This window comes from Rhododendron vialii, chromosome 5a, assembly GCF_030253575.1.
Source record: "Rhododendron vialii isolate Sample 1 chromosome 5a, ASM3025357v1".
In the NCBI taxonomy this organism is placed as follows: Eukaryota; Viridiplantae; Streptophyta; class Magnoliopsida; order Ericales; family Ericaceae; genus Rhododendron; species Rhododendron vialii.
Genome location: NC_080561.1, coordinates 7,369,454 through 7,498,616, shown reverse-complemented (window position 1 = coordinate 7,498,616; position 129,163 = coordinate 7,369,454). Strand labels below are relative to the sequence as shown.

The 129,163-nt window shown below is 37.6% G+C and overlaps 8 protein-coding genes, 1 long non-coding RNA gene and 1 pseudogene across 10 annotated transcripts; 7 read left to right on the top strand and 3 right to left on the bottom strand.

Annotated features, from left to right (window-relative positions):
- Window positions 1-7,572: 7,572 nt before the first annotated feature.
- On the bottom strand, window positions 7,573-9,438 carry LOC131327514 (uncharacterized). The gene is made up of 3 exons (XM_058360675.1): window positions 9,362-9,438; window positions 8,727-8,889; window positions 7,573-7,998 (listed from the first exon to the last, which is right to left on the bottom strand). Exons 1-3 carry the CDS (start codon window positions 9,436-9,438, stop codon window positions 7,573-7,575), a joined length of 666 nt encoding a protein of 221 aa, XP_058216658.1.
- Window positions 9,439-17,492: 8,054 nt separating this feature from the next.
- LOC131325079 (glutamate receptor 2.8-like) lies at window positions 17,493-25,570 on the top strand (annotated as a pseudogene).
- Window positions 25,571-42,419: 16,849 nt separating this feature from the next.
- LOC131325075 (pentatricopeptide repeat-containing protein At4g22760-like) lies at window positions 42,420-46,045 on the top strand. The gene is made up of 2 exons (XM_058357132.1): window positions 42,420-44,810; window positions 44,903-46,045. Exon 1 carries the CDS (start codon window positions 43,019-43,021, stop codon window positions 44,738-44,740), a length of 1,722 nt encoding a protein of 573 aa, XP_058213115.1. The 5' UTR covers window positions 42,420-43,018; the 3' UTR covers window positions 44,741-44,810; window positions 44,903-46,045.
- A 395-nt stretch (window positions 46,046-46,440) lies between these two features.
- LOC131325078 (uncharacterized) lies at window positions 46,441-62,256 on the top strand. Its single transcript, XR_009199596.1, has 4 exons — window positions 46,441-46,601; window positions 58,353-58,418; window positions 59,479-59,603; window positions 62,121-62,256. It is a non-coding gene; the product is annotated as an uncharacterized LOC131325078 (long non-coding RNA).
- On the top strand, window positions 48,006-52,567 carry LOC131325077 (putative F-box/FBD/LRR-repeat protein At1g66290). The gene is made up of 2 exons (XM_058357135.1): window positions 48,006-48,079; window positions 50,622-52,567. The coding sequence occupies exon 2, from the start codon at window positions 50,724-50,726 to the stop codon at window positions 52,215-52,217; it is 1,494 nt and encodes a 497-aa protein (XP_058213118.1). The 5' UTR covers window positions 48,006-48,079; window positions 50,622-50,723; the 3' UTR covers window positions 52,218-52,567.
- Window positions 62,257-62,983: 727 nt separating the features above from the next.
- Window positions 62,984-74,518, top strand: LOC131327513 (uncharacterized). Its single transcript, XM_058360674.1, has 6 exons — window positions 62,984-64,539; window positions 65,137-65,197; window positions 69,205-69,282; window positions 70,488-70,553; window positions 70,626-70,647; window positions 74,427-74,518. Exons 1-6 carry the CDS (start codon window positions 62,984-62,986, stop codon window positions 74,516-74,518), a joined length of 1,875 nt encoding a protein of 624 aa, XP_058216657.1.
- LOC131325076 (FBD-associated F-box protein At3g52670-like) lies at window positions 69,732-76,503 on the top strand. 2 transcript variants are annotated; one of them, XM_058357134.1, is made up of 4 exons: window positions 69,732-69,875; window positions 70,488-70,553; window positions 71,762-71,883; window positions 74,427-76,503. In XM_058357134.1, the coding sequence occupies exon 4, from the start codon at window positions 74,529-74,531 to the stop codon at window positions 76,086-76,088; it is 1,560 nt and encodes a 519-aa protein (XP_058213117.1). In that variant the 5' UTR covers window positions 69,732-69,875; window positions 70,488-70,553; window positions 71,762-71,883; window positions 74,427-74,528; the 3' UTR covers window positions 76,089-76,503. The 2 variants fall into 2 exon arrangements, with proteins under 2 accessions (XP_058213117.1, XP_058213116.1); XM_058357133.1 differs by having other exon boundaries at window positions 69,742-71,527.
- A 1,712-nt stretch (window positions 76,504-78,215) lies between these two features.
- LOC131327512 (probable RNA-dependent RNA polymerase 1) lies at window positions 78,216-87,580 on the bottom strand. The gene is made up of 7 exons (XM_058360673.1): window positions 87,272-87,580; window positions 86,154-86,206; window positions 82,703-83,234; window positions 82,479-82,610; window positions 80,061-81,871; window positions 79,818-79,968; window positions 78,216-79,178 (listed from the first exon to the last, which is right to left on the bottom strand). Exons 1-7 carry the CDS (start codon window positions 87,578-87,580, stop codon window positions 78,384-78,386), a joined length of 3,783 nt encoding a protein of 1,260 aa, XP_058216656.1. The 3' UTR covers window positions 78,216-78,383.
- Window positions 87,581-97,285: 9,705 nt separating this feature from the next.
- Window positions 97,286-102,315, top strand: LOC131325074 (subtilisin-like protease SBT1.6). The gene is made up of 4 exons (XM_058357130.1): window positions 97,286-98,081; window positions 99,331-100,018; window positions 100,838-101,491; window positions 101,721-102,315. The coding sequence occupies exons 1-4, from the start codon at window positions 97,386-97,388 to the stop codon at window positions 102,008-102,010; spliced, it is 2,328 nt and encodes a 775-aa protein (XP_058213113.1). The 5' UTR covers window positions 97,286-97,385; the 3' UTR covers window positions 102,011-102,315.
- Window positions 102,316-116,045: 13,730 nt separating this feature from the next.
- On the bottom strand, window positions 116,046-121,525 carry LOC131325073 (amino acid permease 3-like). The gene is made up of 8 exons (XM_058357129.1): window positions 121,357-121,525; window positions 120,540-120,675; window positions 119,604-119,837; window positions 118,295-118,388; window positions 117,968-118,182; window positions 117,586-117,743; window positions 116,758-116,985; window positions 116,046-116,660 (listed from the first exon to the last, which is right to left on the bottom strand). Exons 1-8 carry the CDS (start codon window positions 121,402-121,404, stop codon window positions 116,235-116,237), a joined length of 1,539 nt encoding a protein of 512 aa, XP_058213112.1. The 5' UTR covers window positions 121,405-121,525; the 3' UTR covers window positions 116,046-116,234.
- Between the last annotated feature and the right edge of the window lie 7,638 nt (window positions 121,526-129,163).

The window sequence follows — 129,163 nt, the reverse complement described above, 5'->3', positions numbered from 1 at the left end:
CCTCATCAAAATCAACAAATCAATATTCTAAAATGCAAAAGTATGATTCCCAACTATTCTATTAGAACGACCATTCATAATTTAATGAATGGAGAGTAAAAAAAAATTTTTTGGTTATGAAAATCACAAAGCACATAGATTGTCCGAGATGGACGGTCATAAATGTTATAAGTAATTTAAATTTTATATATTCACTTACCTATTTATTGGTTTCTTAGTATAATTTCTCAATTGATTGAGACCGTTGGATTCCCTTATCTATATCCATTGGATGCCGTTGCATACCCATGCTGGTTTCTTAATTTTGGAAATCTACATGCATATTTTTTAGAATATAAAGAGTGAGTTGACTTTACTGTTCAACTTTTCGTCCATTTTGGCTGAGTTCTTCTAAACTTAACTTATTTCTTCATTTTGTGTATTTTGTTTGTCTTTTCTGAATTTTTGTTAAATTTGCGTGATTATTTTTTTGGATTAATCATCCGTCTCGACGAGAAAAGTCTAAAAAATACATAATTATAACTAAAAGCAAAAAAAAAGTTCACTAAAGACGAAAAAAGTATCAAACAGCTGTCTTTTGGAGTTTAAGTGATGTCTTATTTGAATTTTTTTAACATTGGTCCATATTTTTATACTTTTCCGATTGAGACGAGCCATTAACCCCTAAAATTATGTCGAAAAGCTAAACAGAAAATTACGAAAAGTAAAAAATACCGAAATAAGTTCCAAACTTATACGTTTAAAAGAACGCAGCCTAACTGTCCGCCATTTTCGGCATTGTCAGTTTTGCCCTTGGTTATTTTAAGAGCCACCGCCCACCACCCCCCCCCCCCCCCCCCCCCCCCCCCCCCCCCCCCCCCCCCCCCAATTTTTACCCTAGAACGATGTCGGTTTTAGGCCGTCTCGAGAGAAGATTGCAACAATGATTCTGATTTCGCAGAATTTGTTCCTCTCCTATTGGCTGAGCTTTCAAAGAGAGTCCTCAAGTATGGTTTTTCCTTCGGTTTTTTGGTTTTTTTTTTTTTTAAACCTTTTTGATCTCCAAAGTATTAACGAATTGCCAATACTTTGAAGGTTAAAAAAAAAAACCTTGATGGCAGATTTATGTTTTGTAACAATCCTCTTCTGTGCAGCTGTGAATATGGGGGGACAACAAATCATGATATGAGAGAAACTTATTTACAGAGGAGCCATGAATAAGCTGTTAATGGAAAACGCTCAATCTCACCCGTCCGTTTCGGCAATCAACAATTGTGAAATGTTTTTCATCATTAACCGGTAATAAATATCTCTTACCGTTAATAGTTTGTTGTTAATCTAGATCATCCAAAACACTTTTGAACGACCGAGATTCACCTCCGTAAACTATATTTACGGAACCTCCGTAAATAAAGATTTTCCATCATGATATACGCACCCAAGTTTTTTTTTTCTGCTTCTGTCAACAACAAAAATGTAGATGAAGGAAAATTTTGTGGAAACAAAGTTGGACTAAACTCAGAGTACTTTGACAAAAAAGGTGCTTTGGTGGAGGAAAAATTTTGGAAGGTCACTGATTTAACAATGTATGATGCCACTAACAAAATGATGGCAAAGATAGTTTCTGTCAAACAGGAAGTAGGAAAATAAGGGAAAACATTGGGTCTGCATTTACCGTAACGTTTAAAGGAAATCAAACAAATCTTTGTTTTTCCTACTTTTAACGATTAAAAGAAAATGTATACCGGCCGGAGGATATGCAATGTAGCAGTTGTTCGCAATCTCTGGTCCGAAAACATATTACCAACCGAATCATAACTGAAATCGATATGCTCTCGTGTTTTACATGTTCCCAGAAGACTTTAAGAGGGAAAAGAAAAATATGGTGCCATATGATCGACAAACCGATAATGCAGTTTCTTTACCTAAAGCTCATAGTAGATGCAAACCAGATATCCAAGGATACATGAAAATTCAAGCATAACAGTAGGACACTCAGACGGGCCACACAACAAAAATACAAGTCTACGAACAACAAAGTAGCTAATTAACCACACACATAATAAAAAACCTAACTGAAGTAACTGATTAAATCTGGGGGGAGGGTCGAAAGGAGGGGGAATGCCGTATGGGTTGAATTGTCTGTTTGCTAACATCGTTGCCTTTGTATGCTCCCGCTGAATGAAAGAAGAGGAATTGGCAAAGAAAATATCCTTGAAGTGTACATGAACGGCTCAGATTCACTGTGCAGTGCATTTGAGCCGTTCATGTACACTTTAAGGGTATTTTCTTTGTCCATTTTCTTTGCACCTAGCATTTCTCATGAAAGAAATCCTTTGCGTGTCATTTTGCAAGCCAACGAAGATTTGCATCTTCATGGGATCCTCGGCCAAATGGTCAATAAGCCACTGTTACACCGGGGGTGTACCGGTGTAGGGTCTTTGAAGTACTCCATTTGAGAAAGGACCATCATTACGTCTGTCATGTTGTATCTGTGCTTCACCACGGATTTGTACTGGTTCAGGTTCCGTTGAACAACGTTGAATTGTCCGTTTGCTAACATCATTGCCTTTGTATGCTCCTGTTTAATGAAAGAAAACCTTCGCATGTCATTTGGCAAGCCAACGAAGATTTCCAGCTTCATGGGATCCTCGGCCAAATGGTCAAGAAGCCACCAGTACACCGGGGGTGGAGGGTCTTTGAAGTACTCCATTTGAGAGACGACCCTAATTACGTCTGCCATGTTGTATCTGTGCTTCACCACAGATTGGTACTGCTTCTTCTTCGCCATGTTCTGTAAAATGTTGTTCATGGAGATAGCATCTGTCCCACTGGATGGGGTTTTCCGTTTGGGGGGTGTGCTGGTACCATGTTCTGGGGCAGTGGTTCTCACTTGAGTACCAATTTCATTTCCGATTTCCATTCCAACCGTGTTGCCCTCACCCTCAGCTTCAGTCCGGTCGTCATTGTCCTCAACCAAATCAAGCCCTCGTTCCACTCCCGGAGTGCATTGATATCGGCCGGTGGCTGTAAGCCTGTAACTTCTTGGAAGACCCTTTGCATCAACTCCTCATGCTCCAATGGACAGTCGCAGAATTTTGCCACACATTTATTTTGCTAGAAACAAACATCAAACACAGAAACATATGGCATGGCATAAACAGGTTACACGTCAACATATGCAGTATCAGAGATGAATAAAAAGATTCGGATAAATAAGATATGCATATACATAAGAGAGTATTCGTTGGCAAATTAAAACAGTTCGGGCACCATAGTAGAATTCTTGCAGAACACAACTTCAGATAAATAATAAACATAAAGCACAAACAAATTAACCAACAATGTCATGGTCTTTTCTCATATTGTATCAATTGAAGAAAGGAATTATAATGGCCACGTGTGTTTAAGGATAGAATATAACCTTTACAAAGAATTATGCGTTTGGGTGAACAAGTTTTGCATGTTGGCTGTGACATGGGAACGAAAGGAGGGTGTTTTTATAGTGGATCCTGTGAAAACTGGCCAAAAGTAAACAACCGTACGTACGTACCAGTAATGGACAACAGCTTTAGCTTTTCACCTTGATGTCAAAGTAGGCATAATCATTACATTTTCACCTTAGATAGATTTGTCTTGGTGAATTTTTGCAAAAATAAGAAGAAGAAATTCACCTGGTATATATACTTGGGTGACATTTGCTGGAGGGACGGTATCATCCTTGCCATTCTTGCTCTGAAGATCTGACAGGGTCGTGTTTCGTGCTTGTTTTTCCAGTGATGGTGGTGGTCGGTGGTGGCCAGGTGGTGCTGGATTTGACGATCCGATGGTGGTGGTGGTTTTGGTCTGGTGGTGAAGTTTGCGGTGGATGGCGGCGGGTGATGGAAGTTGGTGTAGCAGATTAGGTTTTGGGTTTTCTTGTTTGGGCTTATTGTGTTATTTGGGCTTCTAGGTTTTCAGGTGTTGTGCTTTAGTTGTATATTTGGATTTTTGACCCTCAGGTGTTTTGGGCTTTGTTCTTTTGGTGTTTTGGGCTTACCTAATCTGATGTATTTCCAACTTTTGATTGGAGCCCCTTTTCCCTCCCCCTTATTAATAAATTGTTACTTTTGCCGATCAAAAAAACAAAGAAAAAAGATCTAACAGGGTCAATGCAACATTATGATTTTTTCATCTTTCTCTGCGATTTGCTTCTTCAGGTTGGTGTTCTCAGACCTCAGCATTTCGTTTTCTTCTTGAAGTTGACAGTTGTGGTTCTGAATTTGCATGTGCTCTTGGTCGTGCTCTTTGTCGTCCTCAATCTCATCCTTGTCTTTTGTAACCTCGAAGAATGACAACTTCTTCTTCTCTTCATCAGTCCATTCTAATTCTGAGTCTTTGACCTTGACAGAAAAGAGCAAAATAACTAGAACTCGAGTTTTTGCACAAACGCAGAGTCTAAATTTGAAGATATAAGCTCATGTGTTGATTGATTTTACCTTTCCAGGTTCGAGAGACTCCAATGGTGTGTTCACCAGCTCTTGAGTAAGGATGGTCAGGGACCATTTCATGAATCTTGGGAAATACGCTCGGACCATCATTACAGGCAATATGCTGGTGTATTCACACAAGAAGTACTGCTTTTTCAAGAACAATATGTTTAGCGCACAATTTAATAGTGGAAAAATACTTGAGAAAACGATAATGAGTATTTTTACCATAAGTCCCATTATACATCCACCGACGGTTTTGGGTTCGCACCTCTTGTCAAGTTCATTAATCAAGTAATCAGTAATCATTGTAGACCACGCATATGTCCGGCTCTCTTCCAAATCTTCAACATATGGCAAATAAGACCAACTCACATATTGAATCGTTAGGGGGCAAAACAGTGTTGCAATAAGGAATAGAGTCAACAACCGGGCTACATCTTTTGCACTCTCTTTGTTTTTCTTCTTCAAAGCCTTGTCGAAGCAGACCTTCAAATTTTTTGTCGTTATTGTTCTGTCTTTGGGGAACACTCGTTTCACAAAGCTTGTTTTCGATTTTCTGTTGTCGACAAGGAGAATTCTTCTAGTCCCACAGGGCCACAAGCAATGCCAAATATCAATTTGATGTCGTTATCCGTCATGGCAACCCTCAAACCATTTGTGGCTTTCCCATTCAAGTCACAGGCAATCGCTCTCATTTGGAAGTTATAAATATGGCATTCAATCCTTCAATGTTAGACGCAACAAGTCTTGGCATGTACGCACTCAATAAACAAATGCCTACACGCGCGTTCATGCCTTGCGTGGAGTCCCAGTGCTAAAAACATGAGTTTTCAGATTTTCAGTGGTATTGATTACATTTTGTTTTCTTGCCTAATAGAATTTTCAAGTTATATGCCCCACGGCTTTGACTTCAAGATAAATAGACTACATATATAATGGATCTGGATCCTCTCCTGTCCATGTTTTGGACTGTATGAGACAGTTCTGATCTAGACCGTCTATTGGTAGATTCAATGGTTCGGATTATTATACAAAACTTTTACCGATAAGATCTACCTAATAAAACACAAGGGTGTGGGGATCACACAAGCCCAAGTTAAAAGAAGGGCTGAGATTCATTTGATCCAAGAGTTGAGAGGCATTCTTCTCCTTCCAAGAAATTGCTCACATTCTTTGCGCATATTACACAATTGCCATCTCATACTTTCACCTATACCCAATTCAAATCCACCCGAGTCCTCTCTTTCTCTCTCTCCCGTTGTTGCCAACAATTTTTTCCCGTGTTTGGTCCTATTGAAGCAAGTTATGTTTTTTCTCTTTTATCTGTAAATGGCATTTTGATTTCTGAAATGGGTTTTGAACGGTAACTGGTTGACATGCATCGATCCTATTCTATGTAATCATCGTTATGAGAGAGGGGGATACTTTTCTTTAATAAGCAAACTATGACAGAGGCTTTCTCCCTAAACTTTCTGGTAAAATTCTAGGGCTGTTAACGTGTTTGTTTTTTCCGATTGTTACAATAAATTGGTGTTTGGTAATGTAAGGAAAGAGGAAAGAGAGAGGAAAACTTTTATTTCCTTTATATCTTTTTCCATTTTTCCTTCTCTCACCCCTTCTGTTTTTTTTTTCTTTTCAAAAATGCTTTTTCCTCTACGAAATTGATCTTTGTTATTGTGAAGAGAAAGAGTGGGAGGGTGGTGATTGTGCAATGTGCGTGGCATTAGATGTGGGCAGTGGTGGTTTGGTGAGGGGGAGAGGGTAACGATATATAAGATGGTTTGGTGAGGGGGAGAGGGTAACGATATATAAGAAAGATAGCTGAATTTGTGTTCCCTTATTTGTAAAAGCAAATATTCATAGGAATATAGTTAAATTTGATGGGATCAATATTGTGTAAGAGTGGCTGATTTAGGGCCCGTTCGGACAAATAAGCTACAGTGGCTTATTTTTTGTTCTTATTCAAATTTTTTTCGTATCACTTGGCTTATTGTCATTTTTTTGGGAATTATTGCATCCTCACGACAAGAGGAATCTAAAAAGTAAAAGTTTTTGACCGAAATCCAATTTTTTTTGAATAAAGATGAAAAAATTGGCTTATTGATTTACCGGCTCTTACTGAATAGCAGAAAATACCAGCTCTTACTGAATGAAGGTGGATTGATAGGCCTGCAAACATCGGAGTGAATAAATTGGAGGGGCTTGCTAGCTCTTGAAATTGCTTCTTTTGGAAAACTTCTTCTTGATTGTTTGCCAAAAAGACATCCTTCACAAAGTTGATGTGGATGGTTAATGGAAGGTAGTCCATTTACCATCTTTTTTTGAGATAACACCGTTAGTCCTCTGAAATTCAAGAGCCCAAAACGAAGATGCCACAACCAAGAGGGATCATTGACACAACTTTGCAAACACTTAGTCTCATCATTTTGAAGGTTGAGCAAAAACATTTGATTTCTTGTCATGACTCATGAGTACTTTTGCAACCAAAGTTCCAACTTCATCTCTTATTGAAAGACTATGATCTCACATAAAAATATCATAGGCTTTCTTCAAGAGTTGCCCCAAACTCAAAATATTACTTTTCATGTTGGGCACATAAAAAACATTGGAAATTATTTGGTGCCTTCCATCCTAAAAACGAATCAAAATATTACCTTTCCCTTCAATCGGAATTTGAGAAGAATCTCCAAAAGTGACTTTTCCGATGATAGATTCATCAAGCTCCATGAACATCTTTTTCCTCCCACACATATGGTTGTTTGCACCGGTATCTAGATACCACAAGTTCATGTCTCCCTTTTTCTTCTTTCTTGTATGCCAACAATAAAGTCGACTCCGTCTCTTCATGTTTGTCTTCAACAAGGTTCACTTGCTCTTCACAAACTTCATTTTGACACACGGCTACATAATGACCATATTGATTGCAATTGTAACATTGAACTTGGGATTTATCATACCTTCTTCCAGAAAATCTATAATTATTTCCTCTTCCGCGCCCTCTTGGATCAAATGTATTTTGACCTCTTTCATCCTTGTTGGACGAATTTCTGAAATTGCTTTCTCCTCTACCACAGCCTCGTCCACCGCGTCCTCCATGGCCACGTCCACCACGTCCTCCATCTCAACCTCTTTGACTTTGCTCTTGCCTTCCTTCTTTTTCCTTCAAGGACAGTTTTGTTTGTAGCACTTGCTTTAACGACTCTTGCTTCTTCTTGTTAAGTCGTTCTTCATGGGCTTGCAACGATCCCATGAGTGTGTCAACTGCCAACGTGTCTAAATCTTTAGACTCTTGAATGGCTACAACAACGTAGTCAAACTTCTTGTCTAAGGAATGGATGATTTTTTCTACCACACGATTATCCTTCAAATCGTCACCGTATCTTCGCAAATTATTCACAATAGTCAAAACTCTTGTGAAATAATCCGAAACCAATTCGGACTCCTTCATCTTCAAAGCTTCAAATTCACCTCTTAATGTTTGGAGGCGAACTTTCTTCACCTTCTCAACTCCACCATGGGAAGTTTGGAGGATCACCCATGTGACAGCCTACTCGCTGGTTGAGGGGGGCAGGTCACAATTTATAAGGAATGATCTATCCTACTTGTACAAGGCCTTTTAAAGCCGTGAGGGCGGGCCAAAGAACGTAGGGACTTCATAGTTAAGCATGCTCATCCTGGGGTAGTCCAGGGATGGGTGACCCTATTGGAAAGTCTACGGTCTTTGGGTACCTAAAGCGGACAATATTGTACAAAGATGGATGGGATAGTTGTGGGCACGTGGCCGCACCGGCTCGGGGCTCGGGCCCACGTAAGGCGCCGTGCGTGGGGCGGGGCGTGACAGGTGGTATCAAAGCTCAACCCTGGGCAAAGTGGTGAGTAGGATGCGCTCTACTGCCACGAACCCTAGGGGAGGGTTGCTGGGTACTGTGTAACGAGGACGTTACACATTTAAAGGGGTAAATTGTGACAGCCTACTAGCCAGTTTGGGGGGGGGGGGGGGGTGCAGGTCATAATTTATAAGGAATGATCCATCCTACTTGTACACGGCCTTTTAAAGCCGTGAAGGCAGGCCAAAGAACGTAGGGACTTCACAGTTAAGCGTGCTCATCCTGGGGTAGTCCAGGGTTGGGCGATCCTAATGGGAAGTCTATGGTCTTTGGGCGCCTAAAGCGGACAATATTGTACAAAAATGAATGGGATTGTTGTAGGCACGTGACCGCACCGGCTCGGGCCCACGTAGGGCGCCGTGCGTAGGGCGGGGCGGGGCGTGACAACCCATGCTTCCCGGGAAGTTGTTGCTTCGGCAATCTTTTGCAACGAAGCATCATCCAAACATTGGTGGATGAGTGAAAGAGCTCTTTGATCCTTCTTCTTCGTCACCGCCAAAGCATCCCTTTGGACTTGAGTCAGAGCAGCTACATTTTCTGGTTGTGTAAACCTATATCAATAAGCTCCCACAAGTCTTGTGATCCAAGAATCACTCTCATGCAGATACACCAATTCTCATAATTGTCTTTGGTGAACTGTGGCATTTGAAATGGAATCATTCCATTAGTAGCCATCTCTCTTCTCTCTTTGACTCTAAGAGCCTAGCTCTGATACCACTTTGTTAGAGGCAAGAGCACACTGATTAACACCCAAGATTGTACAATCTTGGTGCTCAAATCCTCTAACGTATGGCTTTATTCTATTTAAGTAGTCGTTTTTATCCCATAATGCATGTAAGGTATTTCTTGTGAGTTTTTCAGGTGAAACATGCTAATAAGGCGGTTTTGAATGCCAAGGGATGTATCGGGTTGTAGCCATGTATCCAATAGCCTGACGGCACATGTTTCAATGTCAACGGTACCTATCGGCACTACAAGAAGCCTCGTAGGTCGTTCGGTGGTCAAAGTTGGTGAGGAGTGAACCAAAATGCATCAAATGAATCGAATGCTTCGAAGATAGCCCTCGAGGGCATCCAAGGGTCCATGGCCACAAGGCACATCTCCGCCAAGTTCCAATGATCGAGTATCAAAGTATTGGAGGGTCGACGGGACGTTACAAGAGCTCAAAGGCCAAGCTGTACCAATTCTGCAATTTTAAGGCAGAGGTATCGGTACCTTGTTTTTATGGTACCGGTACCATGTTGCTGATATGGAAGACAGTTGCATTGGTAATGATACCTTGTTTTTGTGGTACCGGTACCAATGCCCTTCGACCAGCTTTTTGTACTGAATTTTTCAACCTTCCATATATGGAAAGTTTTTACTTTAGGCATGTTTTTAGGATATTTTGGGAGTCTTTTGGTCCTATGTTTGGCTGATTTGTAAGGCTTATAAATAGCCTTTCATGCCATATTTGGCCATTATGTAACTTTCTACACTTTAAGTCTTTTTTGTATTTTGAGAGCTCCATAGTTATTGCTTCCAAGCTTTGTCTTTAATTCCTCAACAACTCAAGTAAGTAGTGGTTGTATGTTTAATTCTCAAGAGTTAATGTTATAGCTACTTGTTGGATCTACTCATAAATCAAGTTTATTTCTATTTTTATCGGTTAATCATGTTTACCTTTCCAAGCATAATTTCTAGTCTTTTTTTACTATGTGTGAGTAGTTGATTAGGCTTGGCATTGGGGTGATTAACGCCTCGTGACTTATGTTATTCTTGCCTTTCGCAACTCGTGGCTTGAGGTTTGGTATGGAAAATGAGAAGGGTTCGCTGGTCTGTCGTTTTCGTACCAAAAATATAATTTATAAAACAAGGAATTAACTAATATTCTGAAGAATAGCGGTCAAGTCCGAGATCGTCCGCAGGGAGTAAAAAGCTAAGTTACAGTACTTTCAATTAATTTCTAATTTAATTCGGAAAGTAAAGAGAAGTTGGATTTTGATTTGGATTTGATTAAACTAAAGTTAAACTAGAAAGCAATTAAAGGATTTTGAAACAAATGAGAGAAAGGACTAGGGTTTCCGATTCAGTCTCCCCTCGTAATGCAATTGTTTCGAAACCTAGGGTTCACATTCAACATTCAACCAGATCATCGTAGGGTAGCAACTCCTATCGATAATTCCTAAAAAGATAATCAAAATTCGCACTCCGTATAGGTTATCTCAACACGGCACGGATCGTCTCACTAGACTTAACCAACGGCACGATCCGTCTCACGTCGTATAGTCTATCTCAAAGCCTATCCTGAAATATTTGAAACCATTGTATGACAGTGCTTGAAACCATGGATACAAACACATTCGAATATTGGAAAAATATAAAACTTCATAAAAAGTTACGAATCGATCAAGTCATATAATCAAGTTGAATATAGAACCCTAGAAATCTAACAACTACGCTACTTGGAAAGAGTTTCCTCGTTACCCCAGCCGACGAATTTAGCCGTGCATGGTGGATTCTCTTATAAGCCGTGACTTTGTTTTCTGCTGCTTGGTGCCTGTCTCTTTTTTCTCTCTCGAAAGATCCCCTAAAAACAAAACCTTGCTTCTTTTTATACTTGCTGTTGTAAACCTGTAGCCTAATAAAAGGAATTTAGTGGGCCCTCATCATATGCACGTGCAAAGCCAAAAAGTTTATTGGCTGAACCATCCATTATAAGCTTGGCCCCACCTCTTAATTAATTTGATCAGCAAGTATAACATTCTCCAAGCATGACTTTGAGCTCGCTTTGCGTCGTTAATTATTTTTGTATTGATTTAGCTTCAAATGTTATCCAACAGCTCCGTAGGTCCTGAAATAAAGAAAACGAGTATCAAACTCCAAGTAGCGCACTAAACGGACATAACAAACCTAAGTTAGGGGGTGTAAATAGGCATATTTACGCACCTTTCATTCGCCTTTTATGTAACAAAACTTACTAATGTTAATCTCCGGTGATCATGTGCTTGCTCACATGGTTTCGGAGCGATGTCTCGGTTCGTGTTTGCCAAGAGAATAAAAGAGCTCGCTTGTTCTCCATACTTAATTTCTAGTCTTTAATGGTTTCATAGCAAAATCTTCCGGTTGATAGCCTATACCGTGCGATTCAACCGTGTTTTCGTTGAGAATGGTTCGATGACCTAAGTTTCGGGCGCTATAAACTCCAACGCTTTGCCGCTTGTTTAATCTAGTTAAAACTCATTTCTAGTCTTTTTCATAAGAGCATTTTTCACCTTTCAAAGCAAAATCAAAAGTTGGCCGTCTAAACGCCGCAAACCCTTATATCTAAAAATCCTAGCAAGCTATAAAGACCATCCCTATGAGAACGATACCAGACTTCCGGATATTATGCTGACAACGACTTAGCCCTACGCTCGGGGTAAATCAACCTATTTCAACGGTTAGGTTGGGACGAAGCACTCACACACACAACTCAACAATATGAAGAAGATGATAATTTCATAGAACACTTGGAATACTTTTATTCACTCATACTAGAAAAACAAGGATTACATGCAAATTAATACTAAACACATAATGTAACCCACTTCACGTTTCACAAACCTAAGGTCATTAATTTAATAACTCTCATTAATGTAACTCACCATTACCTAGAAAAAAACTCCCAAAAGCATAACCCCCTTATTATTAGAATAACAAGTTTATTTTCCTACACCCCGAAGTCCCCCGTTTCAGTCATCTTCTTCAAATTATCAAAAACACTTGGTTCGCGTTTTAAGATTGTGCAATCAAAACCAAGGTAGATAAACTCTTAAACTACCTTCTCCTAAGTATAATAGCGTAGTTTTGAATATTTATTAAGGCTTGAAATGAGCCCGAACGGAAAATATAGCTCACTGTCTGTTTTCTGCCAGATTCATCATTTTGATATTATTTATGGTCCCGAAATTCTATTTGATATTATTTACGTAAAAGATGACCTTTCTGATATTATTAGTATGAAAACTGCTGACTTGATATTATTTACTAACTGAGTAATATCAATTTAGTATAAAACGTAATAGTTATACCAGTTTAATTTATCTGGTACATAAAGTGGATAATTGGTGATATTTTTGTAAAAACCAACTTCTTTAGTATTAATAAAAATACTCGTTCATTAAAGGAAGCTTATTGGCATCGGCCCAATCATATATATATATATATATCAGGTGATAAATTAAAGTTGTTATAAATAAATAATGTCAAAAAATGCGTTCTTACTATGTTATGAATTGAATTGATGCCTGGACACTATTGTATGATTGAGTTACTGTTTTTCATGCACTGTATTAACGTTAAAATTTCAGTTATGCAATGTTTGATAAGATCGGGCTTAGATCACTGGATTGGTATACTCCAGAAACCATCTAGACAATACTAGGTAAAGGATGAATTTGAAAAGTGATTGAGTTAAGGTTTGGAGATGAGTGCGAATAGGGGCCCAGTCTCGTGTTAAGATGGGTGCTAACAAGGGCCCAGTCTTGTGCTAAGATGAGTGCTAACAGGAGCTTAGTCTTGTGTTAAGGTGGGTGCGGACAGGAGCTCAGCCTTGTATTATAATGGGTGCGAACATGGGCCCAGCCTTGGTTTTAACGACGATCTTAACTGATGGTATGCCATGGGCAGTTCCAAATATGGTAGCGTGCCCTTGTTATGGTTATAAATGGAATATATCCTTTTAGAGCCCCATGTGCAGGATAGACAATTGGTGATTGGCCCATGACACAATCATAGTTAGGGATTAGGGGTAAGATTGATCTTAAGGAGAAGATCGTAGATTTCACATAAGGGAACGGATAGTAAGAAAAGGATTATGTGATATATGCTGAAATTCTTGTATTTCAACTATTGTTTATACATGTTTAGATGTAATTTAAGGGGGATAGTAGGGTAAGGGTTTTATTTACTGAGTGTCGACTTACGGCGTTTAAAATGCTAGGTACCGAAGAAGAACAATTCAATCAACCGGAGGAACAGTACCACACTGAAGACCTCCCGGCCGAGGAAGGGGAGTTCGTCGAGCCGTGGACTAAGTATTACTAGAAGAAGCTCTTAATATTTTAGTATTGTACGTTCAATTCCAAGAAGGGTTTACAGAACTTATCAAACTTTATTTATTATCGGTTTGTAATAATTATGAATGTCTAATTAAGTTTTTATAAGGGAAAATTTCTGTTATATCCCTTCAACTTTGAGCAAAAATTCACCTTGGTCCTTCACATTTCAATTTGGACAAATATATACTTGCATTTTAGAATTGGTTTCAATGTCATCCTTGTGTTGGATGCCGTTTGTTTTTTGACGGCAAATGGTCATGTGCTGACGGTTTTTTGGGGTAATCGGCCATCTCTCTCTCTCTCAAATCTCCACCCCCTTCCACAAAGAAACCCAGCCAGTGCAAAACTCCAACTGGTTTCTCCCCCAATTTTCATCAATGGACTGTTATACTAATCTAACTAGTACAAGATACTTGATGTTTATTTAATTAGTGGTATATTTTATTCAAGGGGATGAATTCCAGATTTTCAGTAGAACATAATACAAAATTAATCAAGCAACCCCGTTCCAAAAACACTCCTCCATGAACTCCGTTGCCTTGCCTTTCTTTGTGAACAGAGAGACTGACTTGATAAATGAATTTCATCTTAAAAACCACCTCTCCTTTCTCAACGAAGGTCCAAAAAGCTTGGACTCTTACAACCCACATCAAGATTTAGTTTCCGCTGCCGGCACTAGAGCTACTCGGTGTGTGATACTCCCCTTTTTTTGGATTTGACATGGACCCTAGTTTTGGTGTGGGGAAGAGAGAGAGAATGGGGTTTTGAGGGAGGAGTGGAATGACAAATCTACCCCTAAAAAACAGTCATGTGAGGGGTACATGACCATTTGCCATCCAAAAAAAAACAAACGGCAACCAACACATGGATGACATTGAAATCAATTCCAAAATACAAGTATATATTTGTCCAAATTAAAATGTGAAGGACCAAAGTGAATTTTCATTCAAAGTTGAAGGGATATAACAGAAATTTTCTCTTTTTATAATTAAAGACTTTCTCTATTTATCTCTGCTATTTATGAAACGCATTCTTTGGAAATTATAAAATCATTTAAAAAGATTTTATTAACGTGTCTGAAAAATCGGGGCGTTACAGGAACCATGTAAGAAAAAATGCGTTTGGGCTCATTTCAGGTCCCACAAAAATCTAAAAAAATATCCATAAATTTTTTAATATTATTTTATAGGGCCCTATAAAAAATCAGTTCCAACATATATCGGTAAGGATTACTTTTGGATTCGTAGGGATGAAGCTGCTCGGTTCGCCCATATGAATCCAAAAGTAATATTTACCAATGTCTGTTGGAGCTAATTTTTTACAGGGCCCCATAAAATAAGATTAAAAAAATTATGGATATTTTTCTATATTTTTGTTAGACCCGGAATGAATCCAAATGCATTTTTCATTGTGTGGTTCCCTGCAAATCCTCCTTGCGAATAGCAGGCTCGACTAACCTCCCCTTGGACCAATATTACTCTTGTCTGCCCTAGTACCCTGCGCCAATATATGAACCATTACAAAAAGGTACAGAAAAAATTTAAATATATAGTTAAGTATTAGAAAAAGGGGGTATGGCTTGCATGTTACGTATGTCCTTGTTGCTTGACTTGAAGATTCCCTAGGTAAGTCTTTATTGCCTCCAACCAATCCCTTACATGTTCTCCTATTATGGCCAGTCCTATTACATCTTTGGCAGACCACTGTGGTGCCACTCCTCCTTAGTTTTGCCCCCTTCTTGGATTCATCTAGTTCTCTCTTCCTCAGTTTCTTTGGCCTGCCAGTTGATCTCCTTACTTATGGTGGTAGAATTGGAGGGTGTCCTGTTGCTTCCCATAAATTTGGTCCATTTGTTGGATAGATCAATGGGGTATACACTCTTTTATATATATCAACGTACTAGGGACCACAAAAATCTTAAATTATTGAAAGATACTTATAAAGTAATAAAAAAGACAAATCTACTGTACAGTAATCAACTGGTGAGCAAGTAACCGTCTTTGAAGCTACCAAATTGCAAACAAAGATGAATTAGCAACCCAATGCAATTTTCGTTGAAAGGGACCTACCCAGTCTTTTTCTGACTTAAACAAAATGGGTCCTCCACTCAACCACCGCCCAAATTTCTCCACAAATCACTTTTAGTCTCACCACATGGGTGGCCTTTGTTTTTTCAGCCAATACTTGCGGTTGCCCAAGTATTATTTAAGACAGATTTAGCCGACAAACCAAAAAACCTCAATACCATTTATTTACCTTGGCTTTAGCGTGTACCACTGCTGTTCGAGTTGTTGACCCTTGCACGTTGATCTTCTTCTCTTGATTTCACCAAGATTGTCGATTTAAGGGGTGGGTTTCGGCGGAAACATTCAGGGAAAGTGTTTGTTTGCTGGGTTTGGAGGGAAATGATTTGGGGGATTTAGGTTTAGGGTTTTTAGTTGCTGGGGAACGACAATTGGGGGGAAACAAAGAGATAGGGAATGGATTTTGGTTTTTAGGTTTTTTTTCTTTTACAGGTGGAGGATGACTATAAAAGAGAGGCCCGCAACCGCAAGCAACAAAACCGTTTGTCACACGGGCATTTTCCATCCAAATTTAACGGGAAGGGTAACATTGAAATCGTGTTAAAAGTGTGAGGATAAAATTGAAACAAAAAAATTTAGGAGGACGAAATTGAAACCGAGTCAATTTTGTAAGGACCAAATAAGTCTTTAAGCCTTTATTTTGTTACTAACTCTTAACCATAAGTTCGAAGAATTGTACAGGTAAATATTTTGGGAGTGCCGTAGGCACGGACAATTCTCTAAAAAATATCAAATCCACTAAATTTGGATCTTACCAATGCATTATTTTTTTTTGAAAGTTACAGAAATTGCCCATGCCTCATGCATAGGTAATTCTTTCAAGTAATTCTCTTTTGTGCCACCAAAAAAGAGATCGATTTAGAGTTTGAAACTACCGGCAAATTTGAATACCCATTATTGTGTTCCAAGATTCCTGGAAAAAAGAAAAAATTGTAGTCGAGAAGGTTAGAGCATATAGAAATTGAAATATTATATACAATCAGATAGAGAGTCCGATTAACATGCATACAATAATTTTTTCTTAATTCTAGAAGGTTAAATAATAATAAAATGAAGATGGAGGATTTACCGAATGACTCCCCTAATTAAAAAAGTTATCTTAAAACCCCTATGGACTATAGCCGTGTGGAGTTGCGGACTAACTGGAAAGATTTTTGTTGTGGCTATTAATTTGCTATTGCTCGGCACAAATTTCAACCTGGAAGATACATTCTATAAAATACAACCACTTTTTTTCACTAGTTTCTTATCTATAAGAGTTTCAAAATACATTCAAACCATTTATTGCAATAAATAAACAGTCCCCATTGAGACTGTCTCCACCTGTCCAAAATATGAATCGAAGAGGATCCATTTTTCATATATAAAAGTCTCCAAAAATCCGTAGTTCTCTGTCTAAGTTAGGCGGGACCATCCCTATCAAAATACCGCGTTCTTTGTAGTTCCTATCCTAATTCCTAACATTTTGGTGCCCAGGCCAAGCTAAGAAAAAATTTGGGACCGTTAAATCTCAATGTATTTCACCAGTAAAACGCCAAAATGATACTCCATCAACATCAAAAAAATGGTTACTTGTAAGTAGTAATCAGCAAGAAAAAATTACAATATTAACGCAGTTGTACTAGTTAGCATATTCACGGCACAAGCCAATTTACTCGAAATTAGTAGCTTAATTATGATTGTTAATTTCATGGTTTGACTTTGATATATATTCTACTTATTATGACTGATCACAAATATCTCCCAGCCCCTAGGTACAGCCGCCTGACTAGTCCACAAAATGTGGCAATATGTACTCCATCTCTCTATTTTATTTTATTTTATTGTAAATATTTTTTATTAATCTTTAAAATTATTACAAAAACTAATAGAATAATGAGACCGACAAATACTTCATCTCTCTGTATACACACATATATAAATGTAAGTACCACCAGTATCGTACTTTCACGTTTTTCTCCACAACATTTTGCTAAATTGCTAGATAAACAAAGCTTTCAATATTCCTCTCTCTCTCTCTCTCTCTCTCTCTCTCTCTCTCTCTCTCTCTCGGCATGCAGAAGCAATGGTTATTGCTACTGTTGGTGATGAGCTGCTGCTATTACAATATTGTGCCATTATTAGGGGCAGAAATTAATGCTAGTAGTAGTGGTTTAATAGAGGTTGATGTTGGGCTAATTCTTGATTTGGACAATATCGTGGGAAAGATGAGCCGGACGTGCATATATATGGCGCTTGACGATTTCTATGCAGTACATGATCAGAACCATACCACCAGAATTGTTCTTCACGCTATAGATTCCAAGAGTGATGTTGTGGAGGCAGCATCTGCAGGTACGTACATTATATTCTCTTTCCATAACTACTGATATATACAGCTTGAATTCCTCATATGCGATGTAGTTGTGGAAACGTATGCGTCCGTAGCACCAAGTCTATACTTCAGAGAAAAATCATGAAAGGTTTATTAATACAATAGCAATACTACAGATGCAAATCCAACCACATTTCGGCAGCTCTGATGGGTAGGAGCCGTTGGACATATCCTATCCACTCTGGTTAACCAGTCCCATCGAGTTTGGCTTTTGTGAGCCCTGTTTCGAGCTCACAACAAAAATTGAAATCTTTCATTTTGTAAAACTCATCGAGACATTTTTGTTGTGGGGTTCACAAAAGTCAAACTAGCTAGACGGGACTGATTATTAACCAAACTAGACGGGACCCGCTCCCGTTGCATTGATTGCAACTTATGGGTAACGGGGTGACCCATACCTATACGTGTGGTGCTGTGGTGGAAGCCCATTTATAGAACCATGCAAGGGGTACGTGGCTCAACTTTTCAAAATGCAGACCAGGTGTTTGAGAACAAGGCGCAACCCAAAGCACAACCCAAAGCGCGGATTGCTGCGGTATGCAAACGGGGGGCTGCTGTCCCTTGAAGGGACAGCAGCGTGCTGTCCCGGCCGAGGGGGCCCGGCTCCGGTCTCGGGACAGCACGCTGCTGTCCCTTGAAGGGACAGCAGCCCCTCCAGTCCGTGGGGTAGGCTTCTTTGGCTCATTTGTTAGCAGGGCCGGCCAGGGGGTAAGCCCCACAAACCGGCCGGCTCGGGCAACCCCCGGCAAGGGGCAACAAAAAAAAAAATTTGTATGTATACAAAAAAAAAAAAAAGAAATCCAGCAAAAAATATATTTAGGGACATCGTCCAAAAAATTTTGTACAAATTTTTTTTTAAAAAGTAAATATGTATGGTTTCCACCCACTTTAAAAAAAATATAATACTTGAGAAAATTGGGAGGGCAAAGAGAGGTTTTCTATACCTAGGGTAAATAACAGATAAAAAAAAAATTAGGAGGGCAAATTATTAAGAGAGAAAATTAGGAGGGCTGTCAGATAAGAAAAAAAAAATAGAAAAGGGACGTTATAGCCAAAACGAGAAGGGACAGGATTCTGCGAAACCCTTACTCTGATTTGCCCCCAAATTTACCTGGTGTAAACCCTTACTCTGATTATGTAAAGAAGTTAAGAACAATGCTGATTTATAAGAAAAAATAAGTATGAAATCTGATTCATTTCATATTCGCACACTACTTTGTTTTCAACTGGTATTTGCAAAAAAAAAAAAAAAAGAGTTGTTCAAATTAAGAAAGAAGCAATTTGATGAGGATGTGTGAGATGATGCCAATAAAAGTCAATCATCGGAAGATTGTTTAAAATTTTCTTATTTCCTCCGCATCATAGATCAAGCTGTTGCATCATTTAAGGACCAATTTGAGCAATTTGAACTTTATGAAGCAATCATTGGATTTTTGTTTAACGTGAAATTCAAGAGTGCTATTGAAGAGCAATTGATGGAGCATTGCACTAAACTATAAAGTTTCTTGGAATACAATTAACATGTTGATATTCACGGGAAGGAGTTATTCCAAGAACTTAGACATTTGAAAATAATATTGCAGATAGAAGTAACAAGATCGATGGACATCCTTGATTTTATAAGGTCTTATTGGAAAGATGGCAGTTTCTAAATGGTTTGGGTTGCTTATTGGATTTTGTTGACTATTCCGATCATAGTTGCTTCGGCTGAGAGGAGTTTTTCGAAGTTGAAGTTGATAAAAACTTATCTTCAGACTATCATGTCACAGGAGAGATTAAGTGGATTAACTATGATATCAATTGAAAATAAGTACTTGGATAAGTTAAAGTATGATGATTTAATAATTGAAGAATTTGCTTCAAAAAATGTAAGGAAAAGTTATTTTCTTTGAATAGGATCGTGTTAATCATAAAACACTATACTCAGGTGATGTAATTCAAGCTAAATAGACAATATAATCTTGTTTTTGTTCTTTCTTTTTATTTTTTTGCTTGTATGTCAAATTTTTTATTTTTTTTTGCTTGTATGTCATTTTTTTTTTTATACTTAACACTAGTAGGCAACCAAGTAGAAGGTCGGGCTTGGGCAACCCAAAGGTCAGGGCCGGCACTGTAATTGTTAGGAACGAAATTAGTTCTTTCCGTGTGCGGAACATTCTCTTGGGTTGTTCTAGTACTAGTGGCATCTATGTTAAGATTGTCCTTATCAAAGAAGTATTGGGATTAGTTTCTGAGGTCTTTTCTTGTTACTTATCATCTGTGTGCCATTATTTTAAAGAGTAAAGATTGTCGGATAGCCGGAATCTCCATTCCAGTTCGTTGTCGATCAGTTTGAATTTTAAAAGAAACCTTTAGGCTTTAGCTATAGGATAAAGAGTAAATCTCCAGACAAGGTGGAACGGTAGTTTATGGGATAATGGGCAAGCTATTTTGTTTAAGTGTATGAGTATCAACTCTCTGCTGGGCCTATAAGTAGTAGTGAAAATTGAATGGCTATATTTTGCTATATTTTATTTAAGTGTTAAGTTATGTTCACTCTTCTCTCCATTTGCATCGGTGATTAAAGTGTCGTCTGTTAGAATAAATGCATCTACAAAATAATATCATGATCATATCGTGATATTGAGATTGTGATTTGATTGTAATTGATTACGATTTTATTATAATTGGGATGATTCCTTTTCATAATTAGGCTCATTCCTCTTGTATAAATAAAGGCCTTATTGTACGGTTTTAACATCTAAGTCAATAAAATATATCTTCTCTCATATTTAACATGGTATCAGAGCTATAAGATCTAGACCCTGTGGATATTCGCTCCTGGCGGGCGGCCAAAGCCTTGTTGCTGTCCGCCGGGCACTTAGTTACTTTGTTAATCTTCTTCACGCTTTTCAATTGCCTGCACCCACAATGCCTCTTCACCACCCGCGCTCGGGGCTTTTCGATTACTGACTTCTTTGTTTTTCGGCTTTTCTTGGTTCTCTTGGTTATCTTCCTGGCTCCCAGCTTTTGGCTCTCCTAGCCATTTCTCTCTTCTGACTTCTCTTGGCTTGGCTTGGCTATCATCAAACCAGCGATGCTTTACATGACAGAATGTTGGCCTATTATGAAACAACAGAGCGATGCTTTACATGATAGAATGTTGGCCTATTAAGAAACAACAGGTGAACAAGATGAGTGTAACGGAAATGAGAATGTTGAGTTGGATGTGTGGTAAGACTAGAAGAGACATGATTAGAAATGAAACGGTTCGTGAGATGGTAGGTGTAGCACCCATAGAAGAGAAGTTGAGGGAAAATAGGCTAAGGTGATTTGGGCATGTCTACCGTAGATTAGGAGATGCAGTAGTTAAGAGAGCGGATAGGATAGCTTTGGGTAGCAATGCTACTGGGAGGGTAGACCTAAATTGACATTAGATGCTGTGATGCGCAACGATATGAGTATAGTAGGTTTGTGTGAACAAGCGGCCCTTGACAGAGCTCAATGAAGGAAAATGATTCATGTAGCCGACCCCAAGTGATTGGGACTTAAGGCTCGGTTTGGTTTAGTAAGTTGGTAGACCTACTTGAGTTCGAGGGGGATGTTAGAATAAATGCTTCTACAAAATAATATCGTGATCACATCATGATATTGAGATTGTGATTTGATTGTACTGATTACGATTTTGTTATAATTGGGATGATTCCCTTCCATAGTTAGGCTTCTTTCTCTTATATAAATAAGGGTCTCATTGTATGGTTTCAACATCGAAGTCAATAAAATATCTCCTCTCATATTTAATAGTCTATAGTAGTTTTACCTCTTCCACAGTCAGTTTAGTTTCACCTATTATGGGGAACTTTTGCCCCAAAATGGTTTATTGTGGTTTAAAATTCCTCCGTACTTGGGTGAAGACATTTTACACCAAGGTGGAGGTTGCGTTTTTAAGAACCATGCACAAAATCTATGCATATGAATTCAAGTATTGGTTGGGATCTAATTATTATTGATCTTTTATTTGCAGCTATAGAATTGTTGAAAAATTTCCGAGTACAGGCAATTCTAGGTCCACAAAAATCCACACAAGCAGATTTCATGATTGATATTGGGAAAAAAGCACAAGTTCCTATAATTTCTCAAGCGACGAGTCCTACTCTCTCACCGTCAGACAATCCATACTTTATTCGAGGAGGACAAAATAGCTCTTCTCAGGTTGAATCCCTTGCAGCTATGGTTAAGGCCTTTGGTTGGAGGGAGGTGGTGCTCATTTATGAAGACACCAACTTTGGGAGGGGAATAGGTCCTTATTTAACCGATTCTTTACTAGGGATTGGTACTCAAGTGCGTTATCGAATTGCTATCTATGTTTCAGCTGCAGATGATCATATCCTTAAAGAACTTCACAAGCTAAAGACATTGCAGACCAGGGTTTTTGTGGTGCATATGCTACCATCTCTCGCTTCTCGCTTTTTCTTAAAGGTGAAAGATGTTGGAATGATGAACAAGGGATATGTCTGGATCATTACCGATGTGCTAACTATTCTCTTGGATTCTCTAGATGCTAAGGTTATCAATTCGATGCAAGGGGTACTAGGTGTGAAGCCTTATGTTCCAAACTCAGACGAGCTTCAAAACTTTACACAAAGATGGAGAAAGAGATTTCGTCGTGAGAATCCAGACATAGATAGATTTGAACTAAACGTTCTTGGACTGTGGGCATATGATAGTGCCACGGTGTTAGCAATGGCAGTTGAGAGATCCGGTGTCGGTCAGCCGAAGTTCAAAAAACCAGTCTCTACAAACAACTCGACAGATTTGGCTGCAATTGGATACTCAGAAATGGGACCAGGGCTACTTCAAGCAATTAAGAAAAGTAAGTTCAAGGGGTTAAGTGGAGAATTCCATCTACTCGATGGGCAGTTACAGCAGTCAGCCTTTCAAATAGTCAATGTAATTGGAAAAGGGGAGATAGAAATTGGATTTTGGACTGGGGAATATGGCATATCAAAGAATCTGAGATTGCCAACTAATAAGAATGACACCAATGACAAAGAAGATCTTGAAGCCATCATTTGGCCCGGTAGACCCAATGTTGTACCCAAAGGTTGGGAAATTCCAACAGGTGAACGGAAGTTGAGGGTTGGAGTTCCAATCAAAAGGGTTATGGATGAATTCATCAAAGTGGAAAGGCATCCCCAAACTAATGCCGTGATTGCCACTGGTTTCTGCATAGCTGTGTTCAAAGAGGTCATGGACCACGCATTGCCGTTTGCTGCCCCCTATGAGTTTATTCCCTTTGAAACTCCTGATGGCAAACCCGCCGGAGATTTGGAGATTACGATAATCTTATTTATCAGATCTATCTCGGGGTAATCAAATTTGCAATCTGAATTTGCTGCATTTTTTATTTTCCCTTTGCCAAGCTCTAGTAACTAAAGTTTATGTCTATCTCCAGAAATACGATGCTGTTGTGGGTGATGTAACCATTCTAGCAAACAGATTGAATTTTGTGGATTTTACATTGCCATTCACAGAGTCCAGCGTGGCAATGATTGTTCGAATAAAGGATGATGGGAGGAAGAATGCATGGATTTTCTTGAAACCCCTACAAATGAATCTGTGGCTAACAATTGCAGTGTTTTTTGTCTTCACTGGCTTTGTGGTTTGGGTTCTGGAGCATCGTGTAAACAAAGAATTCCGAGGCCCACCTAGCAAGCAAGTTGGAATTATATTCTGGTTCTCCTTCTCCACACTTGTTTTCGCCCATAGTAAGACCCATATCCATGTCTATTTCGCACATGGTCCATAGGTAATTAATAATTTTTACGCTCAAGAATCTCTTCGATAAACAACCACATACATATGGTGATTTAGTAGGCCAAATTCATTCTTAATAGCACTGCAAAAAGTCTCGCAAAAAGGAACTTGTTTATTGTTTGTTTGTTTTCTCAGAGGAGAAGCTGATCAGCAACTTATCAAGGTTTGTGGTAATCGTGTGGATCTTCGTGGTGCTGGTACTATCATCGAGTTATACAGCGTGCTTAACATCAATGTTAACAGTACAAAAGTTACAACCCAGTGTCACAGATATCAGGGACCTTAGAAAGAATGGAGAATATGTTGGCTACCACAATGGTACTTTTGTCAAAGAGTTACTGAAAAGAGAGGTACTTGATCTCCCAAATTTTAGGAACTATAGCACTTTCGAACAGTTTGATGATGCCCTTTCAAAAGGAAGTAAGAATGGAGGAGTTGCTGCAATTATCCACGAGCTCCCTTATGTAAGGTTGTTCCTTTCCAACCCCAAATACTGTACTAAGTACACTATGGTAGGACCAATCTACATGACTGCAGGCTTTGGATTTGTGAGTCTCTCTCTCTCTCTCTCTATATATATATATATATATATATATATATTTGTGTGTGTGTGTGTGTGTGTGTGTGTGTGTGTGGACGCGCGCATGTGTCTTGTGTTTTGTCTAAGGCAGCTTTAGCATCAAACATAATGTCATACCCTGCAGAGTTGGGAAAGTCGTTCACGAAACAGAATTCTTCACAAAAGCAACTGTGAAATTGTGAGGTTCTACGGTTGGAGTTTTACTTTTAAATGGAAGAAACACAAAACAACACATCATTTGTCACATGTCTTCTGTCCAAAGTACTGTTTGTATAGAAATAGCATTAAGCCTGTAGTTTTGTTCTATTGCCCTGCCCGACTGCTTGTTCGGTAGGGGTATGTGTTGTGGCTCTAGTGCTGAAGCTTATGACTTCTTTTTGTCTTGAAAGCTGTTCGGATTTATTTGGCATAGTTTGTATTTTCTGTTTACCTCAAAACAACTTTGAAAGGCCTACTTTTGAGAAGCGACATTTTCATTCTTTTTGGCTTCTACTAATCAATAATCATCTTTCATCACAAACTCAGCAGCAACAAATTTTATATGTTTCATGTGGATCTTTACCTGCAGGCGTTTCCAAAGGGATCTCCCCTTGTACATGACGTTTCAAGAGCAATCTTAAATATAAAGGAGGGAGGTAAATTGACTCAAATCCAACGCCAATGGTTTGGAGAAGAAGCTGAATGTGCAGGGCAAGACGGTGCCAAGACCACCTCCGACAGCCTCAATCTCGAGAGTTTTAAGGGTCTTTACCTAGTTGCTGCCACATCTTTGATTTCTGCCCTCATCATATCCCTGTCTACCTTCCTATACAACAATCGGGTGATCTTGGCTTCTAACGAGTCATCAACATGGCAAAAGCTAATAGCAATGGCTAAAAACTTCGATGAGGAAGAAGTGAACTCATATGATGCATCCAAGAAAACATACCGAGCAAATGAAGTGATGGTAGTCCCTGCTGATTGCCCACAAAGTCCAGCAAGGAACAATTCTCAGCTTGCAGAATGGAATTTCACTGATGATGATCAAGGGTTTACTACGACGGAAAACAGTACCCCAATTCATGAAACTATAGAAATTGTGGAGACGATTGAAGCAAAAGAATGATTTTCTGATGTAGATTGTACTTGAAAAGCTCATTTCAATGTGTGTGTATATATATATATATATATATATATATATATATATATATATATATATAATGTAGATCTTCAGTTGGGAGATTTTCACTCCTTGCGCTGTTGTATATTTGCAGATCCAACTGCATGATACTTATGTATCGCTTGCTGCAATGAATAATGTTAAATATTACATTCGGATTCTGGACCAAGTCAAATATTCAAAACTTTCACAAACTTATATGCTCCTACAGGGGTGTAGTCATAGAACGTATTTGGTTCTTGGATCAATAGATGCAATCAACATTACAGAAACTCAAATGCTCCTGCAACCAGAAAATGAAAAGAATTCCTAATCACTTAAACACCAAGCAACGGCATGGTATAGGCTCATGTAATATAGTGAAAGGAAAAAGAAAAAACTAAACGTCCATTAAGAACTCTCATGAGACTTGACCTATGAAACATGGATATTGATACGGGATACAGATACGATATAGATATGAGAATTCAAGAAAATTTAAAGAAAAAAGAATACAGGTATGGCTAGGATACGTTAGATCAAGGGTAGAAGTACTTGAGGGCTAAGGTGGGCTATAGCCAAGGTCACTTTCAAAAAAAAATTATATGTAAGAGTTTAGCCTAATTATGTACCCTTTGTCAAGATTTCTAAAATTTTTTTTTTGCCTATCAAACAAAAAAAGAGAGAGTTTAGCCTAATCCATTTTTTCTTTTAGCCCAACTCATCCCACCAATCCATTTTGTCCTAGCCCTCTTAGCCTCTATGTTAAATAACGCTCTCTCCCACTCTCCTACGTTCTTTCTTTTTTGCTTTCTCACTTGTTCTCTCCCTTTCTACTACTGTCAAGGTTAGGGTTCTTATTGATTGTTGAGAGCTGAAAACCCAGTTAAATTGACTCAAGGATCGAATTTCATAAAAACTCAGGTGCTCGATCTTCTGATTCAGATGCCACAGGAAAATCCCTAAAAATCAACTTCAAGCTACCCATTGATCAAGAAGTCTATAAAATGGGTTCATTAAGCTATCATCTTCCAAATCGGGCGAAGGAGTGGCATGTTTCTGCTAAACCATAAAATTGGGCTTCCATTCTTCAATCTCAGAGTCCATCACTCTCAATGAACCTGGAACATTATCCTGGTCTCCAACAAGGTAAACATGCTACTATTGAAATCCTTGAATCTCTGATTGATGAATAAAACTGGAATTTCTTTAATTTCTCAACTAGTTTATTTATTTTTACTTTTGTGCAGAAATACCATTCAAGTACATCGAATCGCAAGGCTTCAGATTCGTAAGAATTCCCTTATTATGCAGAGCACTGGCTATTGAGCTTAGATTTGCTCATATATTGTTAAATGCAGAACACTGACTGGTGTGCTTAGATTTTTACTGATTTAGTTGATGCAAAACACTGGCTGGTGTGCTTAAATGTTAAAATATTAGTACTTACAATCTTACTCGTTTAGGTTTAAATTAGAAGAAATTAAATAAGCATCCTATTTGGAGGACTTATTTAGGTGTTCATCCTAGTGGTTTTGAATACTTATGTTACCATCCTCAAATTGTCATATTACCCTATTATACCCCTTTCTATATATTGATATAATATAATTTTCTTAATTATCATGCCCCAACCCCACATTTCACGGATCAGGATCCGAAAATCCCATTTCAAACCAATTACTAATTTACTATGTTCCTATTTTAGAGGAACTTGTCCAAATCCGATACTGGGCCACCGTTCTTCAACTCCACTTTGGCAACCCTCTTCCTCAATATTATCTCCATCACTGGTAACCATCCATCTCTCTCTCCCCCTCTCTCTGGCCGTGTTTCTCTTTTAAGCAAAAAAAAAGAGAGAAAATCTTGTACCGGCAATTGTGGCCGCAGTCGTCATGGCCAATCACCTCCACCATCTCCGATCAACCTCACCATCACCGTCAACCCCATAGTTGCTGACCAACACTGTCACGACCCTGACCCGCCCCTTAAGGTCTTAATCATGACACATGCCAGTGATTTCTCACTAAGGCCAAATCACAAATCAAATATCACCTAAACAAGTGATAATCAAAAGGGACTAAAACATAACAGCGGAAGCAAAAATCAACTTTTATTGATAACAAACCAAAGTTTTACATAGGTTTTACAAACCAACAGGGTAAACCTCTCAGAGCTATGCTTACCTACAAACTTAAAAGCTAAACAACCATAGACAAAGCTAAGTGTCTACAAAACCTAACTTACTTTCTACAAGCTTCCAAATATACAACACATCTCAAAAGTAAACACCTTGCCACACTACGCGTCGCTTCCTAAAAGGTGGAAAAGAAAATACATAAGCCAAAGCTCGTGTGAATGATTAATACTTAACTCACATGCTTTCCATGGACAATGCAAAATAATTTGATAGTATCTCAAAACAAAGAACTCAAATCCATAAGCCAATTATAATGCACATTCCGCTATTCAAAGTCAAAAGCTACCAGGCGTCCCCGGTAGTGGATAAGCCAGACGTCTATGCATTATCCCAAAACACAGACCAACCTCAAACACCCTTGCTAGCCATTAAGTCGTCCCCTAGCAAGACCGGACGTTGGGAATGCCATTAAATAGATTAACAAATATTTCACAAATAGGTCCACCTTCCATTGGTATCCATGGAGTACATAATTTATAAAACATGTTCAAATAAGTTCGATAAGGGAAACAAGTTCAAAACCATGTATTTAGGTATTAAATCACTCACCTCGCGTCCACGTGTCACCCAAACCTCCTAAAATAATTAAACAACAAAACATGATTAGAAGAAGCTAAACAAGCCTATCTTTAATGAACATAAGGTCCTAGAGTGAAAGATATGAAGTTAGACAACCAATCTCAGGAAATAATTTCAGAATCTGCAATTTCATCAACTTTAACTTAAAATCTAACTTTGCACAGATATAACTAAGGTACAAACTCCACATACTTTTTAAGGTTTATGAATCTAGTTTCAAAATCAGAAATCGGATCGCAATTTCATCGCTCGAGCTAAAAACTATATATGACCGTTTCCGTAAAGTGCGACGATGCTGTCAGCACTGCAGATACCAGGACAGCAGGTCGGTTAACGATTTTTAACTCCTTCCACATTTTGAGTTAGGTTCTGAAAATTTTCCACAATAAAGAAGACACATACAGGCATTTACAGTAAAAATATCAAAAAATATCAAGGTCGGAAAGTTGGTGAGAAAAATTCCTCAAGAACATGGCAGATTCGATTCTGTTGAAGCTCTAAATTGCCTACTCACAAGTTGGACGAATTTCTGAAGTAAAACCCTAAAATTCACATCAAAACTCATACATAAACTTCACAAAACATAAGTAAATTTGAACATACTCATGGGCTACCTCAAATATACCAAATTCATGAATTACACAAACTTCAAACATGTCAATTTCTAGGAATTTAAAGGAGGTTCATGGATTTCCAACACAAACTTCAATCTCTACCCTAAACCCACTTAGATTCAGCACTTCTAGCAAAAATTGAACATCTAGAACAAGGAATCTCACTCCTCTAGGCATGAACTTACCAAATTAGGCTTCAATCCAAGTCTGGGAAGAAATCTCCAAGATTTTCCTCTTTTTTTCTTCTCACCGAGCGGTTCTCTCCTCTCTCTCTCTCTCTCTCTCTCTCTCTCTCTCTCTCTCTCTCTCTCTCTCTCTCTCTCTCTCTCTCTCTCTCTCCCTCTCTCTCTACACGTGTGATGAGGATGGGGGAGATGTTACACGTTCCTTTTCATTTTAACAGATTACAAGAAAAATTATCATGTGTAGGTGTGACCTATAACCACCTATGTTCCATTTCCAAATAACTAGCAAAACAAGGCCAAAATCACATAATTAACATCAAGTTCAACACTTACTTAAATTCTAAACACAATTAAAAGTCGGGGTATTACAAACACCGTCAAACCCATCATCCTTTCAGATCTCTCTCTCTTGATTGATGACCACCATCGCCACAAGGTTGTTCCAGAGGATCAAGAGCGATGACCATGCTGGTGTTGGTTTTTGCATCAAGCAAAACAAAAAAAAGAAAGAAAGAGAAAAGCTTGTACTAGTAGCCATGGCCGCCGCTTTCGCCGCCATGGCCTTCACCATCCTCGCTTACGGAAGCAGCAGATAGGATTCTTCACGAGGTCATTTTAGGAGGATTGTTTTCGAGGATCAAGAGGCGGAGGCAAGTGGTGTGGGGTTTTGTGTTTGTCGTGTCCCCAATGACTCCACATCGCCACCGATCAGACCTCTCCCTTTTTATTGGGTAATCAATATGGATCTCAAATGTTGTCATGTTTGTAGCCGATTAAAAAAAAATTTTTATCATGTTTGTTCATAGTATTTGCAAATTCATCATGTTCAGTAGTGTGATTAGCACCTAAGATTGTAAAATCGTGGTGCTAAAAGTTCCCTAGCTTGTGGCGTTTTTATTTATTGACATCGTTTTTATGTGATTTTACTCGTAAGGTAGTTTGTTAAGTGTTTCAGGTAAAACACCTTCAAAAGGCGTATTTTGATCACGAGCCTAATTCCCAAGAAAGTTCAAGTATCCGCGCCTGGTGGTACTTCTGCTAGGATGGCCCAAGAGCGAAGGCGTGAGGCGTTGGGCAAGCTGTTGAGGCGTCGGGTGTCAAGTCTGGGAGGCTGGCCTGAAGACCTGGAGATAAGCTCCCCGTATCGATGCAGCCTTAAGCTGTATCGATACACGTTTGTTTAGTGGAAGATCAAAAAAGGTTGTATCGATACGGCCTTAATCCGTATCGCTACTGGATCACTACGGGAAATGGCCCTTTTCAACTTAACAGCGTGGGATCGATACTTTGCTTAATCCGTATTGATATCAAGAGCCTTCGGTCATATATTTGTTGCTTTTTGGACTTTCCACTTTTGGAATAGTTGCCTTTATTGGTATGCTTTTTAGATATTTGATGAAAGAGAAACCCATTTTGTATAAATAGGGGCTTCATCTCCCTCTTTTGATACCTAGCACATTATTAACTTTAGAGTTTCCTCCATTAAAGCTTTTTAAGCTTTTTCAAGTGTAATTTCCTTAGAACTCAAGTAAGTCTTTATCGTTTATTGTTTTCTCGTTTATTAAAGTTGTTCGTACGGGACTAGATCCTTTATAATATCAAGTTTGTTTTCGTTTTTATCGGTTAAAAATCATGTCTCGTTTTTATGCTTTCTTTTATGCTTTAGCTATGTGCGAATAGTCGATAGGCTAAGTCTCGGGGTAATCTTTTCCGAGGACTTAGGTGGTTACTTGGTTCTCGAGCCCTCGAGCTTAAAAGCACGACTTTCGGAATAGAGCTTAACTTGCATTTTTGGTCTAAACAAAGGGGTGTTAACTCCTTGGTAAGGCATTTAGCCAAGCAGTCTTGGCAAGTGCTTTACTGAGGGCTCGTGGCCTCCTATGGTATCGATAAATGTTAAAAACAATTTAGCTCGTCTCCGGCAAATCACACGTTACGATAAACGTAATCTTTTAAAGTTAAATCTTCCGGGCGAGAGCGCGCGGTCGTGACCCTTGCCTGAGTTATAATTGAGAACCAGTAAAGGCCTTTGTCAAGGGATAGACGATCCCTAGACTTGCCTCTTTTAAAAGTTAATCTCATTTCTAGTCTTTCGTTTTTAACATTTCCACTGTTTAAAGCAAAACCAAGTTGGCTGTCTTAAACGCCAAAATCCACCATTCAACACCTACAATCCGATTAAGCTATTTCTGAATTCCCTGTGGTACGATTCCGGTCTTACCGGTTTACTATGCTATCAACGATCTAGCCCTACGCTTGGGGTTTTCTCAACCTTATATTCGAAGGCGAGGTTGTGGCAGTAAGCATAGTGTTGTGCAAATAAGGATTCTATTGCCGGAATATCAGTTTTAGGTATTATGTTTTTCGATTTTTGTCATGTTTGTGAATTGATGATATTTTGTTCATCTACCTCGATTGAAACGTACACTTCTCAAAACTTGTTATGTTTTTTATTTGATCATGTTTTGTTCATTTACCTCGATCGAAACCTACACTTCTTGAAACTTGCCATTTTTCCGATTTTGTCATGTTTTTTAATTGATCTTGTTTTGTTCATCTACCTCGATCAGGTTTTGCCATGTTTTGTGAATTGATCATATTTTGCGATGTTTTTTTGGCTTACACATTCATCTTTGTAAGAGTTGTGTTTTCTTTTTAGATTTTAGGGGAATGAAAATATGAGAGAGAAGACTAGGAGAGAGAGAAATTCAAAAGATTAGTGAGAGAAATGTTTGAAAGAGGAGAGAGAATTGAGATAATTAGAAAAGATTAAAATAAGAGAGAGAGATTTGAAAAATTAGGAGAAAGAAAGGGTAGTTTAGGATTTAATTGAATTTGAGGATGGAAAGATAAGTATTTAAACACATTATGATGAATACCTAAATAAGTAGGGTAAAAAGGATGGCTAATTAAGTTCCCCTTTAAATTATAATGTAACAGCAAAAAAAATCTGGAGCATTTTTTTGAGATTTGTTGATATCCAAGGGATTTTATGGCAGCATTTCTTTTCTCTTTATATTGTGCATGTTAAAGACATCACTGCATTAAAATCTTAAGAAATAGATATCCGATGTCCTCACTCATACAATTTGGACATTCACAATATGCGAGATCGATCAAGGGTACGATGGTGCTAGCAATATGTGCGGTGCATGGAGGGGATTACAAGTCTTATTTCTAAGAGATTGCCCATATGCATATTATATACACACTATTTTTGGCACCAAAAAAAAATTTTGGATTAGCCTATGGCAGAATCAATTCCCAGTTCCACTATTGCGTTGGATTAAAAGACATGTTTATACAATGAGTCAATGACGGAACTAGTAGTTGGCTTATGATGGGCAAGGCCACTCCCAATTTGAAAGTCTCAATAAATACCTAGTACTTTTTTTTTAAATACAAAAAACATTTTTTTAGTTGATTTTGTTCGCTAAGAGCACCTAGATATAATGTTTTGTATTGGGTACTATTATTTTGACATTTAAATAATTTAGATTCTGAACCTTGAAATTTTAAAATTTTGTTGTTCATGGTGGGACCCCTCGTATATGAATTCTAATCCGTCCTTGTGTTTATACCATTTTAGCATTGTTTTAGCCATAATAACATGAACAGAGATAAAACTTTTATATTTACCTTGTGTTGTTCGAGTTTTCTTTTTTCTTTTTTGGATAAGCAAAACTTTCATTAGAAGCTCAAAACACATACTACCTCAAAGGGGCATACCCCAGTATAACAAGAAGAAAAGGAAACCTCCCTTCTAACAGGCCTATACAACAACCAATTGACAGACAAAACAGAGCTAGGCCCTACAAAAAGACCATACACTTTTTTTTTGAAGAGAAGACCATACACTTCAAACTAAGAATGTACACCTAGGAAGGTTCCAACTAGCAGCCAAAGCCTTATTATGGGCAGAGGGTACGTCGCACACCTCTTCTAGAACTCAGAAAATCCCTGATCGAATTCACCGATTGCAGAGCAAGAAGCTCCACATGCAGAGTCTTCCCTTGAAAAAACCTGAGATTTCTTTCTCTCCAAATCAAATAAACTGCAGCAGCCAAACACTCTGCATAAGCAAGCTCCTGAAACTTTTCCCTTGGACATTTAGGTTAAACCATGCCACAATATCATCCAGGTTATTTGGAATGCCACTAACAGAGACTTTATTCTAAGCTCCATACCAAATAGTAGAGGAAAAAGAGCATTGAAAAAACAGATGAGCATGAGACTCAAGATCTGTAATACAAAGCAGGCAAGAATTAACATCGTTCATACCCCAGCCCACCAATCTATCCCTGGTACTCAATCTGTTTTGGACAGCCAGCCACAATATAAAAGACCATCTAGGAACAATTTTACCCTGCCAAACAGTGCGAACCCAAATAGGGGCAGGATATTTATCCCTAATAACTTCCTAAGCTGATTTTACAGAATAGCAACCACTCGGGTGAGGCAACCAAACAATAGAATCGTCCTGGGAACAGTTGGGCTTGAGATCAGAAGGAGTGTGGTTATTGATAGTTTGAGTGACCCTGTTCCTCAAACGGGGCCATCTCCAATCCCCTTGAATAATGATTGAAGAGACTTTAGCCTGCAATGATCTCCCAAGATTAAACACCACCTCACTTCCAAAACGATTATACAAAGGCCCTAAAGGATGCCAATTGTCAAGCCAAAGAAAAGTGTCCAACGCATTACCAATCATGTACTTGATCAAAGGCTGCCGCAAACTAAAGACTTTCCGAACAATCCAAGAAGCATCACAAGGAGTGTCCATGAACCACAAATTCTGCCTTTTAATGATGTAAGAATGAATCCACTTAACTCAGAGGGTGTCAGCCTTTAAACTTAAAGTCCAAAGGTGTCTCAGCAAAGAGGCTTTGTTCCAATCTGATAAGTGCCAAAATATACATATTTTGGCCCTTCAAACTATATTTATTAGTCATTTATTTTTGTTATTTTATAATTATTTTGTCCTTTTTGTGTTTATAGGTTGCTCAAGCCCGTTGTTCAAGAAATTTGGATAAAAACAAAAGTTAAAGGAAGTTTGGGGTTAAAAGTGCAAAGGGCTTTCAAAGTTGAATTGCTAATTTCTAATAACGTGAAGTCCAAGGGCCACTTTATGTAAAAATGCATTAAAAGCCCTACTGCTATATAAATGACTGGACGTGCTCGAAGTCGGCAGCAGCTTTGGCCGTGGAAAAGAAAACGTGGACAAGAGCAAGCTTTCAACGAGGAGTGGGTTTTGAACGCAAAGCCTACTGATCATGGAGATCACATCAGCGCCTTCCGATTATCTTCTCTCCAAGAGCAACTAATTCTCTTTCTTAGAGTGTAGATGAAACCCTAACCAAGTAACTATGTTTTTACATTAATTTGAGATTTCGATTACCGAAGCAACGGTTGCATAACATTGAGACTTATTTTTATGATTTTATTTTATTCTTTCAATTTAGTATTATGTGTTTGTTTTCTGTGATTGCGAATACATAGTTATGCAACGGTATTTTTGTGCGTGGAATTGAGTATTAGGATAATCTATGCCTAGGGAAGACGAGCCGTGCCTAGATTAATTAGTCATAGAATCAAAGACGATTCGTGCCCACCAAAGATAGATTATGCCCGATTCTCAATTACATTGATCCTCTTGGTGATGTCGCTAGGGCTTGTAGCTTTTAGTGAATCAATGTCATTTCGGTTATTGGTTTCCTAAAATTAATATAATTGCTTGGTTACAAAGTTAGGGTGGATTCGAAACCCTAAGACCTTTTCCCATATTCGAACTTAATATCTCTCTTGCTTTCAATTATTTAGATAATTTTAGTTAAACAAACTCCAATCACTTTTTCTTGAATTAAATAAAGAATTGATTTTAGAAATAAATAACTTAGCCTCTTGATCCTCGTGGTACGATATTTGGACTTAAATCACTATTCTATTTGAATTGAAGTTTCGCTTGGTTTTAATTATTTATTTTTGGTGTGAAAACGACCTACCACAATCCTTCAATCTTCTGAACCCTAAAGAAAAATTTGCCAAATTGATTGCAACATTTGGTGCTGTCCCTCCTCTCCCGCCGCCCATTATGATGTAAAACCCTGGGGGAGGGAGGGGAGGAAGGGCTGCTAGGGTTAGAGAGAAAGGCAGAGAGAGGAGGAGGATTGGTACTTCAATTGGTAGCTCTAGTTATGGGGTCTTGGTCACTATTGGGGCCATTTGACTATTGAAATGGCCTTTGAATATTCTTCCCAGAAGAAAAACAATTACCCAACTTCCCCTTATCGTGGGATGAGGCTTCCAATTGGCAAGATTATTCGGGGCATCTCGCTTCACTTAGATTTAATTAATCCGGTCTTGTTTCAAATTACAAAATTAATGTGGCCCATTAATTTTTAGCCCGAAAAAATAATGAATATCGGCCCAATTTAATTAATACTTAATTAAATGGCCCAACAACGCTGGTCCGAGGTTTGGTGCCAAAAACGGATATAAACAGGTTCATTTAGCTGCACGCTTTATTTAGGTTTAGTTTGGCTTGAGAAATGAGTATTGCGGTTTTAAACTTAAACTCAAGGGACTTCACATAGCATGTTGCGGTCTGTCTAAATGAACCACATGGCATTTCCTTTAACCTTAAAATGTTGCGGTTTTATGTATGCAGAATATTTCAGCGAGGGTGCCCGCGCCGGTGGTGCCGATGATTGTGGAGGTGATGGGGAAGATGGATGGGGGAAGAGGGGGAAGGAGTACGCGATGAGTGTTTTGGGGGTGATTTATGGTGGTGGGTTTGGAGAGGAGAGGCGGGGCGGGGGCAGGGGAGAAGAAAAATGAAATCAAACATTAGAGAGAAACTAGGTGAATTTTACATTATGTACGTGATGTGACAATAGATCTGCTTCCTCTACATTATGTACGTGATGTGACGATAAGTGAAATGATATATGGATTACATAGTCTACATTGTTGGCGTATCATTAAGGATGCATTATGTCAACTTTGATGAAGTGAGGATCAAAACAAGAGAGAGAGAGAGAGAGAGAGAGAGAGAGAGAAGGTTTGTGGCAAGGGATTATGAGTAGTTTGCTACAAATGAGCTCACAAAGTAGGTTAGGATCAAAGAGAAAGAACAAGACACATGATATATTAGGGGAACACTGACTTACTTACTTACTTGATTTTTCACAGAACACCAATAGTACTACTTTACTGTTCAGCTTACATCATCATACATCAATTACCTTACTTTTTCTGCTAGCATTTATTTCTTACGTACTATTGGTAATAATCTATACTACAAGACAACAGACCAATAATACTACTACTACTTATCCAAACAATACATACAAACATTACATATCTTACAAGTATTTGTTGCAAGATTAACCAAGACAACCACACTGAACTGAATTGTCGATTTCTTTCAAGTTTTGGAGTGCAGCGAGCCTGGATCTTGGCAAAGAGTATTTTCCGATCATTTTTGCTTCTTCTTTTTTTTTTTTCTCCGTTTGGCATGGAAATGAGAGTGCACATTGGTACCCGTCATTTTCTCCAGGGTGTATTAACCTGTCACACCACACCACTATTTGTAGAGGATTTCACCGCACCTATGTCAGAACCAAAGTAAAGTCTCAAAACGTATGATGGCGTTAGGAGTATGTTCAGCCAATTAGCCCCAATAGTGAGCTATGGAGATTCGAACCTAGGCGGAACCAACCCGTCATTGGTTCTCGAATTGTGCTTTTTCCGTTTTCCGCGAATCACGTATTAATACTACTATACCAAGGGATGGATTGATGGGCTAATTTCGGAAATAGGACTAGGCCCAATCATACAGACTTCAGGGTCCAATCCAATCTTGGGAAAGGAGGTTCCGCGGGATCGATACTCTGAACAAAATTGTTGGTCCACTGGTCCAGCCCATAATGTCCTGGACATGGTCCTTACCATGTTGAAATTATGTCCAAAAAGTTTGGTGAACCGTGAAACTGGTCGAACTGAACTGATCCATACATTTTGAATTGGATTTATGGATTAATGGTCCGGATAAGGATTCAAAAATTAAAAAATCTTGAGGTATGGTTCGGTCCACGAATTTTCATTATGAAACTGTAGTTTATCCGAACCCAACTGTGAGATATTAAAAAATAATAAGTTAAAATTAAATATATATAAACTTCTAAAATAAATTTCTCAGGCATATGTTACATAAACAAACTTTTAAAGAGAGACTCGAGAATATCCTTTGAGAGTTTGGAGTCAATTACTTTCTGGATTATGAATAACAAACTCTATAGATTATAATTTTGATACTAGAATTTGTGAAATTATTTGGGGTACGAAATACATTTGATGAAGGATAATTTTTTGAATAAAAGAACAAAATCGGTGCAATTTATAAAATTAGATGAGAAGGTGGTCATTCCTCCGGCCCCTGTATTTTCCTATTATGACTCCAAGCCAACAAGAAGGTAAGAAATGGAATGGAAATGAAAAGACTAGTGGCGGAGCCAGGATTTAACTAACGGGGCGGCACTGTTCAATTCAATCTCAACTGTTTCACATGCTTGCATGTGGGGATGAGATGTCCCCTTCACCTTATTGTCAACAAGAGTCTCGCACAAGTGCTCATTTTTTCCAGTGATGAGAGTCTTCAACAAAAACCAAAAAAATAACCATATGAGCATATACAAATGTGGAACTAGTGAAATTCACTAGCTATAAATAGTTTACCCATATAGCTTAACCAGGTTCTGTTGTTTGTGAGTTTCACAAGCAGACTATGTTTGTTATGAAGAAAACATGATACACAGGTTCTGTTTTTATTAAGTGTTGTTTTTATTAAGTGTTGATCTGGTGGCATCTTTGTGGATACATAAAGATAATTGAAATATGAACATGGCTTCAAAGGATTGTCAGCAAAAGAGGACAAGTGAATTTGATGATACAAACCCAACTGTTGAATGCGAAGATGTGTGCCCTGTCCTCTTTGGCAGGTTTCAATAGTTGCCTCTCATAACTCATAAGTATGCCACTAAAAGCTTCGATGATCTGACATAATAATGCACACATTAATTTTCATGAAGGTGGATATGAAATTAAGAAATTCAACAGATTTTTATGAACAAAAATGTTATTTTGTTTGAGATATCTCCTTCTTTGAGCATTTGGACTGCATTTTTTCACATTGACAACCAATCCATTTGAATACCACATGCTAGAGCTGTAAAATAACAATTTTTGTTGCAGATTATTGAAACTAAGAACAAGGAAAAGCATTTTTGTAAACGAGTATGATACTAAAAATTCAAGATGATAATGAATAGTGTTCCTTGCAGGTCCATTTGTAGTCATGAGTTGTAATTTGGTTCAGTCTTTCAATCGCAGATTCATCCAGATAAACCATCATGTTCCCGTTGTACTAAAGGTAGTAATTGTGGAATTATCTCTCAACTAACTTGACGAATATGCCAGAAAATCAAACTTCTCTTCGCCAATTACAATGCAATCTTTAAGAGTTGCAAATACCCTTCCATAAATGCTAGTTCTTCTTTCCTAACTGGAAGAACATCTGAACATATGTTGGGTAATAAATCTTTATAAAACAGTTTACCCATCTCCACATCGTGAAACGAAACACGTAGAAAATTGTCGATATCATCACGATATTGGCGTAACACCCTATTTGACATGGTAACCTCTGCCCCAAAAAATACACTTTACATGGGGTAATTCGGACCTTATGAGAACGTATACCACTCCTTCGTCATCCTAGTTTATAGCAGTTCATAGCAAGTGTTGGAGAACGTTGATCGAGGATTTGTAGCCCCGATATTCACTATATTGCTCACGTAGCCATGTAAGAGGGTCATAGCAACATTCCTTGAGGTGGGAAAAATTTTCAGTGCCGAGCGAGTACTACGTGGTGTCCGCTCGGTGCATCCGAGCTGTCCATTACATTTTTGGACAGCTTGGATTTGAAGAGAGAAAGTGTTGAGGTGAGAAAAGAGAGAGGGTTTCAATCCGAGCTATCTAAAAGTATTGGACAGCTCGAATGTGCCGAGTGGATACGACGTGGAATATACCCACCCGGCACCCAAAAATTTCTCCTTGAGGTGAACTAGCTTATCAAGGGCGTGTTGAACACACACAATGGGCTAGGTTTTTGAGGTTCGACTAGCTTAAAGAAGTCAATATCAAGTTATTCGACAGCGCTTGGAAGGCATTTTGTCTGATAAAAAGAAAATTTGTTCGACAGCCACTTGTACAATAGATAGAATACACAGATCTACACCCACAACTGAGCAGATTCTTTCTTTTTATAGTCGTACACCTGATTAATGAATGGTTTGGAATATTTTCATCAAATGACCAGCAATCTCTTTCTAGAATCTTCTTACAAAAAATATTTCGTATTTTTCACAACTTCATGATATTTTAGAATTCTCTACACTAGTCCAGCATGTACAATCTTGTAGAATATTCTAGAAATTTCCAAAACTCTCTAAAGCAATGAAGATGTGAACGGTCCCAATTACTAGTGTAGAGAATTCTACAAGATTGTTCATACTGGACTAGTATAGAGAATTCTACAATGATGATGGTTTTTCTAAGGGTTTGTTCTCATGTGCTTTTTTTTTTTTTGCGGTAGTCCGATTTATAATCGCTCTCTAATTCGATGGGCTCGATTGAACAGCAGAGGAAAGATATTTTGGGAAGAAAATAGACTTTCCTGGATAATCTATTTCCATTCAAAGACAATGCTGAAAATTTAAAGGAAAGACAGGAGTAACTCAATGCCGATAATACTAAGAAAAATATAATTTACACGTAAAAAAAAATGAATGCATTTTTTAAATTCAACGGATTCGCTTCAACCATCTGGATTCCATGTGTAGTCGCCCCTAAGGTATGATAGAACTCACGGAATCATTGTGAGGTGCAATACTTGACGTTCTGATAAAGTGCAGTTTCTTGAGTCCTCTGTTATTGATTACATAATTCAATTTGCCACAAGCTTGACGACCAATTCAGGATTGTGCTAATTACGAAGGATCCTCCACTTCTTTTTCCCATACTCTATATATGGAGTATCAATTTTTATCATCTAAAATAGAGGAAGAATTGGAGGAATAAAGGGTGAATTGGAGATGCTCTTAATGGTACTAGTATTACGAAGAAGTTGCAACAATTTTGTGGACAAATTCATTTTTCAAGATTAATGAAGTTGTTACAAAACAAAGTTAAAAATTAATTTCGAAAGTATATTATTTTTGAGGACAAAGTTACACGGTCTTCCATATGGAGTATTTAAATTGGGACGGAGGGAGAACCCACGAAGAAAGATCCGGCTATGATGCCCCAATCCGATTTTGGGGCATCATGTCTCATTTTCTCTCAACTGTTAGAGTATAAATTGTAGCCATACATAGTGGTAAATATAGTCATACATTGTGGTAAGTTTGATCATATATTGTGGTAAATATAGCCATACATTATGGTAAGTGTGATTTGCGAAAAACTCATAAAACCACTTTATTTTTTTGAGTGGTTCTGATCTAATGGCTGAGATTTATCTATTTTCAATCTAACGGTTCATATTTATGAGTACATCCATACCCCAATAACATTGTGGGGGCATCATAGAAAAATTCACCTACGAACAGAACCAACCAAATCACTTGAAACAGGAATAGTCTGCAACATTGGACCAAGTGCGCACAGGAAGGTTCTGTTTGGAACTCAAGGAAGGGAAAAGAAAATTAAAATATTTTCCTTTCTATTTTGGAATTTAAGGAAAGTGAGGGAAAAAAATGAAAAAGTTTTCCTTCCAATTGTTTGGATTGGGGAGAAAAATGAGAGAAAATACAAGAATTTAAATAGGGTGAATAGTAAAATTTCTCTCCTATGTTCCCCCAATTTTTTCTCACTTTTCATCATTTTTCCTAAAAACCAAACAAAGCAGTATTTGGTTGGAAGCAAAAGAGAGAAGAAAATAATCTTTCCCTCCTCTTTTCTTTTCTTTTCTTTTTCCATAAGTTCCAAAGGGAGCGGACGAAGACGAGATGAAAAGAGGGCTGGATGGGGCGCCTTGGTTGATTGCTAGTAGGGCCGTTAGCCAGATCAGAAAATCGCTCGAAATTGGAAAAATTGGACCGGATTGAATTTTTTAAACAGGTTGAATAATATCGATCTGGTTCCAGTTTAAAAAATTTTATAAACCGAAAAAATAATTTCGATCCGGTTTATGTGTTTTAAAAACCGGTCGAAACCGGACCGGTTATATATATATATATATATATATATATCGGGACGGTTCCGGGGACACCTAAAAAAACACCTAAAAAAACACCCCATAGCTCCCGATCAAATTTTGATGATCCGAGCCGCTCAATGTGATCAGAACGTGATTTTAAGGGTACTCGCAAGAAATCAGCAAAAAAAATGACAGGAAAGGGCTTGATCCGAACAGTTTCGAACGGTTTTTTATTGAACGGTTCAAATAAAAACTGCTTAAATCAAACCTTTCCCGGTTATTTTTTTTGCTAATTTCTCGCGGGCACCCTTAAAATCACATTCTGCACACATTGAACGGTTCGGATCATAAAAATTTGATCGGGAACTATGAGAATGAGATTATGGGTGTTTTTTTGGGTGTTTTTTTAGGGTGTCCATTGAACCGTTCCGTATATATATATATATAAACATAAGGGAGGGGTTGAATTATAGGTTTTTTGTTGATATTTTGTGGTGTATATTAGTTTAATAAATATATTTATTATATAAAATCAATCATATATATATCAGTCCTGCTACACACACAGCAATTTGTGCACAGATTTCGTTGTGGGGCCCACCACGGGTTCCACACAAATCATCTGAGCTGTTCATTAAATGTAAAACATTTTTTCAAGAGTCCCCGTAAAAAATAAGCTCAATCTTGACCTATAGGTGCTTCATCCAACCATCTAACTTTTCATTCAGATTTTCGAATAATAAAAAGTTATATGATTGGATCGAGCACCTATAGGTATTGGATTGAGCTTATTTTTTACGGGGACCCTTTAAAAAATGTTTTACATTAATGAACGACTTGGATGATTTGTGTGGGATCCGTGGTGGGCCCCACAATGAAATCTGTGCACAGATTATATGTGTGTGTAGACTTTCTGTTTTTATGCGCTTAATTATGTTTTTATGGGTTATTTATTGGGTTCAAAATTGATTCTTTTTTATTGGGCCCAAAAAAAGGGTTGAATTATGAATTTTTGGTTGATATTTTTGTGGGTTGAATTGTGAATTTTTTGATGTGTTGGGCCCAAAATATGACTTATGAATGAAAACCGGATAAATCAGATCGAAACTGGTTAAACGGGTCGAAACTGAACCGATTTATTGGTTCCAATTTCTACAAATCTCAAACTGAATAATCGGTTTCGACCGAAAAATACATCCAAACCGGTCGAAACCGGACCGTATCACCCCTGATTGCTAGTGAGAGGAGAAAGATAGGGCGAAGTGGGTTGTTTATGGTGTTGGAAAATTACTCCTACAAAGAGTTGAAAGAATGACGGAAGCGGCGGTGCTGTTGGAGGAGTTTCGATCCTCCCTCACGACTTGGTGATTCTGAAAGTGCTCACAAGGCTCCCGGCCAAGTCCCTGACGCGATTCAAGACCGTGTCGAAGCACTGGCGGTCCGCCATCTCCGATCCGTCGTTTTCCGAGGCGCACCGCCGCCTCGCTCGTTCCCGATCCGGCGCCACCCGCCTCTTCATCGAGACGTATGGCGACCGCGGCGTCGACTTTTCCTTGTTAGGCTGCTTCCTCCAAGCCCTCCCGTGCCACGGTAATAAATCCCTATTGCTCGACCCCTTTACTGTACACGAATCATCAGATAATAATAAATACAATGGTGCTACCGAAGTCATCAACGGCCTCTTTTGCTTGTACAACGATAATCGCGTATGGGTATGCAACGTCTCTACCCGTGAAACTGAAATGTTATGGTGAAGAAAAGGTTCTCCATTAATGTAGCCTCGTTCCCAAATGGTGGTTTCAAAGCTAGGAGCCTTGTTGAATAACCCATTAACTCTCAACCAAGCAAACCAAATCTATGCTCTCATTCTCACCAGCGGTCTTAACCATCTCCAACCCTTACTCATCCGTCAACTTCTCGTACCCCAACTCAGTTACTCTCAACCCACAACTCAATATCTCCGTTTAATTCTCTCCCATATGCAAGACCCAAATGTTTTTTCATGGTCTTGTACCATTAGGTTCCTTTCCCTGCACAATCAGTTTAGAGAGGCTTTTAATATGTATGTAGAGATGCATAGATTGGGTTTGTGTCCAAACACTTTTTCCTTGTCTTCTTCTTTGAAGGCATGTGGTAGGATTGGGTATAAGATTGGCGGGGTTTCAATTCATGCTCAAGTTCATAAACATGGGTTTTGTAAGGTTGTTTATGTGCAAACAGCTCTTGTTGATTTCTACTCAAAGGTAGGGTGTGTGGAGATTGCGCGGAAGGTGTTCGATGAAATGCTTGAGAAAAATGTGGTTTCTTGGAATTCGATACTATCTGGGTATATGAAGTCAGGGAATTTGGCCGTGGCGCGTAGCATGTTTGATGAGATGCCGGAGAAGGATGTTATTTCTTGGAATTCGATGGTTTCGGGATATGGGAGAGAAGGGGATATGGAGCAAGCGTGCGCTTTGTTTCGCCAGATGCCAGAGAGAAATGTAGCTTCTTGGAATGCGATGATTAGTGGATATTTGAATAGTGGGAAGGTAGAATTGGCACGGAGTTTCTTTGAAGCAATGCCTAGAAGAAATAACGTTTCGTTGATTACAATGATTAGTGGGTACTCGAAATGTGGTGATGTTGAATCTGCTAAGGATCTCTTTGACCATATGGGTGAGAAAGATCTACTGTTGTACAATGCCATGATAGCTTGCTATGCTCAAAATAGCCGATCAAAGGAGGCCCTTCAGCTATTCAACAAGATGATTCAGCCCAATGTAAATATTCAGCCGGATAAAATGACATTTGCTAGTGTTCTATCCGCTTGTTCTCAATTGGGAGATATGACATCCGGGTCTTGGATTGAGTCGTATATGAAGCAACTCGGAATTCAAATTGATGACCATTTGGCTACTGCCTTGATAGACTTGTATGCAAAGTGCGGAAGCATTGATAAGGCATACAAGCTGTTTCAACTCTTGCAGAAGAAGGATTTGGTTTCCTATTCTGCAATGATTCTGGGATGTGGATTAAACGGTAGGGCAAAGGATGCCATCACGTTATTTGAACAAATGATGGAGGCCCGAATTTTTCCAAATTTAATTACCGTCACTGGGATATTAACCGCCTATAACCATTTTGTTTTGGTTGAAGAAGGCTATAAATGCTTTAACTTGATGCAGAAGCATTATGAACTTGTGCTCTCGGCGGACCATTATGGAATTATGGTCGATATGTTAGGGCGGGCAGGGCGATTGGAGGAAGCATATGAGTTGATAAAAAGCATGCCAATGCAACCACATGCTGGGGTTTGGGGAGCTTTGCTTCTTGCTTGCAGCGTGCATAGTAATCTTAAGATAGGGGAGATTGCAGCTAAGCATTGCTTTGAGTTAGAGCCTGATGTAAGTGGTTATCGGTCTCTGCTTTCCAGTATATACGCCTCGGTTGGGAGGTGGGATGATGCCAAGAGTTTGAGAGAGGGTTTGCAGAAAAAGATTCCTGGTTGTAGTTGGATGGAACAGAGTTGAGTCAAATCAAAAGGTGGGCGTAAATTACAAGTGTTCATTGGTTGGATGGGGACACTGTCGCATTGCTATAGTTCTATTTTCACCTGACCACTTTGGCTGGGTTTGGTGTCATGGAATTTTGGAGCAGAGTTGAGTCAAATCCAAGGTGACAAAGCCTATAAGCCTGTAAATCATATCTGATTCATTGGTTGGATGAAAGCACTTATACTTTCATATATCCCATTGGATTTTGAATTTGTGGCAGGATATTCCAGGGGGAGGAAAATGTTGGGGATTATTTCCAGAAGGATGTGTGGAGGGTTTTTGCTTAACAGGAGCTTCCTTCCTCTGATCTTGTGCATGAAAATGCCAAATTCTATACCGATTCTTTTGTTTTTTCTTCTACTTCTAAGGAATACAAGTTGGTTAAATTATGCTTGTTTCCTATGGTCTTCAAGAGGGATGTTCGCTATACAGAGTGCGAGATTCACACTTTGGGCATTGACACGTCCTGGAGAGGGCTGAGTGTGTTTCAGGCTCCGCCCATCAAATACTCGGACTCCAACAGAAGCAGCGCGTCCATTGATGGAGCTATCTGTTTCTGGCAGGACGGGGGAACTGGATTCGTCGTTTTCAACAGCCAAGATGAGAGCTTTCAAGAGATTGAACACCCACCATGGGCCTCCTGCAAACATTCATTTTGGTTGTCTTTCATAAGAGGGGATTGTTCATTGGTGCAATTTAGAGGCCGTTTTGCAGTGGCAAGTGGGGTGGTTGATTGGAAATTACCGCTCTGGGTGTTGGAGTTGGAGTATAAAGGACAGTCGCGGTCATATGAATGGATTAAGGAGGGGTAATCGATGTTCTGTATGATTTTCCTGTCCACAGATATAGTTTTTTGGGAACCTCCCCACAGGTGAGATGTTATTGACTCGTGTAAAGATTAATAAGTCAGCTATACCTGTTTATTCATATGATCACATTGAAAGAAAGTTTGAGGAGTTTGAAATTGGCAAGTTCCCTTTATCTGAAGCTTCGATCAGGAAGGTCCGTATCAACTATTGCGAGGAAAATGTCACACCGTTGAGCTCCAGCTTTTCCTTTCAGGACGGCTATTCCCCATGAATCAGTCTGCTCAATTCCCTTCTCTAATTTAGCTATCGATTCAGTTTCAGTGTGTCACATTTTATTTGACGTTTTATGTGCTATGTAGTAAGTTATTGTCAGATTGTTGCAGAATGGATTTCAATGTGTCGTTTGGATAATGTATCTTGTAATGCTTAATATATTTTGTTGCAGTATGGATTGCAATGTGTTGTTTGTTTATTGTATCTTGTGATGTTTAATGTATTTTTGTTGCAGTATGGATCTTGTAATGGGTTGTAATGAGTAATTTGTAATGCTTGACCTAGTCTGTTGCACTGTCGTTTATGAAGTTTGATCTTTCTTGCTCAATTGTTTTTCGCTATTATTCTTATCAAGATCGTGGTTTTAGAACTTGTTTAGCAATCATAGCAGTGTTGGAGCTAGGACTTTGGCCCAAGAAGGCAATATTCGGGGGAAAAACAAAACGAGGTCACTGGGTATTGGTGGTCTGGCCTGGAATAAAGAGATTGAGCAATTGGCTGTGATTATCTCAACAAACAAACATCTCTCTCTGTCTCTTACCTAATACTAGTTTTCACGCTTCATATCCTATTCTCTCTCTCTCTCTCTCTCTCTCTCTCTCTCTCTCTCTCTCTCTCTCTCTCTCTCTCTGTGGAAGTCTCATGGTCGCCGATCGGTGAAAATTTTCCTGGCAAAGGTGGCGATGACCATGGTCCGAGATCTATCTTTATTTCTCTTCAAGGGTTTTTCCTGATTATTCCTCTGATGAGTCCAGGTTATCTTCTTCTTTCTCTCTATTCATTCTCTGTCGTCTACTTTTCTAGGAAAAAAAGATTGAAACTTGTTGCAATTTAGCCCAATAGGGCTGCATCTCCACTCTCAAAATCTACTTGTTTTGTGGGAGTAATAACACATTATTGTTGAAATATTGTTCCTGAAAGTTTTCATGAATTTATCCATTTCTCTTTTAGTTACTGAAATTGGGGTTTACTAAGTCTGTGTTCTTTGCAATCTGTGTGTTCAATGGGTTTTGATTGTCAAAATTTGGCTTTGGGTGAGAAAATACATAAGAGTCATTGATTGCAAGAGTGATTTACTGGGTACATAATCTAAACATGGTGTGTTTGATAGCTTTTTGTAATCTAAAAATTGTGTTTTTTTATATCATTGATAAGAAGGCTATTAGGAAACGAAGGATTTCAAACACAATAGTGAGTACGTAATCAATTATCTTTGGTTATGGTCTAGGAGGTTTCATTTTGTAAATTTAGAAGAAATGATGCTAGATAGATGTATGTTATTCTTCTTCTATAATCCACAATTTAAGCGTAATTTTTTTATGTCTTTGCTTGCAGTGGCAAACCCAGAAATTTCGTGATGGGGGTACAACGGTTGAAAGGTTCAAGGGACTAAGGTTGAAGGTAATATTTATTTAGATTTTGGAGGGACTAAGGTTGAAGGTAATATTATTTAGATTTTGGAGGGACTAAGGTTGATGGTAATATTATTTAGATTTTGGAGGGACTAAGGTCAAACTATCAGGATTGTGCAGGGGCTACTAATGTTACTTCTTTTGTAAATAACAAAAAATGCTTTGGATTAGGGTAAATATTGTCAAATTTCGTGCCACCCTTGGTTCTGCCATTTATGAATGATTCACTGGTTACTTAATCTAAAACTCCCATATTTGATAGTATTGATACTGAGTCTCTTTCAAACAATTTCAACACAAGAGTATCTTTATATTCCATTAACCTTTATTTGTTGTATGAAAGGTTTAATTTTGGAGATTTATTAGAAATAGGTGGTAGATGGATGTTTGTTATTTATCTTGTATAATTCGCAATTTAAGCTTTAATTTCTGAATGACTACCCTTGCTGCGGCGGACTCTGAAAGTTTGCATAGGGTTAGTGTTAATACCTAAAATTTCCTACCACCCCTTGGTTCCGCCATTGTATCCTTGTAATTTGTTCTTAATTCTTGAATCACTACCCACCTTATAAAAATTTCTGGATCAGTTACCATGACACAAGCAGGGGCGGATCCATCTGTCTAGTGGGGTCAAAATTTTACAATGAAGAAATGGCGAATGACAGAGGGTGGTCACAAGAGACGGATAGGGAGAGAGAGATGAGAAGTAATTTGAAGGGAATAAAGAGGCAGAGGACTCCTCTCCAAACTCATCATTCCTCTTAGGGAAAACAAACTCCTCTCCAAACTCATCTGCAATAGTCTTTGGCTGCTTTAACTGGGTGAGGACTCTGATCGAATATCCTCTTCTTTATATTATTTTTTAAAATTCTATCATCCTTCGTAGCATTATATGTTTCTACTTCTTTATTCTGCCTTGTTTGCTTCTCCGATATTTTTGTTATTCCCGAAACAGAATCTAGTGAAATGGTTAATGGTTTTGAATTCTGCGTGTGTTTGCATATCCCTGAATTCTGACATCCCTTTGAAAGGGTTTGATATAAATAGTTCTATACACATGACCAGGCATAACACCAGTTCTTTGAATAATGGAAGCCAAGTATTTCCAGCCAAACTTGATGCACTATCAACGAAAACAAGGATGTGGATCATCTCTTATTTACATCAAAGAGTATGGCAAAATAATGGCTTCCTTTACAATGGTAGTGACATCTAGGAGTCTCTTCTCCAAATTGATGATTTAACCGTTTCAGAGGTGGTTTGCACTTCTGTTTAAGGGTAAAATTTGCAAATTGTTTTGCAAATTTACAATAGACATGGAAGAAGATAAACGATTGGATTCAAAGGGATAATTTCCGCCTAAATTGTTGTTAATGGGATCGGATTGGGGACATCTCATTTCGGTAAAGCTTGGAAGTAAAAGCTATGGAAATTTTCGCCCACTATCATTGGCTGCATGAGAAACATGTTAGCATCTTGAAAAATAATAAAAAGGCTAATGTACATAAACCGCACTTCATGTATTGCTTTGCATTTTTCCATTTATTCCATGTCTACTGCAATTGCACTTTTTCCTCCACAATGGTCATGAAACCAACTTCTTAGTACAAGATATTTGAAGAGAAGGATTACGTGTAAAACAGCATGTCAACAATTAAGCAATTAAATTATAACTAGAAACCAAAGAATCTGGATTGAAAAATAAGAATCTGGCTTTAGCAAAAAGTCAGCATGAAATTAGGACTGCCACCAACTTAATTTGCATTTGACTCTACCACCTAAGACTAGATGATACTGAACAAGTGTGTGGTGGTTAGAAATGTTCATGGTACTTTTTCAATAGGCTATTAGATTGAATGGTTACTTCATCACCAAAACTTCCTTTTGACCTATGCCGGTATCTTTTAAGTTTGTGGAGGCGTTGGGAAATAATTCCAATATATTTGTAGTTGCCCCATTTCCCATTCCCTCACTAGTTGTAGAAATTTGTAGGTCTAAAGGGTATTCTACTAATCCACTTCCCTCTTCTTGAAGTCTAATTCGGAAGAGGAGATATAAAGTTGACCTGTGGTCCGAGATTCACATATCTAGAAAACCAATTAGAGCAATGGTTGTTTTCTGATGCTAATACGGATTTATACGAGACTTGTTGTAGGAAGTTTCTTATATTTACTTCAGCTGAGCATATTGATGCTCTTTCCTGGCAAATGCTGCCGTCCATTATTTGAGTGTTGTGGGTGTCTCTGCCATTAAATTAGCTGTTGACTTTTCATCAACTTAATGCTTTGAAAATACTCTTTAGGAGGGTGCGTACTATTTTAGCAAAAACAATACCTGGGGAAAAACAATTACTCAATATTTACAACTCTCAGTACTATAATAGGGGAGATTTTCTTAAGTTTGGTGGTTGCAGTGGCTCTATTTGTCCATCCTTCCAACCCCCCCCCATTTAGGTCCATTCAGAGTATATGCTTTTTTCATTAAAACCTTTCATATATACAAGAAAATATTAAAGCTACCCTTCACTTTCCATCCAAATAGGTGCGTCTGAAATGCAATTATCACATCATCATATCTATTAATTTTACATATATTACAATGTGTGTCCGTGCAACTTTAATAGTAAATTTTAATACTCACATAAAAATCCTTAAAAAATTGGTGACGTTGAATAGATATGGACTATACGTTTAAGACAGTAGCAATATTAATTATAGTTGGATGAAATATTTGGAAATGAGGATTTATCATTGAATAACATTTTCCATTGATCTTGAAGAGCAGTAGATGAACTGTTGATATTGGATGGTACATGACAGTAAAATAGAACTGTGTTGGAGTTCATGAATATTAACATACTCTAAATTCATGTTTTGAATGAAAAGTGGTAATTGATCCTCAAAATTAGAGTATATGTTGGAGATGCTCCATGTGTTTTTTTTTTTTTTTTTTTTAAATTTTCAAACTTGTAACCATAGTTATATATGTACATGCAGATACATAGATATTGTAGTGTAGGGCATGTGTTATGTAACTTTACCTTCGGTTTCAATGTGGTTGAACATTTGTTGGGGTCGTGGACCTAGTCCAAGAAAGGTGAACCACGAATGTCTGTCTAACCAGCTCATTACAAATGTTAAGACCAATAAAAGGGCTGACAGCCGTACTGGCTGAGAAAAAGGAAAGCCCAGCAACCAAGCACTCCCACCACCCATATTATATTGGGTGATCCCTGGCCTCGAGGAGTTGTTATATTTTGTTGCCGACATAAAAATTATGCTATTTCTGAAGTATGTTTTGATTCTCTCTGTTTTCAAAACATAACGTCTAGGGTTCTAATATTGTTTGCATGTCATGCCGCAGGACCTTATGGGACAGATAGACAGAGATATAGCTACGATCCAGAAGTAGAGGAAATTGTTGATTGGAAGTTCCTAATAGATCAATCGCATTAGTTGAAAAGAAATGGATGGGACAATTGAAGGCATTGATTGGACATCGCAGTTGCCAGAAGAATCCTTCCATCAAATACTATCTTGCCTCTTCACAAAGGAAGCAGCTAGAACTAGTGTTTTGTCCAAGACATGGCTACGAGCATGGTCTACGTATCCCAACTTGGACTTTGTCGAAAGCTACTTCATGAAAGAATCCCTTTCTAATTGTTCGGATGCAGATTTAAAAGGGAAAGATGATCCAAAGATTCAAGAAACGAGAGAGAAGTTCTTGCACTATGTGGACAAAACCATGCTAAGATATCACAAGGAGAGGACATCAATCAACAAATTCAGGCTTCATATAACCAGTGTCTATCCAAAATGGGCTTCTATTATTGACAAGTGGATTGAAATTCTGGTTCAAAAACACATTGAAGAGCTAGAACTCCATTTATCAGATTCCGCTTTCCTTGGGTCTTTATTAAAGAAGCACCTTTGTAATGGAATCATCAAGTGTTACCCCTTGCAAATGCTTGATCTCAAGAAAGTCTGTATCAATGAAGAGGAGATTCAAGACATATTCTCTAGATGCCCTTTAATTAAGGAATTGCGTCTTCTTGACTGTCGCGGATTGAAAAAGTTGCAGGTGGCTAATCTTCATAATCTGAAGACAGTTCATGTCAAGAATATTGAGGAAGTAGAGATCAGGGCGGCACCAAATCTTCAATCTTTCAACTATGTTGTTACCAATGGCCTCCCTTGGATGTTCAACATTGATTCATCTCCACATCTTAAAGATCTTATGCTTATGGGATTGGGCATCACGGACAGATTTTTCCATGATCTTATCGCTAGATTTCCTTTGCTCGAGAAGTTAGAACTGAGGTTTTGTCATGAGATTAGAAGGATCAACATATCAAGTCATATTCTCAAGAGCTTTGTTCTGAGGTATTGTCTGAAGTTGGTGGAGGCAAAGATTGATGCTCCAAATCTACTTTCAGTTAAGTACGATATAATGCCCTCCTTATCTATTACTACTACCACTTCTCCCCAGAAATGGGAGCCCATTGATAATTTTCTTGGAGGTATAACTGGTCTTTCGTCGTTCATTTGGTTGAGAGAGTTTATCATGAGTTTTAATCAGTCGGTAACTTTGGGATTTAATGTGTTTGACTGGCCTGAAAAGAAGAGGTTGAAGAAGGTAGACTTGAAAAGAATGCCTCTCATTGATCAGGTACCTGTAATAGAGCATTTGAAGCTGAGAGTATTTTCTGATTTAAGGTTGTGTTATGAATCTCTTGTGGATAGCTTGTTCTGGAGTTGTCATCCTAGGAAGCTGTCTATACTATCAATTAAGTTAAACAAAACATTGATAGAGAAACTGTGTGAGATGCTGATGGAGAGAGAAGATGATCCTTGCTGCTGCAGTTCTAGTGATAGCAAATGCTGGCGACATCATTTGAAAAATGTGGAGATTGGGCGCTTTGAACTGAAGAATAAAGTTGAGAGACACCTCTTCACTTGAAAACTTCATCAGATTTATTTCCTTCTCTTGGAGAACACCAGGGGATTTATTTTAAATTAAAGTGGTGAGTTGGAATGGAGCTCAGCTTTTGAACACTTTGAGGCGTTGTTCAAGATTGAGGAAAATGAAAGTGATCGAGCAGGATCGCAGCAGAATAAATTATGCTTAAAGAAAAGAGAGAAGAAAAAAATTGTGTTTGTATCATGATTAGTAGTCGGGTAGAATAAGATATTTCTTGCTTGGTTATCAAAAGTAAAGGTAGAACATGATTTCTTCTATCTGTGTTTCGTGAAATGATAGAAGAGAGACGATGCTTCAACTTTCATTTTGAATTAAGTAATGATTTGATACAGAAATAATAATTATTATTATTTTTGTTGGTAACTACTGTAATATAATTGGCATGATGTCTTTTGTGAAGTCCCTTGAGTATAAAATTAATTGTGTCTGAATCATGGAACTGTCACAGGAAATAAGGTTCGTTTAGCTGCTTCATTTAGGTTCAGTTTGGCGTCGGAAATTAGTGTTCTTAATTTATTGTGGAGTCTGATTTGGCATTAGCTCATTTTTTACATTTTTTGGCCCTGATTACCACGGCAACCCTCTCTGAAAATTTCATAAGGTGAATCACACTAGCTTGCTCTTTCCTTGATTCACGTTTAAGCTGTGTTTGGACTTTGGTCATGGATTTGTGGAGGATTTATGCAGGTAATGGAAAAGATATGGTGAATCACGTACACTAGCTTGCTCTTTCCTTGATCTCACCCGTCTGTCTCGGCAATCAATGGTCTAGATTTTAAAAGAACTCTTTCCCCGAAAGAGTTCTTATAAAATCAAGTTCTTTTAAAATCCGAATTGTTCAAAATATTTTTGGACGTGTGACATCGAGCACTGAAAACTTAGTTTTACGGAGACCATCTTTAAGGCGAAGTTTTTCTCTTTATATAAAGAATGAAGGCCCTATTACCTTACCATAACTAGGTAGTGTAGGTTGATTGAAGACTGGGTTGATGGAAGATGCTAAACTCTTTGAATCTTGATGAAGTGGTGCTCCTATGGTTAAAAATTTATACTAAAAGTCATATTTTTATGTAGCGGATTAAGGATTAATATTAAATTATTATATATTTATCTTTTAGGAATCTTTTAAGGGTAATGTTAGCATAATATTATTGTTTGTTATGTATGTGTGTCTTTTATTTTACAAAGTAGATGATCCGGTGTGTAGAGTTTAGCTTACACACGGAAGATCAATTCATCGATTCTTGTAAAATAAAGATATAGTTTACGGTCTTAGATGGAACTGGACACACCATTGATAGGTCTGTCTTGACTACATGGGACGGTCAAGTTTCAACTTATTGTGCTAGTAAACAAGACCGCATTGAGATAATTGTTTTTATACTGACGTTATAAGGCAATTAAAATTTCATGGTTATTATGAATGTTTATACTCTCTTAATCCAAAGATAATATATATATATATATATATATATATATATATTTAATATTGTTGACTTTGATTTATTAGAGTGTGAGATTCTCCATAGGGTCAATAGTCTCTGTAAGTTGGGTCACAACATTATATATATGATATCTATAAATTGTTAACAGAATATCCACAACCCAGTAGGGAGGGTCGGGGTGTTTATGCTAATGATTAACTTATGCCGTATAATTTTTTGGTTTTATTCTTATTCATTTTTTTTTTTTTTGCGTTTGTTAGTTTACGCAAAACTTTTATGTGATATGGGTTTCTCTCGACGAGAGGAATCGAAAAAGTAAAAAATTATGACTTCTACACAAGTATTTTAGGAAATATATCTTAAGAAAAGCTCAAAAAGTCAATTTTTGGACTTTTTCTTAGATATTTTCCAAAATACTTTTTTAAAAGTCAAAAAATTTTACTTTTTCGATTCCTCTCGTCGAGACAAATGTTACGAACCCATATCACATAAAAGTTTGGCATAAAACTAACAAATGCAAAAAATAAAATTGTATAAAAATAAAACCAAAAAGTTGTGGTGCACAAGTTAATCACCTGCGTGAACGAGGTTGCATGTCAAACCCTGCATTTGGATATTTTGTATATGATATATCGAATAAGTTAAGTGGACAGTTTGAAGAAATATATGTTGATTAAATACAATTGTCGGTAATTTAATTTAATCAATGGGTATACGTAATCTTAATGTGAGAAGATATTATTTAAGTATTTAATATCATGAAACTCGTAATATAATTGAGATAAGAATGGAGTGCAATTTTAATTTTGTAATGGGGCGAATTATAATTGGTAAAATAAGAAATAGAATTCTGGTGGATTAGGGTTTCTTATTTGCACTATGAGCCCAAATTTATTACTTTCTAGGTCTCTATCATAACCTTATATATACATGTTTCCGCTCTTTAGGTCAAAGACGTTTTTCTACATTCATGAAATAGAGAGAGACTGATAGAGAGCAAAAGATCGCGAAGGAGTTCAATTCGTGTTCTAAACATGCAGGGAATACGATAGAAGGCCTCAAGGTTTTGATGAGTTGAATACGTAACACAACAAGAAACAAGTCAACCACTAGCGATTGTGTCGCAGGAGTTCAGGTAAAACCCTAATTTTGCCTCGTAGAGTTTTTGCATTTTTGTTATTGTTCAATTTGTACGTATGTGCCATTACTGGATTTTGGGTTTTGGTTTCCCAACACCTATAGACTATAGAATTCATCACTTTAATTGGGAAGCTAGCAGCTACCACGAGGATGCCATAGCCATTATCGGGCTGATGATCAAAGTGAGTTCACTATGGTTTATATCCGTTATCACCCTCCTAATGCTATTGAAAGTGCTTCAAGCACACAGATTAGGACTTTGCATGGTTTTCAGAGCTTAGAGCCCCATCCTTCGTTGATATTACTCCTAGTCTATAATAACATATCCTTTCTGAAATTAAGAAATCAATGTTTGATATTATCCACTTTGCCAATTTTTTGGGTAATTGTAACAAAAAAGCATGGAGGGATACGCAATTTACTCAGAATTCATCTTACATTTCACACTGCGACTTTTACATACGAGTATTATGTACTAGGCCACGGATCACGCACGATACCCTTCACTAGTATTCATACAAGGCACTAGTTCATTAGAGAATTTGGATTCGATTCATATTCATGTGTAGTGTGGACGGATACAATCTTATCTCTATCCCAAAGTAGCCATTCTCATACTTCTAATACGGTCGTCTCTCCTTTTCCGTCGTTCGAAACAATAGCAATTTGCTCCCTATATTTGTCGACATGCCTTTTTGTTCCTTGCTTGTGAGGAGTGGAACGGACCGCGACGTTCGAACCCCTTCTACTCTGAACCAAGAATCAATATTGGTCTACTATAAAATTTGATTAACGAGTATAATGTATGTACATTAGTATGGATTATATGAGAAAAACACATTTAATATATGATTGTGTTTGTGAGCTAGGGCACACTTGAATTTGGCTCATTTATAGTAAAGAAAAATGAATTTAGTCGACCTAAGCTTTAAGTGGTTGAATTCAAGCTGTTCGCAAGTTTCGAGATGAAAAAAAATATGAGGTTTCGTATATTTCTTTTATTTTTAGTGAACTTTTTTTTAAATTTTTTTACCCTTTAACGTTTTTTGTACATCTAGTCTGTAGACAAACTTGAAAAGTAAACAAAGTAGTAATTTTTTGGAAGAAGTTCAGTAAAAATGAAAGCATCAGTTAACTTTTTTGGGGGTGTAAGAAAACTAGCCAATTTTGACTTTTGATATTTTTGAAATATTTTTCTTCTTTACTGAATTTGGTAAATAAATTCTTCATTTTTTAGTTTTCAAATAAAGCTAACTAGATATTTATAAAAAGATGAAAAAATTCAAAATTTCTCTCCAAAATGAGTTTTGGGGGTTTGGGATGTGTTGTTCACAAATGAACGGCAAACGTGCCGTGCACGCGTAACGGCACCCACCTAAGGTTCTATTATTTGATCTGAACCGTTATTTTGTTTGTCTAGTTGAGAACATGGTCCTCGTGAAAATTTAAAACGATCAAACATCGGTAACTATGTTTTTAAAATGCATTTTTCTTTGAAAAGAACCAGTAGAAATGAAACAGTTCTATTTTTTGTTTTTGTTTTTATTGAACTGTAATTTAAGTCATCACCGATTAAATAATTACTGATGTCCAATCAAATTGAATTTTTATGTGGATCACATATTGAGTGAGAAGAAAAACAAGATGAACGTTTCAGATCAAATAATGAAACCCAGGGTGAGCTTTGTAACACGTGCACAACACACACCGTAAACCCAAGTTTTGCAAACAACAACGTTGCTACGGAAATCGACCATAGACATCAACCGTTCGTAAGCACGAACGGTACGCGGGGTCCACTTCGGGTCTCACATAAAAAACCGAGTTGGCCCTTTGAAAAGTCAGCTCAATTCGATATGTGTAGGTACTTGATCTAATCTTTTATCCAATCTTCTAATTTATTCCGATTTAAAAAAAAAAGAAAGATTCGATCGACTACACATATAAATCCATTTGATTTTTATTTTTAAAATATTGAACGACTGAGATCAATCTTGCGGGTCCGGAGTGGGCCACTCGTGTCTTCAGTACGCATGGTCGATTTTTGCTGATCGGTTTCCTTAGAGCATCTCCAATCCATCTTTAAAACTCTAAAATGGAGAATAGATGTGCATATTAGAGAAAGATTTTATAATTTATTCTTACTGTTTGCTTTTCATGAGAAAATCTACAAGGGAACACATCGTACTTTTTAGATATTTGGATATCCAAATATAGAGATCCTACTCTCCCATCTTGGAGATAAAATGTCTAAAAAGTACGATGGATCCCTCATAAATTCTCTCATAAAGTTCAAAAAGTGGAAATAAATTAGGATTTTGATTTTCGCACTCCACTTTTTATTGATGATGCTCTATTTTGTTTACTAACTTCACATTAAAAGTAAAGCGCGAAAATTAATTTCCATAACTTATAAGATCTTCTTCCAATATGTCACATCCATTTTTTCATTTTGGAGATTGGTTTAAGAGATTGTTGGAGATGCCAACACTTTACGAACAAACAAGAGAAAAACTTATTTTCAGAAGTTTCCTAAAGTAAAGAAAGTTTACGGAAATAAATCGCTACCGTCTAAATGAACGGTTCAAATTTTAATATAACTTTTTTGAGAAAAAATTAATTGTAATTGAACATAATTGAAAATCTATTGATTGCACGAATCGACGGCTGAGATTCCGTCGGTCCATAATCACCTTGTTCACGGACGCGAAAAAGTCTATCTCAACAAACAAACATCTCTCTCTGTCTCTCACTCACGTAGTAGTTTTCACGCTTCAGATCCTATTCTCTCTCTCTCTCTCTCTCTCTCTCTCTCTCTCTCTGTGTGGAAGTCTCATGGTTTCCGATCGGTGAAAATTTTCCTGGCAAAGGTGGCGATGACCATGGTCCGCGAACTATCTTTTTTTCTCTTCAAGGGTTTTTCCTGATTATTTCTCTGATGAGTCCGGGTTATCTTCTTCTTTCTCCCTATTCATTCTCTGTCGTCTGCTTTTTCTAGGAAAAAAAGATTGAAACTTGTTTCAATTTAGCCCAATAGGGCTGCATCTCCACTCTCAAAATTTACTTGTTTTGTGGGAGCAATAACACATTATTGTTGAAATATTGTTCCTGAAAGTTTTCATGAATTTATCCATTTCTCTTTTAGTTACTGAAATTGGGGTTTACTAAGTCTGTGTTCTTTGCAATCTGTGTGTTCAATGGGTTTTGATTGTCAAAATTTGGCTTTGGGTGAGAAAATACATAAGAGTCATTGATTGCAAGAGTGATTTACTGGGTACATAATCTGAACATGGTGTGTTTGACAGCTTTTTGTAATCTAAAAATTGTGTTTTTTTATATCATTGATAAGAAGGCTATTAGGAAACGAAGGATTTCAAACACAATAGTGAGTACGTAATCGGTTATCTTTGGTTGTGGTCTAGGAGGTTTCATTTTGTAAATTTAGTAGAAATGATGCTAGATAGATGTATGTTATTCTTCTTCTATAATTCACAATTTAAGCGTAATTTTTTTATGTCTTTGCTTGCAGTGGCAAACCCAGAAATTTTGTGAAGGGGGTACAACGGTTTAAAGGTTCAAGGGACTAAGGTTGAAGGTAATATTATTTAGATTTTGGAGGGACTAAGGTCAAACTATCAGGATTGTGCAGGGGCTACTAATGTTACTTCTTTTGTAAATACCAAAAAATGCTCTCGGATAGGGTAAATATTGTCAAATTTCGTTCCCTTCTTGGTTCTGCCATTTATGAATGATTCACTGGTTACTTAATCTAAAACTCCCATATTTGATAGTATTGATAGTGAGGCTCTTTGAAACAATTTCAACACAAGTGTATCTTTATATTCCATTAACCTTTATTTGTTGTATGAAAGGTTTAATTTTGGAGATTTATTAGAAATAGGTGGTAGATGGATGTTTGTTATTTATCTTGTATAATTCGCAATTTAAGCTTAATTTCTGCGGCGGACTCTGAAATTTTGCATAGGGTTAGTGTTAATACCTAAAATTTCCTACCACCCCTTGGTTCCGCCATTGTATCCTTGTAATTTGTTCTTAATTCTTGAATCACTACCCACCTTATAACAATTTCTGGATCAGCTACCATGACTCAAGCAGCGGCGGATCCATCTGTCTAGTGGGGTCATAATTTTACGATGAAGAAATGGCGAATGACAGAGGGTGGTCACAAGAGACGGATAGGGAGAGAGAGATGAGAAGTAATTTGAAAGGAATAAAGAGGCAGAGGAGAGTGAACCCTATTTAATAGTAAAAATGTTCTCCAAGCTCCAACTCATTGTCTGAAACCCTCTATTTGAGAGGATCAATTTCATCCTACAGATAGAGGATGGATGAAGTTTTAGAGGACTGCTTTTTCTTACTATTCAATTCTCCAAATTCCTACTTTATCCGCACGAAAGAGTGAGTCTAAGCATAAATATAAACCATGACCCTTTTCCTTCTTGTTACGTAAATTTTGGTATAGTACATACGCATCTACTACTACTTTAAAAATAACGAAGAGTACATCTCTATTTGCATCAAAATGACACATCTTCCTTTTCCTTTGAATGCAGTGTTTTTCAAGTAAATTTAATAGTAGAAGAAGAAAAGAAGAAGAAGAGTCCCATTCTGAGACTGTGATTGGTTAGTTGTAGGTCTACCTATGATGACGTGGTAACTCTTGTAAAGTTTCATTTGAAGGGATGACTCATCATTCCTCTCTGGGAAAACAAATTCCTCTCCAAACTCATCTGTAATAGTCTTTGGCTGCTTTAACTGGGTAAGGACTCTGATCGAATATCCTCTTCTTCTTTAAATTATTTTTTAAAATTCTATCATCCTTCATAGCATTATATGTTTCTACTTCTTTATTCTGCCTTGTTTGCTTCTCCGATTGTTTTGGTATTCCCGAAACAGAATCTAGTGAAATGGTTAATGGTTTTGAATTCTGCGTGTGTTTGCATATCCCTGAATTCTGACATCCCTTTGAAAGGGTTTGATGTAAATAGTTCTATACACATGACCAGGCATAACACCAGTTCTTTGAATAATGGGAGCCAAGTATTTCCAGCCAAACTTGATGCACTATCAACGAAAACAAGGATGTGGATCATCTCTTATTTACATCACAGAGTATGGCAAAATAATGACTTCCTTTACAATGTTAGTGACATCTAGGAGTCTCTTCTCCAAATTGATGATTTAACCATTTCAGAGGTTGTTTGCACTTCTGTTTAAGGGTAAAATTTGCAAATTGTTTTAAAAATTTACAATAGACATGGAAGAAGATAAACGATCGGATTCAAAGGGATAATTTCCGCCTAAATTGTGGTTAATGGGATTGGATTGGGGACATCTCATTTCGTTAAAGCTAGGTAGTAAAATCTATGGAAATTTTCGTCCACTATCATTGGCTGCATGAGAAACATGTTAGCATCTTGAAAAATAATAAAAAGGCTAATGTACATAAACCGTCTTTCATATATTGCTTTGCATTTTTCCATTTATTCCATGTCTACTGCAATTGGACTTTTTCCTTTCCAATGGTCATGAAACCAACTTCTTAGTACAAGATATTTGAAGAGAAGGATTAAGTGTAAAACAGAAAGTCAACAATTAAGCAATTAAATTATAACTAGAAACCAAATAATCTGGCTTTAGCAAAAAGTCAGCATGAAATTAGGACTGCCACCACCTTAATTTGCCGTTGACTCTACCACCTAAGACTAGATGATACTGAACAAGTGTGTGGTGGTTAGAAATGTTCATGGTACTTTTTCAATAGGCTGTTAGATTGAATGGTTACTTCATCACCAAAACTTCATTTTTGACCTATGCCGGTATCTTTTAAGTTTGTGGAGGCATAGGGAAATAATTCCAATATATTTGTAGTTGCCCAATTTCCCATTCCCTCACTAGTTGTAGAAATTTGTAGGTCTAAAGGGTATTCTACTAATCCACTTCCCTCGTCTTGAAGTCTAATTCGGAAGAGGAGATATAAAGTTGACTTGTGGTCCAAGATGCACATATCTGGAAAACCAATTAGAGTAATAGTTGTTTTGTGATGCTAATACGGACTTATATGAGACTTGTTGTAGGAAGTTTCTTATATTTACTTCAGCTGAGCATATTGAAGCTTTTTGCTGGCAAATGCTGCAGTCCATTATTTGAGTGCTGTGGGTGTGTCTGCCATTAAATTAGCTGGTGACTTTTCATCAACTTAATGCTTTGAAAATACTCATTAGGAGGGTGTGTACTATTTTAGCAAAAACAATACCTGGGGAAAAACAATTACTCAATATTTACAACTCTCAGTACTATAGTAGGGGAGATTTTCTTAAGTTTGGGGGGGTTGCAGTGGCTCTATTTGTCCATCCTTCCAACACCCCATTTAGTTCCATTCAGAGTTTATGGTTTTTTCATTAAAACCTTTTATTTATACAAGAAAAGATTAAAGCTACCCTTCACTTTCCATCCAAATAGGTGCGTCTCACATCATCATATCTATTAATTTTACATATATTACAATGTGTGCCTGTGCAACTTTAATAGTAAATTTTAATACTCACATAAAAATCCTTTAAAAATTGGTGACGTTGAATAGATATGGACTATGCGTTTAAGACAGTTGCAATATTAATTATAGTTGGATGAAATATTTGGAAATGAGGATTTATCAATGAATAACATTTTCCATTGATCTAGAAGAGGAATAGATGAACTGTTGATATTGGATGATACATGACAGTAAAATAGAACTGTGTTGGAGTTCGTAAATATTAAAATACTCCAAATTCATGTTTTGAATGAAAAGTGGTAATTGATCCTCAAAATTAGAGTTTATGTTGGAGATGCTCCAAGGGTTTTTTTTATATTTTAATTTTCGAACTTTTAACCATAGTTATATACGTACATGCAAATACATAGATATTGTAGTGTAGGGCATGTGTTATGCAACTTTACCTTCGGTTTCAATGTGGTTGAACATTTGTTGGGGTCGTGGACCTAGTCCAAGATAGGTGAACCACGAATGTCTGTCTAACCAGCTCATTACAAATGTTAAAACCAATAAAAGGGCTGACAGTTGTACTGGCTGAGAAAAAGGAAAGCCCAGCAACCAAGCACTCCCACCACCCGTATTATATTGGGTGACTCGACTTATCCCTGGCCTCGAGGAGTTGTTAAATTTTGTTGCCGACATAAAAAAATTATGCTATTTCTGAAGTATGTTTTGATTCTCTCTGCTTTCAAAACATAACGTCTAGGGTTCTAGTATTCTTTGCATGTCATGCCGCAGGACTTTATGGGACAGATAGAGAGAGATATAGCTATAATCCAGATGTAGAGGAAATTGTTGATTGGAAGTTCCTAACAGATCAATCGCACTAGTTGAAAAGAAATGGTTGGGACAATCGAAGGCATTGATTGGAAATGAGGATTTATCAATGAATAACATTTTCCATTGATCTAGAAGAGCAATAGATGAACTGTTGATATTGGATGGTACATGACAGTAAAATAGAACTGTGTTGGAGTTCGTGAATATTAAGATACTCTAAATTCATGTTTTGAATGAAAAGTGGTAATTGATCCTCAAAATTAGAGTATATGTTGGAGATGCTCCAAGGGTTTTTTTTTTTTAATTTTCAGACCGGTAACCATAGTTATATATTTACATGCAAATACATAGATATTGTAGCGTAGGGCATGTGTTATGTAACTTTACCTTTGGTTTCAATGTGGTTGAACATTTGTTGGCTTCATGGACCTAGTCCAAGATAGGTGAACCACGAATGTCTGTCTAACCAGCTCATTACAAATGTTGAGACCAATAAAAGGGCTGACAGCCGTACTGGCTGAGAAAAAGGAAAGCCCAGCAACCAATCACTCCCACCACCCGTATTATATTGGGTGATTCGACTTATCCCTGGCCTCGAGGAGTTGTTATATTTTGTTGCCGACATAAAAATTATGCTATTTCTGAAGTATGTTTTGATTCTCTCTGTTTTCAAAACATAACGTCTGGGGTTCTAATATTGTTTGCATGTCATGCCGCAGGACCTTATGGGACAGATAGAGAGAGATATAGCTACGATCCAGAAGTAGAGGAAATTGTTGATTGGAAGTTCGTAATAGATCAATCGCATTAGTTGAAAAGAAATGGATGGGACAATCGAAGGCATTGATTGGACATCGCAGTTGCCAGAAGAATCCCTCCATCAAATACTATCTTGCCTCTTCACAAAGGAAGCGGCTAGAACTAGTGTTTTGTCCAAGACATGGCTACGAGCTTGGTCTACGTATCCCAACTTGGATTTTGTCGAAAGCTACTTCATGAAAGAATCCCTTTCTAAGTGTTCGGATGCAGATTTAAAAGGGAAAGATGATCCAAAGATTCAAGAAACGAGAGAGAAGTTCTTGCACTATGTGGACAAAACCATGCTAAGATATCACAAGGAGAGGACACCAATCAACAAATTCAGGCTTCATATAACCAGTGTCTATCCAACATGGGCTTCTATTATTGACAAGTGGATTGAAATTCTGGTTCAAAAACACGTCGATGAGCTAGAACTCCATTTATCAGATTACGCTTTCCTTGGGTCTTTATTAAAGAAGCACCTATGTAATGGAATCATCAAGTGTTACCCCTTGCAAATGCTTGGTCTCAAGAAAGTCTGTATCAATGAAGAGGAGATTCAAGACATATTCTCTAGATGCCCTTTAATTAAGGAATTGCGTCTTCTTGACTGTCGTGGATTGAAAAAGTTGCATGTGGCTAATCTTCATAATCTGAAGACAGTTCATGTCAAGAATATCGAGGAAGTAGAGATCAGGGCGGCACCAAATCTTCAATCTTTCAACTATGTTGTTACCAATGGTCTCCCTTGGATGTTCAACATTGATTCATCTCCACATCTTAAAGATCTTATGCTTATGGGATTGGGCATCACGGACAGATTTTTCCACGATCTTATCGCTAGATTTCCTTTGCTCGAGAAGTTAGAACTGAGGTTTTGTCATGAGATAAAAAGGATCAACATATCAAGTCGTATTCTCAAGAGCTTTGTTCTGAGGTATTGTCGGAAGTTGGTGGAGGCAAAGATTGATGCTCCAAATCTACTTTCAGTTAAGTACGATAAAATGCCCTCCTTATCTATTACTACTACCACTTCTCCCCAGAAATGGGAGCCCATTGTGAATTTTCTTGGAGGTATAACTGGTCTTTCGTCGTTCATTAGGTTGAGAGAGTTTATCATGAGTTTTAATCAGTCGGTAACTTTGGGATTTAATGTGTTTGACTGGCCTGAAAAGAAGAGGTTGAAGAAGGTAGACTTGAAAAGAATGCCTCTCATTGATCAGGTACCTGTAATAGAGCATTTGAAGCTGAGCGTATTTTCTGATTTAAGGTTGTGTTATGAATCTCTTGTGGATAGCTTGTTCTGGAGTTGTCATCCTAGGAAGCTGTCTATACTATCAATTAAGTTAAACAAAACATTGATAGAGAAACTGTGTGAGATGCTGATGGAGAGAGAAGATGATCCTTGCTGCTGCAGTTCTAGTGATAGCAAATGCTGGCGACATCATTTGAAAAATGTGGAGATTGGGCGCTTTGAACTGAAGAATAAAGTTGAGAGACCTCTTCACTTGAAAACTTCATCAGATTTATTTCCTTCTCTTGGAGAACCGCAAGGGATTTATTTTAAATTAAAGTGGTGAGTTGGAATGGAGCTCAGCTTTTGGACACTTTGAGGTGTTGTTCAAGATTGAGGAAAATGAAAGTGATCGAGCAGGATCGCAGCAGAATAAATTATGCTTAAAGAAAAGAGAGGAAAAAAATTGTGTTTGTATCATGATTAGTAGTCGGGTAGAATAAGATATTTCTTGCTTGGTTATCAAAAGTAAAGGTAGAACATGATTTCTTCTATCTGTGTTTCGTGAAATGATAGAAGAGAGACGATGCTTCAACTTTCATTTTGAATTAAGTAATGATTTGATACAGAAATAATAATAATAATTATTTTTGTTGGTAACTACTGTAATATAATTGGCATGATGTCTTTTGTGAAGTCCCTTGAGTTTAAATTTAATTGTGTCTGAATCATGGAACTGTCACAGGAAATAAGGTTCATTTAGCTGCTTCATTTAGGTTCAGTTTGGCGTGGGAAATTAGTGTTCTTAATTTATTGTGGAGTCTGATTTGGCATTAGCTCATTTTTAACCTTTTTTGGCCCTGATTACGACGGCAACCCTCTGAAGATTTTCATAAGGTGAATCACACTAGCTTGCTCTTTCCTTGATTCACGTTTAAGCTGTGTTTGGACTTTGGTCATGGATTTGTGGAGGATTTATGAAGGTAATGGAAAAGATATGGTGAATCACACTAGCTTGCTCTTTCCTTGATCTCACCTGTCCGTCTTGGCACAATGGTTCAAATTTTAAAAGAATTTTTTTCCTGAAAGAGTTCTTTTAAAATCGAGTTCTTTTAAAATTCGAATTGTTCAAAATATTTTCGAACCTATGGGATCGAGCGCTGAAAACTTAGTTTTACGGAGACCATCTTTAAGGAGAAGTTTTTCTCTTTATATAAAGAATGAAGGCCCTATTACCTTACCATAACTAGGTAGTGCAGGTTGATTGAAGATGTTAAACTCTTGAATCTTGATGAAGTGGTGCTCCTATTGTTAAAAATTTATACTAAAAGTCATACTTTTATTTAGTGGATTAATATTAAATTATTATATATTTATTCCTTTTTGATAGGAATCTTTTAATGGTAATATTTACATAATATTATTGTATATTGTGCATGTGTGTTTTTATTTTACAAAGTAGATGATCCAGTGTAGAGTTCGGCTTAAACACAGAAGATCAATTCATTGATTCTTGTAAAATATAAGATATAGTTTATGGTCTTAGATGGAACTGGACACACCATCGATAGGTTTCTCTTGACTGCATGGGACGGTCTAGTTCTAACTTATTGTGCTAGTACACATTGTGTGTATTGAACATGACCGTGTTGAGGTAATTGTCTTTGTACTAATGTTATAAGGCAATTAAAACCGCATGATTATTATGAATGCTTATGCTCTCTTAATTCAAAGAGAATTTATATATATATATATATATATATATATATATATATATATATATATAATATTGTTGACTTTGATTTATTAGAGAATGAGATTCTCCATAGGGTCAATAGCCTTTGTAAGTTGGGTCACAACATTATATATATGATAGCTATAAATTGTTAATAGAATATCCACGTCCCAGTAGGGAGGGTCGGGGTGTTTATGCTAATGATTAACTTATGCCGTATAATTTTTAATTTTGGTTTTATTCTTATTCAATTTTTTTTTTTTTTTGCGTTTGTTAGTTTACGCAAAACTTTTATGTGATATGGGTTTCTCTCGACAAGAGGAATCAAAAAACTAAAAAATTATGACTTCTACACAAGTATTTTGGGAAATATATCCAAAGAAAAGCTCAAAAAGTCAATTTTCGGACTTTTTCTTGGATATTTTCCAAAATACTTGTTTAAAAGTCAAAATTTTTTATTTTTTCGATTCCTCTCGTCGAGACGAACCCATATCACATAAAAGTTCGGTGTAAAACTAACAAATGCCAAAAAAAATTGTATAAAAATAAAACCAAAAAGTTTTGGTGCATAAGTTAATCACTAGCGTGAACGAAGCTGCATGTCAAACCCTGCATTTGGATATTTGTATCTGATATATCGAATAAGTTAAGTGGACAATCTGAAGAAATATATGTTGATTAAATATAATTGTCGGTAATATAATTTAATCAATGGGTATACGTAATCTTAACGTGAGAAGATATTATTTAAGTATTTAATATCATAAAACTCGTAATATAATTGAGATAAGAACGGAGTGCAACTGTAGTTTTGTAGTGGGGTAAATTATAATTGGTAAAATAAGAAATAGAATCCTGGTGGATTAGGGTTTCTTATTTGCACTATGAGCCCGAATTTATTACTTCCTAGGTCTTTATCGTAACGTTATATATACATGTTTGATAGAAGGCCGCGAGGTTTTGATGAGTTGAATTTGTAACACAACAAGAAATACTAGCGATTATGTCTCGGGAGTTGAGGTAAAATCCTTATTTTGTCTCGTAGGGTTTGTTGTTGTTCAATCTGTACGTACGTGCCGTTACTGGATTTTGGGTTTTGGTTTCCCAACACCTATTGACTATAGAATTCATCACTTTAATTGGGAAGCTAGCAGCTACCACGAGGATGCCATAGCCATTATGGGGTTGATGATCAAAGTGAGTTCACTATGGTTTATATCCGTTATCACCCGCCTAATGCTATTGAAAGTGCTTCAAGCACACAGATTAGGACTTTGCATGGTTTTCAGAGCTTAGAGCCCCATCCTTCGTTGATATTACTCCTAGTCTATAATAACATATCCTTTCTGAAATTAAGAAATCAATGTTTGATATTATCCACTTTGCCAATTTTTTGGGTAATTGTAACAAAAAAGCATGGAGGGATACGCAATTTACTCAGAATTCATCTTACATTATTTCACACTGCGACTTTTACATACGAGTATTATGTACTAGGCCACGGATCACGCGCGATACCCTTTACTAGTATTCATACAAGGCACTAGTTCATTAAAGATTTTGGATTCGATTCATATTCATGTGTATGTGTAGTGTGGACGGATACAATCCTATCTCTATCCCAAAGTAGCCATTCTCATACCTCTAGTACGGTCGTCTCTCTCATTTTCCTTCGTTCGAAACAATAGCAATTTGCTCCCTATATTTGTCGACATGCCTTTTTGTTCCTTGCTTGCGAGGAGTGGAACAGACCGCGACATTAGAACCCCTTCTACTTTGAACCAAGAATCAATATTATTAGTATACTATAAAAAATTTGATTAACGAGTATAATGTATGTACATTAGTATGGATTATATGAGAAAAAACACATTTAAAATATGATTGTGTTTGCGAGCTAGGGCACACTTGAATTTGGCTCATTTATAGTAAAAAAAGAAAAATGAATTTACTCGACCTAAGCTTTAAGTGGTCGAGTTCAAGTTGTTCGCAAGTTTTCGAGATGAAAAAAATAATAATGAGGTTTCGTATATTTCTTTTATTTTTAGTGAACTTTTTTTAAAATTTTTTTACCATTTAACGTTTTTTGTACATCTAGTCTGTAGACAAACTTGAAAAGTAAGCAAAGTAGTAAATTTTTGGAAGAAGTTCAGTAAATATGAAAGCATTAGTTAACTTTTTTGGGGGGTAAGAAAACTAGCCAATTTTGACTTTTGATATTTTTGAAATATTTTTCTTCTTTAATGAAATTGGTAAAAAAATTCTTCATTTTTTACTTTTCAAATAAAGCTAACTAGATATTTATAAAAAGATGACAAAATTCTTTAACAAAAAGAAATCAGTAAAAACAAAAAAACCAAGGAAAAAACATGGATATCATAGTCAAAAGTTCTCTCCCAAAATGAGTTTTGGGGGGTTTGGGATGTGTTATTCACAAATGCACAGCAGAAGGGTCGTGCAAGCGTAACGGCACCCACTTTAGGTTCTATTATTTGATTTGAACCGTTATTTTGTTTGTCTCGTTAAGAACATGGTCCACGTGAAAATTTAAAACGATCAAACATCGATAACTATATTTTTAAAATGCATTTTTCTTTGAAAAGAACCAGTAGAAATGAAACAGTTCTATTTTTTGTTTTTTTTTATTGAACTGTAATTTTAAGTTCTCACCGATTAAATAATTACTGATGTCCAATCAAATTGAATTTTTACGTGGACCACATATTGGGCAAGAAGAAAAACAAGATGAACGTATTAGATCAAATAATGAAACCCAAGGTGAGCTTTGTAACACGTGCACAACACGCACCCCAAACCCGAGTTTTGCAAACGACGTTGATACGGAAATAGACCATAGACATAGACATCGACCTCGGGGACCGTCCATACCACTCCGGGTCTCACATAAAAAACCGAGTGGACCCTTTGAAAAATCAGCTCAATCCAATATGTATAAGTGTTTGATCCAATCTATCATCCAATCTTCTAATTTATTCCGATTTTTCAAAAAAGAAAGATTCGATCGAGTACACATATAAATCCATTTGATTTTTATTTTTAAAATTATTGAACGACTGAGATCAATCTTGCGGGCTCGGAGTGGGCCACGCGTGCCTTCAGTACGCATGGTCGGTTTCTGTAGGTCGGTTTCCTTAGAACATTTCCAATCTATCCTTAAAACTCTAAAATAGAGAATAAATGTGTATATTGGAAGTAGGTTTTGTAATTTATTCTTACTTTTTTCTCTACGATGGACCCATCGTACTTTTTAGATATTTGGGTATCCAAATATAGAGACCCTACTCTCCCATTTTGGAGATAAAATGTCTAAAAAGTACAACGGATTCCTCGTAGATTCTCTCATAAAGTGCAAACAGTGAAAATAAATTAAGATTTTGATTTTTGCTTTCCACTTTTTATTGATGGTACTCTATTTTGTTCATTAACTTAACGTTAAAAGTGAAGTGCAAAAATTAGTTTTCATAAATTATAAAATCTTTTTTTAATATGTCACATCCATTTTTCATTTTGGAGATTGGTTTAAGAGATTGTTAGAGATGCTCTTCACACTTTTCGAACAAACAATAGAAAAACTTCTTTACAAAAGTTTCCGTTACGGAAGTGAATCACTATCGTTCAAAAGTGTTTTGGACGGTTCAAATTTTAATAAACTTAAAAAAAAATTAATTATGACTAAATTAATTATGACCAATCCTAATTAAAAATAAATCTAAACTATTGATTGCGCAAATTGATGGCTATGCTTATCTCAACAAACAAACATCTCTCTCTGTCTCCTACCTAGTACTAGTTTTCACGCTTCAGATCCTATTCTCTCTCTCTATCTCTCTGTGGAAGTCTCATGGTCGCCGATCGGTGAAAATTTTCCTGGCGAAGGTGGCGATGACCATGGTCCGCGATCTATCTTTATTTCTCTTCAAGGGTTTGTCCTGATTATTCCTCTGATGAGTCCAGTTTATCTTCTTCTTTCTCTCTATTCATTCTCTGTCGTCTGCTTTTCTAGGAAAAAAAGATTGAAACTTGTTGCAATTTAGCCCAATAGGGCTGCATCTCCACTCTCAAAATTTACTTGTTTTGTGGGAGCAATAACACATTATTGTTGAAATATTGTTCCTGAAAGTTTTCATGAATTTATCCATTTCTCTTTTAGTTACTGAAATTGGGGTTTACTAAGTCTGTGTTCTTTGCAATCTGTGTGTTCAATGGGTTTTGATTGTCAAAATTTGGCTTTGGGTGAGAAAATACATTAGTGTCATTGATTGCAAGAGTGATTTACTGGGTACATAATCTAAACATGGTGTGTTTGATAGCTTTTTGTAATCTAAAAATTGTGTTTTTTTATATCATTGATAAGAAGGCTATTAGGAAACGAAGGATTTCAAACACAATAGTGAGTATGTAATCGGTTATCTTTGGTTGTGGTCTAAGAGGTTTCATTTTGTAAATTTAGTAGAAATGATGCTAGATAGATGTATGTTATTCTTCTTCTATAATCCACAATTTAAGCTTAATTTTTTTATGTCTTTGCTTGCAGTGGCATACCCAGAAATTTTGTCAAGGGGGTACTACGGTTGAAAGGTTCAAGGGACTAAGGTTGAAGGTAATATTATTTAGATTTTGGAGGGACTAAGGTTGATGGTAATATTATTTACATTTTGGAAACGGTTGAAAGGTTCAAGGGACTAAAGCTGAAGGTAATATTATTTAGATTTTGGAGGGACTAAGGTTGATGGTAATATTATTTAGATTTTGGAGGGACTAAGGTCAAACTATCAGGATTGTGCAGGGGCTACTAATGTTACTTCTTTTGTAAATACCAAAAAATGCTTTGGGTTAGGGTAAATATTGTCAAATTTCGTGCCACCCTTGGTTCTGCCATATATGAATGATTCACTGGTTACTTAATCTAAAACTCCCATATTTGATAGTATTGATAGTGAGGCTCTTTGAAACAATTTCAACACAAGAGTATCTTTATATTCCATTAACCTTTATTTGTTGTATGAAAGGTTTAATTTTGGAGATTTATTAGAAATAGGTGGTAGATGGATGTTTGTTATTTATCTTGTATAATTCGCAATTTAAGCTTTAATTTCTGAATGACTACCCTTGCTGGGGTGGACTCTGAAATTTTGCATAGCGTTAGTGTTAATACCTAAAATTTCCTACCACCCCTTGGTTCCGCCATTGTATCCTTGTAATTTGTTCTTAATTCTTGAATCACTACCCACCTTATAAAAATTTCTGGATCAGTTACCATGACACAAGCAGGGGCGGATCCATCTGTCTAGTGTGGTCAAAATTTTACGATGAAGAAATGGCGAATGACAGAGGGTGGTCACAAGAGACGGATAGGGAGAGAGAGATGAGAAGTAATTTGAAGGGAATAAAGAGGCAGAAGAGAGTGAACCCTATTTAAGAGTAAAAATGTTCTCCAAGCTCCAACTCATCGTCTGAAACCCTCTATTTGAGAGGATCAATTTCATCCTACAGATAGAGGATGGATGAAGTTTTAGAGGACTGCTTTATCTTACTATTCAATTCTCCAAATTCCTACTTTATCCGCACGAAAGAGTGAGTCTAAGCATAAATATAAACCATGACCCTTTTCCTTCTTGTTACGTAAATTTTGGTATAGTACATACGCATCTAACTACTACTTTAAAAATAACGAAGAGTACATCTCTATTTGCATCGAAATGACACATCTTCCTTTTCCTTTGAATGCAGTTTTTTTCAAGTAAATTTAATAGTAGAAGAAGAAAAGAAGAAGAGTCCCATTCTGACGCTGTGATTGGTTATTTGTAGGTCTACCTATGATGACGTGGTAACTCTTGTAAAGTTTCATTTGAAGGGATGACTCATCATTCTCAGAGAAAACAAATTCCTCTCCAAACTCATCTGCAATAGTCTTTGCCTGCTTTAACTGGGTAGGGACTCCGATCGAATATCCTCTTCTTTAAATTATTTTTTAAAATTCTATCATCCTTCGTAGCATTATATGTTTCTACTTCTTTATTCTGCCTTGCTTGCTTCTCCGATTTTTTTGGTATTCCTGAAACAGAATCTAGTGAAATGGTTAATGGTTTTGAATTCTGCGTGTGTTTGCATATCCCTGAATTCTGACATCCTTTTGAAAGGGTTTGATGTAAATAGTTCTATACACATGACCAGGCATAACACCAGTTCTTTGAATAATGGGAGCCAAGTATTTCCAGCCAAACTTGATGCACTATCAACGAAAACAAGGATGTGAATCATCTCTTATTTACATCACAGAGTATGGCAAAATAATGGCTTCCTTTACAATGGTAATGACATCTAGGAGTCTCTTCTCCAAATTGATGATTTAACCGTTTCAGAGGTGGTTTGCACTTCTGCTTAAGGGTAAAATTTGCAAATTGCTTTGCAAATTTACAATAGACATGGAAGAAGATAAACGATTGGATTCAAAGGGATAATTTCCGCCTAAATTGTGGTTAATGGGATCGGATTGGGGACATCTCATTTCGGTAAAGCTAGGTAGTAAAAGCCATGGAAATTTTTGTCCACTATCATTGGCTGCATGAGAAACATGTTAGCATCTTGAAAAATAATAAAAAGGCTAATGTACATAAACCGTACTTCATATATTGCTTTGCATTTTTCCAGTTATTCCATGTCTACTGCAATTGCACTTTTTCCTCTACAATGGTCATGAAACCAACTTCTTAGTACAAGATATTTGAAGAGAAGGATTAAGTGTAAAACAGCAAGTTAACAATTAAGCAATTAAATTATAACAAGAAACCAAAGAATCTGGATTGAAATTAAAGAATCTGGCTTTAGCAAAAAGTCACTATGAAATTAGAACTGCCACCAACTTAACTTGCATTTGACTCTACCACTTAAGACTAGATGATACTGAACAAGTGTGTGGTGGTTAGAAATGTTCATGGTACTTTTTCAATAGGCTGTTAGATTGAATGGTTACTTCATCACCAAAACTTCATTTTGACCTATGCCGGTATCTTTTAAGTTTGTGGAGGCGTAGGGAAATAATTCCAATATATTTGTAGTTGCCCCATTTCCCATTCCCTCACTAGTTGTAGAAATTTGTAGGTCTAAAGGGTATTCTACTAATCCACTTCCCTCGTCTTGAAGTCTAATTCGGAAGAGGAGATATAAAGTTGACTTGTGGTCCAAGATTCACATATCTAGAAAACCAATTAGAGCAATGGTTGTTTTCTGATGCTAATACGGATTTATACGAGACTTGCTGTAGGAAGTTTCTTGTATTTACTTCAGCTGAGCATATTGAAGCTGTTTGCTAGCAAATGCTGCTGTCCATTATTTGAGTGCTGTGGGTGTGTCTGCCATTAAATTAGCTGGTGACTTTTCGTCAACTTAATGCTTTGAAAATACTCATTAGGAGGGTGCGTACTATTTTAGCAAAAACAATACTTGGGGAAAAACAATTACTCAATATTTACAACTCTCAGTACTATAATAGGGGAGATTTTCTTAGGTTTGGGGGTTGCAGTGGCTCTATTTGTCCATCCTTCCGACCCCCCATTTAGGTCCATTCAGCGTTTATGCTTTTTTCATTAAAACCTTTCATATATACAAGAAAAGATTAAAGCTACCCTTCACTTTCCATCCAAATAGGTGCGTCTGAAATGCAATTAGCACATCAGCATATCTATTAATTCTACATATATTACAATGTGTAACCGTGCAACTTTAATTGTAAATTTTAATACTCATATAAAAATCCTTAAAAAAATTGGTGACGTTGAATAGATATGGACTATACGTTTAAGACAGTAGCAATATTAATTATAGTTGGATGAAATATTTGGAAATGAGGATTTATCAATGAATAACATTTTCCATTGATCTAGAAGAGCAATAGATGAACTGTTGATATTGGATGGTACATGACAGTAAAATAGAACTGTGTTGGAGTTCGTGAATATTAAGATACTCTAAATTCATGTTTTGAATGAAAAGTGGTAATTGATCCTCAAAATTAGAGTATATGTTGGAGATGCTCCAAGGGTTTTTTTTTTAAATTTTCAGACCGGTAACCATAGTTATATATTTACATGCAAATACATAGATATTGTAGCGTAGGGCATGTGTTATGTAACTTTACCTTTGGTTTCAATGTGGTTGAACATTTGTTGGGGTCATGGACCTAGTCCAAGATAGGTGAACCACGAATGTCTGTCTAACCAGCTCATTACAAATGTGGAGACCAATAAAAGGGCTGACAGCCGTACTGGCTGAGAAAAAGGAAAGCCCAGCAACCAATCACTCCCACCACCCGTATTATATTGGGTGATTGATTCGACTTATCCCTGGCCTCGAGGAGTTGTTATATTTTGTTGCCGACATAAAAATTATGCTATTTCTGAAGTATGTTTTGATTCTCTCTGTTTTCAAAACATAACGTCTAGGGTTCTAATATTGTTTGCATGTCATGCCGCAGGACCTTATGGGACAGATAGAGAGAGATATAGCTACGATCCAGAAGTAGAGGAAATTGTTGATTGGAAGTTCGTAATAGATCAATCACATTAGTTGAAAAGAAATGGATGGGACAATCGAAGGCATTGATTGGACATCGCAGTTGCCAGAAGAATCCCTCCATCAAATACTATCTTGCCTCTTCACAAAGGAAGCGGCTAGAACTAGTGTTTTGTCCAAGACATGGCTACGAGCTTGGTCTACGTATCCCAACTTGGATTTTGTCGAAAGCTACTTCATGAAAGAATCCCTTTCTAAGTGTTCGGATGCAGATTTAAAAGGGAAAGATGATCCAAAGATTCGGGAAACGAAAGAGAAGTTCTTGCACTATGTGGACAAAACCATGCTAAGATATCACAAGGAGAGGACACCAATCAACAAATTCAGGCTTCATATAACCAGTGTCTATCCAACATGGGCTTCTATTATTGACAAGTGGATTGAAATTCTGGTTCAAAAACACGTCGATGAGCTAGAACTCCATTTATCAGATTACGCTTTCCTTGGGTCTTTATTAAAGAAGCACCCATGTAATGGAATCATCAAGTGTTACCCCTTGCAAATGCTTGGTCTCAAGAAAGTCTGTATCAATGAAGAGGAGATTCAAGACATATTCTCTAGATGCCCTTTAATTAAGGAATTGGGTCTTATTGACTGTCGTGGGTTGAAAAAGTTGCATGTGGCTAATCTTCATAATCTGAAGATAGTTCATGTCAAGAATATTGACGAAGTAGAGATCAGGGCAGCACCAAATCTTGAATCTTTCAACTATGTTGTTACCAATGGTCTCCCTTGGATGTTCAACATTGATTCATCTCCACATCTTAAAGATCTTATGCTTATGGGATTGGGCATCACTGACAGATTTTTCCACGATCTTATCGCTAGATTTCCTTTGCTCGAGAAGTTAGAACTGAGGTTTTGTCATGAGATAAAAAGGATCAACATATCAAGTCGTATTCTCAAGAGCTTTGTTCTGAGGTATTGTCGGAAGTTGGTGGAGGCAAAGATTGATGCTCCAAATCTACTTTCAGTTAAGTACGATATAATGCCCTCTTTATCTATTACTACTACCACTTCTCCCCAGAAATGGGAGCCCATTGATAATTTTCTTGGAGGTATAACTGGTCTTTCGTCTTTCATTTGGTTGAGAGAGTTTATCATGAGTTTTAATCAGTCGGTAACTTTGGGATTTAATGTGTTTGACTGGCCTGAAAAGAAGAGGTTGAAGTATGTAGACTTGAAAAGAATGCCTCTCATTGATCAGGTACCTGTAATAGAGCATTTGAAGCTGAGCGTATTTTCTGATTTAAGGTTGTGTTATGAATCTCTTGTGGATAGCTTGTTCTGGAGTTGTCATCCTAGGAAGCTGTCTATAGTGTCAATTAAGTTAAACAAAACATTGATAGAGAAACTGTGTGAGATGCTGATGGAGAGAGAAGATGATCCTTGCTGCTGCAGTTCTAGTGATAGCAAATGCTGGCGACATCATTTGAAAAATGTGGAGATTGGGCGCTTTGAACTGAAGAATAAAGTTGAGAGACCTCTTCACTTGAAAAGTTCATCAGATTTATTTCCTTCTCTTGGAGAACACCAGGGGGTTTATTTTAAATTAAAGTGGTGAGTTGGAATGGAGCTCAGCTTTTGGACACTTTGAGGTGTTGATCAAGATTGAGGAAAATGAAAGTGATCGAGCGGGATCGCAGCGGAATAAATTATGCTTAAAGAAAAGAAAAAATTGTGTTTGTATCATGATTAGTAGTCGGGTAGAATAAGATATTTCTTGCTTGGTTATCAAAAGAAAAGGTAGAACATGATTTCTTCTATCTGTGTTTGGTGAAATGATAGAAGAGAGACGATGCTTCAACTTTCATTTTGAATTAAGCAGTGATTTGATACAGTAATATTTTTATTTTTATTTTTAGGTAACTACTGTAATATAATTGGCATGATGTCTTTCGTGAGTCCCTTGAGTTTAAAATTAATTGTGTCTGAATCATGGAACTGTTACAGGAAATAAGGTTCATTTAGCTGCTTTATTTAGGTTCAGTTTGGCTTGGGAAATTAGTGTTCTTAATTATTGTGGAATCTGGTTTGGCAGTTGCTCATTTTTAACCTTTTTTGGCCCTGATTACCTGAACAACCCGCTGTGAAAATTTTCACAAGGTGAATCCAATTATCTTGGTCTTTCCTTGGTTCCCGTTTTTAAGCTGTGTTTGGATTGAGGGGATTTGTGGAGGATATATGAAGATGAAGGAAAAGATAAGGAGAAAAGAAATGGACAGCGCTAATGCCACGAGCACTTTTGATAATGCCACGACATGTAAGTTTTTCTCTCAACTTTACCCTCAGTCACCCTCTCTCTCTCGAGAGAGAGAAAATTTTCAGTGCCGGGTGGGCACGGGACACGTGGTGCCCGTGCCCAATCTCGGCCATCCAATGAAGTGTTCGACGGCTCACATCTGTTCGGCAATTTTAAAGTGTGAAATGACTAAAATACCCCTCGGCAGCCGAACAGATATGAGCCGTCCAACACTTCATTGGATGGCCGAGATGGGCACGGACACCACGTGTCCCGTGCCCACCCGGCGCTGAAAAATTTCTCCTCTCTCTCATATCTGCTTCATGCTTCCCCCCTTCTCTCTGTCTCTGAGTCAGGCAAACCCACTTCTTCTTCTTCTTGTCTCTTGGGCTCTCCTTTGATTTCACTCGCCATGAATCTCCAATAAAAAAAGATGACCCTCCCTAGATCCCCTCGTAGACCCTGATGACCCTCCCTAGATCCCCTCGTAGACCCTGATCACCGTCCCTTTTGAATTGCTTTTGTGATCGATCCTCTATTTTTATTTGCCCCTCTTAATGAAAGGAATATGGCTAACCCAATCACTAACTCCTAATCTATACTTTCACATGCAAGTAGAATACTAGAGGAAAAAACATCAGTTTTTTATCCCAAAAGTATCAAACCTACACTCCTCTATTCAATTAAGTTGTTAAATTGCCCCCTTCCACAAAGACGAAGAAGAGGAGAGTGAAACAGAATATCACACGCAAACGAACATTACCACTATGTCTTTCAGCAATTTTCAACTTTCTTCTTATCTCTCTCGTTTTGATTTACAATTGTCCCATTTTTCATGAGATACAAAATTTGGTCTTCAAGTCTTAAACGATTCAAGTTTTACATATTTCTTGTGGCTTCTATTTGACAGTATGAGGGGAGAGAGAGAGATGAGTTGAGAACTTGAGATACAGAGATGAGGAGAGAAGAAACCAGTCAGCAGAGAGAGAGAGGGGGAGGGAGGAAGGTTAAAGAAGAAATAAATATGAGAGAGAAGCAGAGAACTTGAGGGTAGAAACGACAAATGGAGATAAATGTCGTGGCATTAAACAAAACAATCGTGGCATTATCCCCCTCCAAAGAAAATAACGTAGGTAAAATTAAGAAGCTACATTTGTCTTCCGTTTTCTTTTCCCTCGATTCGCAAATGATGGTGCTTTGTAGGGAACTTCATTGGTCTGTTGACCAGACTCTGGTGCCGTTCCGGAGTTTTTGGAAGTGAAATCAGCTGGTGGTTCCCAGAAACACAGATTTCTTTGGGCTTATATATAGCTGTGGAGTAGCCGAAGCAATGCTACCGTACTCACCATCATTGGTAGCATCATAGACTCGTCCAGAACCTCAAAATAGGGCCAATTCTCTATCAAAACTTTAATGAGGACTGCCACATATTGAGTTATGCCCCTCGTAAACCACTAATTCGATAAATTTTAGGCCATCCATACTGAACTAGAGCTCAATATAAAACCAATTCGAAATTTTGCAGAATGCAAAGTACATTAGAAAAAGAAACCAGATATCAGTACAACAAACATTCTGCCAGTACTATACAGATATATGCTTCAAATTGACAAAAAACTAAATAAAGTCGTGTAATGCCGTTTTTCTATCCAAATTCTCTTGGAGACCACTTGTAGAGCCTTCATTAACCTTCATGATTTGGATCAACCGGTCACAAATGCACCAAGGGAAACTAATGAAATTCTCGTGATTTGTTCCCCTGTGACACGAATAACTCTCGTGATAAGTGACATAGTACCACGCCGAGGCTTTTTTATCAACACCATCTTCATCTTCATCTCCATCTTTGAGCCAAGTTCTAACTTCTCTCCACAATGACTCCACGGCCAATCTAACTTCTTCCGAATCGTTTTTCCGGTGGAAAGGTTTCGACATTGTCAAAATATTGCCACTAATGATCTCGGCTTCTGTTTCAATCCCGTAGAAATCCATTAGTCTTCCCAATCTTTTATTGTAGGCGATTTTGCATCTAAGCGCATCATCTAAGTGAACCTCAAAACCATCAACTTCCAATCTGCTATCATAGAATTGCTGTGCCACTTCCAAACTTGACTGGCGGGAAATTGCCTTTGATTGACGGTAGAGCTTTCCAAGGACACGCTCTGATATATATACAGGTTTGTTGGGCTTTTCCATGAAATCAGGATATTCTGTGACCCATAAATCATTAGGTATCTCGATAGGCACACCTGACTTTGGGAAGTCAAGTGCGAGAGAGCATAGCCTCGCCAGCCTTGTACAACGATTGCTCTTCGCCTGTTCTGGTTCTCCGTCTGCAAAAGCTGTATGAGCATTTGAGAAAAGTCCCACTTTATCATTGCCTATGAAGTTTGTGAAGAACTCTATGACTTCCTGCGGGACATGAGAAAAACTGCCATGAATGAAAAATCAAAATATATTCTTGATAATGGTATTGTACACTGGAGCAAGAATAGAACCACGAGTTAATGGCAGTCATGTCAAACAACTTTTAAGTTGTGCCTACTTCTAGCACATGGTTGATAGTATAATTTACAGTATTTCTTTATTGTCATTATAATTTGCTTGTGGAATGAACTGAAACATCTAAATGTTTTCACTAACAATTTTGGACAACAAGTTATGGCATTTTAGTTTGTTGTTCACATTAAGCAACAAATTTTGCCTCTCATCTACAATTTATTAGTTAGTGAAAATAACTTGACATTTTTCAACAACTCTCTCTCTCTCAACAAAATTAACAAATTTCAATAACTATATATTTGGTTAGTGGAAACAACATGACATTTTTCATCAACAAGTGATCCTTAAGTTATTGGCTACTACCTACATAAAAGATTAATAGTCATAAAATAAAAAAAAAATTGTTTTGAGTAATGAGAAGATGTATAACATAATACTAGAATAAAGCTGACTTAAAACATGTACACATACAAAAGATCATATGTCCAGACAAAATGCATGCATAACCACTTCAACTTAACAAATAAATACTAGGTGGGAATGTAATACCTCAATTGTAACCTCATGATCCAACACTGTACTTTGTGCAGGGGTATAATCCGTGGGTTCCATCTGCTGCGGTGGAATCAACTCAGGGTCCCAACATACGTAATACAAGTCTCCATCCAAATCACTCCCCGAACATTCATTTGGATGAGGTCTGCAATTAGAGTCAAAAGTACTGAGTAACAATTTGAATGAGGTCTCTGCAATTAACAAAAATTGTACTACAAAGGAAATGATATCCTTTACCTGCTACCTTTCTGTGGGAAAACAATGCAATCCATCAGATGTTTCAAAGTTGATACCTCAACCGCCTTCAACACGCGAACATCCCCCGGGTGCAAACACGGGCTTTTAGCAACGAATACATCCCCCAAAATACAGAAACGGTGCTCTGTGTCTGAAATCTGCAAAAATACTTCCCCGTACTCCAAAATCGCATACTCATCGAGACAGCCCATCATATTCCTTCCGCTCTGAATGAATATCTTTCCTCTGGTCTGCACTTCGAGTAACCTCCCCTCCCGAATTGCTCGTAGCATCATCGAGAGAAAGGGTTCTTCATTCGGCTGGTAGCCACACTCCACCATTTTCTTGAGAACCTCACTAATCTCTCTTGGAACTACTGATTTCAGAAATTCCAGAGCCTTTAAGGGATCTGTTAACATGGTGTCAATTAGTTCAATGGCTTCCCTTTGCTTTTTTTCAAAGATATGATCCTCAACCCCAAGGCTGGACAACAAAGTTATCAATTGCCGATTCAAGAAAAACGGTAAATACTTGCTCCACGACAAGACGTCTAAACTTGTGTTATCAGATGTATACTTTGACATGCTCGGTCTCAAGGACATCTTTTTTGATGATGTTGGATCAGTAGCCACCACCCCTTTGTACCCACCATATCTAATTTGAAAAGCAGAAGGAGGTGAATTTTCAAGGCCACATTTTTTGGCTACTTCCTGGGAAAAATGACTAGATATCTTACCGATTCCGTCAGAGAAAACATAAGTGATTCCACCTGTTTCAACCACGACATCAGGTATGACTTCAATTTCATCGGCACCAACACTCACAGTTTCCATAGAGGAACTAAAAGATTGTCCGAGTCTCGCGGAATATTTTCCGACATTTCGAATTTGGCTAAAATCACCTAGCCACCGTCTTAAATCATCAGCAGTAAGGCCTTCTCTTGAAGCAAACATCCATGCAGAATTGTCTCTCAACTGACTTGATGAATACGCTAGAAAATCGAACTTCTTCTCGCCGATTATAATACCGTCTTTGAGAGTTGCAAGAACCCTCCCGTAGATGCTGGTTCTTCTTTCCTCACTAGAAGAACCTATTCCAGGTAATAAATCTTTGTGAAATAGTTTACCCATCTCTTCATCGAGGAACGAAACCCGTAGAAAATTGCTGATGTCATCTCGGTATTGGCGTAGCACCCTATTTGACATGTTTACTTCTGGCCCCGAAAAATACACTTTGCAGGGAGTTATTCGGACCTTCTGAATGTATACCAATCCTTTGTCATCCAAGTTCATAGTGGCTGTAAGAGAAGGTCGAGGATTTACAGCCCGATATTCTCTATATTGCTCATGTAGCCACGTAAGAGGATCATAGCAACATTCCTTGAGTTGAACTAGCTTATCAAGGGCGTGTTGAACACACAATGGGCCATGTTCTCTAGGTTCGACTAGCTTAAAGAAGTCAATATCAAGAGTTGGGCCTGCGAGACATCCCCGGTGTATCAACAAACAAATCCTAAACAAGATTTCGTACGGCAAATCGATTTCCCCAGGTGGACTTATGATAGGCACTAAGCCTAAATTGCTACAGAATGAGCAACCATCCTGAAGATAGAATGACCCATGTTTGCGATCAAATTGAAGTACATTCAACGGGAGATCAGAAGAAAACTCTAGACATATACCATATGACTGGCCTATGCACTTCATCTGGGTAAAATCAGTCACCCTAAGCCATTGGTCTTCAGGAGCTTCTTGATAGTATCTCAAAACTGATTTTTCTCTTTTCTTGTATATTCGAGGAGCGCCATACAACTACAATACAAATAGGTCAAACTATCAGCTTATGAGAGATAAAGCATGTCCAAGTAATTATGAAACAATAATAACACTATTAATGACAACTCTGAGAATGGTATGGAAAGATTTGCATTGACCATAGAAACAACAAGCATCATATGCAAAGAAGACAGGTTTGTGGCTTCAAGTACCGTACACAAGTTGAAATGTTGTTATTGCATTGAAACAACCAGTATTCGATATACTGGTAGAAAAAGTAGGAGAAGAGGAATATATGATATGGGGGAAACAATCCGAAAGCAGTGTTATGAATAAATCAATATCTAGTGACACCCTTTTTTTGTTCTTTCTCTATGTATGACTATTCGATTTCAAATGGCATCCCCTCATTTCATTATAACCTTTTAGTATTCCAAACTGTACAATTCTAATTGAAGAAAGCTGGCAGAAAACCAGAGCTTTTATGCCATTAGTTATTGATTTATTGCATGCTATTGTCAATTTTCCTGCCTTATCCAATTAACTACAGCAGTATGTAATTATTATGTATTGCTGGTCGATGCATTTTTTCTAAACCAACGGGTCATTTTTTTTCCTTCTGTTTCGGGGTAAAGTTTTCAACATTGAACGAACAAGATGTTTGGAGAATAAAGATATTGTGGGTGAGCAAACTAATAAACTCCATAGATTGCAGCATGTCTGGGACAAAATTAGGATGGGCAGAATCACAAAGAATGCTTAGCCTATGGAACATCTATAGAACAGTGTTCAAAAGAATTCAGAACATATAGAACATAAAACTAGAAGAATAAATTGAATGCAAAATGGTAATTTAGTGGGCTAAACCTGAAAGACAAGAAACTTCTTCTGATCATTTGGGCAATGTAGCTCAATCTGCCTTACGTTCTGACGAAATAACACCAGCTTATAGTCAACAGAACAGTCCGACAGGAAGAAATACAGCTCTTTCAGTTCCAAACCGAATTTCACAGAGATATCTTGCATCCTCCACATCGTTGAAAACTTTTCCTTTGCTATCAGACATCCAAAATGTATAACAACACCTTCCATTTCATGCAGATATTCCATTGGCTTCATTAAATCCTTCACTTGGAAAACCTTCAAAGCACTGGTACCAAATGTTAAATTTCTACTAGGCACGAGGGTAATACAATCAGCACTTGCGGCATTTTTGAATTGAACAATTGCATATGATCTTGATCCTGACGGTTGCCTTTTGGGCTCTCTAACCTCTAGAGCATACACAGTTCCTCTGCCTGTGTATCCCTCTACGAATTCCTTGACTGTTTCCGCATCCACAAGGCCAGAAAACCCAGCTAAATGAATTGTCTTGCCCATTGAGTAGAAGTGACTACAACTGCATTATCATCATTCAAAATACATACGTCAAATAAGCAAGAGTTTTGTTATTCATGTTTATAACATAGGGAAAGCATGCAAGAATTATACTTGGATCAACTTTTCCTCCTCATTTTTCTTCCACAATCCTTGATTCCAAGAAAACCTTTTTCCTAACTATTATGATGGTCAGATTACTTTTTATTTTTGACAAGTAAAAAGTATATTAAAAAAACAGGCATTACGCATGTACACGAAGGCCCTATACACGAAGACACTTCACCAGTTAAGATTGTTCGATCATCAATTGTCCCAAAGTCATTTTTCCTGAATGCCAGTGCTTCAAAAATTCATCCTTTAAATCAGTTTTCACTCCTCCAATCGCAACCACACTTCTTTGGAAAAATTGCAATCTATTGAATGTACGAAAACATCCCTTCCATCTTCTCTATTTCGGCCGCAGCGGCTGGTGGTAGCCTTTCAACATAGTCGGTGCTAATACCGGCAAAACTAACCTGCCACGAGAGGCTGCCTCTCTCTCTCTCTCTCTCTCTCTCTCTCTCTCTCTCTCTCTCTCTCTCTCTCTCTCCAGAAGAATGTTCTTCTGTATATTATCAACTAAACTGTAAACCCACTCTGTTTTTGACCTACTCTATGTACAACGCTCCTCTGTTTTTCTATAAACCCTCCTCTAATTTTCAAGAATCAAACAAGTATATATTTACAATTTAAAGAACACCATGACCGGTAAACTTACCCAGTAGTTGTCTGTTCCAGCTTCGTATGAGTAAACAACCTTCCCTCGCCGACAATGGCGGAAGCCGTTCTCTCTCTCTATTGGGGAATTTATTTGAAAAGAACGGTCTTTTATTTTTCCGCTTAGGGCTTTTATATTCTTTAGTATTATTAACCAAAACTGTATTACCGTTGCTTTTCTGTTTTGGAAAGGAAACTTTCCTTCTTACTTGTGGCACACTCTTTTCGTCTTTATTAGATGAAATTATATGATCACTCTCTTATTTATTGCTTGACAATTTATTAATCACACTAACAATCAACCCATGCAATGCAAAAAAGAAAAACCAATGTATTACATAGAGAATTAATTCAAGAATTTAAAAATGTCACAAAATATAAGTTCATTACTCTTATAATCGGCCACATTATATCATTGTAATCCTTGCCCTCAAATCTATGTTTGTTTATTGGAAACTGATTTTCGCGCTCCATTTTTTACTGATAAAAAGAGGAGCGCGAATATCAAAATCCTTATTTGTTTTTAATACTTTTAGAGCAACTTTACCAACTAAGGTTAAATAGATTTATAGCCATTTTAGCTTATCAAAATAGGAAAAATATCCCTGCACCAGAGTAGCTAAACAAAGAGCAAAAATAAGTTTGTGAACAGTGCTTCGGCACTTTTGGCTTACAATTGTTCATTAGGTATGTGATATACAACATTATTTTCTCTCTCCTCTCTCCATCCCTCTCTCTCTCTGTTTCTTCTTCTTCTTTTTTAAACTGTACTTTGTTGTACTATTTGGAAAAGAAAAAAGTATATTTTAATAGAGGATAGGTTAAATAGATAGTGTTGGTATAGTATTGAAAGGAATATGAGCAGGTAAAATGAAAAATGTACACTGTTCACGAGGTTTTTTACCTAATTATTGATAAACTTGCTCTTAGAAGACAAATATACAAAGGGGCCATTAAAATGATGTGGCATAGCTTTTTGGAAACACCAAAGGTATCCCCCAACCAAAAGAGTATACCGTATCCCCGATCGAACGGTTAAGATCATGCCACGAATGTAACTTTGACCAAATATGACCGGTCAAACCGGTTATCTCACAGGTCACCCACTTAAGTTTAACAAAACTATTAAGCAACATAACACTCATACAAAATAGCCTTTCAAAAAAAAAATGGCATAACATTTAAGACGTAACATGGATGAAAAAAAGGCATAAGAAAAAACATTTAGAAGTCGTAAAATGTAACAGACCTCAATAAATCATTAATTTTGATAATCGAGGGGGTTGATTTGTTTGTTATTGTTGATGTAATTGTTCTCGTATATTTTGGGCTCCATCGGGTTCATGAAGCTTTTTCATGATATTGAAGTTCACTATAAGAATGATAATTTACGTCCGATCAAGTATATAATAAGTGATTTGCTTCATTCTTGACAAGAATGATCTCATCCCTCTTACGTAAAAGATAGACGGTTCCGCTTTTAAAAAATAGCTCAAGCGGCCCTCTAGTGGTGTGCACTATAGGACTTTAATGCCTCTAGAAACATCGAATATGTTCCGATCATGTGGTTGCCTACATCCGGTTATCACCGATTTTGGCGACAATTATAGAATTGATAAGATGTGCAATCTTAACGGTTTCTTTCGATCATAAAAAAAAATTTACTCGACAACTACCTTCTATTTCTAAACTAAGGTATTGTGCTTTAGTGTAATGTAATGTGCTCATACGACCGCAACACAATCACAACGATCAAGACCGTTCACTTTGTTGTAAAAATGAAAATCATGGGTAACAGATTTTCTTGAATGCTATGGTTACATACATTTTTAGGCGACCGAACAGACAGCCGAGTACAAAAAAACGGATATTACCCCTAGGAAACATTCCTAACTATACTCGTACGCTGAATGGTCAAACATCATAGTAAATATGAGTATGGATTGTGGTATACATCGTGATAAGTATGACTTGCGGAATCTATTCTCTAATATATAAAGGGAGAGCACCACTATAGTGTCTCCTCCTGTCATGCTTTTTATTTTCCACAATTACCTTGAAAAAAATCCCAATATTATACACGATAAAGAGAAAGAGAAATTAACTATTTTGCCATTTTAACAAAAGTAACTATCCAAAGCAGTTACCAAAATCCACTCCCACTATAACTCTCTTTTCTCACTTGACGAACGCTTCATCTTCCATTATATTTTGCAGATCAAATTTTCGCTTTTCCTGAAAGTGCAACATTTGAAAAACCTCCATTTCGAAATCCCAGTTTCCAAACAGCTATTGGTAGTTGTCAATTGCATACCCTATCAACTGCAATTGGTAAGTTGCAAACGTCCTCCCATTTAATGTAATCCTTTACTGTATTTACTTATTTTTCCAGTTTACTCTTTCCCGTAGACACTTATTTATATTTGGTTCGCCATTTTATGAATTGTAAATGAGAATTGAAACTACCTTCACATATTTGGTTAGCAAAACAAAATGGATGTTCAAAATAAAGATAGGCATCTATTGTTGAAAATGGATCGATGTTCTCCGTGAGAGCTAACACGATTGATTTACGAAATCTTATTGAAGAGTACTTAGGTATTAGATCGTGGCAAAATTGGTGGCGGCAACGACATTAGCAAAACAGTGGCGATTAGCATAGTAATGTATAGATATGTATATACATGTTAATTGTTACTACATTATATAACCATTCGATTGTTTTTTTAGAATTTAATTGTTGTTCATCTATCACAATAGGTTAATACTAGAGGTCGAGGCAAACGCGATACGTGTGCAAGTCAGATTTTCACAACATTTATGAAAATTTGATCAAACAATAAGTGGGAAGCATTTTTACAAAAATGTTGTGAAAATCCGACTTACACACGCGTGTGCCCGGGCCTCTGGTACTCATAAAAGAACTTTGTTTTTGAAATAATTAATGGGTAAGATTTATCTATTTTCAATCTTTAACGGTTCATATTCATGGGGCGCCCAGTACCACCGTGGGGCATGACAGAAAGATTCAGATAGAACCGAACCAGCCATACCACTTGAAAAAGGTTTAGTCTGGAACATCGGACCAAGTGCGAAGAGGAAGAAGACAAGATGAAAAGAGAGCTGGATGGGGCGCCTTGGTTGATTGCTAGTGAGAGGAGATAAGAGGAGAAAGAGAGGGCGAATTGTGTTTTTTGTGGTGTTGGAAAATTACTCCAACAAAGAGTTTGAAAGAATGACGGAAAAGGCGGTGCTGTTGGAGGGGCTTCGATCCTCCCTCACAACTTGGTGATTCAAGACCGTTTCGAAGCACTGGCGATCCACCATCTCCGACCCGTCGTTTTCCAAGGCGCACCGCCGCCGCGCTCGTTCCCGATCCGGCGCCACCCGCCTCTTCATCGAGACGTATGGCGACCGCGACTTTTCCTTGTTAGGCTGCTTCTTCTCAGCCCTCCCGTGCCAAGGTAAGAAATCCGTGTTGCTCGACCCCTTTACTGTACCCGAATCATCAGATAATAATGGAGTAGTAAATACAATGGTGCTACGTACCCAAGTCATCAACGGCCTCTTTTGCTTGTACAACGATAATCGCGTATAGGTATGCAACATCTCTACCCGTGAAACTATGGAGCTTCCTTCCTCCGATCTTGTGCATGAAAATGCCAAATTCTATACCTATTCTTTTGTTTTTTCTTCTACTTCTAAGGAATACAAGTTGGTTAAATTATGCTTGTTTCCTTGGGTCTTCAAGAGGGATGTTCTCTATACAGAGTGCGAGATTCTCACTTTGGGCACTGACACGTCCTAGAGAAGCTGAGTAAGTTTGAGGCTCCGCCCATCAAATTCTCGGACTCCAACAGAAGCAGAGTGTCCATTGATGGAGCTATCTGTTTCTGGCAGGACGGGGGAACCGGATTCGGCATTTTCAATTGCCAAGATGAGAGCTTTCAAGAGATTGACCACCCACCATGGGCCTCCGGCGAACATTCGTTTTGGTTGTCTTCCGTAAGAGGGGATTGTTCATTGGTGCAATTTAGAGGCCGTTTCGCAGTGGCAAGTGGGGTGGTTGATCGGAAATTGCCGCTCTGGGTGTTGGAGTTGGAGTATAAAGGACAGTCGCGGTTGTATGAATGGATTAAGGAGGTAATCGATGTTCCGTATGATTTTCCTGTCCGCAAATATAGTTTTTTTGGGAACCTCCCCAAAGGTGAGATGTTATTGATTGGTGCAGAGAATAATAAGTCAGCTATACCTGTTTATTCATATGATCACATTGAAAGGAAGTTTGAAGAGTTTGAAATTGGCAAGTTCCCTTTATCTGAAGCTTTGATCAGGAAGGTCCGTATCGACTATTGCAAGGAAAATATCACACCGTTGAGCTGCAGCTTTCCCTTTCAGGACGGCTATTCCCCATGAATCACTTTGCTCAATTCCCTTCTCTAATTTAGCTATCTATTCAGTTTCAGTGTGTGCCATTTTATTTGACGTTTTATGTGCTATGTAGTAAGTTATTAAGTGTCAGATTGTTGCAGTATGGATTGCAATGTGTCGTTTGGATAATGTATCTTGTAATTCTTAATATATTTTGTTGCAGTATGGATTGCAATGTGTTGTTTGTATACTATATCTTGTGATGTTTAATGCATTTTTGTTGCAGTATGGATCTTGTAATGGGTTGTAATGAGTAATTTGTAATGTTTGACCTAGTCTGTTGCACTGTCCTTTATGAAGTTTGATCTTTCTTGCTCAGTTGTTTTTTGCTATTATTCTTATCAAGATCGTGGTTTTAGAACTTATTTAGCAATCATAGCAGTGTTGGAGCTAGGACTTTGGCCCAAGAAGGCAATGTTCGGGGGAAAAACAAAACGAGGTCACTGGGTATTGGTGGTCTTGCCTGGAATAAAGAGATAGAGCAATTGGGATCTCATGAAGTATCCAACCGGGTCCAACGGGGCGGTGGAGAATGAGTCAAGATGAAGATTGATGCACTGGTGGTGCAGGTTTGGGCTTGGATAGATACTTGGCCTCAGCTGGTGGGGATGGTGCATATTGGAGACCCTTGCGGCAGGCTGGGGGTGGTAGGTTGAGCTCAACAGGCAACACCGTCGGGCCCTTTATGCATCTGTTGCTAGAAACTTTCCAGATAATGGGTGCATTGCCTGGATGAGACACAATATTAATGCAATTTACTGGTAGATTTCCAACTTCCAATTATCTGTTTATTCTTGTATATAGCATATTTAACTTTTAAAATTTAATTCTAAGAGTTTTCCTAATATAGGATCAACTTTCTGGGATATGGTTTTGTTGAAAAAAATATAAGTGATCTATTTAGCTGCTAGGATTGTTTCTATGGAAAGCTTAACTTATAGAACTAATGTCGATGTTTGGGTAGCTTTGTGTTTAATGCTTTTATTGTGTACATATGATTTTTTTGGGTTTTAATTTCCATCATTTCATGTGAACTGTATTGTGTATATTTCTTGTTATAGCATTCTTTTCACTTGGCGTCAACTTCTCATATGCCTGAGTGCTGTGGTACATGTTCAAGTTGCACGGATTTCCTCGTCGCCAAAAGGCGGGGTAAGGCTGCATAGCTATTAGTAACTAGGTAGCATGGACATGAATACGGACACGAGACATGGGAACTCCCAAAAATGGGGACATGGCAAGGGACACATCATATACATATGTATTTTTTTGCATATATGTGTTGGTTTATTTCTTTAGTTTGTTATTTATATTAAGAGAAACTCATAAACAAGAGAGAAGATTGAGATGAGGGGGAAGAGTGAGAGGAGAGCTTGGATTGTCTTTGGAGTACCGCTTGTCCTCTTTTTACTTCATATTTTACCATAATATATTTTTTTATGGCAAAAAAGAAATAGAGTGGATGGAGCTATATTATATCAAAACTATTTTACTTATCTTACCTTTTATTTTCTTAAATATCATGCTTTAACCCCCGAAATAAGTTCTTAAAACTATGAATTGGCCCTAGCCGTGTCCCTGGCGACCGGCGTGTCCAGGTGTGCAGATTAAATTGAAGAAAATTTATTAGACTCAGTTGAGAGAACGGTTAGGTCAGAGCTGATAAAAAAAACGGTTAGGTCAGAGAGCTACGGTTCACCAAGCAGACCCATATACCTTGTTGGAGAATCTCTTGGAGGATGCCTCGCCCTAGCTGTTGCTGCTCGGAACCCTGATATCGATCTTGCTTTAATTTTGGCCTACCCGCATGATAAGTTTGTTTCTTGCTGATCATTGTGTAGATAGAAGCTCTAACATTCAAAATTCATTTTTTGTTTTGTTTTTGGTGCATTGGAGGTCATATCCAGGGGAGGGGGGGATCTTGCCTATAGTAAGACTCGAACTCTTGACCTCCTAGAGAGGAACAAGAATTATGGCCAACTTAGCTTAGCCCCAATTGGTTACTCAAGTCTCATTGATGTCTAACCTAACATTATCCCGTTGTCTAACCTAACATTATCCCCTTGCATAATGTTTGTTTGGCAGCCACATGTTCCAGCAAGTTGCAGCTGCAACCTTTGCTCACTTTTTCTGGAAATCATGCCCGAGATGTTCCAGTTTAGCCTGCCTTATTTGCTGAGTTTATTGACAGGTTTGCTTTCCTTCTTTCAGAATCTCGATTCAAATTTTGGTTGGTGCCAATTAAAGCTTGAAATACGCCAGACTGGGCACCCAAAACTCCCAACCTGCAATAATGTTCATAAATGTTTGCATGCACTGACAGTCATGTTTGTGTTTAAGTTATAACATCATCGCATCTATATGTTGTACCATACGGAGAAGGGAGCCAACCAAGAAATCTAAGAGTACCACGTATCATATAGGGAAGAGTGGTTTGTTCTTTTGTTGGCCTCACATGGAATGATGGAATCGTCTGCTGCCTTTGGCTTCACCCACCCTAGGAACTCCTTCAGGGAAACCCTAACCTTGTTCTCATCACTCGCCCTTAACCCATAAACATCCTCAAAATGACAATCCTGAAAACTCGGTCACAGAATTCTGGTATCCCACACCCCTTTCGAGACAAAACCACTCTTGACCTAGAAATTCTTACCATCGTCGTACTTGTTTTTGACAAGCCCTAATCTATTTTCATTCAAAGACAATACTGAAAATTTAAAGGAAAGAGAAGGTCATGGCTACATGCTCGCTGGCTTAGATATGAAAAGATTCGCCTAGGTATGATCTTTGTAAGGTGCAATACTTGGGGTTCTGATAAAGTGCAGTTTCTTGAGTCCTCTGTTATTGATTACATAATTCAATTTGCCACAAGCTTGATGATCAATTCAGGATTGTGCTATCATTTGCCGTTAGATGTTGTAGATGGTTCTTTGGGTGCCTTTTATTCGGTCTCATTACAAATAAAAAAGCTCATCATTACGAAATGGATGGTGGCCTTTACACGCTGCATACTGCTTCTGGACAGTGGGAAACTGTGGCAATGTGCTTGACTAGAGGCACAATTCGTTTCCTATTCAAAGCATTTTGATTATCTTAGGCAACGGTCAGGCAGTGACACGGTGAACTGATCACCGGCATGTCAATGAGGGAAGTGATCGATTGCATGTTTTCCTAAGCGGACTTCAACGATTGAGCATTGACAGTCCCGGTGACGGCCACCACCACTAGCTCCAAATCGATGTATGTGTTGCAAATTCCCTCTACATCTATAATCTGCACTCTGATTTTCACGCCTACCGCACTATAAGATTTCCATGAATTTCCCTATCTATTTTTGAACTTCATTTAACCATTTCGTTTTTCCTTTTCCTGATTCTTGAGGAATTGGTGTCCAAGCCTTCGATTGTAGAACTCTGTATATAATACGCTGCGGATGTGCGCTAAGAACAGCAACGTTTCAGACTCTTAATTGCATGCTTGTTGACAGTTGCACTATATAATCACTAAATTTCCTTTCAACGGTCATGCAAGTGGGTGCTCTCACCTAGTAACTGGAAAATGAGGGCCTGGTGGCTGTGCCCGAAAAATGCGCATCGTCCCGGAGCCCAAAAAGATTATTTGAAATGTTCATTATGTAAAGAATCAAAGAACGTTGGTAACTTAATGAACAAACACATTTGTCCACAGTATGTATAATTTTTCAAACATATACAACCACCCATATGGAGTATAATTTTTCAAACTTCTTTCTACAGTTTTGTTCTATGCGCCAAATTCTATCATTTTGACTATGCCCCTTTTTTTAGCACAGTCGCCTGATTATACCTAAACCCTTGGTCCGATATAACTTAGAGCATGTACATTAGATTAGGCAAAAATTGAGTCAAAATTGCCAATGAACGGTGCACATTTTTCCTTTTAACTACCCACATCTCTTTTAATACTACATCAATACTCCTTCCATCCTTTTTTAAGTGTCCTGCTTCGTAATTTCAACTTATTAAAAAGACATCATTATACCTTTCACATCAATTTTTTCCTCCACTTTCCCTACTTACCCATCTTCATTACACTTTTACTCACTTATTTTTTAAAATGGAATATACTTTTAGGGACAAAATAGATAATTCACCAACTTTTACCCACTAACTTTACAAAATGGACAATTATTAAGGGACAGCTCAAAATAGAATACCGGACTATAAATAAGGGACGGAGGGAGTACTATTTATTTTACCTATTTTCTATTAAAATAATACTTTCTTTTTCTTCTTTTCTTTTCACTATTCTTTTTCTTGTTGCAAGAGAGAAAGAGGCTAGAAGAGAGAGAAAATAATATTAAATATATAAATGATGAATAGTTCTAAGGTAAAATTACCTAAGCACTATTGCAAAATTTATTTTACCTAACCTTAAAAGGGGCTATTGCTAACTTAGTGCAATGCTTATTTTGGATTTTTGCTTAAGTAAAATATCTAAGATGCTATTTTACCTAATCTAGTGTACATGCTCCCGTTCCGCTAAAGTTCTTACTATCTCTGTCCCAAAATAAATGGGGAAAATGATGGCCAATGATGTGTTTTAATAATTAATACCTGCCAATGACATTTTCAGTATTAACAAATGTTCTCAGCTTGTCCTTGATGGGTATTAATTATTAAAATAGGATATTAATTATCAAAATACGTCATGGGTCGTCATTTTCCCAAATAAATGTCCTATTCGCAAAACAAGAACTTAAAAATAATACATTTTCTACACACAAAAAAAAATCAACGTCTTCCATAAATTCAAAGAACTCGTCGATATCCAGTAAACTGTTGAAAAAAATTTGAATTTTTCTTTGAGAATTTATATTAATTTTAAGTTTTCGTTTAACAAACCGGATATTTTTTTTTAATTTTTTAATTTATTTTTGGGATGGAGGGGGTATTTTTTAAGTTCTTATTTTTTGCTATACGAGATATGTTATTTTCTCGCAATGTATCACTTTTAATTCAAAAAATAAGTGTAGCCGGATTTGTATGCAAAAAAAACCAAACTTTCATACTTTTTCCGTCCCGGTTTGGTTGTCTCATTTTTAACTTTTTGAGAGCGTTTGACCTCTCAAAGAATTGTTTATAATTTTCAATTCGTAATGTTTTTAATATGTAATATAGATCTTGTTTAATAGATCTCAAATAGTTTTACTATACAAAATTTTCAAAATCATAAAAAATATTATAAAATATAAGATATAAATATATTTTTGAAAGATACAAATTTCAGACAATTGGACAAATAGATTAAGACGGAAAGAGTAATTCATACGTAGATCTGGGCTTTGACCGTCGCATCCGTTCCCTGCTTTCGGTAAAGTAGCCCGGAAAAACGCAGATGCCAAACCACGCGCCAAGCACGTGGTATGCTTTTATTACTGCAGTTCTTTTTGACAACTGTTATAAACAATCCTTTCCAATTTTTATTATTATTTTACTAAATTCTACTTGGAGCGGCCCATTACTTCAATTGCCATATTTTTTCTTTTCTTTTCTTTTTTTTTGATCCGCCATATTTTTTCTTGTTCGCAAATACAAGAAAAAATCTATATAATAAGGAAGAATGGTTTTAATCTTATCTCTTTATAAATCTTAACTATTGATTTGATCCATAAATCCTATGGCTCTCCATCTCTCTCTCAAACAATATCAATTGCACAATTGCTATTAATCAAATCTCACGTTGCGTCGTGCCTTCAGGCACGGGCAAACCCTTTAAAGAAACAAGCAATGAGTTTAACTCATGGTTCTAGCACAAGTGGTTACAAAAGGTGTTTTCAAAAAATTCGCATTTGTTAGTTTTACGTTAAATTTTTGTGGATTATTCGTTCGTCTCAACGAGAGGAAACAGAAAAATAAAAAAAGTTATGGGCCAAATTTAAATTTTTTTAATAAAAACAAAAATCAACCAAAAAGCTAGATTTTTTAACTTTATCAAAAAGAATTGAGTTGGGATCACAACTTTTTACTTTTTCGATTCTTCTCATCGAAATGAAGCAATAATCTGTAAAAGGTAAACGCGAAACTAACAAATGCAAGAACAAGAACAAGCAACGGTTTCAACTATATGATTTCCAAGCAGATAAAAGTCTGAAAAGAAGCATATGTTTCAGAAAATAGCATTATCGTACCATTCCTACTAAAATATTGAACCGAGATCCTCTCATTGTGATGAAATATGATTTTCATGGTTGTTTATGAGACGCAAGACAAGGCTGACTCTGAATTCTTTTGATGATCAAGCCGTTTATTTTATCGGTTTCAATGTATGTATAATCATCCAGACAAAGGTGATCGAACATCGTTATTCGATTAAGCGAAATATAGTTGCTATCTATAATAATCTGGGTCGATTTTGTTCGTAAAAAAAACAAAGAAGTGTTCCAACTAGATCATGATGAGTCTCTCATTATGCTACGTACAAAACCAAAGGCTCAAATCGTTCAACGAGACCATGATGAGTCTCATTTTTTTTCTCCCCCATGAGGGATCGAATGAGAAATCAGTCATTATTACATGTGAAAGATACATGAGAAAGGTAGGTGTGCCTCTCAGTTAATGTGCCAATAGGAACACATTTCACATGGCACAAGGATGGGTTCAACAGTTAACTCACAAGGGTTGCACTTTGTACCCTCTCTCCGGTGTGGTCCATGTGCAATAATGCAATGTGGATAGTGCCTTGCCTGCTTCCCATGCGAAAGCAAGTGATAATTGGGGAAATCGGACTAGTGCTGTGCAGTGAGGTACGCAGTATCGTACTGCGCACATTCGAGCCGTCGGATCGTGCATCCGACGGCTCGAATCTCATCTCGGCAACCAACGATCGAGAGTCGTTCATTGCAGAGATGAGATCCGAACCGTCAAATGAACGATCCGACTGCTTGGAGGTGCGCAACACGGTGCTGCGCACACGACTGTACAACACCATCCCCCAATTCGATAATTGGGCCTTGTTCTCCTTAACATTTTAGGAGTTTTTTTTTGGTCTAATTTGATTTTTTATTTATTTTTTTGCATCTGTTGATTTTGCACATTATTTTTGTGAATTATTGATTTGTCTCGACAAGAGAAATTGAAAACCTCCAAAAAAAATTACTTTTACCTAAATATTTTTGAAAATGTCCAAGATAAAGTCCCCAAAATCTAGGAGAACTAAAAAAAAAAAAAAAAACTTGAGAGAACGAGGCAGACATTTTTGCAGAAGGGAACTTGAGAGTACCAACCCCATGTATTTAGAAAATTTACTTCAATATTTTCAAGAACTTTAAACCTACAAACAATATCCATTCAAGGTGGCCCCCTCTACCTACAACTTTTTGGATGATTTTGTTTCAATAATTTGGGGTAAATGTATAAAACGTACCCAAAATATTTATCCGGTCTACAAAACAATGACTTAAATAAAATACCATTTTCAAGAAATAATTCAAAATGTTTTTATATAAGGGTCTCAACATTTATGTGAGTGTTTTATGCTTAGGTGTGTAAACATGAGTTTGGTTGTAATTCATGTAACCCGTAGGCATGAGTATGAGCGTGAAATCGTTTTTCAAACACATCTCAAACTACTCCCTCCGTCTTAATTTAATAGTTTTTTTTGGAGTTCGTGTCATTTTTCAATCGATTATATCTTTCAATTTATAATGTTTTACGTGATTTTGAAAATATTGCGTTATAGAATTAATCGAGATTTATTAAATAAGATCCATATTCGATATAAAATTTATTACGAATTCAAATATATAACTCATTTTTTAACTGATTAGAATAGAAATAGAAATAATTAAATCCGGAATGGTAATAAAACGAGAGAAACATGACACTATGGAAAATTAAAAGATGCTGCCAAGCAGAGGTGCTTGGCAGCGGTGCCGAGCGCATCTCGGCCGTCCAAAAGTGTTTTGGATGGCCCGGATGTAAAGGTACCGAACGGATTTAAAAAAAAAAAAAAAGAAAAGGAAAAAGATGTTTCGATTCGGGCCGTTGATTCCGAGATGAACGGCCGGATTGGCCGCTCGGCACCCGCTCGGCAGGGGTGCCGCTCGGCAGGATCCCGGGTCCGGAAAATTACGTGAGTAAGCTTTAATTCAACGGCCTTTCCGCAGTCCCCACGATAGATATGACCACAAAAGAAAAGATTGTCTACGCTTTAATTGATAACTACGACATTTTGATTCCATTTCTCATCAATACAAACTTGGGCAATTATTGGGTACTTCCACAGTACCGACATTTTTTGAAAAATAAAAAAATGTCATCACAAAATATGGATCACTCGCTATCTTTCAACCTCCCAATATAAATGATAATATCCTTACCGGATATAATTTTTTTTACTACATAAATGATTGAGAATACCACATGGGCAAATCCAGGAACACTGAATATAATTTTCACAAACTAGGCCCTAAACTCTTGGAGGACATCAAACGATTTCAGTTGCTCGAGCAGCTCTTGACTTGGCTCGTTAAAGCTCGGCTTTTTTAATAATTGAGTCGAAAATGGGCTCAAGTTTTAAGCTCGTTTACTAAACGAGTCAAGCTCAACACTCAAAAACTCGACTTGGCTCGCTTTATAGGCTTGGCTCATTTAATGAAGCTCGCTCAGTAGATCGTTTACACCAAACTGAGCTCGAATCTTAAGCTCAAACACCATAAAACATCATTAAATAAGTCGAACTCAAACATTATAAAACTTGGCTCGGCTCGTTTATCCCAAACCAAATGGTCACAACTAAACATCACAAATGAAGGCCCCAATAAACCCAAACTAGGAAAAGAAAAAAAAAACGAACAGAACCCAATCTAGGCAAAGCGCACCGTTTCCGTGACCAATCCACCCTTATATTATCCCACCTCTCTCACTCAGCCTCCCACTATCCTCACTCTCACTCCCCTCTCTCTCTCTCACTACAGAACCAGAACCCCCCACTCCTCTCTCTCATGGGGTTTCTCCACCCCCTCTCTCTCCTCCTCTCTCTCTACTCCTCCTTCCTCCTCCTCGCCACCCTCTCCGTCTTCTCCGATCAGAGCCCCAAGAAAACATACATATTCCGCGTGGACAGGTTCGCCAAGCCCTCGATCTTCCCAACCCACTACCACTGGTACACCACCGAGTTCCTCGCCGACCCCTCAGCCCTCCTCCACCAGTACGACACCGTCTTCCACGGCTTCTCCGCCTCCCTGACCCCCTCCCAAGCCTCCGCCGCCCTCCGCCACCCCGCCCTCCTCGTCGCCTTCGACGACCGCCGCCGAACCCTCCACACCACCCGCTCCCCCCAGTTCCTCGGCCTCCGAAACCAGCGCGGCCTCTGGTCGGAATCCGACTACGGCTCCGATGTCATCGTCGGGGTCTTTGACACCGGTATCTGGCCCGAGCGGAGGAGCTTTTCGGATTTGAACCTCGGACCGGTGCCGGCCCGGTGGAAGGGGGTTTGCCAGACCGGAGTTAAATTCACGGCGAGGAATTGTAACAAGAAGATCGTCGGGGCGAGGTTCTTCTCCAAAGGGCATGAGGCGGCGGGGGGGTTCGGCGCCGGTGGAGGGATTAATGAAACCGTGGAGTTTTTGTCGCCGAGGGACGCTGATGGGCACGGGACCCACACGGCCTCGACGGCGGCGGGGCGGTACTCGTTTCAGGTGCCCATTGCAGTGTTCAGTTTTTATTACTCCGTCCCAAATTGTTTGCAATTATTCCGAAATTAACAACCACCGAAAGGCCAAAGTCCAATTTTGCTCCTTTATAGTTTAGAGGTGAAGGAAACACTAAGGCTCTGTTTCGGAATCCAAAATAAATTTTTATTTTTAAAAATAATAATTTTAAATTCAAAAATTATTGATTTATTGAAATCTAAAAATATAAAATATGAATTTTGTGTGAAAAATCTCAATAAAATTTTTTATACAATGTAAAAAAAATTAAAAAATTATTATTTATTTATTTTATTTTTGAATTTGAAAATGTCAAATAAGCTGTTTATTTCTTAAGAAAATTTTTAGAACGGAACCTAAGTTAAACACAAAACCAAGCACAAGGGTATTCGTGGAAATTTAAACACTTTTCAACCCAAAAATCTTTTACTAGTCAATAAAAGGGGAATTCTCGTAATGAGCAACTAAATTGGAACGGGAAGAGTATCAATTTGTGGAATTAATTTTATCTTGAATATTAGCACATTCGTTTCACAGTTTAAACACAACTTTTCCTTCCTCAAAACAGAACGAGAACTGTTTCTTTTAGACATAAAAAATAAAAAAGTACGAGAGTGAGAACTTGTTTGTTCAGTGTAACTTCAAAAAAAGGTACACTGTTGTTCTTTAAACCCGCAAGGTGGGCATGTGAAAACAAATAACTATTCTTCATGAGTTTACATGTTGGAATGCTAGGAGTCCAAAACATTTCAAACCGGGATCTTTACTTAAAGATTCTGAAATTAGTTGAGTTGTTTTCAAGCGGGCCCAAACATCCGATTATAAAAAAAATACTTCCCCGTCTCAAAAAGGACGTTGATGTTTGATAGTACTTGTCAATTTCAATTCTTTATGTTTTTTAATATAAATTCCTAAAAATATGCAAAATAATCTTGTTTGATAGTCCTCAGCTGGATCTCAAAATTTTCGAATATCAAAAATTGACACCCTTTTTTTGGGGACGGAGAGAGTAGTAGTTCATTGAAATAAACATGCAAACAGTTCCTCAACAAGATTATTTTCAAAGGGCATACAGATAATGACTCATAATCTCAAGAGAAACTAAAAAGATACCATTGGATCCTCATTTTTGTTGTGCAATTTTTTCCTCATCTTTAGCTACTGAATTTTTTTTCCCTAAGAAATTGTCTTCAATTGGTGTCCAACTTAATGTTAATTTCGGGTTATGTCACTACAGGCGAGTATGTCTGGTTACGCTCCTGGTATAGCGAAAGGCGTTGCGCCGAAAGCTCGATTGGCGGTGTACAAAGTCTGCTGGAAGAACTCGGGATGTTTCGATTCGGATATTTTAGAGGCATTCGACACCGCCGTGAAAGACGGTGTCAACGTCATTTCGATATCGATTGGGGGCGGGGACGGGATTTCTTCCCCTTACTATCTCGACCCGATTGCGATCGGATCTTACGGCGCCGTTTCGAGAGGTGTTTTCGTTTCCTCGTCTGCTGGGAACGACGGGCCCAATGCTATGTCGGTGACGAATTTGGCGCCGTGGCTCACGACGGTGGGGGCGGGGACGATAGACAGGAATTTCCCCGCCGATGTGGTTCTCGGCAACGGACGGAAGCTCTCCGGCGTATCGTTATATGCCGGAGAGCCCTTGAAAGGGAAAATGTACCCGATTGTGTACCCCGGGAAAACAGGGATACTCTCTGCTTCGTTATGTATGGAGAATTCGTTAGACCCGAATATGGTGAAGGGTAAAATAGTCATTTGCGATCGCGGAAGCAATCCGCGCGTCGCAAAAGGAATGGTGGTGAAGAAAGCCGGTGGGGTCGGGATGATTCTGGCCAACGGCGAATCTAACGGCGAAGGACTAGTCGGCGATGCTCATCTTATCCCCACTTGCGCCGTTGGGTCCGACGAAGGTTTGCTCTCATGCTCACCCTCAAGTTTCTTATATTTATACATATTACCCCAATAATTATGGATTCTTCTATACTATGCATCTAATGATCTGCTTACTTCTAGAATTTTTTTGGTGTTGCCTCTCTCTTTCAAAGTCTAGGAACACAAATTTAGACGCAATAGTGTCCGGAACTGTACAATGCATGTTTGTATGTGTGATTTGGACGGCTTGATTGTGTTCGGACTCCAGCCCGCGGATGGTAATATTTTAGATGATAATATGTCAGGTCCATCGATAGCCGAGAAATTTTTTTTGATATGTATAAAAGTGTTTAACATCCATGAGATATGTATAGATTTTCAATTTTTTTTTGGCATTGTTAGCATATTATCTTACGGGCTAAGGTACTCAGGGTGGGTTCCAGAATTTAAAATAAGTCCTTATTTTTTAAGAAGGCAATTTCAAGCTCAAAAATGAGAGGTTTATTGAAATTTAAAAATATGCACTATGGATCTCGTTTGAAATATCTCGTTGAGATTTTTTATACGATGCAATAAAAAATTGAAAAATTATTTTTCATTTATATTATTTTTAAATTTAAAAATGTAAAATAAGCTGCTTATTTTTTAAGAAAATTTCTGGAACGGAGCCAGTGCCCTCAATTTAAAATCCGTGTTCCTATCAGTGCTCTTTCATATTACAGAACACCGTCAATTCTACAATAATGTTAGCTTTTGTTTGAAATATCGATTCAATTTAAAGTACTTATCTTTTATATCTTTTCTTGACTGTACTTACATTAGCCACCCTAACGTCTAGTTTCTGGTTTTGTTTGAAGGTGACCTAATAAAATCATACGTGTCATCATCTGCCATCGCCACGGCGACTATCAATTTCAAAGGCACTGTAATCGGTATCAAACCGGCTCCGGTGGTGGCTTCGTTTTCTGGAAGAGGGCCAAACGGGTTAAACCCGGAGATTTTAAAACCCGACTTGATTGCTCCGGGTGTGAACATTCTAGCTGCGTGGACCGACGCGGTGGGTCCAACCGGGTTGGATTCGGATACCCGGAAAACAGAATTCAACATCCTTTCGGGCACGTCGATGTCGGCCCCCCACGTGAGTGGGGCCGCCGCGTTGCTTAAATCCTTGCACCCGGATTGGACGCCGGCCGCGATTAAGTCGGCGATGATGACGACAGCAAGTGTTACTGATAATCGGTTTAGTTTGATGAGCGATGAGGCAACGGGGAAAGCATCGACTCCGTATGATTACGGGTCTGGGCATTTGAATCTGGGTCTAGCTATGGATCCGGGTCTTGTTTATGATATCACGAATGATGATTACGTGAGCTTTTTGTGCTCAATTGGGTATGGTCCGAAGACAATTCAGGTGATCACGAGAACTCCGGTGAATTGCGCGATGAAAAGGCCGGTGCCGGAGAATCTGAATTATCCTTCCATTGCTGCCTTATTTTCGACCTCAACATCAGGTAAACTGGGACAGGAGTTTTTTATTTATGCTGTCGTCGTTTTGCTATCAATGGATTTGTTATCGTGTGGAAAAAAATAAATTGTTTTCCATTATGTTGATTTGTCACTTAAGGTTTTTTGTCAAAAAATTTCTCTAGATCTTAAATTTGTGGGCATCTAAAAATCAATCCTACAAATTTTTGTTAATTTCCACCGTCCAAAGATTGAATTTTGTTCCCGTCAATGCAGATAAACCCAGCAGCAAGACATTTATCCGGACAGCAACGAACGTGGGTCCATTAAACTCAGTATACACAGCGCGGGTTGAGTCCCCCAAGGGGGTGACCGTGACGGTGAAACCACCGAAGCTCGTGTTCTCGGAGAAGGTGAGGAAACTGATGTACGCGGTGACGGTAACCGTCGATAGCAAGAATCTGGTGCTGGACGACTCAGGTGCCGTGTATGGGTCGCTCGCATGGTTGGATGGAAAGCATGTGGTTCGGAGCCCCATTGTGGTTACCCAAATAAACCCCTTGTGATCTCTCTCTCTCGATCGAGGATCCGGTAGATGGGTAGTTGTTTGATGAGACTGCAGTGTGCTGGTCCGCAGCACCTTGCATAATAAAAAAAAGAAAAAAAAGAAAACTTTGGTGCATGGAGGGTGTCTGTTTGATCTTGAATTACTTTATGTTTTTTGTTTTTGTTTTGTTTTGTTTTTTTGTTTTTTTAAGGTTATAAGATGTATAAAGCATATAGGCTGACTTTAATTAGTGGCTGTATGTGATTAGTGGTTTGAAAAATATATTAGTCATGGTTGAATGGAAGATGGAAAAGTTACCCATAATTAAGGGCATAGATGACTACTATACCTTTTTTTTGAACGGCAAAAGAAATTTTATAATTTTTGAATTTATAGAGGACTACTATACCTAATCTACTACTGAGAATTGCTGAAATGAAGAATATAGGATAAAGTTTGTGCAAACTTTGGTCAAATTTATAAGCTTTTTTTGCCTTTCACTTTATTTCTTTTTCCTTTTTCTTTTAAATATTCAAACATTTCTCTATGCAATGGAGCTTAATGCTGCTAATAAATATGAGATATAGAAATATATTACAGCATCTCCGATCTAATACTCTATTTTTACACACCACCGTTTCTTCATTCGATGGTGTCAACAAGTAGTTTATTTTTTATTGAAGATGTAATTTTGAAGGAAAGCTAACTCCAATCCGATGGTCGATTTCTTTTATCATTTTCGAAAAAATTAAAATTCAATCCAAACCTCAAATGTTCACCACGCTCTCTCCAAAATTCAAATTAGTATTTCTTAAAATTTTTATTGGAAGTAATCATTATTGATCTTATTTTTTTAAAGGTATTGGCCATTGGGAATATATTTTGAGTGGTGCGAAATTTATGAGAAGTAAATGTACAAATACTCATTTACCAAATAAATTGAGATTTTAAAAATATGAATAGTAGAATGGAGAAGATTCTTCACAACTTTTTGATACTCAATGATCCCGGTTGGTTGGAAATGCCCTTAGTGGGGAGACAAGAAAATCCTCAGTTTTGTAACTTTAGTTTAAAATGGAGAAATTTGCGATTAACGCTATGTTTGCCTTTTATCCCCTTTCTTGAACTTCAATGAATGATGCCTTACAATTTGCACCTCAGAAAGTCTACCATATCGCTCTGTTTCACTGCTCCCCTCATTGCAGCGCTCAATTTCACCGTCTATCTCGGCAATAAATAGTCCGGATTTTAGAATAACTGTTTCAGGGAAAAGCTCTTCCCTGAGAGCGGTGGATACTTGAAGCGGCGAATGAGAACGGTGATGGGGGTAGACTTTTTGTTTGCAGCTAGCATACGCTGGAAGAAGATAATTGATTAAACATGTAACAAATCCGACACACACGCAATAATAAGAGACAGTTGGCATTTAAATGATTGTGATTTACACAAAAGAAACTCCTCTAATGATCATTCTCCTGAAATTTGTCAAAAGGGTTAATTTGTGTTGCTTTGTAATAGTCCGCTACGTTTTACCCCTGGAATCGGTCGAAGGATTAGTTTCTGTTGTGCCTTTTCGTATAATTTGCCGTGTTCACTCACCACTCTTCATCTCCGAGAAAAGGACTCGGGATGGAGAGTTACTGTGCACCAGGACCACCAAATAATTCTGCAAAATTGCCGCAACTGATCACGCCGTAGGACAGTGGGATCTAGCTCTACCGTCATCCTAGGTTGGGCTTGCACATTTGATTGTTTGTAAAAAAAAAGCCAGGTCAATCGGATATATAAATTCTCATGAATCACATGATCATAGAACATTCATCTCCAAAAGATTGGCAACTAGTAATTCAGAAATAAGTTGTTATATTAAGCGTTTTTATGGCAATTGATGCCAGATTTTTTTTAACAAGAACTACATAGCCGACAGGCCTAACAAAATGGTGCTTATAAAATTCCAAAATCCGCTGTGAATTGTAAGACAATGACCTCCTGAAGCCCCAGACGAAATACTAGTACGGCTATTCGTCTGAACAATCTAGCGCTAGGTCACATAATACCTGTGCACGAGAGCGTCTTTGAATCACAACTCAAATAACTAAAATTCGTGAGAGTGAAGATTGACAATGCGAGAGCAGTGCAAGAATAGAACTAGGGATGCCCATTTTATTTGTTGCGGTAGTTATTAACAGACCAATTATTATCTTTCCCCCACTGATTGAGAAGAAGTAGGACCCCAAAGATTCAACGAAAAGTCCAAATCTCTGTCATATAGTCCAAAAATTGAATAAAATGAATGGTGAAGGGTTCCCCAAACTTTACCAAGGAAAAACAATTTTGCCTTTTAAGAAGGCAAATTGGCGGGTGATTGGAGAGATGCTTTCATGGAAACAGACCTTATCGAAACAAAGATGCTACATGCACAACGGTTGTGCAAAACATTAAACACAACTAATTTTTATCCGTCCATTGTTGTAATAAATGGTCAAGATTCGTTCAAACTTTTCCTTGAAAGAGTTAAACTTTTCCTTTGAAGATTTTTTTTTAAATTTAGAATGTCCAAACATACCTGAATGATCAAAATTAGTTACACAACACACACAACGATTGTGTGAGTATCATTTGCGTTATCGAAAAGGAAAAAGGCATTGGGCACCAAATACCTGGAACCCACCATTCTCCCTCGGGAAAATCTCACCGGAATTAGAGACACATGCATGGTCCGGACATTAATGGATGAGAGAGCCACTTTCCCCTCGTGGGGCCAGCTCGATAGAGCCAGCTCAACAGAGATACATTACTCCCTCCGTCCCTTATTTAGAGTTCAGTATTTTATTTTGGACTGTTTCTTAATAAGTGTTCATTTTATAAAGTTCGTGGGTAAAAGTTAGTGCATTGTCTATTTTGTCCCTTGAAGCAGATTCCATTTTGAAAAGTTAGTGAGTAAAAGTGTAATGATGATAAAAGTAGAGAAAAAAGTTGATGTAAAAGGTATAATAATGATGTCTTTTTAATAAGTTGAAGTTACGAAACAAGACATTTAAAAAGGAACGGAGAGAGTAATTTTTATCGGAACGCATTCTTATTACTATCACAAAGTTTTTGTTTTTCAATATATTACATTCGCATATTGAAACTAGGTTTTTCGCCGTCGTGGAAGTACGAAGATTTCGTGCTCGTGGAATCTATTAAAAAGGAGATTTTCCGAAAATATTGCATACAATGCACAATCTCCAATCACTGATCATTTTTGTGACAATTGCCTTATTAACGTCTATTTAGTTTCAATTCGGGCACGAATACCCTCAGGATACCTTTTGTTCAATTTCTACATTCACGTAGCAATTCAAATTACAATAATATCACAAAATAAATATTCAGCCAAACAATTAATTACTACATTTAAAATTAAGTCTATTTCTCAGATTTAGAATTTATAAAACATTTTCACTATTTATCTATTTAACTACTATATTCTTATTCATAGATTTTAGAAACTAATTTTTATTCGAAAGTGCATATTACTAAATTTAGCATTTTCTTAATTTTATTTTTTTAACAAAAAATACAATAAATGTTTAATATTAAATCTTTATAATGAGTAATTTGGTCTAATCAATATTTATTAGGGTTAAATATTAACTAATATATAATCTAAAATAAATCTAATTAACTATACAATGAAATGAATAAAAATAAATTGTATATGAACAAATACTTGTGTTAATCCTCATATTTTTAAATAGATACTTTCTACAAATTTCATTGGTAAACATGTTTTTCTTTTTATAAAAAGTTCCTTCTACGTTTCTTAATGCTATTTACTAATTAAAACCCCCCTTTTGTTTTTATATCATTTATTGATTCAATAAACCTGCACTTGTCCTCTTGCACACAATTCAACCACTTATCTCCGCCAGTGATTCACCATAATCTCACGAATAATCAGCAATCTACGTATAAAAACATTTTCAGGCCTTACCACTGATTTTCTATCACAAACAGGACTAAATATTAATGAAAACAAGACTAACTAATAATTAATTAAATTCTGAAATTAAAAACAGGTTACCATCTTCAACAGGAATTAAGTTTTTGTCCAAACTCCATTAAAATACAAATTGAGTTACGGGTTTCCGGAAAACTACCTCAAATACGACTCTAAGTCCGGGTAAGTGTTGCACGGTGTCTCTAGTTCGCTGTGGTGGTTTCGAAAACTTGAGGCGGTGTCCGGCGGAGCTTTGACGGGGCCCGCGGCGGCCGCGTAGGCATGAAACCCACTGTTTTTTTTTTTTAGACCACCGGGTTGGAAACGGGTGGTGGTGAACGGAGGGGAGGGAGGTGGCTGCCGTGAGAGGTGGTGGTGATGGCAGGAGGTCGGGCCGAGGAGTGGCCGGCCGAGGTGGGGGCTCGGTGGGTCGGGCTCACGGCGGTGGATGGAGAACGTGGCCGGAGGAGGTGGAGGAGGTGACTGGTGGTGCGGGGTGGAAGGAGCCGAAAACACCCCCAGCAGAACCACGGTTTAACGAAAACACCCCGCAGATTGAAAAGACCAAATTACCCATCATCACAAACCTGGCCAACTCCAATCCAGGGGCTTAATTGGAAAAATTGGACAAAAATGGCCAAACCCTTTTAACGTTCTTTTATTAACAGGTTAGATAATTCAAGTCTAATGCGGTTAAAAGTATCCCAATCATTTTATTTTTTAAACTACTTCAACTGTTGGGTGCTTATTTTTTACTCTTATTTATGAAAGAAATTGAGAAATGAGAGCGTAAAATAACCGATTTTTTTTATCTAGTAAACCAAAATTATTATTAGTATAAGTCTACATATGAATAATTATCAATAATATTCAAAATCAGGTATATATGAAATGAAAATTTTAATCTCGGGGAGCCGGAGCCGAGGCTCCTGGGCCCCAACATAGCTGCGCCACTGTGGAGAGCTTAGTCCGATAGGTTGGTTGGTGAGTTTGCTCTCCACACAATTGACCAAAGTTTGATTCTTGAAGTCAGACCGTAAAAAAGTATTTTCTTGTAAATTTCCTAATCCCGACGTGAATGGTCTGTCTTTGACTGGACTGAAAATGAAAATAGTTAAGGTGCACGTAAGCTGACCGAAAATCCTGTCCATTAAAAAAATAGATGAGAGAGGACAATAACATCTCACCTGAAGTTCACACAAATTCGCCCCAGAAAAGACGATAGTGCACACGAATCCCATGTCATGTATTATTCATATTGTTTTGAGGGACCTTATTAAAAAGTAGCTCTTATTGTAAGTGCTTACTTAATTTAATCTTCAAATGTTTTATTCAGAACTTCAAATTCGAATTCTCAAAAATGCTGAATGAAACATTGAAAGATTAGATTAAGCACTTATAATTATCCGTTTAAGCTAATTTTTACTAGGATCCTCCGAAAGTACCTTCAAAATCAATAAATGGACCGGATCGTTTGTATGGGATCCGAAATAGGTCCCACAAAGCCATAGGTGCACAGATGTCCTGTACTACACTATAGTACTTTTGCAAATTACATTTAAAGTATCTTATTCACCTACTTTCCATTAATCAAGATCTTTGTTGGGTTCATTTATAATTTATACTATTAATTAAACAGGATCTTCATTAAAATTCTCTCTCGGAGGACAGTAACCATAGTACACTTTGATTAATTTATTTGTTACGTAATTTTAATCTGGAGATAGATGATTTGTGGGTACAGGGGCTAGAGAGTGGACCCCATGAGAGCAAAACCACTGAAATCAGGTGGGGTTTTGACTAATCACGATCTTACCTAAAAGCAAATCTGATACCCGGAATTTATGTTCGAGAGACAAATTTGTTATTTAATCCCATATATATAAAATGTTTTTTTTTTACAACTTTGTACATATTTAATTCCCATAACTTCAGGTTTTAGAGCAGCCTAATTACAATCTTACCCATCTAAGAGAGTGGCAACTTGGATAATGTTCCTCGAGCATTGCTTGGGCTGTGTGGTGCAGAGCCGTTGCGGAGAAATCAATTTGGCTTGTTTACAGTCCAGTTTTGGACTGCAGTTGTGCAGTCCAAGTGATTGCAGCTGTCGGATGAAGTTTTTAAGGGTTCAGATTTGTTTTCAATTTATGACCGATAATAAACGATTATGATCGGTAATAAATTCAACAAATTTAAATCATTAATTTTTAAGATGAACGGTTCAGATAGAACCGCACGCTCTTCTCTGAGTCAACTGCAGTAAAACTGGGTTCATCTCTCATTATGTTGCAAGTATATATATTTTTTGGACAGGGGACTACTGTCGAGCGGCATCCCTACAAAGTGGTGCCAAGCGGCCGATGCAGCTATTCATCTCCGGCTCAAATTGAATTTGAGCTCATACAAATCTGAGCCGTCGATTGTCGAGATGAATGGGTTGGATTGGTCGCTTTGCACCCTCTTTGCGGGAGGGTGCTTGGTAGCCTCCCCATTCTGGATTTCACCTTGCAGCTCATATTTGACAAGACCTAAAGCAAAATTTAATAGCGGCATTTTCTTGAGTTTTTATTATTCGTTGATGACAATATATACATATATTTATGATTTTTTAAAGGGAACACATATATATATATATATATATATACACACACACACACACCACAGATCCAGTGAGGGATCCCTTACCAGTCTACCGTGCGGACCTCCCTTTTCCCGATCGAATTGTGACGATCCGAGCCGCTCAATGTGTTCAGAACGTGATTTTAAGGGTTCTCGCGAAGAATCAGCAAAAAAAAATGATCGGGAAGGGCTTGATCCGAGTAGTTTTTTCTGAACCGTTCAATAAAAAATTGCTCGGATCAAGCCCTTCCCGATCATTTTTTTTGCTAGTTTCTTGAGTGGACCCTTAAAATCACGTTCTGATCACTTTGAGCGGCTCGGATCGTCCCAATTCGATCGAAAAATGGGAGTCCCGCACGGTAAGCCCGTGCGGGATCCCTTAAGGGAACCGGACTATATATATATATATATAAAACCCAATGAAAATTTCTAAGTTTGGTGCCTGTATTTGTACAAAGTGATTTGTCCCTAACTTCTCAGCAAGCAGAGTTTTTTTTTTTTTTCCCTAGGCTTTACAAACAAGAATATTTTGCTTCTAGGCCTCTAGAGGCCTAATTAATATTATGTAAGCACAAGAAGATCTCCATAGTTTTGGCCTTAGACAAATGCAAAATATTTGGGCTGTCACTGTCTTCAAGAACATAATAAAAGACTTGAGATATGAAGCCGTGTTGTTTGAAGCTAAAGGTGTCAAACGAGTCGGGTTGGCACGGCACAGACAAAACACGTTTAAATGTGGCATGACACAGACACGATTTTAGATAGACATGACACGAAAATGGGCCGGGCACGGCACAATACGATTTTATGACAGGCACGACACGACAAGATTCTAGATGAGCATGACACGAGCACAACACGGGCATGATTAAAAAATGGTACGGAGCTAAGCGAGTTAGACCGGCGCGGCACGATCCCTTTGACACCTCTATTTGAAGCTTTAACACGTACATGATTCACAGAAATCGCAGGGGTTGAATAGGTTACCTTCTCTCCATCAACAGAAGGGGGTGAAAAAAACAAAATATTGGAAGGCATGGGACAAAGTTATGGTTAATGCATCCAAATGAGTCGACGGTGGACAAATTAGTTTAATGGAGAGGGGTCCATGCAGGGGCGGACCCACTTGGGGCACATGCCCTTTAAATTTTTTTTTTCCGATTTTGTATATATATATATATATATATATATATATATAGAGTTAGGTTCCGGTGAGGGATCCCTTATTTTATTAAAATGTGGGACTCCCCTTCCCAATTGAATTTCGATGATCCGAATCGCTCAAAGTGATCAGAACGTGATTTTAAGGGTCCCTGGGAGAAATCAGCAAAAAAAATGTCCGGGAAGGGCTTCATCCGAGCAGTTTTCATTGAACGGTTCAAAAAAAACTGCTCGGATGACGCCCTTTCTGGTCATTTTTTTTGCTGATTTCTCACGGGGACCCTTAAAATTACGTTCTGCACACATTGAACGGTTCAAATTTTCAAAATTTGATTGAAAAATAAAAGTCCATCATTTTAACAAAATGAGAGATCCCTCACTTGAAAATTCCTCTATATGAGTGTGTGTGTGTATATATATATAAATATATTATTTATGTCTAATGCATGTAAATAGTTATCTATTGGTACAGTGGTAAGGTGCTCTTTTTGTAAACAAGAGTTTGTGGTTTCAAGTCTACCCCCACACTCTCGTTCAGGATTATTTTGCCTTTTTCCCAAAAGGCAATAGAAAATAATAATGCGTACCTTATTTTTTTATACTGTTCTTGGGTTTGAGTCTATCCCACATTGCATTTGTATAATTTTGGTCTCCAAAACTATAATCGTAGAGTTAGTAATAGAAAAATAGATAATGAACATGTGATAATGTTGTTTTAACGCATATAGTCGAGGCACGCAAGTGTGCCCAAGTAGCTAGTTATTAAAATACATATATACTTTAAAATTGTTAATTTATCATGAATGCCAAAATTATTTTGGAGTAAATGTGTTTAACTATAGCTCGTATGTTACGGTTACAAAAAAAAATTAATGCCCCCACTATGTTAAATTCTCGGGTCTGCCGAGTCCATGGATGATGATATGAGAACCAAACTGTCTACGATGGCCCATGCATATACAATAAAGTTTTTCAGAGAATGCATGATTGCATGGTCCATTCCAGCGCCTAGTAGGATATAATCATAGGCAGCAAAAGCACGGGATGCTGCAAAGCAGCTTCTGCAGACCGCTGCAGGGCGCATTCGGACCGTCCAAAAGTATTTTCATCGGTCTGGATTAAAAACAAATTCTTCCTGAAAAAAGTTTACTCTTCCTTGAAAGAGTTTGTTTTCAATCCGGACCATTGACCATTGTCTATTGAGATGGACGGTCCGAATACACACTGTAGGACGCTCTACAGAGATCGCTGCTTTACAGCATGCCCGGGTCACATCGATTGATCGTTTATGGTCCTTGTCTTTTTGTTGTTTTAGAAGGAAACTAGTAAATCATAAGCATCAATCGCGTTATCAAAGTTAAAGAACAGGAAATTTTGTGTCTTGATCCCAATACTAAACTGGATCTACAAAACCGGATGGTGACACTTAGGAGACTCTCTCCGTAGAGTTGATCCCAAGCTAAAACTTGTATTGCGGTCACTTTAGGCCTTCATTTTTATTTAAATTTTAGGGGTCCTTCCTAGATTTTTACCCCTTATAATAGTCCAGTAAAAAAACCTCATTTTGGATTTTCACTATAAGTCCATGAAAAATCAGAACCGACTCTATCTGTGAGATTGCTCAAGAAGTTTAACTTCCCGCGAAAGGCAAGAATTTTTAGGTGACCGCATGATCTTTTCTTCCAAGGAACGAACAAATGCAGCTCATATTTGTATGATCAACCTACGGAGGTTTTCATACTGCATGTGGTGACGCTTCAATAAATTTTTCTGCTAAGAAAAGTAGAACGACCGTCTAGTAATTGGTTCTCTATGAGGTTTCCCTCAGAACAGCTAATGCCTGTGTGTGAATTCTATCGGGTAAAGTCAATTATTAAGGCATCAGGACGCAGCGCCATCGACCTATTCTCCACTTTAAAGATGTAGTACGGTGCGACTACTCCGTTGAGCCATGCCAATCAAGCGCTCCAAGTAGGCTATTTTTGGTAAGAAGAACTTGCGATTCCGGAAACGAATGTGATTATGCAATAGTTTTGAGAAGTTTTGAATAGATATTATCGAAAAGTTCACGTTATCGTGTCATGTCTTGCCTAGCCGGTTTCAACTATTATACCATGTGTAGTCCGATGACAAGCTCATGTCGCCACCCCAAATATTGCGTGGCTATGATGGCTTTGGAACCACAGAAGAATTTTTCCGCGTGGATATGGCCGGGCCTTACCCAATGACAGAGGCGAATATTGATTCTAAGCCTGGCCCATCGAAAATAGGACCTGGATAAATAACAGGGGTTGTTTTCGGTAAGTAATAATTTAAGGATCACTTATTATTATTGAAAAATGTCAAGATATTTCCATTAACCAATAAGTTGATAATTTTCAAGGTTGTAGAGAGAGAGAGTTGTAAAATGTCAAGTTGTTTTCACTAACCATAAGTTGTAGTAGATGGGATGCAAATACTGTTGCTTAATGTGAACCACTTTTGAAAATGTAATTTAGTAGTAGCCCAAAATTGTTAGTAGAAACATGACCTAAATCAAGAAAGATCGAGCCCACGCCTGCAGCCCATGAGTTATTTATCACCAACTTAGGCGAAGTTTCTACCATAACTTTTTTTGCCGCAGGTTAATGGCAATAATCAAGTTGTTTCCGTTAAATGGTATTTTTGTTTATGTGTGCAACGAGAATGACCTGCATAGAAATCCGTGAAAAATTGAATTTTAGTTTGTTTAATAAATTTAGCTTTCGTGGAAACCAGCAACACAGATCCGAAGGGCCACGGCCCATCTAATTTGGGCCCATCTAGTTTATTAGGCTGATCAATGTATACGTATACTGTCGACTTTAGCGACAGCCCATCAAACGAATCTGGCTCAAATCCTTTGAAAGCCATTTTTCCCTCCTGCCTAGGCTTTGTTTGGCTTGATGATTTATAGAGAAAGACGCAAGTCGACTTTTCAGGTTCATCACACACAGAAAACATATTGAATAAGTCTTCTTACCTTTCCTTTTTCTGCACAAATTTAAGATCCAAACACAGCCCAAGTTCATTTCTTCTAATGATCATAATAAAGCTAATGGTAGAGCAAGCTCCTATCGCGAGCAATCTAGGTAGGCTTCGAACCCTGCCTCCCTCATACCACTTTGCAATCTAGCTGAATTTGGTTATCAACGAATTGAGCAAGACGTGGATAGGCGCTAGACATTTAGCGCCTATCCTTGTTGATGGTGTGAAGTGAGCGATAGGCTCGGCATAGTCGCTAGACATTTAGTTTTGTCTCTTTGTGTTTCCTGTGTTTCTTTTGTTTATGGGTTTGGTTGTGGTTCTTTATCATTGTATCCGGATGGAAATCTCTGTAAGTGCCGGAAGGTTTCATAAATGCAATGTGCTTTGGATTAAAAAAAATGAGTTGAATAAGCAGCCAAATTGAATTTCAGTGGGATGGACAATCATCTCGTAGCTACTAGCTAGTGATGAAGCCTCGAATTCTTTTATACTCCGTATATAAATCTCATTCTTGAAAGTCAATTTTGATCTACCTTACTGATCCCTTGGTGCTACAATTTACTTTAAATCTCATTCTTGGTGTGCATACTTCGCTTTGTCAACGGCGAAAAATTGAGAGATTTAGGAGTTACCTGTTCAGTCTTTCCTACCATGTTCAGTTAGTATAGGAGCCTCATTTTTCCTATTTCTTTTAACATTACTTTCGTATCTTTGTTTCTTTTATAGGTACTAATGAAATTACGATTTCCAGGACATCAGTCCACCCATCGGTCAAGGCCACAAACCGGTGGCTATCGAGCATTTAGTAGTAAGCTTAAGAGCCTTAGAGGATACTAGAGGTCGAAGCAAACTGACAGTGGCATTTGATTTAGGACAAATTTTGGCAACTACCCAGATGCTTCAGTGATGACGAGAACTAACTGATACTTTTGCAAAGAGAAAAGAATACATTTGATTGCATAACTCAAGTGATTCCAAGAATAACATAACAAGCTAGGTTAAATAGAAAAGAAACCCTAATTAAACCCTCATTAACGTTATGACTAAACTACCTTGGAAATAATAGAACAATTACAAACTACCTTGTTAATTCTCCTGGTAGTGTTGGGATTCTTGTTATGATTTATGGCACCCTGTTGTTGCCAATAGGTGTTTGTGGCTCCATTGCGGCTGAAATCAAACCATCATCAATGTTAATTCACTCTGAGACCTACAAAAGAACTAAATATAATTGAAAAATAGTATTAATGTATTCAATATTTTTCAACGTATTTGTTACCGTAATCTGGATATGCTCTCAAATAAAGCTATCGCTTGGTTGAGAGTTCCGTTGCTTGAGTAGGCCAGTGATATTCGCTAAGCTATTTTTCTGTTTGTATATATAGGCGCAGAGTTTGTTAGCGTTCTAACAAGATCTTGTGCGAAATCCAGCAATGAACTACTTGTGTTTTCAGTGTGTACTCGAAGTAATCGATGACTGACAGAGTGGTAAACACATTTCATTCAGGTGCGTTGACTGATCTCCTAGATTTTTGGACTGATGTATCACTTATAGGCAGAACATCATTTCAAAGTGAGGTGTCCGCTGGGATTTGTATAACAGTTGGCATTTGGCTTTTGATGCGTCCCTGGGTTTGCTACCAACGCTGTGCCGGCGAACAATACTAAGCCTATAGGGGTGTCCTTGTTTTTGTGCAGTGCCGTGGTATGGATGTGGTTTTGGGTGGTTCTATTGCTTAGCCAGTGTTTGTAGAGTTGGTTGGTTTGTTGAATGTGTCATAGAGTGCTTTGGCGATTTATTGGCGTTACCCTTTGCAAGTCTGTACCTCGTAGCTGCAAGAATCTGCGATATGTTGCAGACAAGGACCGTCATGCTTGTGTTTCGCACTTGCTGTGGAATATCCACAGTTTGTGTTCTCAGTTGGAATTGGCTGACTGGTTATGCTTCGATCTCTTAAATCCAAACTACGGCAACTTGACATACCACAGGTGCACTTCCAGTTTGATTGTCCACCATAAGTTAAGAAATACCTTCCCATTCATTCAACGGCATTACTTGTTCGATCCATTGCTCCAAACAAATTACTTAGTGAGCACAAGCCGACGTGCAGCACGTCGTAAATAACACTAGTATACAAAGAACAGAATATTCTACCGACAGATACATTGCTAACCCTTGGGAGTGCTATACAAGTATTGAATGAAACTTAGAACCATGTTTAATACCACAATGCACATAGACAATTTCATACAAAGCTCAATTTGCACATCATTCCTCATCTGAGAATACTGGAATCAAGAGAAGTCAATGTCTTACAATTTTTTTTTATAACCAAGTGTTCTGATCATATTCACAAGTTTAATTAGCACCAAGTTATTTGGGGCTAGCTGTTCACCTTTGGTGGAATCATCACATTGATATGAGATGGAACATCATTTGTTGAACAAAATCATCATTTTAGCTCTCCACCTCTGATGGAATGAGATGGAACATTATTGCTCACAACCTAGTCCTTTCTCAACTGTAGCCACTGAGAGAAAGTGGGATTTCCATTTCCCTATCTTCACTCACCTTTAATTTCTTATCCAGATCGCTAAGATCAATTTGAATTATCTGAAATTGGGCAAAAGAGGGAAAGCTATGTCCAAAGAACAGGAACATAGTACTGCTTGTACTTAAATTGAGGTGTGATGTGACATAAATTGTACATATTCATTATATACGAAGAGAGAATTTGTGGCTGGCTATTTGCCTATGTCTAACCTCTATTAATTTTGAGTGGCAGACTACTTCTAGCTTCTTGCATTAATTTTTAAATAAGATGCTTTAAAAACCCAAGAAAAGTACTCAGAAAAATACTTGGAAGACAAATTGGATTTACTGAATGTCCGCTATTTGACCAAACAGCATTTTTGGTATTTCGCACTTGGTTTTTATTTTTATTTTTTATTACTCCGTATTATTCAAGACAAGTCATTTTCTAACTAAATGGTATTTTAATTAGTGAAAATAACATGTCTATTGTCATTAGTCCTAAGATAAAATATATATATATATACCGGAAAAGTGAACAAAGTATGGAATGGAATATGGAATACTTACTACACCGGTAATTAATGAATCTGATTCTCGTATTTTGTCATTTTAGGTTTTTTCTGGCCATGTAACATTGCTATTTGGCACTCCTTATAGTTATTTATTTGGATACTTCTTTCTCTTTTACTTTAGTCCCCTCAATTTTCTTATACTTCAACAGATAACGAAATCTAGAACTCAAAGGGCTACAATCAAAATTACTTTCCTCTGCATCACAAAACCATTAATCTTTTGCAACTAAGCAAGCACAGTCTGCATAAACAAATCATAGTGGAAATGGAACTTCAAGTTTCAGATACTCCTACATTTTATTTCTTGAAATGACATATGTTTCCTATTGTAGTATCAATATTTTCCTTGGCATCCTCTTTTCCATCAATAACTAGTCTTGAAAGGCTTATAAGTTTTCAAATCCAGTAGAACGCCGGCGACTGAGCCAACCGCGGCGGCTAGAGACACAATCAGGCAAGTGAAGCTTAGTATTTGAAGCGCGATCCACCTGGTTGACCACGATTTTATCTTCTTCTGAGAGATGTACATTTCAACGGGGAAGTAGACCGTTAGTGGCCAAAACCCAAAGGCTCCAAGTATTCCAACCACGTCGTTGAAGAAAGGCATGAGCATTGCTATGACTGTCGTCACCACCACAAACACGGTCCTCCATGTTACCCGGAAGAAGTTGAGCTGGTAAATGCCGCACAAAGGGATAGGGATGTCGTATTCAGCCGTTACAAAGTCGCTTTTGGACCATCTTTTCGCGCTCCATTTTTCTACGAATGCATATAGAGGTTGGCAATAAACCTGCATTTTCGATCCCGTTTTGCAAACAATCATGTGATTAACAAAGCATGGAATATAGCGGTCTGATAACTATCATTGGATAGGGATGTGCTTATACCTGGTATGCACCAACAAGGTGGATAACAATTGCAAGATTGGCAATGTCGAGTAGCCAATATGGATTATAGAATCCGAAACCAGTGAGGAGATTTCCAGGAGAATAATCTCCAAAGGCAGCATAACCCATGCACCCACACAGTAAATAGAACACTGTTGTAACACTTATGCTCAGTACAGTTGCCTTCTTCATTGTCTTGTACTCTGCCGGAGGAGATTTTACGGTATCCTGTATACGCAACGAATATCGACTTTTTTAGAACAGCTCGGAGTCAAATAGCAATCATACGGAATTTTTTGGTGCATCGATTTTGGATTCAGAATATAGGAACTACGATTTTCCCCAACATTTGGTGAATTTTCGTTAATACGTTTTGGTCGAAAATTTTGCCATAGTTCGTTTCATGTCAGTGTAAAAATCTAAAAAAGAATGTGTTAAGAATACAACCTATAAAAAGGATAATACAATTCCACGTTGCTTGAGTAATGGGTGATCACTTAACATAATGTTGGGACATCTCCACCTAATAGTTTAAGCTTTTGAATTGGATATAAAGTTTTCACATGTATGATCTCAATGGCAAAAATTTTACGATAGACACAAAATAGGCTAAAAGGACAAGGCCAATTTTTGTGGGACCTATTTATGTGTTTAGTCAACATCTTTTAACTTTTGGTCAAAATTTCTTACTTTTCCTATTCCTTTGTACGAGACAAATCAAATTATATGATAAACTTGTGACCAGTTGGAAAAAGACTTAAACGACACAAATAGGAAAAGTTGGGCCAAATGGCTTCCAAATTGAACTTGTTTTTAAGTGTTTGTTACCTGTATTTCTAAGAGGATGATGGAATAAGAATATGCAAAGGCAATAGCACCAAGAGCTTGAAGGCTCCTCCAAAGCTTCTGCATAGCTGTTACTGTCCCTGCTTTTGTTAGTGTCCCTGTGCTGATACCCATCAGGCTTCCTTTGATAATCCCATTTTCTACAAGAAGAATGTTGAAAAATGTTATGGTTACTCAGTACCAACTCTCGCCGGGTCATGCTAATTCCATATGAATCAGTACCGAGTCGCATGTGCCCATCATTCCAGCAATGGCACCGAAGATGAAATGCTACTACATATGGATACGAAATGATTTTACGAATTTAAAGATGGGAAAAAAAGAGTGTGTTACTTTTTTCTTGGGAAGCGTTCCTTGCGCTTACCGGCAACTTTGGCGATACCAAGTGAGAGACCAACTGTAGAGTATGTGAAAGACATAACAGCTGCAACTATCGACAGCCACCACACTTGGTCGAAATCCGGGATCTGGGAAAATATAATCTCCGTGATTCCGAAAGTTATCATGTACCCATTGCTCGACATGTGGCACGGATCTTTTCCTTCGCTTTTATGGAAACAGTTTGATCTTTTTATCGCCCTGAATTACGAAAGGATCAAATATACGACTATGTCTTTCGCCACTTCAGTTGTGCGATCTACGATAATTTCGCAAGATACTAACATTCGCCAATCAAAAAAACAATACTCACATCATGCTGACTGATGCTGCAATTGTGTAACCAATTGCTGTGCCAAACAAATTCAAGTACTGGATCGCACCGCATACCGCAACCTTTCTACCACCTGAAATTCCAATGGACCATATTTTAGAACTTTTGATTCGTGGGGTCAAAAATTAAAAACATTGTGCGATTCGTTTGTCCTATTACCTAATCGAAAGAAACAAATTAGATTAATAAGTAAATTGGAAAGAAGATATATATTATTCAATAAACATAGCTTTGCTTTACAACTGACCCCTACTACTAATACGCCAAAGTAAGAAGTTTATAAAACAAGAAATAACCTATATCTCTTCGGGTCTCAACCATTTTTTGAGCAAGGTCGCCGATCCCTTTCAAATTGAAAAATTCGCCACTAAACGCATATCCATATATCTCCTGGAAAAATAATACTACTTTCTATAATGACTATTTTTGTATGTTATTTTGTTGGATGATACTATGGTGTCCCCGGTCATTTTGGGGACACCGTAATTTTTAGCCACCTTGCTGCTTCCAATTAAAAAAAAGAAGAAGAAGAAAGGAACAGGCTATACTTTATGAAACAAGAAATTTAAAGTGGGGTCAAATAAGGATATTCTGGGTGTAAGATATAAATATCCCGGATGAAAATTGGAAGCTAGTGGTTTTTTTTTTTTTTTTGGCAGCATGGTAACAATCTTTCATTAACATTAAAAAGGATGATTATCGATTCACAGATGATCTAATAATCAATCAAGAGGTCTACCTTTCCAAGTACAAATATCAAAACCTCACGAACCGAAGTCGCTAATCTACAGATAAAGGAAACTCACAAACCTAAACCGGTCAACTTTGCGGCGAACATCTTAAACTACTGTAGAACAAGACCAAGCGCGGATGGCGAGTGAGGTTCACTGACCCCATTTGTCTCTCACCCTAATCCAACCAATACCCATTTCCAACATTTGAAACGCAGTCAAATGAAATACCTGGCATGGACTACCTGGGTTTAGTCCAGTCCAGAGCAAATTAGTACTGCTTTCAAACATCCCCGGGTGCCTGAAATAGCTCTTGAAAATAAAAAAAACCAAATACTATCAAGTCAGGTAAACTATACCCAACCCGGCCCGGAGAACGGTCGCAAATCACGTATTGTCCGGGCGTAAGTGTGGGTACCGGGTTGCCAACGTTATGTATACAATTCACGCAGGCAGAATACTACACAAAAATCACAACAGCGCGCATAAAAATTCTACCATTAATCCGGATTTCTGTGTTATAAAATCAGGGAAAAAATGGTGTTGAAAATTTGTACCTAAGTTAGCCTTGACTGCATCCATGTAGGTGTAGTTTCTGGGTCCAGTGACAGGGTCCCCTGTTCTATAGCACTGTGACAAAAGACTCGAAGTATAAAGAATGACAATCGCAAAGAGCATCATGACTGCGGGTCCTGCGACCCACCCGAGCTGCGCGATTGCCCATGCCAACGAAAGAACGCCCGACCCGATAACAGCAGTGATAATATGGGATGTTGCAGTCCAAAAAGTTCCTGCATCACAATCACGCACAATATTTGTCAAGTAGAGAAGCAAGTTATTCGATAACCTGTTCGCTCCTGATGCCCTTGGGCCAAAATAGTACGAATCAAGTTGCTTGGTTTGTTTTTGAAAACGATTTGTTATGTAAAGAGAAGCAAAAGCTTTCACTTTTATTCGATGAATTGAAATTTCTAAGTTGAAGAGTCAACCTGGTGGATCAATTTAACTCTATAAACTTACATGCAATTACTTTGATTTCCAAAAAAAAAAAAAACCCTTCTCGGAGGGTAAATAAGTCTCAAGTTTGACGGTCCTTCTATATTAGGTCGTCGATAGGCTAAGAAAAAAGACAAAACAACACACGCTCCAATGTATCATTTACGTTTTTCAATACACTTTCACACACTCGTGCATTTGTCACACATTTCAATACACTTTTTCAACCTTAATAACAGGCTAATGGATTTTTTTTATACATTTTCTTATTTTTAATTGGTAAGTTCTATCTTTGAGCTGAATCGTGCATACATACATGCGGTCCAAGCTTAATTTGGACTTGACGAGAATATTTCGAATTTGCTCAGGGACTCAAATGGTTCGGATTTGCTTAGAGATTCTTACCGGTCCGGTCCAAATTAAGTACAACTCCAAGACTAATAAATTAAGATCTTTTTTCACATATATACTACTATAGAAGGTGTATATATACGTACCAGTTCTCTTCAAGCGGCCATCATCATCAAAGCACTTGGAATAGTTGGAAAGAGGGTTCATTGCTTCAGTCTCACTTTGGGCTTTTGGTTGGATTTCCACTTGCATGTAGTGCCTTATGTCTTGCCTTTCTTCAAACTGACATAATAATAATAATAAAACACAATTTAATTACCCAGGAAAAAAGAGAGAGAGAGAATTAAGATATATTAACATCCATACTTAATTTGGAAGGAATATGTGTTTCATGATCAATGAAATCATTAAAATGAAATGATTTTGGCAGAAAAGAGAGTATTTATTGATTTTCAAGGGTGAAAAATGTTTCCCCGATCAGTACTACTACTGCCATCGCAATACCGTGCACTATGATCAGTAACCACAACCGCCGTCCATCACTACTGCAATAGTCACGCACCGTTTTCTCAATCCGTTCTAGTACCATCCCAACACAACACCACTATGGGTCAATCACCTCACGGTCCTCACCATATCGACCACTCTGCCACCCACCCACCACCAACACCACTACTACTAACAACCCCCTCCCCCCTCACTACCGACTCGGGGACCTGTAGTGCAGGGTCCCCAATTTCCATCCCACCACCACTATTGAACACCCAACCACAACGACCTCTTTACACCCCACCACCACCACTACTATAGCCCCCTGGCACTAGCACTATTTTAGCTAAGCAACTACTCCGTACACATCAAGAAAATATTTCGAGTTATAAAAAAAAAAAAAAAATTTCCAAGAATTTTTTTTCTTTCCAAAACAAAACGGAGACCGGAGTGTAATGGTGAAGGTGGTCTTACAGCGGCATGATTCATTCTCGGTGGAAGAGTTCTGCTCCTTGGTAACATGGTTACAAACTGGCAGGAAAATGCTCTACCACAGGAGAGAGAGAGAGAGAGAGAGAGAGAGAGAGAGAGAGAGAGAGAGAGAGAGAGAGAGAGAGGTGATGGATGTATGCCTCAACTAAATGAGCAATGGGCTTTATAGAGTTGATAATCCTGATCACCGTAGAGCAGAGGGAAAGAAGGTATAGTGTGTAATTGAACATATGTTTCATGAACAATCTTTTAACTATACCATAGTGCCAAATTAGTTAATTCAACACACGTCCACTTTCTTAATTCTTTGGTCCTTACTAAGACATTTTTAAACCAATACAACTATTTGCAAGATAATTATGGTTGTCTAATAAGTTGGGACAACCATTAAGAAGGCAAATTAAATTATTTGTTTAGAACTCCAGCCAATATATTGGTGCTACTGGAAGATTTGTTCGTTTGTTAATTTCAAGGTCTCGAAATTAATTGAAGTGTACGAAAACTGACCCGGTATGCAAAAAACAAAAATTACTTTTATAGTTTTGAGTGACCAAATTTGGACATTATATGCATGTGGGTATCATGGATCCTATGACCTTGCATTGACAAGCCACATAAGAATGTCAATGCCACACAAGAATGTCAATGTGTCATGTAGGTAGGTACACAGAAAATATTGTACTCCGAAGAGGTAAATCAATCAACAGTACAAATTCACTTCAGACGATAAATTAACGGTACAGATTCACTTTTTGGATTATTTGGGATACATTTTATGTGTACTTAGAATTATTGGTCATGTAAGGTGCTACATCAGATAATATAAAGACGCAATACCCAAATGAAATTAGTACTCTTTCGCAAAACAACAACATAAGAGGAACAAGAAAAGGAGTCTTAGCTAGCAATAATAAAATCAAACCTATGCAACACTTTAAGCGCCTCATCTAATATTTGAAACCTTTCGGGTGCTATCAACTCCGTTACAACCAGTCGATATGGAGCTTTGCTTCAGTTTTAATTGGGCTTCCAGCAAGTGGGTGGTAGGATTGACCCTAAAGAGTAGTCAAGATATGCGTAAGCTTGTCCGAACACTTGAGTTATAAAAAAAAAGCGTGTCAATGCGTCATGTAACTACCTTTTCTTGTACATCGTTTTCCTTTCTTTGTTGGTAGTAGGTCCATACATCCACACCAAATTAAAGTCTCTCTTTCTCTATGGTGGTATTAGGTTCTTACATCATCAAGATGACAATAATTTATTTCCCACTTTGTGGCCGTCCATAACTACTGTTTTACAAACACATAATTGACTTCAAGTCATACGAGGGAAGAATCGAGGACGTACCCCAATTGACTTCAAGTCTTGGGGGAGAATGATGTCCATATATGGTTGTTCCTATCTCGTCCGCACAACAAAAGATCACGGGTAAAAATTGCGATATTTTTGCCTTTTTTTGATATAGCGACTTTATTCTAGCCGAGGAGCCGATGATATCCTTTCCTAGTCGCAAGTGGTATATTCAATTGACAATATAGTAACAAGATCTCAAAAACACACACGAAAGAAACTCTGCAATTATGTTTATCTTAAATCAAATCCTGTGAATGGTTGCAACCTAGCTTATTTCTCGTAAAAAACAATCTTAATTAGGTACTTTTTATCATAGCACGAGTACTTAAAGAATAAACAAGAAACAATAATCGAACAAAAAAAAAAAGACAATTTAAGTTGGGATCAACTAAAAACTTTGAGCAGAAGCTCTCGTTGGCAGCTTCTATCTGCTAGATTTGCGTGGAGGGAATACCACAGTATATACCAAGGTAACGCTCTCCCTACTCCTTTCTTGGGCTCTCACATTATTAATGAAGTTCGTGCATGCCTTTGCCCTTGGAGAGGCCCTCAAGCGTACTGATGAGAATCATTAATTGCTAGCTGATGTTTGGGGCTTAGGGCATGCTTGGATGGAGTCAAAAGGAGAGGAAAAAAATAAGAGGAGGTACATGGAGAGGGGTCCACTCCTTTTCCCTTGCTTGGCATTCCAATTTCTTCCCCTATTATTTTTAACCCTCTCTTCGTTTTTACCAGTTTGATGGATTGTCCGGGATTAATTTTGGGCTCCTCTTGAGGTCCCCAAAAATAATCTGGCTATGGAGGGGTATTTTGTGGACAAAAATATCCCTCGTTATCGCCTTCCCCGTCCACCATTCAACCAACTTCTACTCTTCATTCTATCCAAAATCATAAGATCTTCGCACCGATTCAAATAAATTGAAAATTAGAACACTTAATTTTTAACTATATTTTTTAATATATAAACATTGTAAAAAAATAAGTGTTCCAATTTTTAATCCGTTTGAACCGATGCAAAGATCTTAGTTTTCTGATCATTTTATCCTAAATAGTCATAATTAAATTTTGACTCTATGACTCTCGTTGGTTAGCTCTAAAAGATGTTTGAGTCTACGACCTTCTTAGGGCTAATCAACGAGAGTCCTAGAGTTAAAATTTAATTATGATCATTTAGGATAAAATGATCACAAAATTAAAATCTTTCCACCTGTTCAAACGGATTGAAATTTAGAATTCTTAATTTTTTAACCATATTTTTTAATATATAAACTGTTTAAAGAGGTTGAAAAATTTAGTATTCCAAATTTCAATCCGTTTGAACCGGTAGAAAGATTTTAGTTTTTTGATTATTTTATCCTAAATGGTCATAATTAAATTTTGACTCTATGGCTCTCGTTGATTAGCCCTAAGAGATATTTGATTCTACGACTTTCTTAGGGCTAACCAACGAGAGCCTTAGAGTCAAAATTTAATTATGACCATTTAGGATAAAATGATCAGAAAACTAAAATCTTTCCATCGGTTCAAACATATTGAAATTTGGAACACTTAATTTTTTTTAAAAAACCAAATTTTATAAAAAAAAATTGTTTAATAATAATACTAAATTCGTTAATTTGTTAGTAGAAATAAATATTACGACTTAAATTGTGAAAGAATAATTAAATTTGCAATTACATATAAAACGTAATACATAAATTAATTTAAGGACTGCACAAGGACAAAAGGGTCATTTGATAGGCCGAGCAAACAAAAAAAGGGTCATTTGATAGCTTTTTATATCATCCATCATTCCTTATACCCCTATTAATCCTCCATCCAAACCAAGTATTATTTAATTCCCCTTCTCTTATACCTCATCCAAACAACCTACTATTTAATCACCCTATATAAATATCACATCAATGTGGGTCACCCTTTATTAACTAATACCCCCTACTATCTTATCCCCTTATTAACTAATACCCCCAATTTTTTCCCCACATCCAAATGGGCCCTTAAGCCCTAGGATTTTCAATTCCTAGCTGGCTGTATGTTTCAATTTCTAGCTGCCTGTATGTCTAGCTTCTTCATTTTCTGTTAGCAGGTGTTTAGGCTTCCTTTCTTGTTGATTTCCCTGTTAAGGCCCCTTATTGGTAGTCGTTTCAGAGTCTGTATTGAAAAACTATGCATGTATATTCTGTTAGTTTGCTCTTGGTTAATTTACCCCCAAAAAAAAATTTGGTCGGTTGATGAGAAACGTGCATCTTGGATCCAGAAACGCGTCTCGTTTGTTCGGCTGTTCAACCCATTAATAAATTTGGGGCAATTCGGTCAAAAATTGAGATGATAATATTTTGATTCCTAGTATTTTGGCAGGATGGGACAGAGGGGAGCCAATATACCTAACTTGAAAGATGTTTCAACCAATAACCTGGGGGGTTTGACTAAGCGGGAATGAGAAAGCAACTATAGTTTTGCTGTCACGACCTGTTCTAACTGACTTGCTTAACTCTTAGTTTAACCACGTGGCTCAAAAAGTTAACCTCAAGTTATACAGTAATTGCTCGTGATTCATTATACCCAAATTATATAATAGTTGCTCGCAATTCATTATATACCATATCAACTTCCATTACCAAGTCGATGTGGGATTCCATCCCAAGCGGGTTCTCACACTTGCTTTCCAGGAGGTCGCAAGTTCAAATCTCACGAAGACCAAACAATATTCCAAATCTGGGGGCCACCAAAGGTTTGCCCGCCCCTTAATTTAACAGTCCTGAAATAAGTCGAAGTGCACGCAAGCTGGCCCTAACATCTAGTTATCCAAAAATGGAAAAAATAAAAAAAAACCTACTTTGCCCCCATTTTGTGTGGGTGGTTAAGGTTTTTACTTCATGTTATCTCCTTGATCAAGGTAATTTACCAAAAATATTCTTAACTTTTTCACTAAGATTCTTTTTCTTACGAAAAAATCCAAAATAGATTCTTTTACCAAATTAAAACAGACAGGAATGTACTTGTTTCTTTACTTTACTTTGCTAGTATCTTTTTTCCAATAATAATTTTACTGCACCAAAATTCTTGTCAACTAAAAGTAGCCTTAGTGAAAAAATTATATTCAATATTGTTCTTGATTCCTGACTTCTTAATTATAATAATTAATTTAAAAATTAGTCATAGGTCTTATATGAACTTCATAAACTCATAAGTCCACCTATTAATTTTGTAAGGTCTTAAGTTCATTTTAGGGTATCCTAGAGTAGGGTATGGTATCCTAAAGTTTAGGCACTTTTATAAGATTTTAGGGTGTATTTTTTTATTATAGGGTAGGGTACCCAAGGGTAGGGTAGATTACCCTAGCATAGGGTACTCTAGGGTTTATGCACTTTTATAGGGTTTTAGGGTGCACTTTCCTATTATAGGGTTTTAGTGATTTAAGCACTTTCATAGAGTTTAGGGTTTTAGGCACTTTTATAGGATACCTTAGGGTTTAGGTTGTGTGGACTTGTGGCTTTACGAAACTATTAAGTAGACTTGTGGGCTTATGAAATGTCTATATATATAGTGGACTTATCACAAAATCTCCCTAATTAATTTCTGCATAGATTACGAGGGTATTATAGTAAAGTTGCCCCCCTCTTCAAATCAACGAATGAACAACTCGGATGGGTCTGATCAAAAAAAAAAAAAAACAACTCGGATGGGAATGAATTGATGTGAAGTAAAGGTCTCTCTAGCTTCTTCTCATTGAGGTACACTTGCCCCAAATTAACAAGTAAATGCTTGCTGACTCACTCCATCACCACAATCTGAACGCACCCAAAAGCGGAATGGAAATGTTGCCAAGCACCCAAAAACTCAAATCATTCCCTCATCGGGATATTATCACTCCTATACCTTCCGCTTCTGTACTTGATTTTTTTGCTCGGAACCTTCCATACTTGGATTGTTATTTGTATAATAATTCATATTCAGGCTAACTTACGCACAATTCATCAAAGATGAGACACTAGTTTCACTGTCCACTATCGAGATGCAGGATTGAAGGCGGAGCAAAGCCCCGTGTATGTAGATTGGCTTCATAATAATTGATAGTGCCCATGAGATTTCGATGGGAGAGACCAAGGATATCCGAAATATGACACATTTTTGAATGACAAAGAATCTGAGAACCGGAAGTCACTGCTGCCGACCAATATATACGTGGGTTTAAGAATACAGCTTTGGGTGAAGCTATATAATGGGAAGCCACTGGAGAGGAGCTCGGGCTCCCTTCAATCTCTTGAATTGTTTGGGTCTACCCCATCGAAAAAGAGGGGGGACTCTTCAGGCCTGCCAAATTTGGTTACTATCTAGTGCTCTGGAATTAGGCACTAGCCAAGTCACATAATTCACAGATCAAAGAAATTCACATAATTCGATTGTTTCGCGGGAGTACGAATGTGAAAGCGTCTTTGCATGAAGCATATCCTAAATTACTAAAATTCGCAATAGCGATAATCAATACATTGTGCGAGAATTTTAAGCGGGAGGCGTAGCCGTGTAGAGAACTTTGATAGATTATGCATGCGACTAAGCGCACACCCCTTGGTTCAATTGGCAATTTGGCATCCACTAGCTTGTTCCTCGTTTGCATTCATGGTGTTTTGCCGACAAGCAAAGTTAAGTGGATACTGTGATCATTATTCCACCTTCCAAACATGTGTTGCACATGGGTACGACGCTGACTACCCTTCAAAGTGGGAAATTTAACGCTTTTTTTATTTTATTTTTTATGATCCTATTTTTATTTTAACCCATTTGGGAAACTGCATTTAACAACTGTGAGATTGTGGATTTAATTTCCATGAAAATGTAAGTTAGTACATCTTTTTGTGATCAATTGTGGTGGGATAATATTGGGGTAATAACATGACTACTTATTGGTTCTTCTAAGGTACAATTAGAAGTTGCCTAAAGGTTTGTGAGGCGGCAGCGATCGTCGGTTCTTTTCTAGCTGGCTGCTTTGGTGTTGGTTGGCGGTGTTGCGTCTGGGTTGGCCGTGGGGTGTGGCGGGGGTGACTGTGCCGTGGTTCGGCATTGGGACGCAGCGGCTGTGTTGGATAAGGTTGGGTGGGGTTAGGGTGTTTTGAGCTTCGCCTATGATCTAGGTTTTTAGACCATTTAGGTGTTTGAGGTTAATTGTTTGGATTTATCCTTTATATCTGGGCTTGTGTTTGGGCTGCGCCTTTGGGTGTTTCCTTAATTGGCACCTTGCCAATCAAGGGATTAGATCTCGGACTGGGCATTCTTTTGCTGACTCCTTGACTTTTTAGTTTTTGTAACAACTTCAAAAATTAATAAAATTTCTTCTGCTGTTAAAAAAATAAAAACAATTAGATGTTGCCTGGATAGTACTCCTCCACTAACAAGTTATCCCCGTACACACAATGTGAGATTTGAGGGCCCAGTGGTCAAAGTCAAAGGCTTAAGAGCTTACTGCTTTCTGAGGTCTTTCGTTCGAAATCTTTTAAGTGCTGTCAACTTCTTAATTTTGGGTCATTGGAAGTTTGTCGGGTCGTGAATGCATGCATGTTGGCCCGGACAGCTGGTCATCAAAACTTTAAAACCACACACAATGTGAGACATTAATCCTTTGTCTTCCAAATTTCCAATAACTCTCAATGAAAGTGATTGTCGATGTCCAACTCGCAAATTTTGTTGCCGCGTGATTAATTCCGAGTGCCGCGACAAAATAACTACTCCGTAATATATGGTACACTGAAGCATTGAATTACCACTCGGGCAACATAGTACAAAATTTTAAAAGGGAAAATGACGGCAAAGACGTGTTTAGATAATTAATACCCGCCAAGAACAAGCTAAGAACATTTGTTAATACTGAAAATGTCCTTGGCGGGTATTAATTATCCAAATACGTCCTGAGCCGTCATTTTCCAATTTTAAAAAACTATAGCATTCAATAATCGATGTCATAATTAGTTGTAAACCCTAGTTTGGATTGAAAAGTTATCCAATTTATTTTTGTCTTTATTTGAATTTTTTTTGCATTTGTTTATTTTGCGTCAAACTTTTGACGAAAGGAATCGGAAAAGTAAAAAATTTTGATCGAAACTCGTAATTTTTTTGAATAAAGACGAAAATAAGTCAAAAAGACAACTTTTTTTTTACTTATTTGTGTCTTTTTTTTAAAAAAAGTATGAGTTTCGATCAAGATTTTATGCTTTTTCAATTCCTCTCGCCGAGACGAATCAATAAGTCATAAAAGATTAACGCAAAACTAAAAAATGTGAATTTTTTTCAAATAAAGACGAAAAATAAGTTACTATTCCACTTTTCAATCCAAATCTTAGTGAAAGTTCAATCCAAATTTTGTGCATGAAGTGTATATGGTGTCTACCATGAAATATCACTCCACTTGCTACCCTATCTATATTAATAAGGATATAATAGA

Coding starts and splice junctions, on each gene's coding strand:
- LOC131327513 (XM_058360674.1), top strand. CDS start 62,984: ATGGATGGGACAATCGAAGGCATTGATTGGACATCGCAGTTGCCAGAA. Junction 65,198..69,204: donor AAGGTAATGGAAAAGATATG/GTGAATCACACT, acceptor CGTACTTTTTAG/ATATTTGGGTATCCAAATAT. Junction 70,648..74,426: donor TCAAGGGACTAAAGCTGAAG/GTAATATTATTT, acceptor GTCATGCCGCAG/GACCTTATGGGACAGATAGA.
- LOC131327512 (XM_058360673.1), bottom strand. CDS start 87,580: ATGTTGCATACCTATACGCGATTATCGTTGTACAAGCAAAAGAGGCCG. Junction 81,872..82,478: donor AAACATCTTGTTCGTTCAAT/GTTGAAAACTTT, acceptor TTTGTATTGTAG/TTGTATGGCGCTCCTCGAAT. Junction 79,969..80,060: donor TTCCCACAGAAAGGTAGCAG/GTAAAGGATATC, acceptor CTCTAATTGCAG/ACCTCATCCAAATGAATGTT.
- LOC131325076 (XM_058357134.1), top strand. CDS start 74,529: ATGGATGGGACAATCGAAGGCATTGATTGGACATCGCAGTTGCCAGAA.
- LOC131325073 (XM_058357129.1), bottom strand. CDS start 121,404: ATGTTACCAAGGAGCAGAACTCTTCCACCGAGAATGAATCATGCCGCT. Junction 119,838..120,539: donor TGGCCGCTTGAAGAGAACTG/GTACGTATATAT, acceptor ATTGTGATGCAG/GAACTTTTTGGACTGCAACA. Junction 117,744..117,967: donor TGGTATCGCCAAAGTTGCCG/GTAAGCGCAAGG, acceptor TTCTTCTTGTAG/AAAATGGGATTATCAAAGGA.
- LOC131325075 (XM_058357132.1), top strand. CDS start 43,019: ATGGTGGTTTCAAAGCTAGGAGCCTTGTTGAATAACCCATTAACTCTC.
- LOC131327514 (XM_058360675.1), bottom strand. CDS start 9,438: ATGTGCCTTGTGGCCATGGACCCTTGGATGCCCTCGAGGGCTATCTTC. Junction 8,890..9,361: donor GATTCATTTGATGCATTTTG/GTTCACTCCTCA, acceptor TTATTGATATAG/GTTTACACAACCAGAAAATG. Junction 7,999..8,726: donor CAACTTCCCGGGAAGCATGG/GTTGTCACGCCC, acceptor ACCAGCGAGTAG/GCTGTCACATGGGTGATCCT.
- LOC131325074 (XM_058357130.1), top strand. CDS start 97,386: ATGGGGTTTCTCCACCCCCTCTCTCTCCTCCTCTCTCTCTACTCCTCC. Junction 100,019..100,837: donor CGCCGTTGGGTCCGACGAAG/GTTTGCTCTCAT, acceptor TTTTGTTTGAAG/GTGACCTAATAAAATCATAC. Junction 101,492..101,720: donor ATTTTCGACCTCAACATCAG/GTAAACTGGGAC, acceptor CCGTCAATGCAG/ATAAACCCAGCAGCAAGACA.
- LOC131325077 (XM_058357135.1), top strand. CDS start 50,724: ATGGATGGGACAATTGAAGGCATTGATTGGACATCGCAGTTGCCAGAA.